Source organism: Homo sapiens, chromosome Y, assembly GCF_000001405.40.
Source record: "Homo sapiens chromosome Y, GRCh38.p14 Primary Assembly".
In the NCBI taxonomy this organism is placed as follows: Eukaryota; Metazoa; Chordata; class Mammalia; order Primates; family Hominidae; genus Homo; species Homo sapiens.
In genome coordinates, this window is record NC_000024.10 from 21,373,087 (window position 1) to 21,510,730 (window position 137,644).

The 137,644-nt window shown below is 39.8% G+C and overlaps 1 long non-coding RNA gene and 4 pseudogenes across 2 annotated transcripts; 2 read left to right on the forward strand and 3 right to left on the reverse strand.

Moving 5' to 3' along the window:
* Nucleotides 1-8,818: 8,818 nt before the first annotated feature.
* PRORY (PRORY Y-linked lncRNA) lies at nt 8,819-78,760 on the reverse strand. The gene is made up of 5 exons (NR_170372.1): nt 78,558-78,760; nt 13,146-13,270; nt 10,827-10,883; nt 10,346-10,710; nt 8,819-10,194 (listed from the first exon to the last, which is right to left on the reverse strand). It is a non-coding gene; the product is annotated as a PRORY Y-linked lncRNA (long non-coding RNA).
* Nucleotides 22,062-28,476, reverse strand: RBMY2EP (RNA binding motif protein Y-linked family 2 member E, pseudogene; annotated as a pseudogene). The gene is made up of 5 exons (NR_001574.2): nt 28,391-28,476; nt 27,837-27,940; nt 22,785-22,895; nt 22,614-22,702; nt 22,062-22,205 (listed from the first exon to the last, which is right to left on the reverse strand). The product of NR_001574.2 is annotated as an RNA binding motif protein Y-linked family 2 member E, pseudogene (transcript).
* On the reverse strand, nt 57,238-64,261 carry RBMY2TP (RNA binding motif protein Y-linked family 2 member T, pseudogene; annotated as a pseudogene).
* Nucleotides 95,043-97,853, forward strand: TSPY14P (testis specific protein Y-linked 14, pseudogene; annotated as a pseudogene).
* On the forward strand, nt 120,333-129,251 carry RBMY1HP (RNA binding motif protein Y-linked family 1 member H, pseudogene; annotated as a pseudogene).

A 137,644-nucleotide genomic window follows, 5' to 3' on the forward strand; every position in this document is an offset into this window, starting at 1 on the left:
ATCTCAGTCATGGATCTTCTTGGGTTTTCTCAAGGCTAAAACACCCTTTCTATACTGACCATCAAAAAATTCCCAACTTCAGGCCAGATCTTTGTTCTACCTTCAGAGTTGGCATATCCAACTGCATGCCTTACATCTCCACATACCAAAACCAGACCTTCCTTTCATCCTCCAAACATGTTTCCTCCTACAGGATTCCACTATTTCAGAAATTCACCGTGCTAAGTATCCTATATTTCAAGATAGAAATGTAGAGGATGATCCCTGAGGCAGCCTTTTCTCAATGAGTCTTCATCATTCACATCCAACACTTCACAGTTTGTGTGTCCTCTCCCAAAATTATAGACTTAGTAAATAAAGTTCCAAAAATATAGACTTAGTAAATAAAGACTCCCCTAAACAACCTTCAATTGTCCACTTTTTTTTTCCAATTCACGTCAGTTTCTTTACAGAACAGCTGGAGTTCTGCAAAGTCAAAGTTAGAGTAAGTACCAGTTTCTGCCAGTATTACTATTTTCTTTATCACGAGATAAATGTTACTTAAAAACGTGCATATGAAGCTATACTAAGTAACAAAGTTAAATGATGTCTCTGTTTTACAGAACAGTACAAGGCAAATAGAATCAATTATTATTATATAATCTTTATAAATACACATACACGTAGTAGATATTTTAGACCCCACTTCATACATCTGCAATTTGGGTCTCAAAATAGTTAGCTTATCTTAAAGTCTAATATCAGATTACAGAACTGCGTCTCTCCACAATATCATGCTATCTCCCTTTAAGAACCAGCTGGGGAATCATTAAGAACAAAAAAAATGTCCTTTTCTTGAACATCTCCAAGGTGAGCCAAAAATCTAAATTTCCTGTGGAGATGTTGTCATGTGCAACTTCACCAAAACCTTTACAAATTTAACTACAGTTATGCTTCAGTGGTCTAGCTGTTTATCCAATACCTGCACACCTGCTTTAAAACAGAAAAATTTGGAAGTTAATACAAATATTAACTCTTATCATTACAGATGCTGACATCTGAAGACGCTTTCCAATATTCCATAAATATGTGAAATTCAAATGTCAGTACAGTCTCCAAAATGTCAATGTAATCTTAGTAGCAGTGGATCATTTACAGAAGGTAATTTTGCCAGAGTGGACAAATTTTTTTTAAAATATTGCTATTTTAGACTTACTGATAGCATTAACTTATACACAGTGTATAGCTAGAAACATATTCCTAAAGAAAATGTTCAGAAATAGGTTTCTTACTTTTTGCTAAATTGCAGACTAGCAGGTTAATTACTCCTGTGAAGTGCTAGATAATTGCGGTAGCATTTACCAAGAATGAGAAAGAAGATAGGGGCATATGACTTGAGAAGGTGGGAGTGAGGAAAAGATAAGGTATTTATTCCTGACTCCTGACTTGATGTTCTTTGTTTGATTCTTTTGTTTTTGTTGTTGTTGTTTTACTTTATCTTATGTGTCAGACCAGAGCTTCACAAACAGCCCCAAATAATTACATGGGTCATAAAAAACATATCCAGACAATTCTCATTATTTTCCATCAAAATCCTGGTTCAATCATTTGAAATGAGACCTGGAGAACCAGCAATTCTAACAAGTATGCTAAGCCATTGTTACCAAAATGACAATTGTGAAATATTTAGAAAACCAGGCAGGAGTCAGGTAATCAATATTTAATGATTGGTTCTTGCTGTAAGGGTAAAGGATTTTATTGAAATGACTATTTAAATTCAAGTTTTATGAAAAAGAATTGAGCACTTTAGTGCTTTCTCATTAATATCTTTAAAGTATGTTTTGCTAAAGTGGAAAAATTATCTTTTCATTAGAAGTTAGCATTATGGCCACAGATGACTTCTGAGTTAGCTTTTTGAAAATCTTCAGATCGTAAATTATAAAAATTATCTTGGGGGTTTATAAAATTCCAGAAAATCACTAAGAAAAATATACATAAAAATACCAGCTTCCAAATCAATCAAAATAACACTTACAAATAGACAAGAAAATATATAGACAATCTAGACCAGTAGAGGAAAACAGGACAGGTAAATGGATCCATTTTAGAAAAGATGAAAATTAAACGACCAATGGAAAATGGCTAGATGTTTGAGCTCATTAGTAATCCGGGGATATAAATCAAAACCACATTACATTCCAACTTTTGTTCATTAGTTTGGCAACTATTAAAATAATAATAACAAGTGTAGTCAAGGGTATAAGGAATGGAAATTTGGTTCCATCAATCACAGGACTATCTAATGATATTTAGTAAAATTAGGGTGACTAAAACTTTGGTTGTTCCAATGGAAACTTTTTTTAGAACAAAGGGTACTAACATATATAAAATTATTTACTATTTATTATATTATTTCCTTACAGGTTTTTTTATTGTATTGATGGATCTATGAAATAGTTATCTTCCAACTATTTTTGAAAATAAAATGCTTCAAAAATTTAAAAACCACAATTACATATCTTGAGGCAAAACAGAAAAATAACTTCTTTATATTTATTATTTAAATATTTAAAATAGTAGGCAGAATAATTATTCTAGAACATATTTACATGAATTAATCTGTTTCTTAACAATAATTATCTGTAGTTCTTTTCTGGAAAATGCATTTATTTTAATATTATATTGATTTTTAAATAAAGTTACTTGAGCTTTTCCGAAGTTGCTTCTTCTTGTCACCAATAAAAGTTATCAACAATGTTTAGCTTTTTAAGTGAACTTTAAAAAGCATTTATCATATTGTTCAATTTTTTTTCTGGCACAATAATATTTCCACAGCTTTATTTTGGTCCCAATGATTGACTAAAAATTCAAACCACATTTTAATTCAATTTTCTGTTTGAAACATCTAAATGGCATTATCCAACTCTTTTGGAATTTATTCTGTTAATGGAGCTTATGGTGCTTACATACTAACAATTACTGATGAATATTTCTTAAGTGCAGAAAAATTAGAATTAAAAATGTACACAATTGATTTTAAAAAATAGTAATTTGATGTAAATAAAAAGCCAGGCCTCTCAGAATTATATGCTTAATTTTTCCGAAGTCACACACTAAACCTGTGAAAATGTCATCTTCAGGCATAGTTTTCTTAATGTAACTAAGTATTACCTTCTTAAATAGCAGCTGGTTTTTCCCCTCAACCCTCCATATTCTGGATTTCAGGATATCACTTTTAGCCTTATGGTCCCAACATGGACTACAAGGCTTTATGATTATGCCATGTGTTTATTGGCACCTTTCAGCCCATAATTTGATTGAAAGGGAAATTGAGCAGTTTTTGATTAAATATCTACTTGGATTTTTATGTCATTGCTGCTGAAACAGATTTTTTTAAAATAGTCATTAGCAAGCAACCTATAAGTAAATAGTTGTAGGTATACGAGAGATGACAAAACCCCTGTGGCCAGACAAATTAACTACGCTTTGTGTGCTAAGCTTCTATTTCTAGCACATAATTTACATATATCTAGCCTACTATTTCCTTCATTTTCCCCAAACCCACCATATGATGATCTGGCAGTGTCACGTGAGTGAGCCACATAGAAAAAAAAAAATATGTTAAATACTTCTTCCATCACCAGGCAAGACTGGAAGAAGCTAGCCATTACTAGCCAATACTGACTCAGCGTATATTGATTTATTGTCAAGCACTCTGCTACATGCTGTCCTTGAAAATGAAGCATTAACTATGTTTTGTATAAACTGTGTTAGGAAAATAAAGTTGATTTTCAGACTTATCCCCCTATTCAAGTCATCATTCTGTTAATATTTTATTTTCCTCACATACTGATAGAGCCCTGACAATAGCTATCTATAATTATTAAACAAAATGAACATTTAACAAACACATGCTGGTTCTAATCAATGTAACTTATAATAATACTTCATTAAAAATGAAAAACCTAAGACAAATGCAAAGCTGATTAGCATGGATGAACAACAGTAACAAAGTGGTAGCCCTGGGAGCTAATGAGAATATTTTATCCCCTCAAAGTTAAAACTGTATGCACACTGCAGTCCAGCCATTCTTCTAGTATTTTCATTATAAACTCTCACACATGTGTACCCAGAGGCATAGGGAAGGTTTTTCATTGTAGCATTTCAATAAACACATAATGGAACATAATGAAATTCAGTAGACTGAGAACTATGCCATCAATAATGGCAGCTCTCAACAAAAATGTTAAGAAAAAAATAAGTGTAATAATATACACCTTATAACATTTACATAAACATTAAAAATTCACAAAGCACCAGTCTCCTGACTGTCTTTAAAAGTATAAAAGATGGGATAGCTACCTTTATGCAAATTAACTAGACTTCAGTTGCACTAATTAAGAGAACAACAGCTGAGTCAATCACATGATAATAGGCAAGTTATAATTGATGTCAAAATTCTACCTTATTATATATTAACTTCAAAATCATATCACAAGTTTTCTTCTATTTTGAGAAACATCACTTTACTAATAAATAGAACAAAGATTGATTTTGCAGATTTGCCTGATTTCAATAGAGCATATTTCATCTTCAAATATGATAAGCACTTTCCAATCCATAAAACACTGTTAGAAAAAACTCTCAATCAGGCTAGACACACATTTCAAAGAGCCTGTGAGTTTGCAAATCATGTATGCCACACTCTCATGCTACCATGATAAAGCATAGCGCTTACATAGTGTTTCTTAGCTTGAAAGAGTCTAGGAACTTTAACTAATTAATCCTTAGACTAACCAGTGAGATAGTGATAAGAAGTTCCATGAATAGATCATTTAACTATATAATCCACACTTCCTTAAATGTAATTCAGCTTATGTGTCACGTTGTGTTTTCCTAGCTTTCTATTTCAATCTTCAGAGAAATAATATTTATGTGTGACTATATCATGCATAGGCATCTATTATGAATACAATTACGTAGACTGCACTCTGTCTGCTACTAAAAGCTAGCAGATATATGCACAGCCAATACATAAAAAAGTCTGGTATATTCTGCTGTATTTTCTTTTCTTATTTATTTCATATCTTATTTTCAGGTATTTCAGAGCAGACTTGTTAGATTTGAGTAGGCTAAAACTTTTTAAAGGAGGTATTACAATTCTCTTTTTAATTTTTATAATTACTTTAGTTTTTTGGAAAGTGTATTAAAATTAAACTTCTATAATTATGCTGAATGTAAAAGAATATTATATGTGAATGCTTCACCCAAATGAAATAATATTTAATATTCAATTTAGAATTCTCTCTAGTAGAATTTCCTTCTCTGCAGGTAGCTGGCTACAGGGGTCTAGCAAAACCAATCTATTTTTGTGGTAAAGGCAAATACTGGGTTACTCAGGAAAGAACTCTTTCAGTCTGCAAAGCACAGTACATCTTTTCTCTGAGCAGAATAAATTCTTATCCAGTTTTACTGTTCAATTAAATATTCAATTGAAGTTAATTGTTTTCTTTTTTATTACAAAGAAAATCTGGTTAATTTCTACTTATTTGTACTAAATATATTCTCTGTAACTACCTAAAATTACATAGACATACACACACACATACAAAAGACTCAGTACAACTGGAAGACCAATGTGTACATGTGATCTGCTAAAAAAAAATAAATAAATAAAAATAAAAAAAATTCTACTCTATTATTTTCATTATAGGATATAGTTGAAATTCGATCAATGGCCAATTTGAAATGAGTGTCTAAGACATCACTGGAGAAAGTATGTACGATGCAAAAAACATTTCTCTATGCATATACTTTATTTGTAAATACATTTATACTGTAGAGTTAAAATGGTTAACTTTTTTGTCAAAGACTGGTACTGGCTAAAATTTTGTTTCTTAATATCTGTATCCCATTTGTGTTTTGTATCTTATAATCCTTTTATGCTATATCTAAGATTTAAAATGTTTTAAACATTGGATGTTTGTCTTTAGTGGAAGTGTGGGGGACCCATGCGGTTGCTGTTTAGGGGATCTCATCTAAAGAAAGAAGTTAGTAACACGCAGCTGAGCAGGCAGTGGGCAGTGGTCCAGTGCTAGGTTTTTAGCTGTGACATGTATAAGTTTCTCAGGAATTCTCAGAAGTATTTGACGGAAATGAAACTGGTTTACCAATGCTCTTTAAAAAAATCAGCTAAAGAATTATCCTATAATGTCCTGAGGAGAAAAATGAGCAAGGCACATAATTTGAGACAGGAAAAATACTAGGTGATTGCAGGAGAAAAGACAATCTCAAGCAGCAGTTTCACATGACAAGCAAAAATACACCCTTAAAGTAGCTGCATAAACTGGAAGCTGATAAGATTCCCACAAACAAGAGTGTGGGCAAAGCTGGATAGCAACAACTGGACCCAATATGGTGTTGGATTTGAGCTAGGTTTCGCCTTGGAGAAAATACCAAAAAAAAAAAAAAAAATTACTGTTGCTACCGTGCAGCCCCACTACTACAGTGCAGCAGAGCCACTGATCAAAGGCAGCAACTGCTTAAGTATGGCTGGTTCACATGTGAAAACTACAAATCCCTGTTTGTTTAATTCATGTTTACTTTTTCTGTTATATAAAGTAAAAATTATTCCTTGCTGACACAGTGTTTCATTTTTCTTCCTTATTCCATACCATTTACTTTCTTCTCACATTAGTTATAGTTTGTAACTTGTTTTGTCAAATATATGCAATGAGATAACACTGCAGTATTGTAGAAAGCACACTGCATTGGAAACAGACTCATATTGCAACAGGAAAATGCTGGAGGGCACACACCTGGAGAACTCAAGGCTCAGGGAAGAGCCTGCAGTGAGAAATCACAGGCCATCCCTGTTCTGGGGGAGAAAGGCCCATCAGGGAACAGTAACACTCATACTTCAGAATTGGGGAACCTGAAGTGACCTAAGAGGTGGGCTTTAATGCTCAGCCACATTCCCTCGCTAGACACACACAGAAGGTCCCCTGCCATTTAACTGATCATCTACAGTGGGATTTATTTTTACTTTTTACCAAGGCTCAACGGATAGCTGCCTCATTGTCTGCAGAAGAACACAGAGCTCTGTGGGGCTGTGGGAAAAGAGAGCTGACCTGCCCCCTTCCAAGAAAAAACCACCCTCCTTAGATGTCAGTGCCTTGAAGGGATGGGTTTGGTGTATTAATAAGAAAGAGTGCATTGGACTGGATACTAAGAAATGTATTGCATCATTTTTCTTGTCCTCTATAACATGAAAGGTCAATTAGAGATATAGAAACAATGGAACATTTCACAGCATGGCCTGACATTTCACTGCACTTTTATCTTTTTAACCATGTACCAAGTTCATTAAATATGCAAAGGTAGGACTGTTATAGGACGAAAGTGGTGGAGTCAGAGGTCACAATCCACAGAAAGCTGACAGTCCCTTGTGGATGGGAACCTGAGTGCTGAATTAGAGTGAGAATCAGCTTTCAGGCTACCAACAGGGGACAAGGAGAATGAAGCTATCAGCAGTTAACAATATTGGATTAATTGAAATGATGTTGACAGAGATTTTGTTAGCTTTACATCAAATTGAGTATAGTACTTCAAATTGAGTATTTGATAAGGGTAAACTCTTGTCAAATTTCCCACGTGTAAAATTGAGGATTAATTCAAAGATTACACAACCCATACATATGAGTATCTCATTTAAATTTATATGCACAAGTGCAAACTTGCAGTGTGTAAATATTTGTCTACATCTAAATGTATCCAAATCCATTGATCAACAGTTAGAAATTTAGAAATTATTCTCCCATTTTACCATTCCCTTTCCTAGAATTTTGTCAGAAATATAATTTTTCCATCTGTTTGAATCCTACTTTCTGGAAGCATGTAATGTATGGATATAGTAAAGCCATGAGAAATCCCAGAGTTTGTATCAGAGAAAACATTAACACTGGTTTTATAAAAGATCCATTTTGAGGAGAAATTTATACTTCACATGACTACAAATACAGAAGTATTAATTCATCGAAAGCTAATATCACTCAATACAATTTGTTTTTAATGTTTTATTTAAAATATGTAATCTCAAACGATTACTCGAGTAGAATAATGTTGTTGGTAATAAACAATTATTAAGAATTTCCTTTAATTTGTTGATTATTTAAAATGTAAGTAAAATACTAAAAAGTAGTAGTACTAAAAAGCAGCCATGTAGTTTCTCTATGGTTTTTTTTTAAATTAATAGTATCAATGGAATTCTTTTACACAGAGAAATCTCCTTATATCATTTTATTATTATACTTTTACTTTATTACTTGCTTGCATGTCGCAACTGATAGAAATAAAAATATTTTTATTTATACATATATAAAGCATGGATTTTTGTTTATGTTTTCTAGTGAGAGAAAGTCACCAATAATTTTATCTATATAGGAAAATTTTGACAAGCCCAAAATTCTTAACTTTCTTTTCTTTTGAAGGTTCTTATTTCAGTCTAGGTATGAGATGGAATTGACTGTGATCACTTTTTTATTTCACTATGACTACGGAGTTTCTGATACAGTGCTACAAATGTATAGACTTAAAAACTTGCTTTCTTCTTCTTCTTCCTTTGGACCTGAATCATGTGATTTCTGCAGTAATGTGCACTGTTATCTGAAATGAGGTTGCTGAAAGATACAAGCATAAATGGAATTTTTTACTTCCGTGAACCTTTAGGAACAACAAGTGAAGCTGTAAGATAATCATGATATGAACTTAAATCCACAGTTTCTCACAGAAGCACATAAGGGTGAAAATGCATTTAAAAATACATGCCACATCCAAAACATGAGGTAGGAAAATGAAAAGTTTATTTTGACATAAAGAACAGTTTAAAAGCTATGATTATTTCTGGTGAGAGCAACTAGCACTAAAAATCCTATTTTCTCTGTTTTAATACATGAAACTATTAATGTATCTTCATGCTCTAAAAAGAGTTAGCTCTAACTTAAGCAACAACTTTACAGCCATTTCAAACACTGGGTGCATCATCTTAGAATTTCTCCAAGAATCTTTTGGGAGAAATATAATGTAATCTTGCTCTATAAACAATTGAATTAATCAATGAAATTATTATGACTGTAGTCTTGCAATTTCATTGTCCTTCTCTTTTCGGTTTTTACATATTCTGATTAAAATTCAAAAGCCCCTAGGAAGCATATGATAAATAACAATGACCGAAACAGCTGAAAAATCAAAAATGAGCAGCAGACACATTTCAAGGTTTCCTTTATGAGAATGCTACATTGACCATATGACATACACATGATATCAATCCCTGTGAGAAAATAATATTTGGGTAGCACTTGACAGTTCATCCAGTAACAGCAAATATTCTCATTTGACCTTCAAAAGGAATTTTAAACTTGTGTTTCATAAGTGACGAAAATGTGATTTAGTAACAGAAATCAGAGCTGTTACATCTCTTTAAGAACATGTCAACCAGTAAAGCAGAGGCATGAGTTTTCTTCTGGAGTGAAGAAGGCAATGTTTATTAAAATCATGAGTCTTTTTTTAATGTTTCATCTTTTATTAATGTTTTGCTTATCAAAATCGTTGCCCTTATTTGCAGTTATATTGCCTGTATTTGCCTATTACAGCAGTTATCACACTTACTATTCCTCATTTATCTCTGTACCTGTTTCTACTGCACACTCAAAATAGCAAGGAAACAGTGTTTTTCTGAGCTTCTTGCAGACTGCCAGGCTTATTGTGGCATTTAGAAACTATCTGCTGAATGTTTGTGACATTTTCATTTAAGTTACATTCTAGGCCACTTGATTCTCATTTTCTATTTAGTATTTGGGTTTGGAGAGCTATTTTTAATTTTAAGGTTTTTTTTTTCTTTTTTTTTTTTTTTGTTTTATTATCCTGTAAGTTCTAGGGTACATGTACACAACGTGCAGGTTTGTAACATAGGGATACATGTTCCATGTTTGTTTGCTGCCCCTATCAACTCGTCATTTACATTAGGTATTTCTCCAAATGCTATCCCTCCCTCAACCCCCCACCCCCGCGACCGGCCTCGGTGGGTGATGTTCCCTGCCCTGTGTCCATGTGTTCTCATTGTTCAACTCTCACTTATCAGTGAGAACATGCGGTGTTTGGTTTTCTGTCCTTGTGATAGTTTGCTTAGTATGATGGTTTCCAGCTTCATCCATGACCCTGCAACCGCAATGAGATACCATCTCATGCCAGTTAGAATGGCGATCATTAAAAAGTGAGGGAATAACAGATGTTGGAGAGGATGTGGAGAAATGGGAACGCTTTTAAGTTTTTTTTTGTTTTTTTAAGTATATTTTAAGGATATACTTACACAGACGTGGAGCGGACAGTGTACCCCGTTCAAATTGGAGGCTCTGCTGGAGAGGACAGCCAGGGCACAGAGCGTGGAGGCGCCCTAGGGGGAGGAGAAGGTGCTGCTGTGGACGATATCGTGGCAGTGGTCCAGGTGGTGGTCGAGGAGAAGTCCGATATGGAGAGGCAGGAGGAGGATCAGCGGGCACGGCCATGCCCTGGCCCCAGCACTCCCCAGCCAGTAACAGACTCGTTGGAACTCCGTGAATGCCCCAGGCCGCATGGCCTGCCAGCGGCTGAGGTAGAAGCTTTGGCAGAGGTTCCTGCCCGGCCTCCGGAGAGAGCAATGAGGACAGGTTGTGCGGCTCCGATCCCAGGCAGCATCTAGGGGTGAATGTTTACAGCTCCTGAATCCCCAGCGGCCATGTGTTATACGATGTTAATTTAGTTTATCCATCTGTAGGCGGCTTGTGTTAGCTCAATAAGACACTCTGCCTTACCGCAAAAACAGAAGGCTTTCTGGATCCCGGGGTTTCCTGCCTTGGCTCACACGTGGGCTTGGAGAATAAGTGCAAGGTTTCATTGAGTGGAAGTTGTCAGCAGATGGATGGTGAGCCAGAAGGGAGATGGAATGGGAACATATGCACACCCGTGCCTGTGTGCCTTTGTGTACCTTGGTTTGGGGGGGCCCACACTCCAGCCCACAGATGTGCCTCAAACTCAGCTCTTGCGCTGGCAAGCAGGGCACCACCAGGTTTGGCAATCCAAATTCAGGACCCCTGAAGCCTACACGCTAGGGAGACGCGAAGAGTCCTCATGGTTCTCACAAATGGCAGAGGGAGGAGGAAAAGGGTGGCTGGCTCAAGCTACCTAGAGGAGATGCCATGGACCAGAAATGATATTTGGAGGGAAACAAAACCTAGCTGGTGCACGTGGGTCCCTTCCACGCCTTGAGGCCTGTTAACACCTGGGGCTCAGTTAGGCTCAACTAAGGCCCTCTTACCCTCCACGCAGAGGTGCACAGGAGGCAAACCCAGGTCTACGTCCTTCTAGAGTGGCCAGTCCTATCATGTTCTGTTTCAATGACTCCAGGGTCCCCTGACATGCTTTCTCCCTCTGCCACCCTCACTCATGCTTCCCCAGCACTGAGACATTTCCTATGACATTAAAAAACAGACATAAAATTTGTAAAATACCTTAATACTATAGATGCAGATAAAGTAATTTGTTATGAAAAGTGCTCTTCCTCCTTACTTGTATCAGTCTTTTTCATGATGGGGGAAAGAATGCAACATACTTTGGTAAATTAAAAAAGTATAAAAGTAAAAATAAATCCCACTGTAGATGATCAATTAAATGGCAAGGAACCTTCTGTGTGTGTCCAGCGAAGCAATGTGGCTGAGCATTAAGGCTCACCTGAGTATTGGTGTAGACACCCAGTTTCCCTCATACCAGTGTGAGTGTGGGCATGTTCCCACCTGCGTGTCTGAGCTGGTGCACGAGTGTGCACACCTGTGCCTGTGTACCTTTGTGTACCTTGGTTTGTTGGGGGACACACTCCTGCCCACAGGTGTGCCTCAAACTCAGCTCTTGAGCTGGGAAACAGGGAGCCGCCAGGTTTCGCAATCCAACTTCAGGACCTGAGAAGCCTGCGCGCTAGGGAGACGCAGAGTCCTCATGGTTCTCCAAACGGCAGAGGGAGGAGGAAAAGGGTGGCTGGCGTAAGCTACATAGAGGAGATGTCATGGACCTGAAATGACATTCGGAGGGAAATGAAACCTAGCAGCTGTTTCTATCTTCCTGTGTGTTCAGTCGGGGCATTCAGGGAAGAAGCAATGGAAACTGAGGGGCTTTGGGATTCGTTGTCTGGGAATCCCTGTGCACCAGAGAGTGCCCAGCCCATGAGACAGGAGGACAGCATGTGGGTCCGGCAGGGCCTGAGTCTCCAGGGAGGCTGGCATTCTCCCCAAGAGGGCATGGGTCGGCAGGTGGAGGAGAAACCCGGGCTGCGGGGTCAGGTAGATGAGACACTTATCACTTAGTCAGGTGGTAGCTCAGAAACAGGCCGGTGACACCCAGTTCCAGTGCTTCATGTGCGCACACAAGCTTCGCCCCACGCATCCTCTCCAGGATGCCTCACCTGGGTGGATAGGAAGCAAGGCACACCGCATCCTAAGCTTATGGTCATGAGTGGACCCAGAGGGGGGTCTCCAGTATCACTGGTCCCAGGAGAGGCAGGCATGCATGGTCTCTTCAAGACAGGGGTAAAATGCATAAGCCCAACTCTCCACCCAGTGGGTGTCTTGCCCTGATGATGTCAGCCATGGCAGATACAGCTCTTCCACCTAGATTGCAGATCCACAGGCTTAAAACATCCCCCGGCATTCTCCGGGAATGGTCCCTGGACTCTGGACCAGCCAGTGCCCCAGGACTGTTCCTTCCCAGCCGCCAAGCTCATGGGAGGCTCAGTGGGGACTCTCCTCCTAGTACATGGCCATCCACAGGCACTGTCAACAACCCAGGGCCCTTCTACATTCTGGGGTCCTGCCACCTTACCCAGCAGCGGGATAATGGGAAGGGAAAGAGCTGGAACAGACAGAGTGGAGGCCACAAGCCTCACACTCCTGCATGGCAAGTGAAGGGGGGGGATCCTTTTCAGCCCAGGGAGCTGCTTCCTGAACATACCTGGAAGCCCAGCACAAGCTGAGGGATTCATTCCACTACAGCTGGGCATGGGGGATTTCAATGTGTGTCGGAGCCCTGGATCCTAGTCGCCCTACCAGGTGTACTTCTCCTCCAGGTCACATTATGTTCACAACCTCTTTAACCCAGATGGACTCCTCCTCATCATCACATGGTGTTGGCTGTAAGGGTTACTTCTGGTGCCCCAGCTGCTGTTTCAAGGTGCAGAGATGGACCAGCAGACCCCTGAGTCCTTGTCCTCCTGTCCAAGTAATATCCATAGAAATAGTAAAATAGTGGCACGTTAGACCTCTTGACATTTTTAAGGCTGACATGTTTACAAGCATTTCATCCAGATATTTATGAGTTTTTATCTCATTTATTTTATTTATTTATAGCTGTCATTTCAAAATCTATTTTTGCTTGAGAGTTATTTATACATGTAACCAAATGTTCAGAGCTATGACATATAGGTTTCAAGGTTAAAAGTCTGTATCTGCTATTGTGTTGGGTAAAACCCATCCAGCACTTACAAAAATAATTATTGATTAGGCATGGCCACTGTAGTGGTCTAAAACACACTTTGAAATTCTTCTCAAACTCATTTGAAAATATTCCTGATGTAACTGAACATAGTACTTGCTTCTAATGCTTTCTAATAGAAAACAGGGCAAGCATTTTCTAGATACTGGGCCACCTCTGGCGTAGGCTAGAAAAGGTGACACAGCTGTGCCTAAGTCTCCTGCTTTCATGGGGACAAACCCCTTAGGAGAGCCCTGGACCAGTACATCACGAAGTCTAACACCCTGATAACACTATACAGAAGGGACATGCCATGGAAAGACTCATAGAAATAGGAGATGCCCAAGGATCTCAGCATTCCAGCCCCAGCTATTTGAGTCATGCTAGCCATGGAACCAGGGAGACAGGAAGACAACTGACAATGTCCCCATCCTGAGCCATCACTAGACTGCATCCTCCTGAGTGCCCCTGAACCACAATCATTTGGCTGAGAGACTACGGAAGATTGCAGAGACTGAGAGTTAGTAAATTATAATGATTGTTTTAAGCCATTACATTTTAGATAATTTTGAAAAGCTCTTTAGACTCCTAGAAAAACTGAGTTGTCTACTGATTTGAATAATTGTGGAGAGCTTTAAAGGCCAATGTCACGAATGCTAATACCCTGGAAAAGTCAAACTATCAAGACTCTTCAAAACACAACAGATCTTTAATGTCCCTTTGCTATGGCTGGAGAATAATCTAACATGTATCTGATAGACCTTTTGGAAAGCCTCTGTTCACATCTCTCGGCCTGGTATGGGTCAACTCTGGTCTGGTTTAATTCTAGGCAACTGCAGCAGCTCACCTTTCATTTTAGGTCGTGGCCTACACTGATTTTTTGATCACTGACTGTGTCTGTGTCTGTGCGTGTATGTTTTGTGTGTTACCATACTTTATCCGAAAGACCTAAATAATAGTGTTATAGTTTTTTTGTGAACATAAAGCATTCCAGGAAGACAATATTGCTTATCTACTGAGCTTTAAAACAGATATGAGGCAGGGCACAGAGGCTCACAGGTGCATTCCCAGCAGTTTGGCAGGCCAAGGTGGGCAGATTTCTTGATGTCAGGAGTTTGAGACGAGCCTGGACAACATGGCAAGATCTCATGTCTAATATCATATGAAAGCTAGCCAGCCTTGGTGGCCCATGCATATTATCCCAAACCCTGGGGACAGAGTTTGCCCTGTATTAAGATTATGCCACTGTGCTCCAGCCTGGGCACCAGAGTGAGACTCTGTCTCAGAAATAAAAACAAATAATAAAATACTAAAATAGATAGGAGAGATCACTGAAGAGAGAAATGAATAAAACTGGGTGGGTATTGTGGCTTATGCCTGAAATCCCAGCACTTTGAGAGTCTGAGGTGGGTGGATCACTTGAAGACAGGAGTTCGAGACCAGCCTGAGCAAATATTGTGAAAACTGGTCTCTACTAAAAATACAAAAAAGAAAAAATAGGTAGGATTAGTGTCATATGCCTGCAGTTGCAGCTGCTCAGGAGGGTGTGACTGGACAATTGCTTGAACCCAGGATGGGGAGGTTGTAGTGAGCTGAGATCATGCCACTGCACACCAGCCTAGGCAACAGAGCAGAATTCTGTCTTCAAAAAAAATCAAAGAGAGAAAAAGAGAGAGGGAGGAAGGAAGGAAGGAAGAATGGAAGGAAGGAAGGTTGGAGGGAGGGAGGGAATAAGGAAGGGAGAGAAGAGAGAATGAAAGGTATAAAACCAACAGGAAATGAATAAAAATAAAAACTTGCCATTTTGCCCATTATCCACATGAATTTTTGAACTATGTTTAAAACAATATTTAGGTCTCTAGTCGACTAACTGAAAGTTTAAAATAAGCTAGTGTATATTGTCAAAATTACTCATGTAACTATGGTATTAACTAACATTCTTGTAGTTTTCAACAACCAAATCATTTTAATGTTTATCATCAAATCACATACTAGTGAGTGCAGGGTAGTCTGTTATGCTGCCTAATCTACACTAAATTAAAAATGAAATCAAATCTGCAAAAGGCTTTACAGTTACTATTACCAGTAAAGACTGTTTTGTTTCCTGACTTGTGGAGGTTTTTATTTCCACAGTGTTGAGGGCTCTGGCAGAAAGCTTTCTTGGTCCAAACTCACCACTTATCATCACAGTATTTATGTGTCAGGCATTAAGGGGAATGAGCATCCAATCCCACTGCTTTTCTGCATTGGTTCCCATGCACAAGCAAATGTGCTGTGTTAGTGATTATCAAATATTCTTACATTTGATCAAGGAAATTTGTGTTTTCCAAACTGTAAAACAAAAATATTACTATCAGTTGTATTTTTATTATTTATTTACTTAGAGGCAGGGTGTTGCTCTGTCATCAGGCTGAATCATACCTCACTGTAGTGCCAGACTTTTGGGCTCAGAGGATCCTCCAACAGCAGCCTCCCAAAGTACTGAAATTACAGACCTAAGACATTGCACTCAGCCTCAAGTTTAGAGAGAAAGGCTAAGGAATATATTGTAAACTATGTAAATAAACATAATTGCATGCTCTCTAGAGAGCTGGAAGAAACCCCTGCAAAACTGCCATTGTGGACAAGGCTGCTGACAACAATGTAATGCAAGCAAAGGAGTGGGTCCTTCCCCACTGAGCCTTCAGATGATACCAGAGGCCAGCTTGGCATTTCCACTGCAGCTTTTTGAGAGAACATGAAACATAGGTGTCTGCGTTTGCGTGTGTGTGTGTGTGTGTGTGTGTGTGTAAGCATACATACAGAACCTGTTGAACAAACTAGGATCACCCACACAATGGAATATGATGTAGCTTTTTGTAGATCTGGTAGAATTCATCCGAATCTATCAGTTTCTGGGCTTTTTTTTTTTGGCTGGTTGGTCACTTATTACTAATAATTCCATTTTGGAAATTGAAATTGGTCAGGTTGGAGCTGAGACTGTGTCCACTTACATTCTCTTGTGGAACACAGAATGGCATGCTTGTAATTTTGGCTGTGATGGTTACTGGAAGGTCTCTGCACAGATAGGCTAGCTTTCTGCCAGCAGCAAGAGGGCCTAGGACTGACAATCAGCTCCCTTGATATCTGCTGTTGAACAGTGGGAAGAGCTAGAGCTGAGACTGGGATTCTCTGTTTCTGAATAAAGTCATGTGCTCTAGAGATTCTAACGCCCCAGTGATTTCCATTAGATATATCAGAAGTGATCTTCCTTCCAGGGGTACTAAGGCTTATTATATAAACTACTTGCCCACTGCATCCAGGTAGGGCCAGAAACTTCATCCTTCACTACTAAATTGCCTCTGCTTTTCAGCCTGGGGATGGGTGGAGCACACAGGGCTAGGATGGTCAAAAGTATGGCAGCTGAGATTGGGTGGGGACACATGCCCCTTCTGTGGATAATCACCAAGCTGCCTCTTTGTCACAGCCTTGGAATTTTGCAGAGAAAATCACTGTGGGATTTGGCAGTTAGTCAGTGATTTGAGCCTGGCAGACCCATCAACCATGGTTTGTTGCTGCAGAATAATGCTGTTGCTTCCCTTCTCTGACGGTGCACCTCTGCTGGCTGGAATGCAAAGCCACTGGTAAGATTACTGTTATGATCCCTGTAAGCCCCATCCATGTACTTTGTTTCTAACTGACCCCAGTTGTCTGATACCCGCAATGTTTCCCACAGGGTAAGACTAGAGAGAACATCACGTGAAGAATTGCAAAATGGAAAAGAAAAGGCTGAATGTACACCTTCAACTCTCTCCTCCCTGAAGAAACTGTGAGTCCGGGGAAATTTTTTGTACGCAACACTATGCTGGCTTGGGGGGGAGAAAAGTATCACATTAAAACTGTTATTTTATCCTATTTGTGTGGCTATTCTTAGTTCTACAGTCGAAGAAGGTGTCACAGATTCAATCGCAAGTTATGGAATCATTCACTAAGGTGTCCTTACCTAAGGATAGTTGTGAGTTAAGGTTTTTGTTTCTCAGAGAGGGAGGGAGTTAGTAGAATCGCAGAATGCCTGTTGTGTCACATCAGACCCCAGAAACAGGCAAGTTGAAAGACTGCTCCAGGCTGAGCACAGTGGCTCACACATGTAACCCCAGAACTTTGGGAAGCTGAGGTGAGCATATCACGAGGTCAGGAGGTGAAGACCATCCTGCCCAACCAGGTGAAATCCCCTGTCTACTAAACATACACACACACAAAAAAAAATAGCCAGGCCTGGTGGCATGTGCCTGTAGTACCAGCTACTTGGAATGTTGAGGCAGGAGTATCTCTTGAACCCAGGAGATAGAGGTCAAAGTGAGCTGACATCACGCCACTGCACTCCAACCTGGGTAACAAAGTGAGACTCAATTTCAAAAAAAAAAATAGCGATCCTAAGGGAGGAGGAGTTTAAAAGGTTGGGGTGCTTCCATGGAGAAGCTGAAAGCTAGAGCAAGCCAAGGGTTGGATTTAAGGAAGAGCTCACGGGACCATTGAAAACCACCTCTTTGTCCTCTATGGAATGAAGGAAATAGTGAATTCTGAGCTCCACTGCTTACTGATATAGGCAAGTTATCAACCAGAGATACATGTCTTAATCTGTTTGTGTTCCTAAAAAAGACTGTGAGACTGGGAAATTTATAAAGAAAAGAGCTTTCATTGGATCCTGGTTCTGCAGGCTGTAAAAGATGTGTGGTGCCAGCATCTGCATCTGGTGAGAGCCTCACCAGGCTTCCACTCAGGATGGAACATAAAAGGAAAACAGTCACGTCATGTGTGGAGAGAAGAGAAGGGGAGAGAGAGAAGAGGAGAAGGTATAAGGCTCTTTTCAACAAACTATTTGGATGTAATCTAGACTGTGGCAATAATACGGTGGAAAACTCACTTATTAACCATTGCAAGGCAGCCAGGCTATTTATGAGGGATCCATCCCCATGACCCAAACAAACACCTCCCACTAGGTGTCATTTACAGTGTGGAGGACCATATTTCAACCTGAGACTTGGAGGAAAAAATGTCCAAACTACATCAATAGGCAAGTTTAAAAATCATGCAGAGTTATTGTAAAACAATCCTTTTTCCTCTTTAGAATCCTGGAACTACAAAATGCTGGGATTCATTAGCTTCCAGAGATTGGTAAGTTAGTGTGCAAACTCTTAGGCAGCAACCTGAGAAGTCAAGGCCATAGTTGAGTAGTTCGACTTCTTGGAAGGAAAATTTAGAAGCTCAGTATATTGCTAGAGTGAGTGATTATGAAGACTGATGAGAAATGCCTATGTGCCTGCTCTCAGAGGACCTTGACAGATCCAAAAGTCAAAATTAGAAACAAGATACCTGGGCAAAAGCTATAAAAGTCAAGATAAGGCTGGGTGCAGGCTCATGCCTGTAATCCCAGCACTTTGGCAGGATGAGGAAGGTGGATGAGCTGAGGTCAGGAGTTTGAGACCAGCCTGACCAACATTGTGAAAACTTGTCTCTACTAAGAAATACAAAAGTTAGCCTGGCATGGTCACAGGTGCCTCAGGAGGCTGAGACAGGGGAATATCCGTTACTCAGGAGGCTGAGACAGGGGAACCACTTGAGCCTGGGAGGCAGAGTTTTCAGTGAGCCGAGATCATGCTATTGCACTCCAGCCTGTGCAGCAGAGCAAGACTCCATCTCAAAAGAAAAAAGAAGAAAAAAAGTCAAGACGTTAGATGTACAATCTAAGATTTTCGAGGAACAAGGTGGGAGCTGAGCTTTCTTGACTGCTTAAGATTCAGTAAACCAGGAGGAAACAGTTTTAGAAGTGCTTGAATGTCTACTTAAATCCTTCTTTTATCTTGGAGGTCCTAGGAGAGCTTTGAATGCCAATCTGTGCTAGAATCCAGGGATAGGCAATCATTTCGTTAAGAAGCAGCTGTAACAGTTGGGGCATTACATATGTGGTTTAATACTTCAGTCCTCTTAGAGAAGCTGTGAAATAACAGTTCTCTATTGACTCTAGGGTCATGTGTCAGCCACAAATTCTAGAACAAGATCATGATTCAGTTTTTCTTACTTCTTTTTAAGTGAGTATTTTCATAATCCTATGTGCAAGAGTATCTCAACTAGTTTCTGAGTTTATCTCATAGGGAATTGATGTGGGTGTGGCTTTTTATTTGTTGCGTTTGTGGATGGAGGAACAAATTAGAGCCTCCTATTTTATCACCTTGTTGGAGATACCCTTTTAATTTTTTACTTATTTAAAAAAATTTGTACATAACAGTTGTAAATACTTTTGGCATACATGTGATATTTTGATACAAGTAATGTGAACTGGTAAGCGAGGGATCAAAGAGGGGATGGGGGTGGGTTAAATTATACTTGCTTAGAAGGAATAATATCTAGTGTTCAGTGGCACAGGATGACTACACTTAATAATGATTTATTGTACATCTCAAAATAATTAATAGAGCGAAGGTGGAATGTCTCCCAGGTTAAAGTGCATGGCACAATATCGGCTCAATGCAGCCTCAGCCTTCCAGGTTTAAACGATTCTCCTGCCTGAGCCTCCCAATTAATTGTAACACACTACAGGCAAATGCCACCACACTGGGCTAATTTTTATATTTTTGCTAGAGAAGGGATTTCATGGTGTTGGCCAGCCTGGTTTTCAACTCCTGACCTAAAGGTATCTGCAAGCCTCAGCTTCCCAAGTGTTGGAATTAAAGACCTGAGTCATCACACCTGGACAGTAAGATACACAAGACTAGGGAGTTGTATCTTTTCACTTCATCCTCACAATCCTATGTTATAGGTGAATGAAAACACAAATTCATAACATGAATAATTCACTTAAAAATCGAAGTTGGTAACTTCTCCCTTTAAAATTATTTGCACCCTTACCCTATAAAAAGTGATGATCTTGTAAAATTTTCTCAAGAAAATACTCCTTCCTTGCAGATTAGTCTGTTAATTGTAAAAGTTATGGACTTCAAAACTTCAGGAACTTCATGTGTTTCATTTCTTTAGGTTGTATAATCAGGAAAAGTAATTGGTTTAGTTATTTAGGTCCAAATATTTTTATTTTTAACATTCGATGATTTCTTAAACCTTTAAGCAATCCCATCTGAAACTTTATGCAGTTATGTTTTATACACTTCATTGTCCCAAAAGTGTGAGGTTTAAAGCATTTCCATTCATATCATCAATTAAATCTGATAGGCTGAGAGTGGTGGCTCATGCCTGTAATCTTAGGATTACACTTTGGGAGTCTGAGGAGGATGGATCAGGATTTTAAAGAATGGCCTGGCAAACATGGTGAAATGCAGTCTGTACTAAAAATACGAAAAATTAGCCAGCTGTGGTGCATACTTATCTAATACCAGTTACTCAGGATGCTGAGGCAGAAGAAGAGCTTGACCCAGAAGGCGGAGTTTGCAGTAAGCCAAGATGGAGCCACTGCACCCCCGCTTGGGTGACAAAGCTATGTTTCATCTCAAAAAAAAAAAACTGATAAAATCCCAACCATTCTAAATTATTCCTATTTGTAAGAACTTATTACTAAACTGTTATAACAACCACTGCCAAAACTTTCAAGAAAAAATTATCATGAGTACCACCCAAGACAAAACACCTACTTTCCACTATTTAAACTAGGAACATTTAATTTCATCATGCTATGCACTTCAGAAACTTAGCTAGTTCAGTTTTGATTTAGGTTAAAAAAAAAAAAGGTTTCATTATCATATCCTCTTTCAGTCACAGAACGCTTCAAGTAGAATGTTCCAGATGTTTTAAACTTTAGTATCAACCCCATCTATTTATTTCCTTTGACCTGTACTATTCCTCTAAAAGATAAACGTTTTATGGTGAGGCAGACAGTTTTGTAGTCTTTCTGAAGGCTTCTCAAACATTTTAAGCTTGTAAGTTTTTAAAGAGAAACAGCCTAATTAGAAAACTTGTGCCGCTTGCAAGGGAGATGTAACATATGCCTAATTTTGTATCTATTTATGTTCAAAGAAACAAAGGAAAATGTTCAGCAAACAACAGAATTTACTCTCCTATTGAATTTTCTTTTAAGCATGTGCAGCTAACCAATAACATCAGGAATTTTCTATTACTGTAAAATTTTATTCTGAACATTTTAATGTAGATATTACATCTAAACAGATAGTTTTCAAATAGCATTAACAAGTATGAAATTACTTTGAAGAAAATTATTTTTCCTTTGAATACCTCAAAACCTTCATGGAGGAAGTTAGTATCTACCTGTCTCCACAAAGCCCATATGCTTCTTTTAGTAATATGCAGGTAACAATGCAGAAATAACATTTCAATTTTCGATTTGCAAACAAGGTTTGGTATGCAATAACTATTATTTGGAATACTTGCTTTAATATCTGCTTCAGTCTCCTTTTCAGATCGACTTTCCCGACCATCTACTGTAGATGCCACATAACTTCAGTTACCATATGCTTCACGACGAGCAGGGTGAACCCTACCCAGAGAAGGTGGATTCCTTTGGTCTTTTCTGCCAGTGTGCTCATGACCACAAAAGTAAAAATCACCGCAGCTTCTTGAGTAACTTTCTTGACTTCTGCCCTATGTATCTCGTGTATTGTTATAATCAGGGTGGCTGCTTCCACCATAAGACATCCGAGGCCCTCTTGCAGGTGGTGCACCATGAGAGGTCCCTGCAGGGTTGATAAAATAATATGTGGGACTATATTTAAACACTTTTACTGCCACCACTAAAGGATGAATTAGTTAAAGTCCTATTTGGAAATATCTGCTTTCCTCTGCCCTTGTTGACAGGATAGATATTAATTAAGCCTGCATTGGTCAGAAGGTTTTATTTAAAAGAAGTGTAAGAGTAGTATTTTGAAGCTTAACAAATTTAATTCTGAAGTAAACGTTGAGTCACTTTTTCTGCACATGAAGTTCTCTCCTTCATATCGTTCCCTACACTTTATACTGTTAGACTACTCAATATTTAAATATGTTATATTGTCCTTTATAATTTTCCTTAGAATTTCATTAAAATAATGATCTGGACTATTACATAAAATTCTTTAATTTAAAAATCCATCCTGGACTCTTACCATATCCCTGAAATTCATTTTTGTAAGAACTTCCACTTGTACGATCAGAATGATCTCTACCACGGGTTTCGTCGTAGCCACCACTATCACTAAATTGAAAAAAAAAATTTTTAATGTCAGAATAAACAATTTAAGAAATCTATTTGATAAATCCAGATAATGTTATAGTACCTATATCCTCTAGAGGAATGTTCATCCCGACTAGAGTGACCATTATCACAGTATGCATAGCCTCTAGATGGTGGAGCATAATCCCTGGTTTCTTGGGAGCTTGGATGATTTCTGTGTGAGTAAGTTTAAGCAACAAATTTAAAATTTTCAACTTCTACTATCCAACATATAACTAAATTACAACTTAAACACAATTAAATTGCCAAACATCTAAAAAGATATTTCTCCAAATAAAATAGGCAAATGCCCAAAAACACATGGAACAGATACTAATAATCAGTGATTCATAAAATGCATTTCAAATCCAAAATGAGATTCCAGACTTCAAACACACACTAGAATGGCATTACATTTTAAAAAGCAGGAAGTAGCAAGTGTTTGAGAGTATGTAGATAAATTGGAACCCTAATACAATGTTAGCTGGAATGAATAACTTAAGAAATCTTTTTGACAAGTCCAGAAAAAGTTATAGTACCTATATCCTCCAGAGTAATGTTCATCCCAACTAGAATGACCATAATCATGATATGCATAGTCTCTAGATGGTGGAGCATAATCCCTAGTTTCTCAGGAGCTTGGATGATTTCTGCGTGCATAAGTTTAAGCAACACATTTTAAATTTTCAACTTCTAGTATCCAAAACGTAACTAAGTTGCAACTTAAACAAAATTAAAAGGTCCAAAATCTAAATGGATATTTCTTCAAATAAAATAGGCAAATGCCCAAAAAGCACATGAACAGATACTCACAATCAGTGATTCAGAAAATGCACTTCAAATCCAAAATGAGATACCATAATTCACACACACACACACACACACACACTGGAATGGCAATAAAAGCAGGAAATAGCAAGTGTTTGACAGGATGCAGATAAATTGGAACCCTGATGCAATGCTAGTTGGAATGGAAAATGATGCAGCTACTATGGAGAAATGTCGTGGTTCCTCAAGAAAACAATATAATTATCATACTACCAAGCAATTCCACTCATATACACCCAGAATTGAATACGTGTACTCAAACAAATATTCATGCATAGAAATACTGCGGTGGAAACAACCCAAATAAAATAATGAGTTAACAGCTTGTGGAAGGAGTGAAGTGCTATGATGTAAATGAACCTTCAGGACATCATGGAAAAGGAAAGGAGAGAGATACAAAAAGTCGTGTAGTGTTTGAGCCGATTAACATTAAATGCCCACAACAGTAAGTTCAGAGGCAGAACACTGACTGGTGTTTGCTAGCAGCTGAGGGAAGGGAGAAAATGGAAGGAACTGCTTAACTGGTAGTTGGAGTTTTATTTTGGAGTCATGAAAATGTTTTGGAACTCGATGGAGGTAGTTGTTGCATGACATAGAATGTATTAAATGTCACTTAACTGTTTACCTTATAATAATTAATTTTGTTATGTTTATTTCATCATCAAAACAAAAATAATCAACTTTTTAAAATTTTTTCCTTTACCCATCCTTAGTTGCATAACCGTCATCTCTTAGAGACATATGGTCATTTCTCCAGGAAGAGATTGTCTCTCTGAGTGGAGGACCTCCCTAATTCCCTCTTCCATATGATACGAGACCTTTAACATTAAAATGTTGGAACATTATGTAAAGAACACCAAATCTGAAACACTATTTTCTCTTCTCTCAAACAACTTTTTAAAATTATTTCTTCTATGACTCCATTCTTTGTTTCCTAAATTACTAGACAGTCATGACACTGTGAATATTTCTTATGGCTTTGGAGAATCCCATGGCTCCCACAAGGCCAGTTCTTCTAATGAAGCTGAAGGCAAACATTAATTCTTAGGTAAAAGTTCATTTGTAATGGTTAAGAACTACTTAGTTACTATTTTCCTTTTCATATGAATTACTGATGACTACAAATGACATAGGGAAAACATGTAAAACCACCAAATCTTCACAATTTTAAAGTTTACATACATTGACCTTTCTCAGCTGAGGAAGGTAAATTTTCCCACATAGTTCAATCTACCTCACAAACACAAATACTGCTACCTTTGAACGACTGCATGCTAATTTTTTACATAAAAGTTCTCCTTTCTCTCTAAGTGGTTGGCTCTATCTTAAATGTTGACAAATTAAAATGTACTAGTGAAAACTTTCTAATGATAGCCAAGATTTACTTTTACTGCAATAAACAACACTATTAAAGGGGTCATTACAACATGGTTGCTATTTCAAAATAGAAAAAATTATCCTTTAATATACTCTTCACAGTGCTATTCCTTAAAGGTCAGCCTTTCACCTATGATATGTTCACTAGCTAATTTTCCAATGGAAATGTGTTGGCTTGGGTATCCTGAAGTCAATAAATACCTGACTTCACCAATACTCTACTTATGAAATGTAAAATTGAAAATGTCAGTTTTTAATTTCCTCCATATTAGGATGGAGGACTAAGTAAGAATTTTAATTTGTTCTGCTTACTTTCTTTGCTGAAAACTTCTGTTTCTTGTCTTGCTTTCTTCTGTTCAGTCTGCAATCTTACAATTGTCCTTCTCAAAAATATTACTTCTATTCAATCCTACTGCTCACATCATGTTGCTTAGTACTACATTCTCTCCTCAAATAATTTCCAACCTTACACTAAGGATATTGTGTTAATGTTTAAACATCCTAGAACAATCTTAATTATTGATTTACAGTTCAGCTAATAACTCGATTTGAAAATTACATGGATTTTGTTATTTAGGGGAAGATCTTAAATCCCTTACAAGACCTCTTGCAGCCACGTCGCCCGTTGTTTCTACCTTGAAACTTCTTTTTTTATTTCTGGGCCCAAAATATTTGCCCAGATTTGCTCATGGCTGCTTCCTCCCCAGTGTTCCAAAGTCATCCAAAATTCCTTAAACTCTTTATTCACCTTGAAAATCTAAGAACCTCCTTTATTGGCCTTCTCAACATTTATGTGCACATAACATTCCTATTTATTTTTACACAACAAAATATGTGAGATTAAGTAGTTTAGAAATAACATTGGCTGGGTGTGGTGTCTCACACCAGTAATCCCAACACTTTGGGAGGCCGAGGCAGGTGGTTCATGAGATGAAGAGATAGAGACCATCCTGGCCAACAGGGTGAAACCCTCTCTCGCTCAAAGTAGCAAAATTAGGTGGGCATGGTGGCGTGGCCTGTAGGCAGGAGAATCAGTTGAACCCAGGAGGCAGAGGTTGCAGTGAGCCAAGATCAACCCACTGCAATCCAGCCTGTTGACACAGTGAGACGCCATTTTAAAAAACAAACAGACAAAAACTCTACACAAATTACCTGCTCTTTTGCTTGAAAACTAGGGGGAGAAAGGAAATTATCATAGATTACTATACAGAAGTCAAAATTATCTCCAGAGTTACCACAAAGCCATGAACCAAAAGCTACTCTTGGTTTCTACCACAGCTTGAAATACTAATTTATAAGAGTGAATAAAAATGTACTTTCTGCTATGTGCCAGGAAATGTGCTAGATGTAACAGAAATAAAAGCAACTAGGAAGACTTAAATATGCACTATATACAATTTCACAATCAATAGATTAATACATGGTACAGCAAGTACAAAATACCTACAATACGCAATGAGGAAGAAAATATGAAATCTAAGTGGTTTTTGAAGCATAAATTGTTATTTTTGAGACACACACAGGGAAGGATAATTCTTAAGAAGTCCAAAAAAGCATTTTGGGGATAGCATAAAGAGGAACAGAGGCTAAAAACAGATTGGGATAACGTTATTTATCATTTTTTTAATTTGCTATATTTGTTTGCTATAGAGTCTTGCTCTGTTGCCAGCCTGAAGGGCAGTGGCATGATCTCAGCTCACTACAACCTCCGCCTCACAGGTTCAACTGATTCCCCTGCCTCGGCCTACCAAGTAGCTGGAGCTACAGGCACTTACCACCACTCGCGGTGGATTTTTTGTATTTTAGTAGAGACAGGGTTTCACCATGTTGGCCATGATGGTTTCGTTCTCCTGACATCATGATATGCCTGCCTTGGCCTCCCAAAGTGCTGGGATTACAGGCTTTAATAAAAAGTGCACATAAAAACAATGGCGCCTTAGCACCATCTCCCACAACTTGCCCAAATTTCAGACATGTCCGACAGTTAAAGGTAGAATCCTCAAGAAAAATCAATGAGTTTAACAAAAATGAATTTCTTAAAAGGACTAATATCACACTGCTCCCACCAAGCCCAGCCTGATTAGGATCATGTTATAAAGCAAAAAAGTTCTAAAGGGCCCAGAATGGAATGAACTTGACACAATGTAAAGGAATTCAAGAGTTAACAGAATTACATAAAAGTTTAAAGCTTTAGTAAATACACAATCCCTAGATTTAAGACTCAATAGGACAAGAGACCAATGTTTGGATCAAAACAAATCCTCAAACACACTGGGGAAATGAGTAATTAGGTATTCATGTTACATACATCACTCTGGTGACAGGAAAAAAACGTCCTTAGGAGAAAAGAGCAAGGATGGGGAAAAAATGCCAGTTACTTCTTGTGTTATCCAACTTCAATGTTCTCCTATTTTTTTCTATTTTCAAGTACTTAACACTTCCTTAAATGTAAAGGTCTTATTTAAACCCACTTTCTCAAAAATATATTTTCAGAAAACGGGAGAGAATCTTTCCTTCTTGTGAGTCTGTCTAGATGTCTATCCACAGTTTTTCTGTGCTCTAGAAGTATTTCCATGAATTGGAAGTAATTGCATTAATGGCATGTAATAAATGTTGACTTATTCCTTTCATTTACATGAGGGTCCCTTATAAGTTTTAAAGCTCTTCAAAACCTTTGAAGATCTATTTACACTTATATTGAAATACAAACATAGAAAAAGTTTACCATATATTAATTTATATAAGGTTAATTCCAATACCCTTCCAACTACAGTTGAATGTATATGGCACAAAGAAGAGGATGTCTTCATATGGCACTCTACTATCTTCAAAAGTTACATAATTCTAAAAAGACCTAGAAATACTGTTAACTGAAGAAGAGAGTTAGAATATTATTAATAAGGGACTCTACCTCTCCATTCATATCTTTGGCAGCATTCTTAACATCTGCAGGGTTCTCAAAAGTAATAAATGCAAAGCCTCTGGATTTGCTGGTTCGATCCTTTATCAAAAGAACTAAAATATATGAAAACATTTTACATTGATATAATGGACGCGTCAAGGTACTAACCATCTAAAAGTTACATCAAATCAAAAATAATTGCATTTCACATCACTAGTATTATACTTGATACTGGTCACCCCTATAGTTAGCCTATTTTGTTCCAGTTTGTTCCCTAACTCCACAACACGTTTAGTTTTCCTTATTTTCGTTTCTAAGTAGTAGGTGATCCTTACCACAGATCCTTAACCTGCTACTATGAGAATTTTCCAAATATCAAATAGATAACCCCAAAATAAGAGTTTAAAAACAATAAGGCATTTTAATGTAGGTATACAATGAACTTTGAAAAACATGTTTTTTCAAAACATATATATAACAGACATATTTTAAATATACATATTGAAATATACATATGAAAATACACACACACACACACACGCACACACGGTTTTAAGGGTTACCTTCTGATATGGGACCATGTTTCTCAAATACTGCTTTAAGCATCTTTTCATTGGTTTCCCTATTGAGGCCACCAATGAAAAGCTTGCCCGGATGATCTGCTTCTACCATTGTGCTGCAAATGGTCAAAGAAAAATCTATATTTAGATAAAAATAAATAAGCTAAAAATATAAAAATTTATTACATACCATGTTGAAAACTCAAGTGAAATTCCCTTTCAGAGGCTGACATCTTTTTAGTACTTCTTACTTTAAATACAAACATCAATTCAAGATGGATTAAAGACTTAAACGTTAGACCTAAAACCATGAAAACCCTAGAAGAAAACCTAGGCAATACCATTCAGGACATAGGCATGGGCAAGGACTTCATGTCTAAAACACCAAAAGCAATGGCAACACAAGACAAAATTGACAAATGGGATCTAATTAAACTAAAGAGCTTCTGTACAGCAAAAGAAACTACCATCAGAATGAACAAGCACCCTACAAAATGGGAGAAAATTTTTGCAACCTAGTCATCCGACAAACGGCTAATATCCAGAATCTACAATGAACTCAAACACATTTACAAGAAAAAAACAGACAACCCCATCAAAAAGTGGTCAAAGGACATGAACAGACAGTTCTCAAAAGAAGACATTTATGCAGCCAAAAAACACATGAGAAAATGCTCATCATCACTGGCCATCAGAGAAATGCAAATCAAAACCACAATGAGATACCATCTCACACCATTAGAATGGCAATCATTAAAAAGTCAGGAAACAACAGGTGCTGGACAGGATGTGGAGAAATAGCAACACTTTTACACTGTTGGTGGGACTGTAAACTAGTTCAACCATTGTGGAAGTCAGTGTGGCGATTCCTCAGGGATCTAGAACTAGAAATACCATTTGACCCAGCCATCCCATTACTAGGTATATACCCAAAGGACTATAAATCATGCTGCTATAAAGACACATGCACATGTATGTTTATTGTGGCACTATTCACAATAGCAAAGACTTGGAACCAACACAAATGTCCAACAATGATAGCGTGGATAAAGAAAATGTGGCACATATACACCATGGAATACTATGCAGCCAAAAAAAATGATGAGTTCATGTCCTTTGTAGGGACATGGATGAAATTGGAAGTCATCATTCTCAGTAAACTATCGCAAGAACAAAAAATCAAACACCGCATATTCTCACTCATAGGTGGGAACTGAACAATGAGATCACATGGACACAGGAAGGGGAACATCACATTCTGGGGACTGTTGTGGGGTAGGGGGAGGGAGGAGGGATAGCATTGGGAGATATACCTAATGCTAGATGACCAGTTAGTGGGTGCAGCGCGCCAGCGTGGCACATGTATGCATATGTAACTAACCTGCACAATGTGCACATGTACCCTAAAACTTAAAGTATAATAATAAAAGGAAAAAAAAGAAAAAAAATAAATAAATATGTAAAATTTCTAACATACAGAGCAAAAGGGGCACTGACTTCACAGATAAATGCTGCATTTTAATATGGACCTGACAAAATCTCATTTCTAAAACTTAGATAAGAAAAGCTATTGTAATTTTCCTAAGTTGTAATGTGAAGGAGTGCCCCATTTAAATAATTTTATTTGAAAACTATATATTTATGAGGTACAGTGTGAGGTTTTGTGTATTTTCTTTCTTGAGATGTATATCCCCTGTTGCCAAAATGCACTGCTCATTGCCACCTCCTCCACCCAGCCTCAAATGATCTTCCCAAAACTCAGCTTCCCAAGTAGCTGGTACTACCAGGGCTTTTTACCAGAGCTGGGAAATTTTTTGTGTTTTTTTTAAATAGACATGCGTTTCCCCATATTGCCCAAGCCAGTCTCCAAATCCTGGGTTCAAGTGATTTGCTGGCTTGGGACTATTAGAGTGATGGCATTTCAAGGGTGAACCACCACGCCCAGCGGGATATGTGGATAAAAGATTAAATCAAGCAAATTAAAATGTTCTAGGAGGAGAACATTTTAAATATTTTACCATCTTTAAGTGATTTGAAATATACAATAGGTCAAGGATCCCTGAATCCTGGCCTTCAACCCGTACCTATCTGTGGCCTGAATGTGATGCCGGAGGATGACCTGCAATACCTGTCTGTGGAGAATGTAACGCCTGAGGATGACCTGAGGTGGTACAGTTTTATCCGGAAACCATCCTCCCTACTCCCTCGCTGGCCCTCCCTGTCCCCGTGACAGCCTCACTGCCCCACCTGGCCTCTGTCACATTGCTCCTACCGGAAGACCCGCCCCACCACGTGCCCCTCGGAGACCTGCCGCCAGCCCCCACTCCCAAACCTGTCCACCTCGCCGCCTTCTTCCCCTGCGCAACCTTTCTCTGAGGAAAAACTGACTTCCACTAAACCAGTCCCTGATGCGAAAATAGCAATGAAAGAGTCCATTACGTTACCCAGGCTGGTCTCAAACTCCTGACTTCAAGCCATCCTCCGACCTCCACTTCCCAAAATGCTAGGACTACAGGAGTAAGGCAGTGTGCCAGGTTAACAGAATAACTTAAGCGCATCTATTTTGTTCCAGTTTTCGGCTATCTAACACCATTTATCTGGATTACACCTACTTATTCGGTTTAAATTATTTATGGTGCCAAAGACACATGAAACATGTTTCAAATACTGTCATACAACGAAGGAGACAATTACAGGCTTTACAGAGGCAAACTGAAACTCAGATTATTTACGGCCCCAGACTTCTACATAAACTAACGTAATACAATTTATGTCAAAATTTGGTAATTCCCGTCAAGCAAATCAGACATGTGACATGCGCTGACTAAAAGTATAAGTTTTTAATAGCCTTGGTTAAATATATTGCCTGTATTTTGAATGATGACCACATTCACAGAGAAAACCCTGTTTAATAAAAAGTGCACATGGCGCCTTAGCACCATCTCCCACAACTTGCCCACATGTCGGACATATCCGACAGTTAAAGGTAGAATCCTCAAGAAAATTAATGAGTTTAACAAAAATGAGTTTCTTAATAGCACTAAGGAGTTCTCTCCCCACTGTCTCCTCCTATAATTCAACACCCTCACATGGAAAACCCATCCCCTTTTACAGATAAAATCGCAAAACTTTTCTGTTCTTATCAAGAGACCAACCTGTCCAGAGAAACAGAAAATACACGTGCTTTTCAGCAGGACAAACAGCCTCAGGGTCGCCCGGCTCTCATGTCGTATGCATCCGGCTTTGGGACACCACGGGGCCAACTGCGGGAAGGACTGCTGGAACTGGCCTGAGGGGGAAGGACGCCAGAAGCCGTGCCCGGAAATCCCGCCTACCTCCAGCGGCCAATCATTGCGAGGGCGGGGGGCGTCGACCAGTTATTGCGAGGACTGTAGGCGTCTTACGAGGCACCCTGCCCCTAGTTGGCAGGCAGCTCCATCCTCCCGCGGTAAGCCTCCTCTGAGAAGCTGCTTGTGCCTGGCGGCGGAGGATTCCGACACACGCGGACTGTAAGCCCTTTGGCATTGTGGGCATAGAAGACCTACACCCTAACTGGCATCCTGAGTGTGGCAAGACATTAACCCACAGGGAACATATGAAACATCTTACTTCATTAGGCAGGTTAGGCTGATGGTACTAAATACTGCAGATCCAGAGGGGAGAGTGAAGAACCAGGCGAGGACGCCGCAGCTGCGGTGGCTTGGAGGGGAGTGGGGCAGGGCGGGTGCCTGGGAGAAAAGTCGACGGGTAAGTTGCTGGGGTGGAATTCGTCTGCACCAGAAGCTGAAACCCCACAAGGACTCTATCAGGTCTAGGCAAACACAGACTCCGAGTTCCATGCTTCCTCCCTGAGGATGCTGTACTCACAGGGGCGTTCCAAAGGACCTCTCATCCTGTGCCCCTGGGCACACGGGAGGCCAGCCGCCATGGTTGCCAATGCGATAACCCGTGTGCACTGCCTCGCTGGCACAGATCCTCCCGCAAGCGCCGCAGTGGCCGTCGTGCCTGCCAGTGAGGCTCTGGAAGCCCAGGGCCTCGGCCTCCGACTCCAGGGCTACTGTGTACAGCTAACCCTGCTGGGTATCTGGGCCCCATGGTGAGTGTGGCGGACTGTGGGCCCTGCGGGGCTCCCCAGGAACCCTGTATCCACGTGGGTGTGGCACATGTTTCTCAGAAGGGCAAGGCCCAGGGGCCCTTCCGGGAGCTTCCTCTAGAGTCTAGGGGTGCCAAGGACATGAGATGGGCAGTGTAGGCCTTAGTCTGTGGGAGCCTCAAGGAGGGCACCATGTTAAGGGGGAGGTGCTGCAGGAAAGGGCAGCCTGTGCGCAGAGCAGGGAGGCAACCCTGGGGGAGGAGGCATGCTAGTGGCTAGTGGGGGATGACATCATGGCAGAGATAGAGGTGGTGGCCAAGGAGGAGGCCAATGTGGAGCGGCAGCAGGAGGACCCGCAGGCACAGCCTGGCCCTGGCCCCAGGACGCCCCGGCCAGCAACCAACTCGCTGGACGTCCTTCACTTGGAGCTGGGCTCCAGTGAATGTCCCAGGCCGCAGGGCATCCACGGCTTCTGGGTCAGAGCCATATCCTTGCAGCTGCCAATTCGGGATGGCTGACAGGTGGGTGGGCGCCGAGCTCCCAGGAGCGGGGTTGGGGGAAACAAGGTGGTAGGCACCGGGGCTCAGCCAGGATTCAGGACATGGGGGACAACGAGGGGAACCAAGGACAGATTCATGCAGATAGAAGGGCAGCTTAATTGCGGGCACCCTGAGGGCACGTTATAGGGACAGAAAGCCAAGCACAGCACTCACAAGGGAGAATAGCACCTCAAAGGACCCTTCATAAACAGCAGAAAGTTGAAGGACACATTTCACTGGGAAAATCCCTGGAGGAAGGGGAATCTGCGCGCCCAGGCCAGCCATGGAAATACCCCTGCTCCCGGTACCTGTGTCCAGCAGGCTTATCCTAGAAACACAAGGTGCTCAATACTCGGGTTCACCGTGCACGGGGCTGCTGTCCTCTGCAAGGCAGGCACCAGCTCCTCAGACACGATTTCTTCCCTCTGCCAGTGCTGCATCCAAGGATGTTTAGGCCATGAGCATATACAACCTCCCATGAAACCACTAGAGTCTCATGGAGAGAGTCAGGCACAGCCCTGCAGCTACTTCTATTCACAGCGGTTCCCTCGGGTGGACACGCCCACCCCTCAGTGAGACCAAGAGAAGAGGACACCGCACACACGGACAGCAGCAGAGCCTGTCCAGCACCCAGCACATGAGGGCCTCCCACAGCTCAGGAACCCTGAGCAAGTAGCTGCCTCACACCACAACACCCCGCCGGCAATCCCCTCCCCACTTTTTCTGTGCCTGTCCCTGGTCAGAGCAGGCTGTCTTGGCCTGCCTCCACCCGCCGCCAAGACCACCACAGCTGCGAAGGTGCCCGCCAACACCAGACAGAGGACCAGGAAGGGAGGGTGCCAGACCAAAGGCCTGCGGGGTAGCCCTGCCCCACACTCTCCGTGCTCTTGCAAAGTTGCAGGGTGTTTCCCTGTGAGAGGTGACAGCGTGCTGGCAGTCCTCACAGCCCTCGCTCGCTCTCCGTGCCTCCTCTGCCTGGGCTCCCACTTTGGCGGCACTTGAGAAGCCCTTCGGCCCACCACTGCACTGTGGGAGCCCCTTTCTGGGCTGGCCAAGGCCGTAGCCGGCTCCCTCAGCTTGCAGGGAGGTATGGAGGGAGAGGCGCGAGTGGGAACCCGGGCTGCGCGCGGCGCTTGCGGGCCAGCTGGAGTTCCAGGTGGGCGTGGGCTTGGCGGGCCCTGCCCTCAGAGCAGCCTGCCGGCCCTGCCAGCCGCGTGCAATGAGGGGCTTAGCACCCGGGCCAGTGGCTGCGGAGGGTGTACTGGGTCCTCCAGCAGTACCAGCCCACCGGCGCTGTGCTCAATTTCTCGCCGGGCCTTAGCTGCCTTTCCGCGGGGCAGGGGTCCGTAACTGCAGCCCTCCATGCCTGAGCCCCCCACCCCCTCCGTGGGCTCCTGTGCGGCCCGAGCCTCCCTCAGGAGCGCCGCCCCCTACTCCACGGCGCCCAGTCTCATCGACCACCCAAGGTCTGAGGAGTGCAAGCGCATGGCGTGGGACTGGTAGGCAGCTCCACCTGCAGCCCCAGTGCGCGATCCACTGGGTGAAGCCAGCTAGTCTCCTGAGTCTGGTGGGGACATGGAGAACCTTTATATATAGCTCAGGGATTGTAAATACACCAATCGGCACTCTGTATCTAACTCAAGGTTTGTACACACACCAATCAGCACCCTGTGTCTAGCTCAGGGTTTGTGAGTGCACCAACTGACACTCTGTATCTAGCTGCTCTGGTGGGGCCTTGGAGAACCTTTATGTCTAGCTGAGGGATTGTAAATACACCAATTGGCACTCTGTATCTAGCTCAAGGTTTGTAAACACACCAATCAGCACCCTGTGTTTAGCTCAAGGTTTGTGAATGCAGCAATCAACACTCTGTATCTAGCTACTCTGGTGGGGACTTGGAGAACCTTTGTGTCCATACTCTGTATCTAACTAATCTGATGGGGACATGGAGAACTTTTGTATCTAGCTCAGGGATTGTAAACGCACCAATCAGTGCTCTGTCAAAACACACCCCTCGGCTCTACCAATCAGCAGGATGTGGGTTGGGTCAGATAAGAGAATAAAAGCAGGCTGCCCGAGCCAGCATTGGCAACCCCCTCAGGTCCCTTTCCACACTGTGGCAGCTTTGTTCTTTCATTCTTTGCAATAAATCTTGCTACTGCTCACTCTTTGGGTCCACACTTGCTTTTATGAGCTGTAACACTCACCGCGAAGGTCTGCAGCTTCACTCCTGAGCCAGCGAGACCACGAAGCCACTAGAAGGAAGAAACTCCGAACACATCCGAACATCAGAAGGAACAAACTCCAGACGCGCCACCTTAAGAGCTGTAACACTTACCGTGAGGGTCCGCGGCTTCATTCTTGAAGTCAGTGAGACCAAGAACCCACCAATTCTGGACACACCTGCACGCTCACCAAATCATCTGGTGGCTCCTTGACCAGAGGCAGATTGTGCGTCACACCCAGGTGTTGGTTGGCCGGGATCACAAACGATGATGAAGTCAGTCCTGCTAAGCTACATGATAGATTTGCAGGTCAGGCTAAGGAGCCTGGGTCTGCGGGAGGGGTCCGTTGTCTGGGTCAGGGTGAGATCCCCCTCGGACCCGGGGTGTCTCAGCGGGAGAGCTAGGAAGGGGAAATACATGCTTCACTCCAGCTAGCAGGTCACCTCAGCCCAGCTACATGAAATGGTCTTTTGAGTTCGTCTTCTTTCTCCATCTTGGCCAGGTAAGGGGAGGAACTCAGCCATCCCAGGTACCGACGGTAGGACGAAGTTTTCCTTTTGTCACAACCTTTATTTCCACAATGAAGTTATCGTTCAGGAGTATTGCCTTGGACTCCTCAGTAAGGAGTGCCTCCCAGCATGGTAGGGAAGCTGATGTGTGGGAGGGTATGTCTGTCATGAACCTTTCTGACATCTCTCTTTCCAGGATACAGGATGTCTCATTCCACTGCAGTCCAGTGGTTGTGGGATCATGAAGGTCAAGCCTCCAGCTGCAGGCGCTACACTTTCTACCTGAGCTTCTACGGTCGGTTGGCTGACCATGACTGCCCACGTTCTGGCAGGATTCCTGAGATGGGTGCCACAGTGGGACATCATGGGAAAGAACCTTGCCTTGGCCTCTGGGGAACTGACTTTGAGCCATGACCTGACCTGTCCTGTACCCACTTCTGCAGTACCCCAGATCATCAGCCAGAGCCTGCCATACTCAGGATGCCAGTTAGGGTGTTGCTCTTCCATGCCCACAATTCCAAAGGGCTCACAGTCCGCGTGTGCCAGGCTCAATCCCCTGCAGTACTTCCCCAGAGAGGGAGGCCATTAGAGAGGGAACAGAGAGGAGGCCAGGTGAGCAGTCTAGGGCTGGGGACTGAGAGGCCTTTGATTCCTGGAGTTGTGCCCCACGTGGAGAATCCAAGCCTCAGGGAGGTGACTGCAGTGAGCAATCCCAGGCCATCCATGGGCTGTTGGAGAAATGGCCATCAGGGAACTGTAACATCCTCATTTCAGGATTGGGGCACCTTAAGTCACCTAAGAGGCATAAGTGTCTAAGGTCAGAGGGTGAGAAGCAAGTCTCAAGGGGTAGCTGTCTCATCAAACTTAGAGGGCTCCCTTCCCTGCCCTGAGGCTGGCTACCACTTGAGACTCAGTTTGGGCTCAGCCAGGGCCCTCTCGCCCTCCAGGCAGATGTCCCCCCGAGGCAGATGTCCTCCCAAAATGGCTCTCTGAGGCCCATTGTTTTCTGTTACAATGACCCGAGGGTCCCCTGACATGCTTTCTCCCCTCTGCCATCGTCACTCACACTGCCCTGCCCCCCAGGGACAAGAGAGGCCACTGCACAGGGAATCTGGAAGACCACACTGGGCTCACAGGAGAGGAAATGTAAAGAGATTGCACAATGGCTGGGACCTTTGGTGTTTGTCCAGGGAGGGGAACTGGCTGGGATTTAAGGCCTACCTGAGTAGTGGTTTGGACACCCAGTGTTACTTATCATGATGAAGACCTGCTTTTTCACATCCCCTAATATTAATATGGAAGTTATTTTCTTAGAATAGAGAAACAATGAGTACAAAGAAACAGTGTTTGTTCTGATTCATATGGAAATGCTGCAGACGCATCCGTTTTCCATTACAATTCTTATGTGAGAATTGAAGTGTATATTGAGTTTTAGGATACATTTTGATTGTTCTACTCCTGGCAAATTTTGTGGTCATGTTTGCAATGTAGAGCCATAGAATCCAGAACATTTTTGAGTAACTTTCAGCTTCTTTTAGGGTACTTAATTGTACATTTTTATTTTCTCACCCTGTGGTTCTCTTCAGTTTATTATTTGAACTTTATATGCAAGCTGATAAATTTGTTTTCTTATTTGTCTCTTGTGGAAATTTGTTTTAAAGGACATTTTTTTCTGTTAGATATGTGAGTTTGACTGTGAGTACTTTTTCTAGTACAAATTTTTTATTTTCATTTGTTAGTTTTGTGTGTTTCTGTGTGCGTGTGTGTGTGTGTGTGTGTGTGTGTTTTTAGAAGGAGTCTTGCTCTGTCACCTAGGCTGGAGTGAAGTGGCAGGATCTTGGCTCACCTCAACCTCCGCCTGCCAGCTTCAAGCGATTCCCCTGCCTCAGCCTCCTGTAACAGAAAACGATGGGCCTCGGAGAGCCATTTTGGGAGGACATAGAGATGGGCCTCGGGGGGACATCCGCGTGGAGGGCGAGAGGGCCGTGGCTGAGCCCAAACTGAGCCCCAAGTGGTAGCTCCTCAAGTGGAGCTGGGATTACAGGCACATACCACCATGTCCAGCTAATTTTTGTATTTTTAGTTAAGACTGGGTTTCATCATATATGCCAGGCTGGTCTCCAACTCCTGACCTCAAGTGATCCACCCACCTTGTCCTGCCAAAATGCTGGGCTTACAGATGCAGGCCACCATGCCTGGCCTCACTTATGTGTTTATGTTTTTGAAGCCTCCCTCTATTTTCTTCATGGACACATATTTTAGAGTTATTGAAATAATATATTTTATTTATTTACTTAATACTTTAGTAGGATTTTAAAGGTAATGTTTTTATTCACTAAATGCAGTATTATGAATAGGTTAAAACCTTGTGTAGTATTGCCATTCTCTCTTCCATAAATTCTTCAAGAACTCTGATACTCTTTTTCCCCCACCTGAGGAGAACATGCAGATAGTTACAATAAATTGTGTGAGTGGGTATGAAAACATAATTTGAAGGCTGGGCAGGGTGGCTCACACCTGTAATCCCCACATTTTGGGAGGCCAAGACTGGTGGATTACCAGATGTCAGAAGTTCAAGACCAACGTGGTCAACATGGTGAAACCCCATCTCTACTAAATATTCAAAAATTAGCTGGGTGTGGTGGCAGGTGCCTGTAATCCCAGCTACTTGGGAGGCTGAGGCAGGAGAATCGGTTGAAGCCAGGAGGCAGAGGTTGCAGTGAGCCGAGATCGCACAACTGCACTCCAGCCTGGGCCACAGGAGTAAAACTTTTTCTCCACTGTCCTAACACCCCAAAAAAAGCATCAAATTTACATAATTTTCTTAAAAGCCAGCATAATTTTATTTTTATTGTAGTCATCACGGTCAGACATTGTTTATTTTGGAAAAGTGATTATCAAAATCTGAAAAATCGAGGCCTGATGAAAATATTTAAATTAAACACATTCCAGACGCCCAAATCTGAAAAGCAAAGGTGTTTCTGATATAATAGCCCAAATTCTGCATTTCCTCTCTATTGGACAGTGTAATATTGCACATATGAAAAACAAATGCAGTGTTAAATAAAAAGTAGTGGAATTAAGAGGAGTCATTGCTTAGTGAATTAAAACAACACACAAATTGAGAAGAAAAGACAGTGATAGAAAATATATTGTCTGTTGATTTAATTCACAATAATTTTCATTTTTGTCTATTAGCATTAAATAGTACCATTAACATAATATCATTTTGTATATTGTCTTCTAACATGAAAGTGGTTTTTATTTTATATATTTGGAAACCTGATCAAAGATTCTTTATACATGTTATTTTTTCCCAAATTTGCTACCTAATAGCTACCTAGTGCTAGTTGCCTGGATACCTCTCACTAAGTAGTTTGTCTTTTCCTATTAATTTTAATATGAACTTGTTGTGTATTTTGTTGGCATCTTTACTAAATCTACAGGTGTTGAAGTTGTTCAGATTTCAGTCATGGATCCTCTTGGGTTTTCTCAAGGCTAAAACACCCTTTCTATGCTGACCATTAAGAAATTCCCAACTTCAGGCCAGATCTTTGTTCTGCCTTCAGACTTGGCATATCCAACTGCATGCCTTACATCTCCACATACCAAAACCAGACCTTCATTTCATGCCCAAAACATGTTTCCTCGTACAGTATTCCACTATTTCAGAAATTCACAGCACCAAATACCCTGTATTTCAAGCTAGGAATGTAGAGGATGATCCTTGAGGCAGCCTTTTCTCAATGACACTTCATCATTCACATCCAACTCTTCACAGGTTGTGTGTCCTCTCCGAGAATTACAGTCTTAGTAAATAAAGAATGGCCACTAAGTAACCTTCAATCATCCACTTTTTTTTGAATTCATGTCAGTTTCTTTACAGAACAGCTGGAGCTCTGCAATGTCAATGTTGGAGTAAGTACTATTATCTGCCAGTATTACTATTTTATTTATCATGAGATAAATGTCCCTTAAAAATGCCCACACAAAGCTATACTAAGTAACACAATTAAATGATGTCTTTTTTTACGGATAAGTACAAGGCAAATAGAATCAATTGTTATAATATGATCCTTACAACTACACACACAGGTCCTAGATATTTTGGACCCCACTTCATACATCTGAAATTTGAGTCTCAAAATAATTAACTTCTCTTAAAGTCTAATTTCAGATTACAAAACTACCTCTTTCCACAATATTTTGCTATCTCCCTTTAAGAACCAGCTGGGGAATCATTAAGAATAAAAAAAAGTCATTTTCTTCAACATCTCCTAGCTGAGCCAAAATCTAAATTTTCTGTGGAGGTGTTGTTAATGTGCAATTTCGCCAAAACTTTTACAACTTAATCCACAGTTATGCTTCAGTGGCCTACCTGTCATCCAATACCTGCACACCTGCTTTAACACAGGAAAATTTGGAAGTTAATACAAGTATTAAGTCTTATCATTGTAGACAATGACATATGAAGACACTTTCCAATCTTCCTTGAATATATGATACTCAAGATGTCAGTACAGTCTCCGAATTGTCAATGTAATCTTAGTAGCAGTGGAACATTTACAGAAGGTAATTTTGTGAGAGTGGTCAAATATTTTTATTAAATACTGCTATTTTATAACCATAAATAGCATTAACTGACCCATGGTATATAGCTAGAAATATGTTTCTAAAGAAAATGTTCAGAAATAGGTTTCATGTATTTTGCTAAATTGCAAACTAACAGGTTAATTACTACCGTGAAGTGCTAGATAGTTGGAGTAGTATTTACCAAGAATGAAAAAGAATATAGGGCCATATGACTTGAGAAGGCTGGAGTTAGGAAAAGATAAGGTATTTACTCCTGACTCCTGGCTTGATGTTCTTTGTGTGTTTTTTTATTCTTTTTTGGTTCATTTTTTGTTTGTTTGTTTGTTTGCTTGTTTCTTTGTCATTGCTGTTTTACGTTCTCTTATGTGTCAGACCAGAGTTTCATAAATATCCCCAAATAATTTCGTGGGTCATAAAATATATATCTAGATACTTCTAGCTATTTTCCTTCAAAATCTTGGTTCAATAATCTGAAATGAGACCTAGAGAACCTGTAATTCTCACAAGTATGCTAAGTGATTATTGCCAAAATGACAATTGTGAAATATTTAGAAAACCATCTAGGAGCTAGGTAATCAATTTTAATAATTGATTCTTACTGTAAGCGTAAAGGATTTCGCTGAAATGACTATTTAAATGCAACTTTTATTAAAAAGATAGAATTGAGCACTTCCGTGCTTTCTAATTAGTATCTTTAAAGTATGTTTTCCTAAAGTGGCAAAATTATGTTTTCATTTGAAGTCAGCATTATGGCCACAAATGACTTCTGAGTTAGCTTTTTGAAAAATCTTCAGATCATAAATTCTAAAAATTATCTTGGGTGTTTATAAAACTCCAGAAAATGACTAAGACAATATAAATAAAAATACCAGTATCCAAAATAATCAAAATAAGTCTTACAAATATACAAGAAAACATATATACAATCTAGCCCAGTAGAAGAAAGCAGTACAGGTAAATAGTTAGATCCTTTTTAGAAAGGAATAAAGTCAAATGACCAAGGAAAAATGGCTAGATGCTTGAGCTCATTAGTAATCCAGGGACGTAAATCAAAACCACATTGGGCACCAACTTTTGTTCATTAGCTTGGCAACTATTAAAATAATAATACTGAGTGCAGTCAAGAATGTAAGGAATGGTAATTTTTTTCCATCAATCCACAGGACTATCTAGTGACATTTATTGAAATTAGGGTGACTAAAACCTTTATTGTCCCAATAGAAAGTTTTTTTAGGATAAAAGAGTACTAACATATATAAAATCATTTATTATTTAATTTATTGTTTTATCAATTTATTATTTATTTCCTTACAGTCAAATTGTTTTTACTATATCAATAGATCTATGAAATAGTTATCTTCCAACTATTTTTGAAAATCAAATGCTTTCAAAAATTTAAAACCACAATTACATATCTTGATGCAAAACAGAAAAATAACTTCTTTACATTGTTATTTAAATATTAGAAATAGTAGGCAGAATAATAATTCTGGAACATATTTATGTGAATTAATCTGTTTCTTAACAATAATTATCCATAGTTCTTTTCTGGAAAATGCATATCTTTTAATTTTATATTGACGTTTAAATGAAGTTACTTGCAAGCTTTTCCAAAATTGCTGCTTCTTGTCACCAATAAAAGTCATCGACAATGTTTAGTTTTTTAACTGAACATGAAAAACTATTTATCACATTGTTCAATGTTTCATTTCTGGAACAATAAGATTTCAACAGCTTTATTTTGGTTCCAATGATTGATGAAAAATTCAAACCATTTTTTCATTTAATTTTCTGTTTGAAGCGTCTAAATGGCATTAATCAATGCTTTTGGAATTTCTTTGGTAGTTAATGGAGTTAACATACTAACAACTACTCATGCATATTTCTTAACTGCAGAAAAATTAAAATTAAAAAATATACACAATTGATTAAAAAAATAGTAATGTGATGTAAATAAAAAGCCAAGTATCGCAGAATTATATGCTTAATTTTTTTCCAAATTCACATATTAAACCTGTTGAAATGTCATCTTCAGGCATAGTTTTCTTAATGTAACTAAGTGTTTCCTTCTGAAATAGCAGCTGGTTTTTCCCCTCAATCCTCTATATTCTGGATTTCAGGATATCACTTTTAGCCTTGTGGTCCCAACATGGACTACAAGGCTTTACGATTACACCATGACACTTTTCAACCCATAATTTAATTGAAAGGGAAATTGTTTTTATTAATAATTTAAGTAATTAAATCATTTAGTTAAATAGTTTAATTAATTAGTTTAATTAATAGTTTAATTAATTAAAACTATTAATAGGGAATAGTTTTTAATTAAATATGTAGTTGCATTTTTTTAGGTCATTGCTGCTGAAACAGATTTTTAAAAAAATAGTCATTAGCAAACAGCCCATAAATAAATAGTTGTAGGGTATATGAGAAATGATAAAACCACTGTGGCCAGACCAATTAACAACTCTCTGTGTGCTAAGCTGCTATTTCCAGTACATAATTTACATATACCTAACCTATTATTTCCTTCATTTTCCCCAAACCTACCATATGATGATCTGGGAGTGTCATTAAGTGGACCACATACAAAACAAACAAACAAACAAAAACTATGTCAAATACTTCTCCCATCACCAGGCAAGATTGGATGGAACTACCCATCCCTAGGCACCATGTACTCAGTGCATATTGATTTATTATTACTCACTCTGCTGCATGCTTCCTTGAAAAAGTAGCAGAATCTATGTTTTGTGTGAACTGTGTCAGGAAAATAAAGTTGATTTTCAGATTTGTCTCCCCACTAAAGTCATCATTCTGTTAACATTTTATTTTTCTCATGTACTGATAGAGGCCTCACAATAGCTATAATTATTAAACAAAATGAACATTTAACACTCATGCTGGTTCTAATCAATGTAACATAATAATACTTCATTAAAAATGAGAAATCTAAGACAAGTGCTAAGCCAATTAGCATGGATGAAAAATATTAATAAAGTGGCAGTGCAGGGAGCTAATGAGAATATTTCATTCCCTCAAAGTTAAAATGGTACACACACTGCAGTCCAGCCATTCTTCTAATGTATTCATTAGAAACTGTCACACCTGTGTATTCGGAGGCATAGGGAAGGTTTTTCATTGTAGCATTTCAATAAACACATCGTGGAACATGAGAATTCAGTAGACTGAGAACTATGCCATCAATAATGGCAGCTCTCACCAAGAATGTTAACAAAAAATATGCAAAATAATACACACCTTATAATATTCACATAAATATTAAAAATTTACAAAGCACCAGTATTATTTACAAATAAATATTTTAATAAATTTAAAAAATACAAAGGTAATAACAAGTTCATGATAATGGTGCCTCTGGAAATGGAAGAAAGGAAACAAACCTGAGGGCATATATTCCAATTACAACCAGAGGTCATGTAAATAGAACAGGAAATGTATCAATAGCTGTTATTTTTAAGTGGGGTTAGTTGGTATTTCTTATATTATTTTGTATTTGTATATATTTTTTAAATTTTACTCAAAAACAAATTAATTTTATAATGAATAATATACCATTTACATTGGAATCATCTTGTGAACTAATTGCTTTAAAACTCCCCCGTCCCCATTGCCACTTCCAAGGAATTAAAAAAATTAAAAATTAGAATGTGGTATTTTTAAAAGAAAAATATTTTACAAGTATGAAATAAAATATTTTACCAGCACATCACATTTTTTGACTGATTATCCATGTAAAATCATGTAGTAGGAGAAGAGAGAAGGACACAGGCAGAATTTCACGTATTAGTACAGGAAATAATTGAATGTTTATTTCAAATACCTTCTTAAGACATACTAGTGGCCAAGAAACATAACAAAAGTGCTCAACATCACTGATCATCAGAGAAATCCAAATCAAACTCACAATAAGATACCAGTCAGAATGACTATTTTTATTAAAAAGCCAAAATAATAATAATAAGAATAATATATGCGGGCAAGGTTGCAGGGAAAAAGGAACTCATACCCTGGTGGTGAGAATGTTCAGTCACAGTGGAAAGCAGTTTGGGGATTTCTAAAAGAACTAACAATAGAACTACCATTTCATCCAGCAATCCTATTACTATGTATATGCTCAATAGAAAATAAATCATTAAAGCTATCGAAAAGACACTTGAATTCTCATATTCATCACCATAGTGAAGACATGGAGTCAACCTAGGAGCTCATCCACGGTGGACAGGATGAAGAAAATGTAGTACGTATGAACCCTGGAATTGTACACAGCTATAAGAAGAAAAAATCATGTCCTTTGAAGAAACATGGATGCAGCTGGAGGCCATTAACCTAAGCAAATTAATGAAGAAACAGAATATCAAATATAGAATATTCTCACATATGAATAGGAACTAAAACTTGGGTGCACACAGAAATAAAGATAAGAACATTAGACACTGGGGACTCCAAAGTGAGGACAGAGGGAGAGGGGCAGGGGCTGAAAATCTTCCTATTGGTTTCAAGGTTCCCTATCTCGGTGATGGGATCAATAGAAGACTAAACGTCAGCATCACACAATATACCTTTGTAACAAGCCTGCACATGTACTCTCTGAATTTATAATAAAAATGGAAATAAAAGTAAAATAAATTATTAAATGAAATAATATATTACATTATAGAATGGACCTTATTTCAGTGATACATAACTGAAACATGCTAATAAAATGGGATGGCTACCTTTGTGCAAATTAACTAGACTTTAGTTGCACTAATTAAGAGAGCAATAGCTGAGACAATCAAAAGATAATAGACAAGTTATAATTGATGTCAAAATTCTACCTTATTATATTACCTTCGAAATCATATCCAAAGTTTCCTTCTAGTTTGAGAAACCTCTCTCTACATATATATAGAACAAAATTGCTTTTGCAGATTAGCATGATTTTAATAGAGCAAATTTCATCTTCAAATTTCATAAGCACCTTCCAATCCATAAGACACTGTTAGAAAAAACTGTCAATCGGGCTAGACACACATTTCAAAGAGCCTATGAGGTTGCAAATCACTTATGCCTCACTCTCGTGTTACCAAGATAATGCAAAGCACTTATATAGTGTTTCTTAGCTTGAAAGAGCCTAGGAACTTTAACTAATTAATCCTTAGACTACCCAGTGAGAGAGTGATAAGAAGCCCCTTGAAGAGATCATTTAACTATATAATTCACACTTGCTTAAATGTAATTCAGCATATGTGCCGTGTTGTGTTTCCCTGCTTTCTATTTCAATCTTCAGAGAAATAATATTTATGTGTGACTATATCATGCATAGGCATCTATTATGAATAAAATTATGTAGACTGCACTCTGACTGCCACTAAAAGCTAACAGATATATGTACGTCCAACACATAAAATACATCTGGTACATTCTGCTGTATTTTCTTTTCTTATTCATTTCATATCTCATTTTCAGGTATTTCAGAGTGGACTTCTCAGATTTGAATAGGCTGAAACTTTTTAAATGAGGAATATACAATTCTCTTGTTAATTTTTATAATTAGTTTTTTGGAAAGTGTATTAAAACTAAATGTTTATAATTATGCTGAATATAAAAGAATATCATATGTGAATGCTTCACCCAAATGAAAGACTATTTAACTATTCTATTTAGAATTCTCTCTAGTAGGATTTCCTTCTCTGTAGGTAGCTGGCTACAGGAGTCTACCAAAACAAATCTATTTCTGCAGTAAATACCAACACTGGCTTCCTCAGGAAAGCACTCTTTCAGGCTGCAAAACACAATACATCTTTTCCCTGAGCAGGATAAATTCTTATACAGTTTTACTGTTCAACTAAAATGTCAATTAAAGTTAATCATTTTCCTTTTTATTACAAAGAGAATCTCATTACTTTCTAATTACTTGCCCGAAATCTATTCTCTATAACTATCTAAAATTACATAGACATACACACATGCATACAAAAGAAACAGTACAACTGGACGACCAACCAATGTGTACACGTGCTCTGTTTTAGAAAAGTTTCTACTGTACTATTTGCAGTAAGGTTATAGTTGTAATTCAATCAATGACCTATTTTAAATGAGTGCCTAGAACATCACTGGGGAAAGTGTGTACAATGCAAGAAACATTTCCCTATGCATACACTTTATTTGTAAATATGTTTATACTGATAGTTAAAATGGTTAACTTTGTTGTCAAATATTGATACTGGCTAAAGTTTTGTTTCTTAATATATTCTTCTTTAACTTTTTCCAGTATGTTTTGAAATGTCTTTCATATATTTACTCTAATTTCATCTGGGAATAGATAGCCAAAGATAAATGGAGAAAACCATTTTTTTCCTATAAATTTATCATCTCCTGAGTGTCAAACTTGTCATGAAAGGAGAGATGCATCCTCTGCTCTTACTTTAGGACCAGACTTTCCACCAATAGATTATAAATGTGAAAATATCTGGCTACTTATAGCCACTGTTCTGCAGAAAACACTATTACAGTCTGAGATTGAACCCTAAGAATTGGCCTTGGGAACTTTGAGACTCTGGTCAACTAATTTATTAGCTAATTTCTAAGGGTGTTCTCTGTTGCAAGAGTTATTGACTCTTTAGTCAAACACTCTATCATGGAAAAATCTAACCTAGTGGGCCGTTTTGTTGTGAGATGGTAATAAATAATAATAAAAATATTCCTGGAATGCAGATAGCCAGGACTATAGATAGGTCTTCAAGGAACAGTCCTCTCAGTAACAATGTGAAAGTTTGTCTGAATTTCCATTTCCACATTATGATAATTATGCCACATTATGTAGCAATTCTGTAAATTATTTCTGGTTTTGAAAAACTTTACTCTTGAATGTGGATTTATGTTTAAAAGATAATATTGTTTCATAGGACCATTTGCATGTATAAATTATGCATCATTTTATGGGAGCTCATACATGGACATCTCATACAGAGCAAATGATGAGACAGATGTGTGAGATGCATTAGGGTGGTTGAAGAAGAAGCACTGTTTCCACTCTCTGGGTCTCTAATTTCCAATAAGACAAACTACAAAATAATTACAAATAAGAGTTTAAAGAAGAATGACTCAATTTCTTGCGTCTGATTGCTGTTTTGTATCCTATAAAAACTTTATGCTCTATCTAAGACTTGAAATGTTTTAAACATTAGATGTTGGTCTTTAGGACACCAAGTGGAAGCCAGGGGACACATGCAGTTGCTGCCTGGGGGATCTTGTCTAACGGAAGAAGTCAGTAACAGGCAGCTGAATGGGCAGTGGGCCAGTACCAGGTGTTTAGCTGAGACTTGTATAAGTTTTTCAAAAATTCCCAGAAGTATTTGACAGAAATGAAACTGGTTTACCAATGCTCTTTAAAAAAATCAGCTGAAGAACATCCTATAGTGTCCTGAAGAGAAAAATGAGCAAGGCACATAATTTGAGATAGCAAAAATACTAGGTGACTGCAGGAGCATAGAAAATCTCAGGCAGCTGTTTCACATGACTAGCAAAATACACTATTAAAATAGTTGCATAAACTAGGAGTTGGTAACACTGGGGAAAACCAAGATGTGGGCAAAGCTGGCTAGGAACAACTGGACTCAACATGGTGATGAATTTCAGTTAGGTTTCACCTTGGAGAAAATAGCAAAAAAGTCACTGCTACTACCATGCAGCAGAGCAACTGATCAAAGGCAGCAACTGCCTAACTATGGCTGGTTCACATGTGAAAAATAGAAATCCCTTACTTACTTTTTATGTTATCTGAAGTAAAAGCATTCCTTACTGATACAACGTTTCATTTTCTTCCTTATTCTCCACCATTTTTTTTCTTCTCACATTACTTATAGCTTGTAACTTATTTTGTCAAATATATACAATGAGATAACACTGCAGTATTACAGAAAGCACACTGCATGGGAAACAGACTCATATTGAAACGGGAAAAAGTCCCTAATCCCCTCTCCCGCGGGGCGTGCAATGAGGACAGGTTGTGGGGATTTGATCCCAGGCAGTGTCTAGGGGTGAATGTTTACAGCTCCTGAATCCCCAGAGGGCATGTGTTACATGGTCCATTCGTAGGTGGCTTGTGTTAGTCAGCTCCATCAGACATCCTGACTTACTGCAAAGACAGAAGGCTATCTGAATCCCGGGGTTTATGGCCTTGGTGTACCTGAAGAATTGGCTCACACGTGGGCTTGGAGAATAAGTGCAAGGTTTCATTAAGTAGAGGTTGTCAGCAGATAGATGGGGACCCAGAAGGCAGATGGAGCGGGAAGGTAGTTTTCCCTTGGAATGGGACAGGTCAGCGCTCTCTTCCCACAGCTCCTCGAAACTCAGTGTTCTTCTGCGGTGGATGCCCTGCAGCCTCAGTCTCTGTGCTCTCCTTCCTCCGGTGTCTTCTCGAGGTCCAGTTGCTGTGTCTTTTTCTGCTAATGGTCCCTCTAGACGTCCAGCTGCTGTGTCACTGCCTGCTAGGATCTGGGGGTTTCTTATATCACAGGATGGAGGTGTGGCAGGATGGAGGTGTGGCAGGCCAGGGTGGTCTTGGGAAATGCAACATTTGGGCAAGAAAACAGAAGTGCCGTCCTCACCTAGGTCAGTGAGCACAGGCCTGAGGGTGGAGCCCTAGCCAAGGAACACGCCCTGCTCTACCCAGCACTTCCCTGTCCCCCTTCCACATCAATATATTTTATTTAAATCTCCAAAAATAGCACCCAAATCCTTTAGAGAAGACAATTGGAGAAAATGGCATTAGAAGAGCTAGTCTGGGATTATGGTCACTACATGGAAAACGGAAACACACGGAGTGTTTCCCGCAGGCCATGGAATCACTGCTGAAACGTATCCCCTGCTGAGAAGGACAGGGAAACAAACTGGCTTCTCTCATGTTCTTGTTCTCTAATCTCTGCAGTGTCACCGCTTGACTGAACTGAAACAGGAAGTAATTTTTATGGGAGCCTAGGAACCATGCCTCACAGGGGCCAGGCCTCTCTATTACAGAACAGTGCCAGGAGAGGTGATTGACCTCTGTGGTATCTGTGGGCATATAAACCCAGGAGCACACACAAAGGAAGATCAGAGAAAAATATAATATCAAAGGGTCAAGAGAGGAGCAGTCTGAGGAATGATTCATGCATGATATTTGTGAAAAGACCAAAAAGTAAAACGGAGCTTATGAGGTAGTAAACTAAGAAGAACATAGAGAAAAACAGTCAAAATCGTAAAGTCAAGGGTATTTACCTTTCCTTTTAGGATTTTTAAAATCCCTTCCAGAACGCTTTTCCCAATATCCTTTATTCATTGATTCATTCAAGAAATATTTATGGTCTAAGAATTGGGCAGATGGCATCATATGCACTGTTAGTACTTCTATCATTGACAGAAAGAATGTTTCTTTTCTCCCACAATGTTTTTCTCCTAAACATTGTTCTTGCAAATTTGTATTCTTACAGATCCTGTTCTTTGTTCCTGCCGTAAGAAGCTTCCCCACACCTGTCTTAACCCAGTTAAGAACTTCTTTCCTCTCCAACTAAGTTATTAAGTTTTATATGTTGTAACACTTGTCACAGTACATTGCAATTATTGTTCTTCTCTTCATTCTCCAATTAAGCTATGAATGTTTTGAAGGAAAAGGCTATAAAGACAATGACTTGACATTTGTCAGTAATTATTTCACAAACGATTATTAGATATTTGTACATAATATTCTAACATATTTATCTTGATTTTTGGAAAACAATATAAACCATTTTCTCTGCCCATTCCCCATGAACTGCTCAATTTTAAACAATGTCTATGCTCTTGGAGCAATTATACAAACTTTCAAAAAACACCTGAAAGTGTTTTTGTTTTGTTTTGTTTTATTGTATTATTTTTTAGAGACAAATTCTTGCCTGGTGAAGTGCAGTGTGCCTTGACTGCTCACTGCAACCTTGAACTTCTGAGTAACTAGAACAGATGCGTGTCATGATGCCCTATTTAATTAATTAATTACTTTTGTAGAGTTAGGTCTTGCTAGGTTACCTGTGCAGGTCTCCAACTCAGCCTGAAGCAGTCCTCCCTTCTCAGCCTCTCAATTATTGGGATTCCAGGCATGAACCACTGGACTTCAAAGAGGAAATTTTAGATTTTAGAATATTGCAATATGTTATACTTAATTTTTTTTTCAAGTTTGCTGTTGCAGTGGCACTTGAGAATAATTATTTCTTATGGTGAAAGTGTGATTTCTTGTATCTAGTCATCTACTTTTAAAATCTTTATTCTGTTTACTTAAACCCTAATAACTGGTAGTCAGCTCAGCTGAAAACGGATTCCATGGGTGTTTTGTGTTGAGGTTATTAAGACAAGTGTAGAGAGATATTAAAGACAAAAGACATTTACTTTGTATATAAAACACTTATCTTTTTATTATGGCCATATATTTGAATAATTATAATAGGCATTTGATATGAGAAGGATTATGTATTGCTTAGTATATCTCAGGTGTTATCTAGGCAAATCTATATTTCTTGAGTCATATTATCCCATAGTAGAGTATTGTGAGCTAAGTACAGTTACCTTCCCACTTTACAGATACACTGAAAGTTATCTAAGCATTCACAGTTCATAGGAAGATTAAAACAAGCTGATAGAAATATCAGTTATACAATAGAGTAAGAACTCATTTTTTTCTTGCAAATAGTGAAACATTTGTTTGTTTTAAATAAAAGAGGTACTGGGGAGAATGAAAATGGTAATATTACACACCACTTAAGTTGCCTCCCTAGAGGCACAAACATACACTTGAGCACATGATTGGGATGTCATGTTGCCAGTATTGTTTAGATTTCTCTGCTTTGAAACATTTATGCTAAGGCTTCATCCTTGCAGATAGGGCATCATATATGGCATGGGTAGTTTTTAAAAATATCTTGAAATGCATACTTTAATAACTAATTTTCCAACTTTGTTTTAATCAGGGGTCGATGATATGTGGCACTCCTAGTAAGTAAATGAATGTTTGAAGTGCTGTGAGTTATTTTAGCAATTGCTCAGTTTACCATTTAAGTTATCAAAGATCTTTACTTGTGCAATATCATAAAAATGTGGGACATTAAAAATTAATAACAGGATTTATGTAACTAAAAGCTGCCATCTAATATGATATTTTTCAGTAAGATGACAGCAGCAATTACGCTGAAAAATAGTCATTCCCATAGTTTGAGCCATTATAGCAATTTCCACCTGGGGATTTCACAGTCAGATTCCAGTTCTGGACAACAGTGATTAACGTAACGGTTATTAATGAGAAGAGATTTTGAGATGTGTAGCCGTGTTTAGATGTCAGTGCCTTGAAGCAACGGATTTGGCATATTAGTAAGAAAGAGTGCTTTGGACTGGATAATAAGAAACATATTGAATTGTCTTTCTTGTCCTCTATAGCATGAAAAGTCAGTCAGAGATATAGAAACAATGGAACATTTCACAGCATGGCCTACATTTCACTTCACTTTTATCCTTTTAACCATGCACAAAGTTTATTAAATATGCAAAGTAGGAATGCTATAGGAAGAAAGAGTAGTCGTCAGAGGTCACAATCCACAGCAAGGTGACAGTGTCTTGTGGATCGCACCCTAAGTGCTAATTAGAGTGAGAATCTACTTTCAGGTTGCCAGCATGGAACAAGGAAAATGAAGCTATCAGCAGTTAACATTATTGTATTAATTGAAATGAATGCTGACAGAGATTTTGTTGGCTTTACAACAAATTGAATATGGATAATGTAACCGCTTATCAAATTTCATGCATATAAAATTGTGGATTAATTAAAAAATTACACAACCCATATATTTTGGGTATCTCATATAAATTTCTATGTACATGTGCAAACTTGCAGTGTGCAAATATGTGTCTACATCTAAACATGTACAACTGCATTGACCAACAGTTAGAAAGTTAGAAATTATTCTCCCATTTTACCATTTCCTTTCCTTGAAGTTTGTCACAAATATAATTTTTCCATCTGTTCGAAGCCTACTCTCTGGAGGCGTGTAATGTATGGATACAGTAAAGCCATAAAATAACACAGGGTTTGTATTAGACAAAACAATAACACTCGTGTTATAAAAGACCCATTGTGAGAAGAAAGTTATACTTCACATTACTACAAATACAGAAGTATGCTTTCATCAAAAGCTGAAATCAGTCAATATAATTTGTTTTTAATGTTTTATTTAAAATAATTTTAAAAGGATTACTCAAGTAGAATAACAGTATTGGTAATAAATAATGTTGAAGAATTCCCTTTAATTTGTTGATTATTTAAACTATAAGTAAAACACTAAAAAGTACTATGTAATGTAGTTTAATGAAGACTCTTTATGGTTTTCATAAAATAAATAGTCTCAATGGAATATTTTAATACTGAGAAAATTTCATATATCATTGTATTGTACTTTCACTTTATTACTTGCTTGCATGTCATAACTGATGGAAATAAAAATATTTCTGTTTACACATATGCAAAAAGTGGATTTTTGTTTATGTTTTCTAGTGAGACAAAGTTACCAATAATTTCATCTGTATGGGAAAATTTTTACAAGCCCAAAGTTCTTAACTTTCTTTTCTTTTGACGTTTCATATTTCAGTCTAGGTATGACATGGAATTGACTGTGATCATTCTTTGATTTCACTGTCATTACTGAGTTTCTGATACAGTGTTAGGAATGTATAGACTTTAAACCTTGCTTTCTTCTTCTTCTTCGTCTCCCTTTGGACCTGTATATGTGATTTCTGCAGTAATGTGCATCGTTATCTGACATACAGTTGCTGAAAGATACAAGCATAAATATAATTCTTAGTGTCAGTGAATCTTTAGGAACAGACAAGTAAAACTGAAAGATAATTATGGTATGAATGTTAGTAAACTGTTTATCACAGAGGTACAATAAGGGTGAAAATAAATTTAAAAATACATGCCTCATACAACATATTGAGGTAGTAAAAATGAAAAACTTAATTTGACATAAAGAACAGTTTAAAAGTTATGATTATTTCTGGTGACAACAAGTAGCTCAGAAACCATGAGGAACTCCTGCAAAGCTACAAGATGGATTTGCAGGTCAGGATGTGGGCCATGGGGGAGGGTTCCAAGGTCCTGGTCAGGTTGAGGTCCTCCTGGAGCATGGGGGTGTCTCAGTGGGAGAGCTGGGAAGGGGAAACACATGCTTCACCCCAGCTAGCAGGCCACCTCAGCCCACCTAGATGAAACTGTCCCTTGACTATCCTCTTTCTCCTTCTTGGACAGGCAGGTGGAGGAACTCAGCCATCCTGAGTACTGGTGGAAGGATGAAGTTTGCCTTTCATCGCAACATTTACTTCTGCAACGAAGTGATCATTAAGGAGTACTGCATTGGAATTCTCAATAAGGAGTGCCTCCCCGCATGGTAGAGGGGGTGGTATGTGGGAAGCTAGGTTTGGCATGAGCCTTCCCAACTCCTCTCGCTCCAGGATAGAGGGTGACTGGCTCCACTGTGTCCAGTGGTTCTAGGGTTATGCAAGTGAAGGCCCCAGTTTCAGGCAGGACACACCTAACTGAGTTTCTTCAGCTGGTTGGCTGATGGTGACTGCCCAGGGTATGAAGGGTTGCTGAGGTGGGGTGGCGGTGGGGCATCATGGGAAAGGACCTTGCTGGTCATTGCTTGGTGTCGGAGGAATTGGCTTTGAACCAGAACCTGACCTGTCACGACCACTTTGCCCAGTCCCCCAGATCATCAGCCAGGGCCCGTGGCTCAATCTCATGCAGCACTACCCAAGGGAGTTAGGCCCTCAGAGAGGGAACAGAGAGGAGGCTGGGGAGCAGCCCAGGGCTGGGGGATGAGAGGCCTGTGGGTCCTGGAGCTAGGACACATAGTGAAGCCAAGGCTCAGGGAGGAGACTGCGGTAAGCATACTCAGACCATGCATGGGCTGGGGGAGAAAGGCCCATCAGGGAACTGTAGTACCCACATTTCAGGATTGGGGAACCCTAAGCCACTCAAGAGGCATAAGTAACTAAGGTCAGTGGGTGAGAAGCCAGGCTCAAGGGATAGCTGCCTCATCATCCCTTGCTAGCTTCCTTCCCTGCCCTGAGGCCTGCTACCACCTGAGGCTCAGTTTGGACTCAACCAGGGTGCTCTCACCCCCCACACAGGTGCCCACCTGAGGCCCATCTAGGTCTATATCCTCCCAGAATGGCTCTCCCAGGCCTGTCAAGTTCCATTTTGATGACCCCAGCCTCCCCAGACATGCTTTCTCCCTTCTGCCATCCTCATTCACCCAGCCCCTGCCCACCCCCAGAAAAGACAGGCCACCACACAGGGAATCTGGAGGACCACACGGGGCTCACAGGGCAGAAAATGTGAAGAGATGGCAAAATGGAAGGGGACCTTCTGTGTGTGTCCAGGCAGGCAATCTGGCTGGATATTAAGGCCCACCTCACTATTGGTGATGACACCCAGCGTTTCTTGGCCCTGAACATGTGCACACAAACACACACATTGTCCATGGCATTGACATCAATACTACCTAAGCGATCCTCAGATTCTACGCAACCCCTATAAAAATATCAGTGACCCATTCTTCATAGAAAAACAATCTGAGAATCCTAAATTTGCTATGAAATGGCAGGAGATCCTGAAGACTCAGAGCAATCCAGTAAAAAGTTCAAAGCTGGAGGCATCATACTACCTAACTTCACAATATACTACAAAGTTTTATGTACCGAAATAGAACAGCACTGGCAGAAAAGCAGAGACATGAGCTAATGAAAAGCAACAGGGGACCAGAACTAAGTCACTGCATTTACAGCACAGGACCTTTTCCCAAAAAAGCAAGAACGCCCAATGCAAAATCAAGTATCTTCTATAAACTAGGTTGGGGAAAACCTGAATATCCACATAAAGGATTTTACAAGTAGATTATTTCTCACCAAACTCCATTGTCAGACCTGCAATGATAAAAGTACCAGAAGAAATCACAAGGAGGAAGTTTCATGACATCCGTGTGGGCAATGAGGGTCTCAAAGTGACTGCAAGAGCACAGTAAACACCATCAAAAATAGAGAATGGCATTATATCAAACTAAAGTGCTTCGGCACACCAAAGGAAACTAAACAGAGAGAAGGGACATCCTACAGGATGGGAGAAATTATTGGATTACCATATGTCCGTTAGTGGGTGAATATTTACAATACATAAGGAACTCCAACAACTCAATAGCATGAAAACAAATGGGCTAAGGATGTGAATACTCGTTTGTGAAACTAAGACAAACAATTTCCCAAAAGACACACTAAAAAGCACTCATCATCCCTAATCCATCAGGAAAATCAAACCACAATGAGATTTCATCTCACTTCAGTCAGAATGCTTATTATCCAAAAGACAAAAACAAAAACAAAAAACCAAAAAAAAAAAAAAACAAAAAAAAACTCATTTCTGCTAAGGATGCAGAGAAAAGGAAATCATTGCACACTTTTAATGAGAATGTAAATTAGTGCAGGCATTACAAGAAGTTTTATGGATTTTATTTAAGTATAGAATCGCTGGGCGTGGTGGCTCACGCCTGTAATCCCAGCACTTTGGGAGGCCGAGGGGGGTGGATCACGAGGTCAGGAGGTAGAGACCATCCTGGCTAACACGGTGAAACCCCGTCTCTACTAAAAATACAAAAAATTAGCGGGGCGTGGCGGCAGGCGCCTGTACTCCCAGCTACTCGGGAGGCTGAGGCAGGAGAAATGCATGAACCTGGGAGGCGGAGCTTGCAGTGAGCCGAGATCGCGCCACTGCACTCTAGCCTGGGCGACAGAGCGAGACTCCATCTCAAGAATAAAAATGGAAAAAGAGTCTCCAGAAATCTACAAGTAGAACCACCCACCATATGATCCAGCAAATCAGAATACCGGGGCACATGCAGAGGTACACAAATCAGTATGCTGAAGCGGTGCGTGCACCCATGCAATTATTGCTGCACTCTTTACAGTTTCGCTATGGCCAAGATACGGAAGCAACTTGAGTGTCCCTCAATTGATGAGTGGATAAAAAAATAGGGCACATAAACACAATGGAAAAATGCCCTGCATTGTCAAAGAAGGAAATCCTGCCAGTTGTGACAATGTGTGTGAATCTGGTGAATGTGTTCATGCCACTTTGTTAAGTGACATAAGCCAGGTATCAGAAAGGCAAATAGCCCACTACCTCATTCCTATATGAAATCTAAAAGCAGATCTCACAGAGGTAGTGACTCCAGTGGTTGGGGTGGTGTTTAGTGAAGAGAGTATACTGAGGAGATGTTGGATCAAGAATACATATTTCTAGTTAGAAAGGAGGAATTGGTTAAAAACCTTTTCTGCAGCATGCTGACTTTAACTAGGGATAACACATTCTTTCTCTAATAAATGTAAGATGGGGCATATCATGTTTTATCACCTCAAAATGACAAGTATGTGAGGTTATGCATGTGTTGATTACTTTCCACTATTTAAACTAGGAACATTTAATTTCATTATGCTATGCACTTGAGAAACTCCGCTGGTACACTTTTGATTTAGGTTAAAAAAGAAAGTTTTCATTACCGTTATCCCCCTTCAGTCACAGAATGCTTCAAGTAGAATGTTCCGGATGTCTTAAACTTTAGTATCAACCACATGTAATTACATCCTTTCACCTGTACTATTCCTCTAAAAAATAAACGTTTTATGGTGATGCAGATAATTTTGTAGTCCTTCTAAAGACTTCTGAAACATTATAAGCTTGTAAATTTTTAAAGAGAAAGAGCCTAATTAGAAAACTTGTGCAGCTTGCAAGGGAGATGTAATATGTGCCTAATTTTGTTTCTATTTGTGTTCAAAGAAACAAAGAAAAATGTTCAACAAACAACACAATTTACTCTCCTATTGTATTTGCTTTTAAGCATGTATAGCTGAGCAATAACATCAGGCATTTTGCATTACATGTAACAATGTATTCTGAAAATTTTAATATAGATATTACATCTAAACAGATAGTTTTCAAATAGCATTAACAAGTACGAAATTACTTGAAAAACATTCCTTTTCCTTTGAATTCCTCAAAAACTTCATGGAGGAAGTTATTATCTACTTCTCTCCACAAAACCAACATGTTTCTTTCAGTAATACACAGGTAACAATGCAGAAATAACATTTCAATTTTCAATTTGCAAACAAGGTTTGGTATGCAATAACCATTATTTTGGATACTTGCTTTAGTATCTGCTTCAGTCTCCTTTTTCAGGTCGACTTTCCCCACTATCTCCTATAGATGCCACTTAACTTGACCTACCATATGCTACATGAGGAGCAGGGTGCACCCTATCCAGAGAAGGTGTATTCCTTCAGTCTTTTCTGCCAAAGTGCTCATGACCACAGGAATAAAAATCACTGCAACTCCTTGAGTAACTCTCCCGACTTCTGCCATATCTATCTCGAGTATTGTTATAATCATGATGGCTGCTTCCACCATAAGACATCCCAGGTCCTTGTGCAGGTGCTGCACCATGAGAGGTCCCAGCAGAGTTGATAAAATAATATGTTGGGCTACATTTAAACATTTTTACTGCTATCACTAAAGCATGAACTAATTAAAGTACTATTTGGAAATATCTGCTTTCCTCTGCCTTTGTTGACAGGATAATAATTAAGCCTGCAATAGTAGGTTTTATTTAAAATAAGTGTAAGAGTAGTATTTTGAAGCTTGACAAGTTTAATTCTAAGGTAAATGTTGAGTCACATTTTCTGAACATGAACTGAAGTTCTCACTTTCATATCATTCCCTATATTTTATACTGTTAAGAATACTCATTATTGAAGCATGTTATATTTGTTCTTTATAATTTTCCTTAGAATTTCATGTAAATAATGATCTGATCTATTAAATGTAATTCTATAATTTACAAATCCATCCTGGACCATTACCATATCTCTGAAATGCATCTCTGTAAGAACTTCCACTTGCACATTGAGAAAGATCTCTACCACAGGCCTCAGAGTAGCCACCATGATCACTAAATTGAAAAAAAAAATAAAAAAGGGTTCTTAATGGCAGAATGAACAATTTAAGAAATCAATTTAATAAATCCAGATAACATTATAGTACTTATATCCTCTAGAGGAATGTTCATCCTGACTAGAATGACCATAATCACAGTATGCATAGCCTCTAGGTGGTGGAGCATAATCCCTAGTTTCTCGGGAACTTGGATGATGTCTGTGTGCATAAGTTTAAGCAACACATTTTAAATTTTCAAATTCTAGTATCCAAAAATATATCTAAATAACAACTTAAACACAATTAAATTGCCAAACATCTAAATAGCTATTTCTCCAATAAAATAGGCAAATGCCCAGAAAGCACATGGAACAGATACTCATAATCAGTGATTCAGAAAATGCATTTCAAATCCACAATGAGATACCATACTTCACACACACACACACACACACACTGGAATGGCAATAAAAGCAGGAAATACCAAGTGTTTGAGGGGATGTAGATAAACTGGAACCCTGATACAATACTTGTTGGAATGGAAAATGATGCAACTTCTATGGAGAAATGTGGTGGTTCCTCAAGAAAACAAACATAATTATCATAGAACCAAGCAATTCCACTTATATACATACCCAGAATCGAATAAGTATACTCAAACAAATATTGGTGCATAGAAACACTGTGGTGGAAACAACCCAAATAAAATAATGGGTTAACAGTTTGTGGAAGGAGTGAAGTGCTGCAATGTAAATGAACCTTTGAAACATCATGCAAAGGGAAAAGAGACAGATGCAAAAAGTCATGTAGTGTTTGAGCCCATTAACGTTAAGTACCCACAACAGATAAATTCAGAGGTGGAACACTGACTGGTGTTTGCTAGCAGCTGAGGGAAGGGAGAAAATGGAAGGAACTGCTTAACTGGTAGTTGGAGTTTTAGCTTGGAATCATGAAAATGTTTTGGAACTCGATGGAGGTAGTTGTTGCATGACACAGAATGTATTAAACACCACTTAACTCTTTACCTTATAATATGTAATTTTGTTATGTGAATTTCATCACCACAACAAAAAAAATCAACTATTTTATTTCATTTTTCCTTTAACTCTCCTTAATTGCATAACCATCATCTCTTGGTGACATATGGTCATTTATCCAGGAAGAGATTGTCACTCTGCATGGAGGACCTCCATAATTCTCTCTTCCACATGATATGGGATATTTAACACTCATGTAATGGAACATTATGTAAAGAACACCAAATCTGAAACACTATTTTATCTTCTCTCAAACAACTTTTTAAAATTATTTCTTCTATGACTCCATTCTTTGTTTCCTAAATTACTAGCCAGTCATGACACTGTGAATATTTCTTATGGCTTTGGATAACCCCATGGCTCCCGCAAGGCCAGTTCTTCTAATGAAGCTGAAGGCTAACACTAATTCTCAGGTAAAGTTCATTTGTAATGTTAATAACAACTTAGTTATTATTTTCCTCTTCATATGAATGACTGATGACTGCTAATGACAGAGGGAAAACATGTAAAACCATCAAACTTTTCACTGATTTTAAAGTTTACATAAATTGTCCTTTCTCAGCTGAAGAAGGTAAATTTTCCCATGTTGTTAAATTCATCTCACACACACAAATACTGCTACCTTTGAATGACTACATGCTAAATTTTTACATAAAAGTTCTCCTTTATCTCTAAGTGGCTGGCTCTACCTTAAATGTTGACAAATTAAAATGTATTAGTGAAGATTTTCTAATGATGGCCAACATTTACTTTTATTTCAATAACCAGTAATGTTAAAGGGGTCATTACAACATTGTTGCTATTTCGAAATAGAGAAGGTTCTTCTTTAATATCCTCTTCACTAGCTATTCCTTAAATGTCAGCCTTTCACCTATGATATGTTCACTAGCGAATTTTCCAATGAAATATGTTGGCTTTTGTGTCCTGAAGTCAATAAATACCTAACTTCACTGACAGTCTACATAAGAAATGTAAAATTGAAAATGTCAGTTTTTAATTTCCTCCATATTAGGATGGAGGAATAAGTAAGAATTTTAATTTGTTCTGCTTAAACTTCTTTGCTAAGAATTTTATTTATTATCTTGCTTTCTTCTGTTTAGTCTGCAATCTTAAAATTATCCTTCTGAAAAATACTGCTTCTATTAAATCCTACTGCTCACCTCGTGTTGCTTAGTTCTAAGTACTCTCCTCAAATAATTTCAAATTTTACACTTAGGATCTTGTGTTAATGTTTAAACATCCCGGTACAATCTTAATTATTGATTTACATCCCCTTATATTTCACAACACTGTCCTTCTGTGATACTCACTTAAGAATATTGAACTCCTTCATGTCTACCTTTCAAGCCTTAAAATTATTTTTAAATTATATTTAAGCCCAGTGACTCCTTTTCTGCTAAATGCTCTTGTAGTTCTTTTGAATCTTCATATAAGTAGTAAGAATGCCTTGCAAATAAGCTTATTGAGGTCTCAGAAGCTGGATGGCCCAGGTCAGTGGCTGACACTGTGAGCCAGTGTAGAAGGCTGAGGCAGCTGGACTGCTCAAGCCCCAGGCTTTAATGTCAGTTTTGAAAATGTAGTGAGATCCCCTCTCCACAAAAAAATAGGAAAAAAATTTAGCTAGGTGTAGTGGTGCATGCCTGTAGTTGCAGCATCTCAGGAGGCTGAAACAGGATAATTGTTTGAGCCCAGGATTTTGAGGCTGTAGTAAGCCATCATCTCACCAAAGCACTCTGACCTGGTAAGAACAAGACTCCAACCCAACAAAGAAACTGAACAAGCAATTTTCAGATTGGAACACCAGGGGACCATTACCACGGGACCTAGGAAATGGAAGAATTCTTTAGATGAAGAAGCCTAGCATCTCTTAAAGAATACTGCTAGGAGCTTTTAGAAAAATAAAGGGGAATCCTCTAGCAACACAGGATTAAAAGAAACGTTGGCCTCACTCTAATCAATTCTTTGATCTGCAATGAGAAGCTAGAGTATTTCTTCACCATAAACCTGAAATGTACCTAGTGAGAGAGAAACTATACTCAAAGTGATCGATCACCAATTAAGCCAATGTGTATGTCACTTCTATTTTGTTTGATAAACTTAAAGTTAAGCATCCAGGTAAAATAGCTCATTTTTAGTCCTACAAAAACTATGGTCTTTCTATCAGGTAGCATTTACCTTGGCCTCCCATCCAACTATTGCTTCTTACCATAGCAGAAAGAGCAGATTTTTTCAGAGGAGGGACTCGACTTCTTGAAGAGGGACCTCTTTTAACTGGAATGGGTCCCCTAGAAGAACTCATGTTGAGATCAGGAGTGTATCCACCATCATCTGTATTTCAAACAAACTCTTTTTTTTCTTTTTCTTTTTTTTTGAGGTGGGGTCTTGCTCTTTCACCCAGGCTGGGGTGCAGTGGCACGATCTTGGCTCACTGCAAGCTCAGCCTCCCGGTTCACGCCATTCTCCTGCCTCTGCCTCCTGAGTGGCTGGGACTACAGGTGCCTGCCACCACACTCGGCTATTTTTGTGTGTGTGTGTGTTTTTAGTACAGACAGGGTTTCACTGTGTTAGCCAGGATGGTCTTGATCTCCTGACCTCGTGATCTGCCCGCCTCGGCCTCCCAAAGTGCTGGGATTACAGGCGTGAGCCACTGCGCCCGGCCTCAAACAAACTCCTTAGTTAACTAACATCACTGTTTCTTAAATGGCTAAGTTTTAGTTTTTTATAAAGATTTTCTACATATTATAATCTTACAAATTCACATTTGTCTAAACTAATAAAATTAACATTTTTATATGAAATTAGTACAACTCAAGCAATAAAACTCCATTTAGAAAATCTAGAAAGAAACTCAAGAATCATAATATTTTCTATGAGAGAGATGTGGGAAAAGTAGGGAGTGAACAGGGAGCAGATATTGATCAGTAAAATATCTAAGTATAATATACATAAAAATATTAAAAGAAAAATGATAAATGACTGTTTATATCATTCTGTTATGAGGAAAAATTTTCAAAGCATATCATAAAGATAAACTAAATTCTATTCAAAGAAACTCAAATATTTACAATATCAAAAAATGCCACTTCAGGAAAATACCTTACCTCTAAAATTTGTTAACAGAATATAGAATTCTTACAATTCCCTTATAAAACACTAATTTTCAGATTAGACTGTTAAATTTTAATAATCTTTAAGAATTGCATATTAAATAATATAAAAATATTTTTCATATATCTACAAAAAATATAGACATATGCCAATTGCCAGGTGGCATTACAGGTTAGAATACACACATTCTCTTACATGACAGAATATTATTGAACCTCACCCTCAAGATCAATGGAGACAAAATAATCATGAAGCTATGCATCTTAAAATGGAGCAAACACTGCAATTTCAGCTTCAAAAGAACATCTCCAATTAATTACACATCTGGTTATTAAAACCCAAAAATAAATGATAGATTTTTGAAGGTTGGTTAATAGACAATACAAGTTAACTGATATATTTATTTATTTATTTATTTGTTATTGAGATGGACTCTTGCCCTATTACCCCAGGCTACAGTGCAATCGTGTGATCTCACCTCACTGCAGCTTCCACCTCCCAGATTCCAGTGATTCTCCTGCCTCAGCCAAGTAGCTGGGATTACAGGTGCAAGCAACCATGCCAGGCTAATTTTTTATACCTTTAGGAGAGACAGGGTTTCGCCATGTTTGTGTGGAACTCCTGACCTTGTGGTCCCCCCATCCCATACTTCCCAAGTTCTGAGACGACAGGCATGAGCCATCTCACCCAGCCCATCCAATCATTTTGTTTTGTTTTGTTTTGTTTTCAAATATATGGTTAGTTTTTCTTTTTTACGTAAAAATCGACCCCTCATTTCTATGGTGTAAATCACTCATAAATATCATTTTCAGTGACTCATCCTTCAGCAAAGACAGATACATATATATCTGTGAAGCCGTGGTTATTAGACCTTTCCAGAGTCACTGACTGTTTTCAGAAATTAAAGTTCTACATTTCTTAAATTGAAAATGCTTTATGGCAGACCAATGTACAAACTCTCTATCAAAATTACAAAGCAATAGATTTGCATAGATGTTAGCACATGTATACACAAAAAAACAAATATTGCAAAATCAATCTTAAGTACTGAGTTACTTTTTTCCTGTTGGAAAATTTTAAATATTCCATCCTATTTTGATGTTACAACTGATAGGAAGTTCTGGGCCCCAAAGTTGAAAACTCTAAAGTATAATGAATATAAATGAGTTCTGCAGAAACTTGTTGAGTGCAGGCAATCAGCATTCATAAACTCAATTCAGTTTGAAATTTTTGTTATTTCAATGCAAAGTTATTACAATTTTAAAATGAATTTTAGATATTAGTTCAATCATTCTGATAATACACCTTTAGTACTTAGAAATAATTTTATCTGTAAGTTAATTTTCTGTTCATAAAGGAAATAGATAAAATTGAGAAAATTTGATATCATCAAACTTATTTTCTTTCAGTCCTGTGGTTCCATTTTTATATTTTAAAACATTACCGAAGTGTCCTTCATATGAGAGAAGCCACCCTCTTGTTCCTCCACTACTTCGTCTTCCAGATCTCAGACTTCCTGCAGGTGTCCTGTTTTTTGAAGAAGGTGGTGGTCTCCGCCTACCACAACTTTGAAAAGATGGTTTCCTGGCTTGTTCTAGTTTTATTGCTTTTCCATGCAAAGACTAAAAGTATTAAAGGTACTATCAATAACACTGGCACATTTAACCTAAGCACATTTTACAAACATTTTTTACATCAACTATAGTTCATAGTTAATTAGGTGATGCAAAGATGTTGGAAAAAGTGTTTTTGGAGTCACATGCCTTTAAAATGCTTTACTTGAGCAAAGACTAAACCCCTGGGGAAGTAATCTAGGCAGACATTTGGAGGAAGAGAATTCCAGGCAGACAAAATAACCATTGAAATAATTCGGAGACTAGAATTAAGCAAGTAGTCATACTCGCAACATATGGCAAGATGAACAAAGGAAAACACTTAAGTGAGATCAAAGACAAATCCTTTTGTTTATTCTGAGTATAATTCTGACTACTTGGAGAACAAACTCTAAGCTGCAAGTGAGTATCAGATTCAAGCAGAGAAACTAAACAAATGATGATGCTTCAACAAATGTAATGGCAGAGGAGGTGATACATGCAGTCGTTTCATGTGACTGTATAAGTTGTGCTTTGCGTAAAGTTACTTGGCTGAGGGCATAAGTAATATGCAAATAATGATGTTGAGTATGTAGGTGATTTTTTATTGTTTTGAACTTTCTTCTAAATTCCCTCTGGTATTTGATTTCACTTTTTTAACCAGTGTTACAATTATTTATACCTAAATGTTACATGGAACTCATGTAGTATGTACCATGTAAAATTTATTACTGTCAATCAAGTAATATGAAATTTACATGTGATAGAAATGTATAATTTATACTTTTAAGTTAATATCTTATAATTTAATATATAAACCATATAAGCTATATAACTAACTTATAAATGTAAGTATTCCTAAACATACATAATATATCTGTATATGTTATAACTAACATATATGTATTGCATATAGATGAAATGTATGCATTATATATTTTAATACAGATATACTATATGTCTATATGTATTTCCTTTTTTTATATACTTTAAGTTCAGGGGTACATGTGCAGATGTGCAGTTTTGTTACATAGGTATACACGTGCCATGGTGGTTTGCTGCGCCCATCAACCCATCATATACATTAGGTATTTCTCCTAATGCTATCCCTCCCCTAGCCCTCCAGCCCACTAAAGGCCCAGTGTGTGATGTTGCCTTTCCTGTGTCCATGTGTTCTCATTTTTCAACTCCAGCTTATAAGAGAGAACATGCAGTGTTTGGCTTTCTGTTCTTGTGTTAGTTTGCTGAGAATGATGCTTTCCAGCTTTACCCATGTCCCTGCAAAGGATATGAACTCATACTTTTTTATGGCTGCTTACTATTCCATGGTGTATATGTGCCACATTTTCTTTATCCACGCTATCATTGATGGACATTTGGGTTGGTTCCAAGTCTTTGCTATTGTGAACAATGCCTCAGTAAACATAAGTGTGAATGTGTCTTTATAGTAGAATGATTGACAATCCTTTGGATATACAACCCATAATGGGACTGCTGGGTCAAATGGTATTTCTAGTTTTAGATCCTTGAGGAATAACCTGTCTGTACTCCACAATGGTCGAACTAATTTACACTCCCATCAACAGTGTAAAAGCATTTTTTTTCTCCACATCCTCTCCAGCATGTGTTGTTTCCTGACTTTTTAATGATCACCATTCTAACTGGCCTGAGATGGTATCTCATTGTGGTTTTGATTTGCATTTCTCTAATGACCATTGATGATGAACTTTTTTTCATATTTTTGTCAGCTGCATAAATGTCTTCTTTTGAGAAGTGTCTGTTCATACCCTTCACCCACTTTATGATGGGTTGGGTTTTTTTATTGTAAATTTGCTTAAGTTCTTTGTAGATTGTGGATATTGGTGCTTTGTCAGATGGATAGAGTGCAAAAATTTTCTCCTATTCTGTAGGTTGCCTATTCACTCTAATGATAATTTCCTTTGCTGTCAGAAGCTCTTTAGTTTACTTAGATTCCATTTGTCAATTTTGCTTTTGTTGCCATTGCTTTTGGTGCTTTAGACATGAGGTGTTTTCTCATGCCTATGTCCTAAATGGTATTGCCTAGGTTTATCTTCTAGGCCTTTTTTGGTTTTAGGTCTTACATTTAAGTCTTTAATCCATCTTGAGCTTATTTTTGTATAAGGTGTAAGGAAAGGGTGTAGTTTCAGTTTTGTGTATATGGCTAGCCAGTTTTCCCAACAACATTTATTAAACAGGGAATCCTTTGCCCATTGCTTGTTTTTGTCAGGTTTGTCAAGGATCATATGGTTGTACCAGTGTGGTGTTACTTCTGAGGCTTCTGTTCTGTTTCACTGGTCTATATCTCTGTTTTGATACCAGTACCATGCTATTTTGGTTACTGTAGCCTTGTATTATAATTTGAATTCAGGTAGCTTGATGCCTCCAGCATTGTTCTTTTTGCTCAGGATTGTCTTGGCTATGCGGGCTCTTTTTGGCTCCATATGAAGTTTAAAATAGTTTTTAACAATTCTGTGAAGAAATTCAATGGTAGCTTGATGGGAATAGCATTGAATCTATAAATTACTTTGGGCAGTATGGCCATTTTCATGATATTGATTCTTCCTATAATGAGCATGAAATGTTTTTCCATTTATTTGTGTCCTCTCTTATTTCCTTGAGCAGTGGTTTGTAGTTCTCCTTGAAGAGGTCCTTCACATCTCTTGTAAGTTGTATCCCTAGGTATTTTATTCTCCTTGTAGCAACTGTGTGAATTCACACATGATTTGACTCTCAGTCTGCTGTTGATGTATAGGAATGCTTGTGATTTTTGCACATTGATTTTGTATCTTGAGACTTTGCTGAAGTTGCTTATCAGCTTAAGGAAATTTTTGAGCTCAGACAGTGGGGTTTTCTAAATATACAATCTTGTAGTCTGCAAAAACAGACTACAAGACTTCCTCTTTTCCTATTTGAATACCCTTTATTTCTTTGTCTTTCCTAATTGCCCTGGTCAGAACTTCCAATACTGTGGTGAATAGGAGGGGTGAGAGAGGGGGCATTTTTGTCTTCTGCAGGTTTTCAAAGGGAAAGCTTCCAGGTTCTGCCATTCAGTATGATATTGGCTGTGGGTCTGTCATAAGTAGCTTTTATTATTTTGAAATATGTTCCATCAATACATAGTTTATTAAGAGTTTTTACCATGAAGGGGTGTTGAATTTTGTGGAAGGGCTTTTCTGGATATATTGAGATAATCATGTGGTTTTTTCATTGGTTCTGTTTATGTGATGGATTATGTTTATTGATTTGCTTATGTTGAATCAGCCTGCATCCCAGGTATGAACCCAACTTGATCATGGTGAATACACTTTTTGATGTGCTGCTGGATTCTATTAGCCTTTATTTCATTGAGGATTTTTGCATCAATATTCATCAGGGAAATTGGCCTGAAATTTTCTTTTTTTGCTGTTTCTCTGCCAGATTTGGTTATCAGAATGATGCTAGCCTCATAAAAGGAGTTACGGAGGATTTCCTCTTTTTCTATAGTTTGGCATGTTTTCAGAATGAATGGTATCAGTTCCTCTTTGTACCTCTGGTAGAATTCATCTGTGAATCTGTCTAATCCTGGACTTTTTTTTCTTTTTCATTGGTAGGCTATTAATTACTGCCTCAATTTCAGAACTTGTTATTGGTCTATTCAGGGATATGACTTCTTCCTGGTTTAGACTTGGGAGAGTGTGTGCATCCAGGAATTTATCCATTTCATCTAGATTTTCTAGTTTCTTTGCATAGAGGTATTTATAGTATTCTCTGATGGTAAATTGCATTTCTGTGGAATCAGTGGTGATCTCCCCTTTATCACTTTTTATTGTGTCTTTTTGATTCTTCTGATTCTTCTCTCTTTTCTTGTTTATTAGTCTGGCTAGTGGTGTATGTATTTGTTGATCTTTTCAAAAAACCAGCTCCTGGATTCATTGATGTTTTGAAGGGTTTTTCATGTCTCTATCTCCTTCAGTTCTGCTCTGATCTTAGTTATTTCTTGTCTTCTGCTAGCTTTTTAATTCGTTTGCTCTTGTTTGTGTTCTCTTGTTCTTTTAATTTTGATGTTAGTGTGCTGATTTTAGTTATCTCCTACTTTCTGTTGTGGACATTAAGTGCTGTAAATTTTCCTTGAAACACTGCTTTAAATGTTTCCCAGAGAGTCTGGTAACTTGTCTTTTTTCACATTGGTTTCAAAGAACATATTTATTTCTGCCTTCACTTCATTATTTACCCAGTAGTCATTCAGGAGCAAGTTGTTCAGTTTCCATGTAATTGTGCAGTTTTGAGTGAGTTTTTAAATATTGAGTTCTAATTTGATTGCACTGTGGCCTGAGAAACTGTTTTTTTTTTAATGATTTCTATTCTTTTGCATTTGCTGAGGAGTGTTTTACTTCAAATTATGCAGTCAATTTTAGAATAAGTGCTTTTCCTCTGAGGGTAATTGCGGCTATAGGGAGAACAAAATGTTAGCTACAAGTGGGCATCAGAATCAAGCAGAGAGGCCAAACAAATGATGATGGCTTCAACAAACATAATGGCAGAGGAGGTGATACAAACACTCATTTCATATGACTGTATAAATTGTGCTTTGCCTAAAATTACATGACAAAGAACGTAAGTAATATTCAGATAATCATGTTGCGTATGTAGGTGATTTTTTATTGTTTAGAACTTTCCTCTAATTTGCTTCTGGTATTTTATTTTACTCTTTTAAACATAGTTAGAATTATTTGTGCCTAAGTGTTATGTGGAACTCTTGAAGTATGTACCATGTAATATTTAATACTGTCCATCAAGTAATATGAAATTTACATGTAATAGAAAAGTATAATTTACACTTATAATTTAATATATGTATAAACCATATAAGCTATATAACTAATTTATAAATATAAGTATCCCTAAACATATACAATATATGTGTCTGTGTATTTTATAATTAACATATATGTATTGCATATATATGTAATTTATACATTATATATTTTAATACATGTATACTATACGTCTATATGTATTTCTAATATATATGGTTATCTTTGTTTCCACCCATTCAGGTACAGCAAGATAGTCCTGTTCTTTCCCTCTTTGGCCGTCACTGGGAACGGGTAGGCCTGGTCAGTGATACCTCAGAAGCCTGTTATGACCCTGTTCTTGTCATCAGGACAGGTTATACATATCTTGGATTAGATGGCCTATCAAGACATCCCAGAAACCACTGGGTCGTATTTGTTCCCTACCCTGCAATTTTCCTCCTGGAGTAGAAAATAGTCCACAAAACACACTTAGCTGTAACATAAGCTCTGACACTTTGGTCTTCCATGGATTCTCAGTACAAACATGGAGAAGATTAAGCACTTCCCCAGTGAACAGAAAGCACTGGCATACTTATTCAATGTTTTTGGTTCAAATAATAGAGACTTTTTTCATGCCAAAAGACTATTACACTTTCAAAGTGGTCACCTCTCCTCAGCTAGCAAATTCCCAAAGGTATGATCCTGGATTTCTCCTGTTGCCAAACCATGGGATCATCCTGATACAGCTGAATGCTGGAGTACCCCAGAAACTGACACTTCTCAATATTTCTTTTTTTCTGGACCCCAGAACTCCCAAACAGCTATTATACCTATACCCTGGAATCTTCCTCAGAAAAAGACAACAAATTATAAATATCAAGCTGTGACTGATTCAGCAAGATCCTGGATTAATACATTAGCTAGTAAAATTAGGCTTCATACTCTACCATTAGTTAATATTGGTGGATCCTGGTTTCTCTTTTCAAGGGGCCTAGGTGGATCTCAAGTTCCTTCTGAGATTGATACTGGTCAGTCTCAAGTTCAATCTGTTAATGTTCTGTCTCATGGACAAATTGTAGCTAGACCTTGGCTAGAAATTACTCCTGAAGTTGAAACTTGGAAACAATTTGTGTCTTATAAAACAGGAACAGATTCAATCCAGTGAAGAGAGTATTAGACACCAAACATATCATGTAGCTCATAGAGTTAACCCTGGTGCTAAACCATCAACTTACAACTAGATTCCACCAGTACTTTTCATAGTTAATAAAATTGAACTATGGGCTCATTCATCCCTCAGTGAAGATGGATTTCCGTATCCTACAGTAACCCATATTTTTGAACCATGGTGTCAGCTACTCTTGAATGTATTTGGATCCCAAGAAACTATAGAAAAGACAGATGGATACTGGACTCTTGTGGAACCTAAGTCAACTTGGTTCTGGATTTCTTCTACACTGCATACTCCATATTCACGTGCTAAGTCAAAAGGTGATACTATTAGGTCTTGGATCCAAAATAAAACCAGTATGATCAGGCCCTCAAATCAAACGGATAGATTTAGTACCTTGAATAAACATTAGGCTATTATACTCAAACCCCTGATGCAGACATGCATCCTATTATGAACATAATTGAGCCCTTACTTCACTCTAAAGTTGACATGATCAGACCCTGGAGTCAGCCTGAAACAGCCATAGTCCAAATGTGGACCTAGGCAGAAACTCAGTCAGGAAGACTCTTGACTTGCCTGAAAGCTGGTACAATTAATCCATGGTTACAAACTGAAATTGAAAGAATGAGACCCTGGATTCAGCGTAAATTTAAAATATTGAGACCCAGAACCCAGACTGAAGAATGGAAACAAGAACATTGGGCCCAACCAGAAACAGATCCAGTTAGGTACTGGGCCCAAACTGGAATGGAAACAGTGGTACCTGGGCCCCAACCTGAAGGTGATAAAAGCAGACCCTAGAATCACACTGAAGCTGATATCAAACTTTTGTTTCAGTCTCAAGCAGAGACAGTCACACAGTGGAGAGAACCAGCAACTCTGACAGATCATCATTAGATACAGTCTGAAACTGCAATAGTGAGGTTTTGGAACCGATCTGTGACTGATAAGTTAAGAGACTGGATACATCATGAGATTATGCATTTAGACTCTGGGGTGAGGTTGAAAGTGATAAAGTTAGATCCTGGACCAAAGTTGAAGATGACACTTTGAGACACTCGATTCAGAAAGACATTGGTGTAATCAATTCCTGGGTACAAAATGAAGCTACTATATTAACACCATGCATTCAGGGAAAGTCTTGAGAATTAAATCCCTGACATAATCTGAAACTTCCACAGTGCCACTGTGGACCCAGACTGAAACTCCAACAGTAAACTCTTGGACAGATATGTTATCAGATACAGTCACAGTATGGACAAAGGCTGAATTTCAAGGATTAACATCCACCCATCTATTGAGGGAAACTGATCCAATCATACTGTGGACTATTACCAAATCTCCAGCAGTGAATCTCTGGACACATTCTGTATGTGATGAAGCCAAATTTTGGAACCAAGAAGAATTTCCAGCCTTATTGCCTTTGACAGAGCCTATAGCTAAGACAGTCCCACAATGGATCCAGGATAGATTTCCAGCAATGAACCCCTGGGCAAAAACTATGGCTGAAACTGTCATACCATTGACCCTTGATGAAATGACACCAGTAAGTCCTTGGACAAAATTACAGCCTGAATATCTAGAAGGAAATACTTGGCTCCCATCTGAATTTAATCCAGTCTCATGGTGGACCATGGCTTATCTGCCAGCAGTAAAAAACTGGATACGTTTTGATACTGAAACAATAATGTTGTGAAACCAGGTTGAATTTCCAGCAATACATTCCTGGAAACAGTTGGAAACTGATATAATCACACTAGGGACCCAAGCTGAATCACTAGTGATGAATTCATGGATACACTCTCCTATATCTGATATGGTCACAATGTGTATCCAGGCTGAATCATTATTATTACATCCTTGGACACAGTCTGAAACTGATATACTCACAACATGGATTCTGGCTGAAACTCTAGGAGTAATTCCCTGGGAACAGGATATATTCCAACCATGGACCCACGCTGAACACCCACCAGTATCTTGGACTCAATCATTGATTCCGGGTAAAACACCAGCAATGAATCCCTGGAGAGATGTCACAGCTGATATGGTCCTACCATGGAATCAGGCTGAATTTATAGTAGGAAATGCCTGGACACAGTCTGAAACTTATACAGTCACACAGGGGATCCTGAATGGTCCTCCAGCACGATATTCTTGGACACAACAAATAGCTGATGTAGACAAGCTGTGGACCAAGCCTGAATTTCCCACAATAAATCCCTGGACAAAGTCTGTAGGTGATACTACTATACAATAGTATAGTAGTGATAGTACTATACAATAGATTCAGGATGAGTCTCCAGCAATAAAACCATAGACACAGTATGTGTCTTATACAATCAAACCATGGGCCCCAGATGAATCTTCAGCAGTAAATCTCTGTACACTCCCTGAATCTGATAGCATTATCCTGTGGACACAAGCTGAGTCTCCAATGGTAAATCTGTGCACAGAGGCTGCAACTTCCAAAGTCACACCATGGGCCCGGGCTGTATCTCCAGCAGTAATTCCATGGACACAGCCTATACCTTCCATAATTGTACCTTGGACCCAGGTTGAATGTCCATCAGTAAATACCTGGACAATGTCCATAGCCAATACCATCACACTATGGAACCGGGCTGAATTAATAGCGGGATATCCATGGATACTGCCACGGGCTGCTACTATCACACTATGCACAGTCTGAATCTGCAGTAGGAAATCTTTGGACACAGCCTGTATATGACACAGACACTCCATGGCGTAAGGCTGAATCTTCAGCAGTAGTTTACTGGACAGAATCTGTAGCTGATACACACACACCATGAACTCAGTTTGAAGTAAAGTTTACAGTTTTTAACAGTAAAGCCTTGGATCCAATCTGTATCTGATACACTCATACCCTGGACCCAGGCTGAGTCTTCAGCAGAAAAGCATTTGACACAGGCAATAGCTTATACAATCAAACGATGGAACTAAGTCAAATCACCTGCCATAAATCTCTGGAAACAATATGAAACCAATATGTTCACGTGGTGGACTGAGGCTGAATCTCCAAAAGTTTTGAGGAAACCAGCCCCACACTGCCTGGCAGGTACCCCGAATCCAGTGGAGACAAAGGAATTAGTACAACGGAGACAAAGGAATTAGAAAGAGACAGAATAAGAGTTTAAAAGGTGGGTTCAGGGGACCAGAGCATCGGACACTTGCAAATGGCGTGGAGCTCTCGGCCTCCACCTAATTTATTAGTTTACAAGCTCTTTGTTCTTAGGGCAGATGGGAGGGGGAGGAAGGGAATGAGGAAAAGGTTTAATCCGTGAAGGAGAACTTGTGAGTCATTCAATAAAATGTATAGCAGTGGCAGTTTCTGTGAATTTCCTTGAGCAAAGGCATGTGTCTAAACGACTAAAGATCTTTAACTTATTGAGACTGAAATGGGTGGGAGTGGATTTCAGGAGAAGCCAAGATGTTTGATTATACTCCACTTCTTCAAGGGAGTGTTATTTCCCGGAGCAACCTGTGGCATTCTTCTGAGCTCTTATGCTCTTAGGGCATAAAGACATGAAGGCAATAACGAGACTTTTCTCCTTAGAGGCTGCCCACGTCTCCCCATGGGTGTCTTACACAGGAGAGACCAACTTATCTGGCATTCCAGAAACTCTCTTTCTCATGGGTCTTCCTTTTTTGTCTCTATTTTTTTTTTATTAGAACTGCCATTGCTATCATTCATGCTCTCTGGCTTCTCTCCCTAGGTACCCTCTGCATCTATAGACTAAAAACAAACAGCATAAACAGACACAAACCAAAATAAAATTTGCAATTGTTCATCTACCTATGGTGTTCATCCACTTTAAAGGATTACTCTTAGAAAGGCCATCAGTAGCTCCAGCAAGAATATCAGCTCCAGACAACAGGCTTAGGTGAGCCTGAGGTGTCTCGAAAAGTTGTTTTTTTCAGTTTAGCAATATCTAGTGTTAAAATGTCTTCTTTTCCTGGTAGGTTATGTCTAATCATCTCCTAATGGTGTTCAGTGGCATTATAAGAGCTAGGAGTAATATGAAGATCAGAAATATTCCAATCACATTGCATTTGAATTCTATGCTCCATAGAATCCGATCTCCCATCCAAACTACTGTTTGATGGAGATCATTAATTTGATTTGCGAATTTTTTTTTTTTTTGAGACGGAGTTTCGCTCTGTCGCCCAGGCTGGAGTGCAGTGGTGCGATCTCGACTCACTGCAAGCTCCGCCTCCCGGGTTCACGCCATTCTCCTGCCTCAGCCTCCCGTGTAGCTGGGACTACAGGCGCGCGCCACCATGCCCGGCTAATTTTTTGTATTTTTTTTTGTAGTGGAGACGGGGTTTCACCGTGTTAGCCAGGATGCTCTCGATCTCCTGACCTCGTGATCCGCCCGTCTCGGCCTCCCAAAGTGCTGGGATTACAGGCGTGAGCCACCGCGCCCGGCCTGATTTGCCAATTTTTGATCTATTTGGCTTTGGGAATGCCAAAGCTTAGAATAATTTTTCTGCCAACTATCCACAAAGCCCACAGTTTGAATAGAAGAGTGCAAAGCAACACCAGCAGCAGCAGCAGTAGCTGTGACAGATATAAGGCCCATGATCACAGCTATTAAAGTAAATATGAATCTCTTTGATCTATTAAGTATTCTGTTTAGCACTTCAATGATACTATGTATGGAGGGAGAGGCCTCCGAAGGTCTATTGAGGGAAACAGGTATCCAAACTCCTTCTCAAGACTTAACCAGTAAAATGCTATTATCTTTATTAAAGGTAGAATTAATGCAGGTAAAAAGATGACAGTTGAGGCATGATATGGTTTGAGAGTCAGGTAGGATATTAATTTTTCCCACTGCCAACATAAAAGGAGGTTTAACACAACGCTGCAAAGGGACTGTCTAGTTAGAGGTCATGGCTACAACAAATCTAAGTTTTTTACTATGGTTCTCTGTTTTATATTCTCCTTTCCAAATCTGAATTGGGATTTGAGCCATCATTAATTTCCACAATTCTGGATGCTCTGGACTTATAATTGGATCAATCATTTTTGGGCTTGGAGGAGCCATACCATTCTCCTCCCACTTAATAGTGTAATTTGTTTCAATTCTTCCGTATAATTTTGGTGCATTATCTGGGTAGTCATTTGCAAAAGGAGTCTCTCTACAATCTTCATGCTGTCCAGTACAATTTACTGCAAAGTGTCCCACAGGGGCCCAATCAATGATGATTCCATAGGAATTATTTTTCAGTACAGCACTGCTATTTGCAATACAAGCTTCCCAGGTTAGAACCTCTAGTTTTCAGACTATTGAGTGGCCTGCCTACCCAGGGCAGGACTTCTTATTAGGTTTAAATTTATTAATCTGGTGATGTGTCATAACATAGCCATGCTCAAGGTATTTAATAGGGTCCAAACATTGAAATGTCCTTCCACTAAATACATGAATAGAGGCTTTTGATGAATTATGTGCAGGAACATAAACCATCCAGCTTCGTTTATCAGAATTTAAATATCCTGCTGCCAGCCCCAGACAGATGAGAGTAAAGCAATAACCAATGGAAACATTCACTAACATTCCTTCCTCTTCTGGATGAGTAGGACCTTGGTTATCTGCTGGTCCAGGCATCCAGACAGTATCATTAACATAAACCTCCACTGGGTCAACTAACCATGTTAACAGGCCTAATCAGTGGTGAGAGTGGAATGTAGGCCCAATAAGTGTAATTTTGATCTGCCCCTTTGTGGGGAGACTCACCACCAAGGAGATTACCACCATCATAGCTAACATTAGATTACTGGTGGTCAGCGGCTTGTTCTGAGACCTCAGGTTCTCTTCTGCAATGTGAGCTAGTCTCTTAATCTGCCCCCAGGTTGGTGGAGTTGACTTGGCTAGTTTCACTTGTTTCCATGTGCCCAACAGAGATGTTCATCTGAGCCATCTGATCAACTGTGGGTGCAGGAACGTTCCAAGGTCTTTTTCTCTTCCTTGGACTCTGGCTCATGGCACAGCTTAAGATGTCTTGTGGGTACCCAGACAGGAAGCTGATTCTCTTCTGGTGAGATACAAGCAAATCCTCGACCCTAACAAGACCCACTGGGGCCTTTTGTTTAGGCCAGTTTTTTGGCTGTTGATAAAGGGCTATCATCGACACATCTGCTCCTGTGTTGACCAGTCCCTCAAATTATTTTCCTTGAATAAACCATAAAAATAACTCTATTGTCAGACACTCGATTTACCCAATAGACAGCCTTGCTTGCTGAATTTGTGCTTCCAAATCCTCCTGTTCTTTTTTCTGAGATTTCTCCTAACTTAACATATGGTAAAAGTAACAGTTGAGGTATTCTGTCACCTGGATTAGCACTGCAGGGAACAGTGGAGGAGAAAACAATTTGAATTTCTCCCTGGCAATCAGTCTGCTACTCCAGTATGTACTTGAATTCCCTTTATGTTTAAGGTGGATCTTCCCAGTATAAGTCCCACTGTGCCATTTGGCAATGGGCTGTAAACTCCCATTGGGACCTTCCTAGGAGGCTCCCCAGGAAGGAGGGATACAGGTTCAGTACAGAATAAAACTACTGCCCCGCTTCTAGCTGTGGAGGGAGATAATTGCTGTACATTTGTACAGGGATAGACTGGGCCGGGAAGACTCCATTTGGAGTCGGGGACATCCCATCCTGAATTGGAAATGCCCCATTTTGAATCGGGGCCAGGGGCTGGCCCCTCTCTCCATTTCCCAGCAAGGGCTGTCTGCTGTTATCAAACTTTGAAAGACATTGATTAGCTCAGTGTTTACTTTTTTACATATGGGACAGATTCCTGGTACCCTGCTTTTTCCTCCTGAGTTTTGCCTTTTTTGGCTCTTTGTACATTCTCTTTTTGTATGTCCTGTCTGCCCACAATTATAGCAAGATCCAGGCAACACTCGTGTGCTTTTTGTTACCTTTAGTTCATCCACTGCCAGAGCTAGGAGGCTGGCCTTATGTAAGTGCCCCACAATGCCATGGTAGGCTTTAATGTATTCGCTTAAAGATTTTTCCTCATTTAGATCTGCCTTTCCCTTAATAGGTCTAATTGCTGCCTGACATTCTGTATTAGCATTTTCATAAGCAAGCAGCTGAATGATCCCTTTCCTGGCATGAGAATCCTAAATACCCTTTTGAGACATGTCTTGCAAATGGGCAATAAAATCTGGATAAGTCTCCCTTGGACCCTGTTAAACTGAGTTAAAAGAAGGATAAGTAGTACCAGGGTTGTGAATTTTTTCCCAGACTCAGGCACATCGTTCTGAGCTGATAAGCAGCCTCATCACCCATTACTATCTGTTGATTTAGAGTACCCCATGCCTGTCCGATTCCAAGCAATTGGTCAGATGTGATATTAACAGAGGTTGGGTTTGAGCATTTCTGCATGCCTGATTTGTTGCTTAATCTGTCCACCAGGTTTTAAATTGGAGAAATTCAGAGGGGGACAGGGTGGATCAGGCTAATGACTCCCAATCTATAGGTATTAAACGCCAGTTATAAGCCACAGATTGTAACAAGGAATGAATATAAGGATAATTTGGCCCATATTGTCCAATTGCTTGCTTTAAAGACTTTTAATATTTTAAAAGGAAATGGCTCCCAGCATGCTTGAGCATGTTCTCTGGGCTCCTCAGCTGGAGAAATAATTACCAGAAACTGCCAAGCACCCGAATTCCCCATTTCTTGTGCCTGGTGAATGGATGTCTGGATTGTCCCTGCGCCATAATTTGTATTCGGACTAGCTTGCAGTATTCCTCCGCCATAATTAACAGGCAGATAAGCCTGGATCATTCCCCCCCCTTACTTGGCTGTTGGGCAAGCCTGAAGCTTCCCATTGCCACAGTTAGTGGAAGGGAGTGCAATAATGGGAGCTGCAAGCCGCGTCGCAGACTCCTGTTCCAAAAATACCTAAGACTAAAGTTGGAGTGGCCATTCCGGACCTTCCCCTAAAGGCGCAGTAGGTAGCACTGTTTCTTTCATAAGTTTTTGGAGGTTAGGATATATAACTTCCCATTTCTCCCCCTTTTTAAAACTAGACTGTGACAGTTCACTTTGCTGATTAGCAGACTCCTGATTATTAAACTTTTCTATGTCATCCTGAAACTTCTCCTCCTCCTCCTCAGTGTGGAAAGGCTGCAGTGCTGTTTAAATTGCCGACCACACAGACCAAGTGGAGAAGGGCCCTCTTGTTGTGATTGTTTTAAGTCTGATCCTACCTTGTCCCAATCTTTTAAATCCATGTTTCCATATTCCAGGAACCAAGAAGAATACTTTTCTACGAGATGGAACAAAGATGTAAGATTTTGGGTATTCACAATTACCCCTCCGTGGCACAATAACTGCTGCACCAGGCTTAATTAACAAACTTACTCTCAGCCAGTCTCATATTTTCCCTAGGTTACCCTGGAATTCTCCGAGCGCCCTACTTACCTGTAGAGCTTGAAGTGAAAACATATTCAGGTGTCCTTTGTCAGTCGTCCTCCACTTTGCACGCTCTGGCGTTCCTTCACTGGATTATTTGTAGAGATTATGGGGAGCCCCGCGTTGGCCACCAGATGTTGGGGAAACCAGCCCCACACCAGCTGGCGGTTACCTCGAATCCGGCAGGTACCCCGAGTCCGGCGGAGATAAAGAATTAGAAAGAGACAGAATAACAGTTTAAAAGGCTAGTCCAAGGGACCAGAGTGTCAGACTCTTACTCATAGCCTGGAGCTCTCAGCCCCCACCCAATTTATTGGTTTACAAGCTCTTTGTTCTTAGGGCAGGCGGGAGGGGGAAGAAGGGATGAGGAAAAGGATTAATCAGCGAAGGAGAACTCGTGAGTCGTTCAATAAGATGTATAGCAGTGGCAGTATCTGAATTTCCCTAGCAAAAGCGTGGGTCTAAACTGCTTAAGACCTTCAATTCATCGGGACTAAAATGGGTAGGAGCAGGTTTCAGGAGAAGCCAAGATGTTTGATTTTACTCCACTGCTTCAAGGGAGTGTTATTTCCCCAAGCAAGGTGTGGCATGCCACTGAGCTCTTATGCTCTTGGGGCATAAAGACATGAAGGCAGTAAGGACACTTTTCTCCTCAGATGCCACATATGGCTCCCCATGGGTGTCTCACACAGGGGAGACCAATTCATCTGGCATTCCTGAAACTCTCTTTCCCACAAAAAGTAAATGATTGGACACAGCCCATACCAGCTACAGTTATACCACCAAACCAAGCTGAATCTGTAGGAGTAAATCCCTCCACAAATCTTGAAACAGAAATTGTCATACTGTGGACCCAGGCCCATTCTAAAATCAACAATCCCTGCACATACACTCTATTTGATAGAGTGACACCATTGGCTAAGAATGTTTGTGTAGCAGTAAAACAATAGAGATAGTTTAAAACTAAAATAGTCACATCATAGACCCAGGATCTGTTGCCAGGAATAAATCCATTAACAGTGGCTGAAACTGGTATAGTCACACTGCAGTACATGGCTGTATCTCTAGTAATGATTCCCAGGAGAGAGGCTTTATCTGATACAGTCATAATATGGACACAGACAAAACCTCCAGCAATCACTTTCTGGTTACAATCTCTACCTGATGCAGGCAAACTACAGACCCAAATGAAATATCCATCAGTAAACACTTGGAACGAGGCTGAATTTCAAGCTGTAAATTCCATGATGGAGTCTAAGTCTCCAGTTGTAAATATCTGGACAGATCCTGAATCTCCAGCCCCAAGTCCTCTGCTATAGGTCGAGACTGATATAGTCATACCATGGACCCAGACTCAATCTTTAGCAGTAAATGCTTGGTCAAAGCCTGTTGCTGATACACTCATACTGTATACAGCCTGCAACTCTATCATTAATCTTCTTTTCACAAAGTTTACATGGTACACTGAAAGCTTGTACTGAAACCAAATGTCTATCATTAAATACCTGGACAGAGGCTATAGCTTCCACAGATATACCCTGGACCCAGGCTGAATTTCCAGCAATAAATCCCTGGACAGAGCCTGTTTTTCATACAGCTACAATTTGGGCACAGGCTGTATCTGCAACAGTAAAGGCCTGGGCACAGCCTTCATCTAATACAACCAGATTATGGTCCCAATCTGAATCTGCAGCATTAATTGCATGGATACTGCCTGTATCTGACACATACATAGGATTGATCCAATTTGAATCTTCAGCAGTAAATCCCTGTATATTGCCTATATCTAATACATTATTATTGTGGACCCAGCCTGTATCTCTAGCAGTCAATTCGTGGATAGAGGCAATAGTTTCCATAGTCACACCATGGACCAAACCTTTTTTTCTAGCAACAAATCCCTGGACACATCCTGTATCTGATATAGTTGCACTTTGGACCCAGGCTGAATCTTCTGCAGTCATTACCTCCACACAGCCAGTTTCTGACAAAATTATACTGTGGCTGCAGGCCCAGTCTCCAGTAGGAATTATCTGGACACAGACTGTATCTGATATACTTATATTATGGAACTACGAGGAATATTCAGCAGAAAACCCAGAGGCATGGGCTGTAGTTTCCACAGTGTTACCATGGACCTAGCATATCCCTACAGCAGGAAAAACCTGGAAACTACCTGTGTCTGAATCAATCACTCCGTGATCCCAGTCTGAGTCTCCAGTAGTAAACACAACCTTTGATCCAAGATAAAAATCAAGAGTCTATTTTATGGACACATCATGAAATTGAATGTATCAGTGAATGGACTTTGCCTGAATTTGGAACACTTATATCCTGGATAGTGCCTGGGCCTCCAGCAGCAAAACCATGGTCCCAACCTGAAGCTCTAGTTATAGAACTTTGTTTAAAACTGGAACAGAAAAAAATAAAACCTTAGGTTCACCAGAATTTCAAACACTGAGCACATTTACTCCCTTTGGACCTGGTAAAATAGAATCCTGGGCCAAACAGAGAACTACAACTTTAATAACATGGATCCAATCCAAAAGGAATGCCTTCTTCCCATATACACAATCTGAAGTAGGTACAATGAGATCCAAAACAATTTCTGAAGCTGTTACAGTAAAATATGGATCCAGACTGAAGCAGGCACAATCCACCCTTGGACTCAAGCTAGAACTAATACAATCAGACCTTTGACTCATGCTGAATTTCAAGCAGTCAGACTCTGGACCCTGTCCTTGTCTGATACGCTACTGTATCAGACTGAAATACAGGCAGCAAAATGCTTGACCATGCCTGATATTAATATTCTGAGTGCTTGGCTTCAGACCCAAAATTATGTAAGAAGAAATGGTACTCAACCTTACTCTCAAACAGTTACTTACCTGGATGCAGCCATAATCCACCCATGGAACCAATCTGAAAAGAATGCAGTCAGACCCTGGACCCCAGTCTGAAGGTGATGTTATCCAACCTTGGATCTATGCTGAAACCAATACTGTCAGACACTGGACCCATTCTGAAACTGATAAAATAAAACAATGGACTGAGCCTGAATCTCAAGCAAGTAGGACCTGGCCTGAGGCAGGTATGTTGATATGTTTGTCCCCAAAACGATGCAGTTTGACCCTGGACCCAACTTGAATCTCAAGCTTCACACTCCTGGACCCAGAATCAAATTAGCATAAATTACTCTTGGATTTAGCATGTACCTGCTACAATCAGACCATGGACTTACTCTGGAATTCATCCCTGGACCCACCATGAAACCAATAGAGTGATAAGATACTGGTTCCAGACTCAAATAAATTCAACGAGATACTGGAACCAACCTGAAACTGAAGTATTCCAAATTTGGACTGTAAGCCAAGGAATAAAACCCTGTAACATGACTGAAATTGATACAGTCACATCTTGCTTACAGCCTCAATGTGATACAGTTAAATCCTGAATTCATCCTGAAAGTCAGCCACTTTCTCCCTGGCCCCAGACTGAAGTTGGTATATTCTGTCCCTGGACTCAGCAAAGAGCTGCTACATATCAAACATGGACCCACCCTGAAACCTAAGCAGTGAGACCCTGGAACAAGCAGGAAACTGATATAATCAGATCTTTGTTTTACATTCAGGTGCATAAAGGCAGCTCTTGGCTTATTCAAAATCTCAAATACTCAGTTCTTCGATCCAGCCTGACATTGATATAATTCACAATTTTATTCAGTCTGAAACTTTGGTTCTAAGATTCTGGCCCAAGGTTCTACCTGCAGTAGTCAAACCATGGAACTTGCTTAAAGGAAGAACACTCATATCTTGGATACTGCCTGTAACCCAAGCAGACACACACTGGATCCAGTCTGAAGCTGATATTATTGAATCCTTTGTGGATTTTAAAGGTGGCAAAGTGAGAACCTGGATCTAGCCTGAAACAAAAATACTAAGACCCAGAACCCATTGTAAGGCTAATATAATTGCATCATTTTCTCCTCCTGAAATTGAGCTGAATGGAGAAACACTATTAATGAGTCATTTTGTCTCCTTGTCTAAACGTGTACCCTTTTTGCCAGTAAAAACTGTCTTTCCCAGATCAGTATTTAATAGCTTTGTTAACTGAGATAACTGCCACAGAAAGCCAGGATAAAATCAATTCTCTCCAACCAAGCCAGCTTACAAGCATTTGGCTTCCTGGAAGAGTTGTTTACCAGCACTATGGAAGGAAATTAAAAATTATCAAGATAAAAGAAAGCCCTGACGTCCCAGCTACCTCTCTTGTCTCTCTTTCTTCCTCCTTTTTCTTTCTTCTTTCTTGTTCTTTTCCATCTCCATGTACACTGTGTTCTTCTTAAGTCTTTTCTTCTTGTACATTCCCTTCATTCTGCATTTTCCCATCTTGCTCAGTTTTTTCTCCTCTGGTCTCCTCTCCTATTCTTCTTTCCATAGCCTCTTCTACTAATCCTCTTCAGAAAATATCTTCCTCAACATTTACTGAAGAGTCCATTCTTTCTCAATCTTTTTCATCCTTGCATGCTGCTCCAGCCACACTTTTAATAAAACACCCTCTCCTGATGCCTGGATCTCAGTCTGGACCCAAGCCTGGACAACAACCTCTTAGGCATGCAGAATTCAACGTTTCCCTGGATGAGTGTCAACTAGCTGTGATCTGGAAAGAAAGTTTACAGGCTTACTGGCTCTTCAAGACACGTGTTATTTCTCATGAAACCACAGGCACCTTTAGTCTAGTCATATGTTTGAGTTAATATACTTAGTACGAAGACTCTTGTTGAAGCCTAAAACCAGAGTTTGTAAGATAAGAGGTTATATTCTCAGACCTTTGCAAAACCAAAATTTATGTTATTATATGAATCAGCAGAGATGTCTAAATATTAACAGAATATTTTATTTTTGCCAAACAAGATTTATGAACTATGTTTTATGAACACAATTCTATTCAGAGAACAGTATTTTAAAGATAGTCTTACTTCTTAGAAATGTTTTATTATTTCCACTTGAGGTATGTACATATAGATACACACTGTTGGATAATAGTATTATATCTTGGATATAAATAATAAGATATATAACATATGTACTTTATTATTTGAAGGGAAAATATGGAGATAACCTCTGTAGTTTATCTAAAATTGTTGGATGAATAATGTACATTTCCAAATATTTTCTCAGAATTGAAGATACTGAATTTCCAAGCATATTCCTAAAAACCTAAAATTAGATTTTAGAAATGGGAGACCAGTAACACTAAACTCACTCTATTCCACAGGTTTATTCCTTCTGCAGAGTGTGGGTTACGCCCTGGCCATGTCCCCCTCTTTCCCAACTGCTGGGAGGCAGAAATTGGTGAATTTCCTTGGATAGTTTCCTGCAACTGTCTTTCTCTCATTTCTGTGCTGGCTCCATACTAAATGAACAGTGGATCCTTACCACAGCTAGATATGGCAATTTTATGTAAGTCTGAGTAATTCATTTCAAGATTAAGATATCATTATAAAGCAATTACAACATTGAGATTGTTAATGAATATCTTTCTCTTTGTGTGTCTGTGTCTGTGTGTGAGAGAGAGACAGAGAGAAAGAGAGATGGAGACAGGGTCTTGCTCTATTGCCCAGGCTGCAGTGCAGTGGCATGATTCACATTAGCCTCAAATTCCCAAGATTAAGGGATTCTCCCACCTCTGCCTCCTCAGTGCATGGGACCACAGGCATGCACCACTGATTCTGGCTAATTTTTTTTTCATTTTCTCCAGAAATAAAGTCTTATCATGTTGCCCACCTGGTCTCAAGTGATCCTCAAAAATAGTTTATAAAGTAGTATTTGTACTTTAGTGCTTACCTGGACTTCATCTGATTCACATGATGTACACGGCTTATTCCAATTGAAATGTGGAAATAACAAGACTTTTTCTTGACTTTTTCCCCAGAAAAAGCTCAGGAGCACTGGCCCTGGTCCAAATGGGGCTTAGTCATCTTCTGGATTCTGCCTAAGCTTAGACAGTCAGGATTGACAGTGCCATACCCTACCTAGGTCCCAAGGGACCCCTGGATTGATCTTCCCAAGGCAGCCACAACATTTTCAACCCCTGGTCCTTCCTATATGCCCAGAGGAAAGTCTGAAATGGAGTAAATTTATACAACTATGTGACTATTAGCTACCTAGTTGGTCCCTTATGAGGGGTGACTAATGAAGAAGACAATGGCATGGAAGAGTAGTATGTTGGGAAAAAGAATATTATCCTCTCTTGAATAATAAAAAAAAAATTCTTTCTCTTCACTATGTTTCTCTCTCTAATCTAAGCTAAATTTGAAAACAAGCAAACAACCACAAACACCTCTTCTCTGTTTTTCATCAGAAAGTCCTGGAATTCAGCAAAAAAAGCACCCAAGCATTCTACAAATCAGCACTTGTGTCCAATTTTGCCCCAAGTTGAATGAATTCACTTTTTGTATGGTGGCCAAGAAAGCTATGTGGGAGGCTGGCTGTAAGGTACAAATTCATGGGGTGTGAATACCAGAGAGAAAGAGAAATATCTTGAACAACAAAAGTTACTTCTGGCCCTCCTTCAAAATATTGATTGATATCTTGTCTCTTGTTTTTTGCAGGGTGACTTGAGAGCACCTTTGGTGTGCCAGCGACAGCAAAAAGACACTTGGGTGCAAGTGGGAATCTTGTCACTTTTAGGAGCATTGCACAAAGCCCTATGTCTTCAGCCAAGTGCACCCTTTCCTTTTCTGGCTCCAGGGAGTGACATGGCTTAGCCATGCACCCTGGAACCATCAAGGACACATGACTACCTCTGCTTCCATGTCCCTTTCAGTCTCTACCTCTACAAATGCCTTGGCTTTTACCTCCACTGCCAGTGCTTTTCGGCCACACTTCATCTTTCTGCCACAGCCTCAGAGTAAGGCTCAAAAACTTGGTAGGAGAAGTAAAGGAAGAAGAGAATGGAAATAGAAAAGAACAGAGGGAACAAGAGTGGAGAGAAAGCTCTTCCTGAGAAATGCTTTAAAAATTATTTTCCTTATGGCTCACATAGCCATTTCATACTTGATATATGATTCAATTTCCATAGTATCCCTACAGATTACTCTATGCTATAGATCAAATAACATGATTATTATAATTATCTTAAATGCGTATTCTGATAGTAGATAAGTACAATGGATTGATCAATTTCTCATGGCAAAAGATGAATAGGGCTAACATTAAGACACACTCTCCTAATACAAAGACATTTCCTTACTACCACACAGTACCTGACACTTGCAATATAGTTATTTAAAATTAAGTTTCTTTTAAGTTGAAGATATTATGATGTTTGGAAACAGCATAGTAGTTGATAAGTAATGTGTTTTAGGTGCTAGTGTACTAGACTATATTACAGTGCGACTATCAGGTTCCCCCTTCCCTTGGCTATCAGAAAACTTATCATAATATTAGCAATGTCTATTTCACGTTACTGTACTTCACCTATTTCCTTGGAAATTGAGTGATCTCTTTTGGTCTCATGTATTAAATGTGCACTAAACTGCAGCTATTTTATAGCTACCACCTATTGCCAAAGCTACAGTAAATAATACTTTAAAACATAAAGGAAGCCATAATTATTTGCTTACATCCTCCAAAGTCTAATTCAAAGACAGCTACACTTAAGATCTTAGTTATACTTCTAATTTCATCTATACTTCCTTACCCCTTCTATAGAGAGGTCATCTTCACCATTTTTATCTCTCTCTATATATATTAATGAGCATTGCTTCAACTCAGTTTTCTGAGGAATTCTAAAATAATTTTAAAAATATGAGCTCTTTCCTGAACCTCAAACTTGAATTTTCTATTTAAACTATTGGTTTGATATCTCACTAAGATTATAAGTTTAGGAAGATAAGCCCCCTCCAATTTAGAGACAGCTGCCTTATCTCCAAATTTTTCCTTATCTATCTAATATCTTCAAATCATTGTATTTTTTGTTGCCTACTTGCTTCAATGACTTCTAAGTAGCTAAAATCATAGATACACAAATATTGCAGTGGGAGAGAAAGCTGGAATGGCTCCCAATATTTTGATTAAAGAAATTTAAGCTAGGACATAAAGAAACTATGACCTTGGAAAGATAATAACAGGAATACTTTTTTTCAAGGAAAATGCATAAACACAATAGAGGTAGAACTTTGTCTTTGCTAGTCGTATTTAACAATGCTGACTCAGCAGAAATAGGAGGGATTTAAAACTTTAAAAATCATCTACAGTTGGCAATTCTATTCAATCAGCACAATTAGGCTTATTTTTCTCCTCAGCTTTGGCAGATCAGATTGCTCTGCAATATGCTATGCCTTGGCAAGCTGTGATCAACAGCCATGGAAGTGATTTCTGCTGTGGTTCCGTGGTTAGCCACTGTTGGATTCTCACAGCTGCCCACTGTGTCAGGAACATGTAAGTTTGTGCCTGCCTCTTCCCATACCCTATAATTCATTATCCCATAAATACATTGCTGAAGGTTTCTCTGTCCAAATTCACTTCTATCATGTATGACCATCTGGCATATACAGATAACATTTTTGGTTTAGGCTAAAAATAAATTGTCTCACTGTGTTTGGCTTACTAGTACCTCTGTTAATTAATTCCTCTCCTAATCCCATTGTCTGTGGGCTCTTTATTCATAGATTTCTGATTTCTCTGAAGATGAGCTAGGTACCTTGTGTATCATGACTCAAGAAATATGCTGGAAAGCCTGATGTAGGCTTAAGGTTCTGGTTTTCTAATGAATGTACTATAATAAATTTTTGCCTGTGCACACAGGAATCCTGAAAACACTGCTGTGATTCTGGGCCTGAGGCACACTGGCACACCACTGAGAATTGTGAAGGTGTCTATCATGCTATTTCATGAGAGATTCCAGTTGTTGAGTAGGGTAGAAAGAAATGATCAGGCTTTGCTACTCCTCCAAGATGTCTAGACTCCCATTCGGCTCTTAGCACAGTTGGGCTATCTGAAAAACCTGAATAATTCAGAATGCTGGCTGTCTGGGCCTCAAATTATTATACCAGGTCAGCAGTTACTTTTCATATTAGGGTAGCAGCTCTAAAAAAGTGAGGTTCATATTTTTAATATTATGGTTCAAGGAATAACTATAATCACAATTGTATCCATTACTAATTATAAGATATTTAATCCATATAAGAGACCCACTAGGAGATTTGTTTTTGTTTTATAAGATGATGGTCCTGAAAATACCTTCACAGGATTTTAGATCTGAAAACAATAATATGAGGATCTTTCATAGTCAATTTCGTAAACCAAAATAGAGATGATTTGCTTTCTAACTCTTTGCTCACTTCAACACAAAGGAAAATGAAGCTTTTTTTGGTTTTATTTTGTTTTTAACCTCTTTATGAAAATGAAGCTGAACTTGACTTGGAATTTGGAATTCCATAAGTAAAATTTACTTGTTAATTTTGAAGAGTGGCATTTAAAAAGTGATTAAAGAGTGATGATGCTGTCCACAGTGACTCACTCCTATATTTCCAGCCTTTGGGAGCTTGAACTAGGAGAACCCTTTGGGCCCAGGAATGTGATAGCCACTTGGACAATATAGCAAGACTTCATCACTAAACAGCAACAACAACAAATAGGCTGGTGTGGTGTTGCACACGTGTAGTCCCAGCTATGTGGGAGGCTGAGATAGGAAGATAGCTTGAGACTAGGAGATTGAGGCTGCAGTTTGTGAAGATTGTGCCAATGCACTCCAGTCTGGGTGACCAAGCAAGAACTTGTCTCAAGAAAAAAGCGGGGGGCTGGCGTGGTGGCTCACACCTGTAATCCCAGCACTTTGTAAGGCTGAGGCCAGTGAATCACCCGAAGTCAGAAGTTTGAGACCAGTCTGACCAACATGAGGAAACCCCATTTCTGCTAAAAATACAAAATTAGCCAGGAGTGGTGGTGTGTGCCTGTAATCCCAGCTACTCAGGAGGCTGAGGCAGGAGAATTGCTTGAAGCCAAGAGGCGGAGGTTGTAGTGAGCCGAGATCAGGCCACTGCATTCCAGACTGAGTGACAGAGCGAAACTCCATCTCAGCAACAACAACAAAGTCACTAGAAAGAGAATGAAATTGATAAATGTGCAATGCAAAATGTTAATGGTGATAAAATAAACTGAATATCTTTGTATGTTATACATACAAGTTTAAAGTAATGAGGAGACAGTGATAAGACAGATCATGGTCTTACCTCAATACTTAGTGATTAAATGTAACATATGTTCTTTAGAATAGTTATAGTCCATTTGTCTTTCTAGGAGAGACCGATGAGAATCCAGAAATGTTAAAGATGCAAGTGATGGAAGCTTCCAGCTGTGCCCACCTGTACCCTGGCATAGGCAGTTCCATTGTTTGCTTCATTACGCAGGCCAAAGACTCTAATGCAAATGTGGTACACAGTCGATTATTTTTTGTTCTACATGATAGAAACTATAACTTTGTCCCTCTATAAAATGGTGTACAACATATGTCTAAATAATAAGTGAATTGCTCGTCAGTAGGAAACCATTTTAAAAGTCTTTAATTACAGAACAAAATCTCTGAAAAAAATTGCTGTTTATCTCTGAGTTTTCTTACATGGGTTATTAATCTTTAGCCATACTAAATAGCTAGTATGCTGCTCTTCAAACAAATTAGACATTTTATATAATTCCCATATTCTAATAATAGTATCTTTACCCCTCAGAGTTTCAAACGAGTCCAACCTTTTTCTATTTCCCCAATTAAAATAACTTTTTAAGGTTTAATCTTCAGTGATTTTTCTAGTAATATTTTTGAAGGTATTTGATCAGGATGATTTACTTTTGTACATATCTGATGTCTCACTTTCTTCTGAATACATCTTTTGTTATCCACTTATTAGATCTAAGGTTAAGAAGTTGGAATAGGGATTTAAATCCAAATGCTACATTTGAATTTACAGGAGTCAGTGAGTTCAGGAAGTGTCATTATGTGCAGACCAATATCTGGCAATGGCAGTTGGAGACAAATAGGCTTCACCAGTTTCAAAGCCCTAGCTACTACAATAAGTCAACACTTCTCCTGGATCTTATCTACTTCAGCAAAGGAAGGCTACCCACTAAACCAGGCCCATGTGCTTTGGGTGAAAACTTCTAAGTCCTCTAGCCTCCTTAAACAGCCAAGCACACTGCCACTTTCTTCAATAACAATTACTGCAGCCCTGAGACTTTGGTAGCCTAGTGACTATAACTAGTGATGCTACAGTCTGGTCACAGTGTGATAAAACACCAGAGCAACAAAAACAAAATATTGACTTAAGCCTTCTAAAATCTCTCTAAATATACCTTCAATAAATATGTTTTTTGCTACATAACAACTGCTTTCTACTTCCTGAACTAACGCTTGGCCTTGGATTGTTTTCATTCTTGAAATTGATTCAAAATTGTATATTTAACATGAAGGTGAATGCAGAATTTCATGTGTCAGCAAATAAAATTTTCAAAATGATGCAAAATACAAATGTGAAATTGTATTTGTGAACTTTACTATTCTTTCAAATTATATTCTAACACCTACCCACTCACACAATTTTTTATAACTATCTGCATGTTCTCTTCAGGTGGGAGAGAAACAGTATCAGAGTTCTTAATAATTTATAAAAGACAGAATGACAATACTATACAAGATTTAATCTATTCACAATATTGTATTTACTGAATGAAAAACATTACTTTTAAAATCTTACTAAAGTATTAAGTAAATAAAATATATGATTTCGATAACTCTAAAATACATGTACATGAAGAAAATAGAACAAGGATTAAAATACATAAACAAACAAATGAGGCCAGGTGTGGTGGCCCACACCTGGAAACCCAGCATTCTGGGAGGCCAGTGTGGTCGGATCACTTGAGGTCAGGAGTACAAGACCAGCCTGGCAAATATGGTGAAGCCCAGTCTTGACTAAAAATACAAAAATTAGCTGGACATGGTGGCATGCACCTGTAATCTCAGCTCCTCAGAAGGCTGAGGTAGGGGAATCCTTGAAGCTGGGAGGCAGAGTTTGCAGTGAGCCGAGATCGTGCCACTTCACTCCAGCCTGGGTGACATAGTGAGACTCCATCTCAAAAGAAACAAACAAACAAACACCCAAAAACTAATGAATAAAAAAAAATCAGTACTAGAAAAAGTGCTCACAGGAAACTCACATATCTAACAGAAAACAAAATTCCTTTAAAACAAAAGTTCCAGAAGGGGCAAATAAGAAAACAAATTTAACATCTCATATATAAAATACAAACAGTAAACTGAAAAGAACCACGGGGAAAAATATCGGAGTTTACAACTAAGTTCTCTAAAAGAAACTGAAAATCCCTCAAAAACTTCCTAGTGTCCATGTCTCTGTATTGCAAAAATGATCATAAAAATTGCCAGGAGTAGAACAATAAAAATGTATCTTAAAACTTCATAAACACTTCAAGTCTCACATAAAAATTGTAATGAAAAATGGATCAGTCTGCAGTTTTTTCATACAATTATGAACAAATTATATTTCCTCATACTTAAATTTGTTTTTTCAATATTCTAAGAAATTAACTTTTATATTAACAGTAGGTGATGTAACAAAGCAGGTCTTTATCAAGATAACTGACACTGGATGTCCACGGCATTACTCAGGTGCGTCTTAATTCCCAGCCAGGTTCCCTCCCTGGACACACACTGAAGGTCCCCATCCATTTTGTAATCTCTTAACATTTCCTCCCCCGGAGGAAACTCTAAAATACAAGTACATGGAGAACGTAGAACATTTCCTCACACTGGAGCCCAGTGTTGTCTTCCAGATTCCCTGTGCAGTGGCCTGTCTTATCTGGCAAGGAAGGGAAGTGGGAGTGAGAATGACAGAGAGGAGAATGCATGTCAGGGGAGCCTGGGCTCCTTGAAACAGAACATGACAGGCCTGGGAGAACCATTCCAAAAGGACATAAACCTAGAAGGGCCTCAGGTGGACATCCGCACAGAGAGGGAGGGGGCCCTGGTTGAGCTGGAACTGAGCCCCAGTGGGTAGCAGGCCTCAAGGCAGGGGAGGGAGGTGGTGAGTGATGATAAGACAGCTATCCCTTAAGCCTTGCTTCTCACCCACTGACTTTAGCCACATATACATCATAGGTAGCTTAGGGTTCCCCAATCCTTAAATGTGGGTGTTACAGTTCCCTTATGGGCTGTTCTGCCCCAACCCATGGATGGCGTGGGATTGCTCACTGCAGTCTCCTCCATGATCCTTGGATTCTCCAAGTAGGGCACAGATCCAGGACTCAAAGGCCTTTCAGTTCACAGCTCTAGGCTCCTTGCCTGGCCTCCTCTCTGTTCCCTCTCTAATGCTGTCCATCCCCTCCCTGGGGTAGAACTGCAAGGGATTGAACCATAGGCCTGGCTGATGATCTGGGGGAATGTAGAAGGGGGTCCACTACAGGTCAGGTCAGGGTTCAAAGCCAATTCCCCAAAGGCCAAGGAATGACCAGCGAGGTCCTTTCCCATGATGCACCACGGCAGACTCGACCTCAGAAATCCCGCCAAAACCCAGGCAGTCATGTTCAGCCAACCAACTGAACAAGCTCAGGTAGGCCATATTCTGCCTGCAGCTGGAGGCTTGACCTTCACGATCCCAGAACCGGTGGACTGCAGTGGAATGAGACACCCTGTATCCTGGAGGCAGAGGAGCCAGGAAGGTTCAAGCCAGGCTGACCCTCCCACACACCAGCTCCCCTACCATGCTGGGAGGCATTCCTTACCAGGGATGCCAACACAATACTCCTGAATGATCACTTCATTGTGGAAGTAAAGGTTGTGATGAAAGTAAATCTTCTTCCTGCGGCCAGTAACCTGGATGGCTGTGTTCCTCCACCTGCCTGACTAAGAAGGAGAAAGAGGATGGACTCAACGGGACCATTTCATCTAGCTAGGCTGAGGTGGCCTGCTAGCTGGAGCGAAGCATGAGTTTCCCCTTCCCAGCTCTGCCACTGAGACACCACCGAGGCCCAGGGGGACCTCAAGCTGACTCAGACACCAGACCCCTCCCATAGCCACCAGCTCCCCAGCCTGACCATCATGTAGCACAGCAGGACGTCATTATGGTTTCTGACCCATGCCGACATCTGGGTGTGCCAAACAATCTACCTCTGGTCAAGGAGCCTCCAGATGATTGGGTGGGCAAGCCTCGTGAAACCCTGCAATTTGCAGGAGCACATAGAATGTGGAGCAGGGCTGTCTCCCAGACATTTGGCCTGTCACCCTCCCTTGTTTACCTCTTCCTCTGTCTGGAGAGGAAGAAACTTCAAAACTATGGTTGTTTTGGGGGTGGGTGGAGCCAGGCCAAGACGGCTGCACTGACCTCGGACAGGAGGCGGAATAAGTGGGCAGGTGGTTGCAGCTTAGGGGAAGGGGGCGGGGTGGTGTGAGGCGGTTTCTTCCTCAGGGTTCATGAGCTGCAGGAGGCCCTGGTGTGCAGGGTGCTGGACATGCTCTGCTGATGTCCGGGTGTCTGGTGTCCTCTTATCCTGGTCTTCCTGAGAGGTGGGCCTGTACAGTTGAGGGAAGCCCTGTAGGTAGAATGGGCTGCAGGGTTGTGCGTCATGCTCCCCATGGGGCTCGCGTGGGTGCAAAGGAGGTTATATATGCTCAGGGCCTACACCGCTTTGTGTGCAGCGCCGGCAGGCGGAAGAAAGCATATCTGGGGAGCTGGTGCCTGCCTTGTGGAGGTCAGCAGCCCCATGCACCGCGAACCCGAGTCTTCAGCACCTTGTGTTTCTGGGGTGAGCCTGTTGGAAACAGGCACTCAGAGCGGGGGTGGTTCAATGGCTGGCACGGGCGTGCAGACTCCCCTTCCTCCAGGGCATTTCCCAAGGAAACATACCCTTTAACTTTCCGCTGTGCGGGAAGGGCCCTTGGTACCGCGATTCTCCCTTGTGAGTGCTGTGCTTGGCTCACCTTCCCTACCACGTGCTCTCACGGCTCCCACTAGCAAGCTGGCCTCTGATCTGCCGGAACCTGGACTCGGCTCCCACCCTGTCCCCCATCCCCTGCCTCCTGGCTGACCCCTTGCGCCTCCCACCTGGCTCCTCCCCCCACCCAGCCCCCAATCCCCCCCTGAAGCCCGATGCCTATCCCCTGATGCTAGCCATCCCAAATCGGCAGCTGCAAGGATATGGCTCTGGCCCAGAAGCCGGAGATGCCCTGTGGCCTGGGGCATTCACGGAGCCCAGCTCCAAGTGAAGGACCTGCAGCAAGTCCATTGACTGCCCGGGTGTGCTGGGTCCAGGGCCAGGCTGTGCCCGCTGGTTCACCTTCTGCCACTCCACGTCGGTCTTCTCCTCAACCACCACCTCCACCTCAGCCATTATGTCTTCCACCATCAGCACCACCTCCTCTTCCAAGGTCGCGTCCTTGCTCTGTGCCCCGGCTGTCTTCTCCAGCCTAGCCTCCAGCCTGAACATTGTGCCCTTCTGGTGCTCTCACAGACCCGGGCCTATGGAGTCCAGCTAATCCTCGTCACCCCTAGGCTCTGGGGGCCGCTCCTCAGGAGGCCCCCTCCCCAAAAGGCCCATGGGCAGCCACCTGCTGAGAACCTAGTCCCACACCTACTAGTACCCAGGTTTCCTAAGGAGCCCCGATGGGCCCGCAGATTGCAGCAGTCGCCGTGGGGCTCAAGTCCCCTGCAGGGTCAACTGCGCACAGGAGCTCGGGAGCCAGAGGACGAGGACCTGGGCTTGCAGAGCCCCACCAGCAGGCACCAGAGCCGCTGCTGCGCGTGTGGGAGCCTCTGGATCCGCAAGGCAGTGCACAACAGCATGCACGCAGGCCGTCGATGGCCAGTCCTGGAGGCTGGCCTCCTGTTTGCCCAGGGCGTAGGACAAGAGGCCCTTTGGAATGCTCCTTGGAATACAGCTTCCTCAGGGAGGAAGCATGGAACGCGGAGCCTGTATTTGCTTAGGCCTGGGAGAGTGCAAGCCGGGGTTCTGGCCTCTGGAGCAGACGAATTCCACCTCAGCATAATCAGGTGACTTTCCTCCCATGCTCCGCCCCGACCCCCTTTCCCCAGGACACCCGCCGCCGCCCTCACCCCAGCAGCCAGAGTGAGTTCTTCTCTGGATCTGCAATATTCCGTACCACCTACCTGGCCTGCCTAATGAAGTGAGCTGTTTCATGTGTTCCCTGTGGGTCAATGGCTTGCCACACTCAGGATGTCAGTTAGGGCACAGGGCTTCCATGCCCACAGTTCCAAAGGCCACGCAGCCTGCGTGTGCCTGGACACAGAGCTACCTGGCACAAGCTCCGAGGGCTTCTCAGAGGAGGCTTAACCCAAGAGACTGGGACTGCAGGCCAACCTGGGTTGGTGCAGCCCAGGGAGACGCCCACATCCTTGCACTGATTGGCCACGCAGGGAGGCCGGCGATCTTGGCACGGTTCCCGGAGCCCTTTGAGTGCAGTCCATTAGGAGGCGTCTGGTAGCCTGGGGCTGGCGCTGTGAGGGACCGCCGACCCACAAGCTCTAGTAAGGGCAGCGGCAGGGTTCCTGTGGCGTGGGTCGGGCAGCACAGGTGGTGGTCTGTGGGAGTCCGGAGAAGGGCACTGTCTTCAGGATGGAGGCTCTACAGGAGGGAGCTCCAGGGGCGCAGAGCGAGGAGGCAGCCTGGGTGGAGGAGGCGGTGCTGGTGTTGGATGACATAATCACGGAGGTGGAGGTGGTGGCCCAGGAGGAGGCCGACGTGGAGCGTCTGGAGGAGGACCAGCGGGCACAGCTTGGCCCTGGGCCCATGACCCCAGAGTCGACACTGGAGGAACTACTGGCCATTCAGGTGGAGCTAGAGCCGGTTAATGCCGGAGCCAGTAAGGCCTTTTCTCAGCAGAGGGGAAAGATGGAGCGGAGGCGCAAGCCCCACCTGGACCGCAGAGGCTCATTCATCCAGAGCATCCCTGGCTTCTTGGCCAGTGTAGTAACCTTTTCAGTGTTTCTTCTGCCTTTCTAGTGGAGAGGTGCTCTTGGAGAAGTGTAAGTAACTTACGGGCAGCTTGGCATCGATGCGACTATTTGGGGAAAAACGGAGAGTTGCCATGGACAAGTGTGGCTGTAGAAAGCCGGAGCAGACGCGGGTACTATTTTCCTGCATGCGGCAGAGAAACCCTCAGTGAGGCCCAGCAGCAGACGTTTGGGGCATCTTTTTGAAGAGTAGAAGCGAGTTCTCACCAGAACAGGTTTTTCTGTGAATGTAGCTATTGTTAAGGGAGTGTGATTGCAACCCCCTTGCCAGTCTGATCTGAGACTGGGCATCTTTGGGTATAAGCAGATTCTCCCACTCCTCAGACACAAGCAACTCTCTGAAAATCGTCCCTCCCCATGTCAGTGCAGTCAGCCTCAGAAGTATACACCCTCCGTGAACCCAAGAGGCCTTAATTCAGGCGGAAAGAGAGGAGAAAAGGAGGTCATATATGGAAGCAGATCCAAGAAATCCCCCACCCCAGACTCTGGGTGCTCTTAGGCCTTCTTCCCTGTTGCTTCTAGCTTTTCCTTCCATCGCATCTAAAGGCTCTTTGACCTAAATCAGATTGCAAACCACCTCCAGATGTCAGCCCTGATCTCTGACCAAGATGAAGACATGCTGAGCTACATGATCAACTTGGAGGTGATGCCGGGAAGACTGAGGCTAGAGGGTTTAGCGGGGGAGGGTAAGGGAAATAATTTATTCCTGTAAGCAACAGTGGGCACCTCACCTGAAAACGTATGTAAGTTTTCTCCACCTTGTCCTGACAGGTGAAAGAAGCCAAGCATTCCGTTCATCTCTGCAAGATCATGTTGTTCTTTTGGAGTAACCCCTACTTCCAGAATCAAGTGATTACCAAGGAATATCTCATGAACCTCACAGGTGACAGGTGGCTCCCAGGATGGGTGGTGGAAGGAAGATGGTGGGTGGATCATTGCCAACGTGATCCAGCCCCCTTCCCACAAAATCCTGTCTCTGTAGAATACAGGGCTTCCCATTCCACTCCAATTCAGCGGTATCCGAATTATGAAGTGGAGGCCTATCGCCACAGACACCACAACAGGAGACTTAACTTCTTCAACTGGTTTTCTGACCACGACTTTGCAGGATCTAATAGGATTGCTGAGGTGGATCCTCACTGGGAAACATCAGGAATGACTCTGGTATGTTCCCAGCTGCATGGGTCACCAGTCTGAAAGTCTGATGAGGCCTTTCCTGATTGATTCCTCCGATAGATCCTACGTAAGGGCCTGTGACCCAGTCACCTGAAATACTGCACAAGGATGAAGCCACCTGAAGAGCGAACAGAGATTTCAGGTGAGCTGCTCGGTTGGAACTGGAGCTGTTTGATGCCCACTATGAGGGGTTTGACACATCTCCCTATTCAGGGAGTCTGCATGCTCATTTCATACATGTAGAAATTCCTTGAGAAGAAGACACAGAGTGACAGAATCTGGGAGATTCAGGGTATTGGGCTGAAAAATGCACATTAGAGACTGCACTGCCAAGCAGGTTATAGCTGTGGAGTCTTAAGCTCAGGGAAGCATAGTGCATGTCCAGACTCACTGAGAAGTAAAGCTGAATCATTAACTTCAATCTGTGGCACTTGATTCCATGGCCATCAACCCCACCGGCAGTCATCCTACCAACCCCTTAAGATTGGGCTCCCTGAATGTGCCTCCTTGTCACCTTTGCCACAGACCGCAAAAGACTGTTTCAGTTGATGGATTTTCTTAAGCTATTGCCCCATCAGATTTCTGTGTGCTTTTAGTATGCAATACATCTTGTAAGCTGACTCCCATCATAGAGGATACTGGGAATGGGGCAGGTATTGCAGAGAACAGTTTGTAACACATGGTAGGAAGAGGCTTAAGAGATCACAAATGGGGATGGGGTAGTCTTTTCTCGGCAGGCCTTAAAATTAAAACATTTTAAAGTATGGCCCCAAGGAAATACATCTTGATATGCAGTTGTGTTTCTCTAGGGGACTCCCAGATTTTGAGTTGAATATGATGGAGCATCAGACTTTACCTAAAACAGCAGAACTGCTAAAAAGTTACTACAGTATGGAGGATGTCAGTACTCAGCATGGTCCTATGCACACGAACTAAAGGAAAAACATCCAGTCACAAAAAATGCAGACAGGAAGAGAGGGTAAAATTGGATTGAATGGAATGAAAAATAAATACTATTAAGGATGTATGATTCTGCATGTATGTGTGTGTGTGTGTGTGTGTGTGTCTGTGTGTGTTGGTGTGTGTGGGTATGTTTATCCTTTGGATTCAGTTGTCATAATGAATTGGTCAATCCATATGTTTTATTCTCTCCGTGGAAATGACCAGTCCATGTCAGAGCTAGGCCTCCAAAGTTGTAGAGTGAATAGGTATGGAATATTTTCGGATTCTTCCTGCAAGACAGAGTTGGGGAGGTAAAAGAAAGAGAAAGTTTAGTTGGAGGCTCACTTCATCCTATGGAAACAGAGGTAGTTCAACAAAAGGGGTTAATGGGCACTAAGATATCCAGGGCCCAGTTTGCCAGGATAAGGCACCCCCAAAATCCTTCATTTTGTGTATCATCAGACACATTAAGATAGCACAAGATCATGGAAATCTGAAAGTTCACTTTCATGTTGAATTCACATCTTCTCCTTTTAAAGGGGAATGCATAATCCTTTTCTGGGACAATCAGCGTCTCAGGACAAGGGGTCCCATCACTGTGAGAAGAAATAGGCTAGTAAGGTGTATGGAGGGACTGTGGGAAAGGTTACAGAGGTATGTGGGAAGGCATTCAGGATACACCTTTTTTTTTCTTTTTTTTTTTTTTTTTTTTTGAGATGGAGTCTCTCTCTGTCACCCAGGCTGGAGTGCAAATTTTGGCTCACTGCAAGCACCGCCTCCTGGGTTCACGCCATTCTCCTGCCTCAGCCTCCTGAGTAGCTGGAACTACCGACACCCACCACCACGCCTGGCTAATTTTTTATATGTTTAGCAGAGACAGGGTTTCACCCTGTTAGCCAGGATGGTCTTGATCTCCTGAGCCCATGATCTGCCCACCTCGGCCTCCCAAAGTGCTGGGATTACAGGCATGAGCCACTGCACCCAGCTGCCTTTTTTTTCCTGGCATAGTTGACTAAGGGAAAACACAAACATGCAGAAGTGAGGGGAAAGAGGGTGGATTTGTGGAATATAAGATGGTCAGAGGATCCATGCATGGACTTTCCGTCACTTGATGACCCAGAATATGGACACTGTTATTGATATTTGCATCTTTAGTTGGGCTAAGCTTTACTCCAAGATTATTATTAGGTGAGGAGCCAATAATGTATGTAGCTAACAGCATTACCAGCGCATTTGGAGCTCATGCAAACCCTAGTGAGACTCTATTCTCCCCAGTGATTGGCACTGCAGATTGTTTCTGGAGCCCAGGGCCCTTTTATTCTCTGTGGCCTTTTCAGCATACCTTGCATAAGGTTAAGAATTTAAAGAGTGGGAATGGGGCAGCAGATTGGTGTGTGCACTCAGGGCAACTCAGATTGGGAAATGCATGGGGACTTGCCTACCATTAGGTCATTTGAAAATGTCTTGCCGCAAATTTAATGCATAGGAAAAAGTTGAGGAAAGGATCTTGCAATGATTTTTCTAAGAGGTAAATAGATAAGGAAAATACGGTGAGTAGATGCCAGGTCTAGTTTCGGAGCTAGCCCGTTTTAAACTGGTAGTAGGGGAAGAGCTTTTCCCAAGGCAGGCAGCAAACCAGGAACTGTCTACAATGGACCGGCATGCCGTGGGCTGGTTACTCCGCCATATTGGCCACTCCAAAGAGTGAACATGGCTGACTGGGCTTCTTCCTCGAATCCTGCATGCAGTTCAGTCTAGTGATTTCACATGAGCTCCATTGTTTAGGTATTATCAGAGATCGTGCTGAATTATACAGTCTGTCTAATCCTTCTTCCACTGAATATCCATACACATGGGCCACAGATGCTAAGGTCACTGACAAATTTGCATTTGGCCTCAGTAACTCTGAAACACCTCTGTTATTTCTAGTGTCAGGGTCTTGGTGTTTTTTTCATGTTTAAACTGCCAAGTGTGTGTCTGTATTTGCGTGTTTATTTCTCGATGTGGCTTTGTATTTTTCTCTGACTCCACCTATGTCTCTGTCTGTCCCTATGTTTCCACACTGCCTGTTTTAATTTGTATACACCTATCTCTACAACTGTGCTAGACTTTGTATCTGTGTCTTTGAACATCTGTCACTGTCTCTCCCTTCCTTTGTTTCTTTCCTTCCCTTACACCCCTCCTTTCTTCCTTCCCTTCCTTTCCCATGCCCCTCTCTCCATCTGCATCATCTATCTTCCTATCCTTTATCTGAATTTAGTTTGTAATTCTGAATCTGTTGGCAGTGGCATCAGATTATTATTTTCATATCAGGGTGAAATTCCTCTTATAAAGACTCTCAGCTGAAGGAGATGAGTTCTTTTTGTGAGACATAATGAACCATTTATTTCAAGCCTATCTAGAAATGACAGTGTTAAAAAAAATAACTCGGCATTACAGCAAAGCCAAAAGTCACATGGATCCCACTCATCCCAATCAGTATATCCAAAAGGTGGAAAAGAGGAAAAGCGGGTTATGCCTGCGGTCTCCAAAGCAGAGAGAATTTTCAAGAGATTGTGTCAGATTATTCTCCAGGAGGCAGCTATAGTTCATAGGTATGTGTTGTGTAAACACGAGCGCGATGATGAACCAAAGAAAATGTACTTATCCCTATGTTTTTCTTTTGTATTATCATTTTAAGAAACATTGTGTATATAGAATTTCTTCATGACATGTCATAAACTATTGTTTAATGAACTCATATCTAAGTTATTCATTGTGTCAAACAATGTCAAGGAATCATGATTTGTTATGACCTGCTACAGATAGGTGATGTGAAATAGCAAAATGAGAGCATACAGAAAGGGCAGATCATGGTCTGAGAACCTCACCAAGAGGTTCAGGTGAGCTGAATGCATGTCAGGGATTCAGAAAAAGATATTTGTTATTATGGGCTTTGAAGCCAAAGGAAGTACTCTTTGTACATTCGTTTAACTCATTTGGGGAGTTTGGTTTATTATTTACACTGTTCTCTTTGCCCTTTCTCATTGTTTTCTCCAACTGGGGCTGTTACTATGTGAAAGCTGGTTTCTTTCATCAGATCTCATAGGCTCTCATGATGTTTCATTTATTTTTATTCTCCTCACACTACATAGTTTTAGTTTACCCAATTTGACTCTTTTTTGTTGGTTTGTTTTCTGAGAATGAGTCTTACTCTGTCTCCTAGGTTGGAGAGCAGCACCATGATCTCAGCCCACTGCAGCCTGGACACCCCACACCCATGTGATCCTCTCAACTCAGACTCTCACATAGCTGGCACTACAGGTGCATGCTACCCCTCCCAGCTACATATTAATTAATTAATTACTTTTTAGACATGGGCCCATGTTACCCCAAGTTGGTCTGGAACTCCTGAGTGCAGGCAGTCCTGCCACCTCACCTGTCAAAGTGCTGGGATTACAGGTGTGACCCAGGGCCCTGGCATGGCTTTTTGAGTTTTTTGCTTTTTTCTTCTGCCTCCTCACATCTTCTTTTGAAACATGCAGTGAAGGTTTCAATTCATAGACTATAGTCTCCAAGCCTGTAATTTCTATCTTTCAGTTGATCATCTACATTGGGATTTATTTTTATTTTTATGTATATGTTTTAACTTACCAAACGACATTGCATTCTTTCCTGTGTCATGAAAAATACATTGATACAGATAGAAAGGAATAGCACTTCTTTATAATACAATACTTTATTGACATTTATTCTCTTAAGGTATTTAAAATTTTATGTTTATTTTTTTAATTGTCATATGAAATGATACATATTTATAATTTAAGGGGTGACTTTCAAAAGGTCATATGTGTTATGCATGAGATACATCCAGCTGATCAGCACATGCATGATCTCACCTACTTGTCATTTTTGAGGTGATAAAACTCGACATGCACTGTCTTAGAATTTTGTAGAGGAAGTATGCATTATCACTAGTTATAGTCAGCATGCTGTAGAAAAGTTTTTAACCTATTCCTCCTTTCTAATTAGAAATATGTATTATTGATCCAACATCCTCTTCACTAAACACCACCCCACCAGTGGAGTCACTACTGCTGTGAGGTCCGCTTTTTAGATTTCATGTAAGAATGAGGTCATGTGTTATTTGCCTTTCTGATATATGGCTTATGTCACTTAACAAAATGGCATGCATACATTCAGCAGATTCAGACATACTGTCACAACTGGCTATAGCGAAACTGTAAAAAGTGCAGCAGTAATTGCATGTGTGCATGCACCGCTTCAACATGCTGATTTGTGTACTTCTGGGTGTGCCCCGGTATTCTGATTTGCTGCATCACATGGTGGGTGGTTCTACTTGTAGACTTCTGAAGAGCTTTTATACTTAAATAAAAGCCATAAAGTTTCTTGTAATGCCTGCACTAATTTACATTCTCACCAAAAGTGTGCAAGGATTTCCTTTTCTCTGCATCCTCACCAGAAATGAGGTGGTCTTTTTTTTTGTTTTTTGTTTTTTTTGTCTTTTGGATAATAGGCATTCTGACTGAAGTGAGATGAAATATCACTGTGGTTTTTATTTGCATTTTCCTGATGCATTAGGGATGATGAGCGCTTTTTACTGTGTCTTCTGGGCAGCCGTATGTCTTAGTTTCACAAATGACTATTCACATCCTTAGTCCATTTGTTTTCATGCTATTGAGTTGTTGGAGTTCCTTATGTACTGTAAATATTCACCCATTAACAGATGTATGGTGATCCAATAATTTTTCCCATCCTATAAGATGTCCCTTCCCTCTGTTTAGTTTCCTGTGGTGTGCTGAAGCACTTTAGATTGATATAACCCTATTCTCTATTTTTCATAGTGTTTACTTTGCTCTTGAAGTCACTTTGAGACCATCATTGCCCATACCAATGTCATGGAGCTTCTTCCTTGTGTTTTATTCTGGTATTTTTATCATTTTAGGTCTGACATTGGAGTTTGGTGAGAAATAATCTACTTTTAAAATCCTTTATGTGGACATTCAGGTTTTACCCAACCTAGTTTATAGAAGATATTCGATTTTCCATTGGGTGTTCTTGCTTCTTTGGGAAAACGTCGTGAGCTGCAAACGCAGTGAGTTAGTTCTGGGCCCTGATTGTTTTTAATAAGCTCATGTCTCTCCTTTTCTGTCAGTATTGTTCTATTTTGGTACGTAAAACTTTGTTATATATTGTGAAGTTAGGTAGTGTGATACCTCGAGATTTGTGCTTTTTACTGGATTGCTCTGGTTCTTCAGGATCCTCTGCCATTTCATAGCAAATGGAGGATTCTCAGATTGTTTTTCTATGAAGAATGGGTCATTGATATTTTTACAGGGGTTGTATAGAATCTGTAGATCACTTAGGTAGTGATGATGTCAATCACATTTAGACAATGTGTGTCTGTGTGCACAGGCTCAGGGCCAAGAGACACTGGGTGTCATCACCAATAGTGAGATGGGCCTTAATGTCCAGCCAGATTTCCTTCCTGGACACACACAGAAGGTCCCCTTCCATTTTGCCATCTCTTCACATTTCCTCCCCAGTGAACCCTGTGTGGTCCTCCAGATTGCCTGTGTGATGGCCTGTCTTTTCTGAGGGTGGGCAGGGGCTGAGTGAATGAGCATGGCAGAGGGGCAAAAGCATGTCAGCAGAGCCTGGAATCATCGAAACGGAACTTGACAGACCTGGGAGAGCCATTCTGGGAGGGTGTAGACCGAGACAGACCTCAGGTGGGCAACTGTGTGGAGGGTGAGAGCACCCTGGTTGAGTTCAAACTGAGCCTCAGGTGGTAGCAGGCCTCAGGGCAGGGAAGCGAGATTACAAGGGATAATGAGGCAGCTATCCCTTGAGCCTGGCTTCTCACCCATTGACCTTAGTTACTTATGCCTCTTAAGCAGCTTAGGGTTCCCCAATCCTGAAATGTGGGTACTACAGTTCCCTGATGGGCCTTTCTCCCCCAGCCCATGCATGGTCTGAGTATGCTTACCGCAGTCTCCTCCCTGAGCCTTGGCTTCACTATGTGTCCTAGCTCCAGGACCCACAGGCCTCTCATCCCCCAGCCCTGGGCTGCTCCCCAGCCTCCTCTCTGTTCCCTCTCTGAGGGCCTAACTCCCTTGGGTAGTGCTGCATGAGATTGAGCCACGGGCCCTGGCTGATGATCTGGGGGACTGGGCAAAGTGGTCATGACAGGTCAGGTTCTGGTTCAAAGCCAATTCCTCCGACACCAAGCAATGACCAGCAAGGTCCTTTCCCATGATGCCCCACCGCCACCCCACCTCAGCAACCCTTCATACCCTGGGCAGTCACCATCAGCCAACCAGCTGAAGAAACTCAGTTAGGTGTATCCTGCCTGAAACTGGGGCCTTCACTTGCATAACCCTAGAACCACTGGACACAGTGGAGCCAGTCACCCTCTATCCTGGAGCGAGAGGAGTTGGGAAGGCTCATGCCAAACCTAGCTTCCCACATACCACCCCCTCTACCATGCGGGGAGGCACTCCTTATTGAGAATTCCAATGCAGTACTCCTTAATGATCACTTCGTTGCAGAAGTAAATGTTGCGATGAAAGGCAAACTTCATCCTTCCACCAGTACTCAGGATGGCTGAGTTCCTCCACCTGCCTGTCCAAGAAGGAGAAAGAGGATAGTCAAGGGACAGTTTCATCTAGGTGGGCTGAGGTGGCCTGCTAGCTGGGGTGAAGCATGTGTTTCCCCTTCCCAGCTCTCCCACTGAGACACCCCCATGCTCCAGGAGGACCTCAACCTGACCAGGACCTTGGAACCCTCCCCAAGACCCAGGCTTCCCATCCTGACCTGCAAATCCATCATGTGGCTTTGCAGGACTTCCTCATGGTTTCTGAGCTACTTGCTCTCACCAGAAATAACCATAACTTTTAAACTGTTCTTTATGTCAAATTAAATTTTTCATTTTTACTACCTCATGTGTTGGATGAGGCACATATTTTTAAATTTATTTTCACCCTTATTGTACCTCTGTGATAAACAGTTTACTAACATTCATACCATAATTATCTTTCAGTTTTACTTGTCTGTTCCTAAAGATTCACTGACACTAAGAATTCTATTTATGCTTGTCTCTTTCAGCAACCATATGTCAGATAATGATGCATATTACTGCAGAAATCACATATACAGGTCCAAAGGGAGATGAAGAAGAAGAAAGTAAGCTTTAAAGTCCATACATTCCGCATACTGCATCAGAATCATAGTGAAATCAAAGAATGATCACAGTCAATTCCATCTCATATCTACACTAAAATGTGAAACTTCAAAAGAAAAGAAAGTTAAGAACTTTTGGCTTGTAAAAATTTTCCTATATATATAAAATTATTGGTAACCCTATCTCACTAGAAAATATAAATAAAAATCCATGTTTTGTATATGTGTAAATATAAATATTTTTATTTCCATCAGTTATGACACACAAGCAAGTAGTAAAGCAAAAGTACAATACAATGATATATAGAAATTTCTGTCTCAAAATATTCAGTTGAGACTACTAATATTATGAAAACCATAAAGAATGCTTCATGAAACTACATTATACATTACTTTTTAGTATATTAGTTATGTTTTAAATAAACGGCAAATTAAAGGGAATTCTTCAACATTATTTATTACTAGTACCGTTTATGTACTTGAGTAATCCTTTTGAAATTAAGTATTTAAATAAAACATTAAAAACAAATTATATTTACTGATTTCAGCTTTTGATGAAATCATGTCTGTTTGTAGTAATGTGAAGTATAACTTTCTCCCCACAATTAATCTTTTATGACACCCTTGTTATTGTTTGCTCTGATACAAACACTGTGATATCTCATGGCTTTAATGTACCATATATTACATGCCTCCAGAGAGTAGGCTTCAGACAGTTGGAAAAATTACATTTGTGACAAAATTCTAGGAAAGAATGGTAAAATGGGAGAATAATTTCTAATTGTTGGTTAATGGATTTGTATATATTTAGATATAGACACATATTTGCACATGGCAAGTTTGCATATGTACATATAAATTTATATGACATACACGTAATATATGGCTTGTGCAATCTTTTAATTCACAATTTTATATGTTTGAAATTTGATAAGCGGTTACCTTAGCTATACTCAATTTGATGGAAAGCCAACACAATCTCTGTGAACATTCATTTTAATTAATCCAATAATGTTAACTGCTGATAGCTTCATTCTCCTTGTTAGTTGTTGGCAACCGGAAGGTTGATTCTCACTCTAATTACCTCTCAGGGTGAGATCCACAAGAGACTGTCACCTTGCTGTGCGTTGTGACCTCTGACTCCTCCTCTTTTTTCCTATAGCAGTCTTACCATTGCATATTTAATAAACTTTGTACATGGTTAAAAGGATAAAAGTTTAGTGAAATATCAAGCCATGCTGTCAAATGTTCCATTGTTTCTATATCTCTAATTGACCTTTCATATTATAGAGGACAAGAAAAATAATTTAGTAGGTTTCTTAGTATCCAGTCCAGTGCACTGTTTCTTACTAATACGCCAAAACCATCCCTTCAAGGCACAGACATTTAAACACAGCTGGACATCTCAAAATCTCTTCTCATTAATAACCAGGATGTTAATCACTGTTGCCCAGAACTGGAATCTGACTGTGAAATCCCTGGGTGGAAATTGCTCTAATATCTCAAACTATGGGAATGACTATTTCTCGGCATAATTACTGCTGCCATCTTGCTGAAACATATCACATTAGATGGCACCTTTTAGTTACATAAATCCTGTTATTAATTTTTAATGTCTCACATTTATATGATATTGCACAAGTAAAGAACTTTGATAACTTAAATGGTTAACTGAGCAATGGTTAACTAAAACAACTCACAGGAATTCAGACATTCATTTACTTACTAGGAGTTCCATACATCATTAACTTCTGATTAAAACAAAGTTGGGAAATTGGTTACTAAAGTATGTATTTCAGGGTATTTTAAGAAACTACCCATGCCATATAGGATGCCTCACCTGCAGGGATAAAGCTTTAGCATAAATGTTTGAAAGCAAAAAAAATCTGAACAATACTGGCAACATGGCATCCCAATCGTGTGATCAAGTGCATATTTGTGCATCTAAGGAGGCAACTTAAATGATGTATAATAATACCATCTTCATCCACCCCAGTACCTCTTTTATTTAAAACTAACAAATGTTTCACTATTTGCAAGAAAAAAATGAGTTCTTACTCTTTTGTGTAATTGGTATTTCTACTGAGTTGTTTTAATCTTCCTATGAACTGTGAATGCTTACTAACTTTATCGGTAAAGTGAGAATGCAACTGTACTTAGCTCGTAATACTATACTGAGATAATATGACTCAAGAAATATAGATTTGCCTAGATAACACCTGGGATGTACTAAGCAACACATAATTCTTCTCATATCAATTGCCTATCATAATTCTTCAAATATATGGCCATAATAAAAATACAGGTGTTTTATATATAAAATAAATGTCTTTTGTCCTTAATATCTCTCTACATTTGCCTTCATAACCTCAACACAAAACACCCAGGGAATCCGTTTTCAGCTGAGCTGACTAGCAGTTATTAGGGTTTAAACAAACAGAATAAAGATTTCAAAAGTAGATGACTAGATACAAGAAATCACACTTTTACCATAAAAATAATTTTTCTCAAGCTACTGCAACTGCAAACTTGAAAAAAAATTAAGTCTAACATATTGCAGCATTCTAAAATCTAAAATTTCCTCTTTGAGATCCAGTGGTTCATGCCTGGAATCCCAGCTTTTTTGGTGGCTGAGAAGGGAGGACTCTTTGAAGCCCAGAGTTGGAGACCAGCCTAGGCAACCTAGTAAGACCTAACTCTACAAAAGTAATTAATTAATTAATTAATTAATTAGGGCATTATGACACACATCTGTTGTTCTAGTTAGGAGCTCAAGGTTGCAGTGGGCACTGATGGCACACTGCACTTCAGCCTGGGCCACAGGGCAAGAATTTGTCTCTAAAAAAATACAATAAAACAAAACAAAACAAAACAAAAACACTTTCAGGTGTTTTTTGGAAGTTTGTATAATTGCTCCAAAAGCATAGACATTGTTTAAAGTTGAGCAGTTCATGAGGAATGGGCAGAGAAAATTGTTTATATTTTTTTCCAAAAATCAGGATAAATGTCAGAATATTATGTATAAATATCTAATAATCCTTTGTAAAATAAATACTGACAAATGTCAAGCCATTATCTTTATAGTCTTTTCCTTCAAAACATTCATAGCTTAATTGGAGAATGAAGAGAAGAACAATAATTGCAATGTACTGTGACAAGTGTTACAACATATTTAGTAACTTAGTAGGAGAGGAAGAAAGTTCTTAACTGGGTTTAGAGGGGTTTTGGGAACCTTCTTAGGGTAGGAACAATCTACTAGATCTGTAAGAATACAAATTTGCAAGAAGAATGTTTGGGGTAAAAACACTGTGGGAGAAAAGAAATATTTTTTCTGTCAATGATAGAAGCACTAACAGACCATATGATGCCATCCGCCCAAATATTAGACCATACTAGCTCAATAAATATTTCTTGAATGAATCAATGAATGAAAGATATTGGGAAAGGGTCCTGGAAGGGATTTTAAAAATCCTAAAGGGAAAAGTAAATACCCTTGACGTTACAATTTTGCCATTTTTGCTTTGTGTCCTTGTTATGATTACTACTGCATAAGCTCTGATTTACTTTTTTCAGTCTTCACAAATATCATGCATGAATAGTTCCTCATACTACTCCTCTCTTGATCCTCTGATATTATATTTTTCTCTGATATTCCTTTGTGTGTGCTGGGTTTATATGCCCATAAATACATCAATCGCTCTCATGGCACTGTTTGGTAATAGAGAGGCCTAGCCCCTGGGAGACGTGGTTCCTAGGCTCCCATAAAAATTACTTCCTGTTTCAGTTCAGTCGTGGGGTGACACTGCAGAGATTAGAGAACAAGAAGAGGAGATAAGTCAGTTTGTGTCCAGGGGAGACACTGCAGAGTTTGGAGAACAAGAAGAGGAGAGAAGCCAGTTTGTGTCCCTCTCCTTCTCTGTAGGGAATATGTTTCCGCAGTGATTCCATGGCCTGCAGGAGAAGCTCTCTGTGTTTCCATTTCCTATACCCTAACCCTAGACTCTTCTAATGCCATTTCCTCCAATAGTCTTCTCTAAAGAATTTGGGTATTACTATTGGAGATTTAAATTAAAACTATTGATATGGAAGGGAAGGCAGGCAAGTGCTGGGTAGAGCACGGCCTGGTCCTTGGCTAGGGCTCCACCCTCAGGCCTGTGCTCACTGACCTAGGTGAGGACGCGCACTTCTGTTTTCTTGCCCAAATGTTGCATTTCCGAAGACCACCCTGGCCTGCCACACCTCCATCCTGTGATAAAAGAAACCCCGAGACCCCAGTAGGCATTGACACAGCAGCTGGGCGTCGAGAGGAACCATCAGCAGAAAAAGACACAGCAACTGGACCTCGAGAAGACACTGGAGGAAGAAGAGCACAAAGACAGAGGCGGCAGACAATCCACCGCAGAAGAACACGGAGTTCTGCCCGGCTGTGGAAGGACAGTCCTAAGCTGCCTCATTCCAAGGGAAACCACTTTCCTGCTCCATTTCCCTTCTGGGTCCCCATCTGTCTGTTGAGAACTTCCACTCAATGAAACCTGCACTTATTCTCTAAGCCCACGTGTGAACCATTTCTTCAGGTTCACCAAGGCAAGAAACCCCTGAATTGAGATAGCTCTCTGTCTTTCCAGTAAGACAGGGTGTCTGATGGAGCTGACTAACACAAGCCACCTACAGATGGATAAACTAAAACAACACCGTGTAACACATGACCGCTGGGGATTCTGGAGCTGTGAACATTTATCCCTAGATACTGCCTGGGATCAGAGCCCCACAACCTGTCCTCATTGCACGCCCAGTGGGGGAGGGGAGACAAGGGACGTTTTCTCATTTCAATATGAGTCTGTTTCCAATGCAGCGTGCTTTCTATAATCCTGCAGTATTACCTCATTGCATATATTTGACAAAATAAGTTACAAACTATAAGTAATGTGAGAAGAAAATAAATGCTGGAGAATAAGGAAAACAATGAAACTTTGTGTCAGTAAGGAATGTTTTTTACTTCATACAACAGAAAAAGTAAACATGAATTAAACCAACAGGGATTTCTAGTTTTCACTTGTGAAGTAGCCATAGTTAGAGAGTTGCTGCCTTTAATCAGTTGCTCTGCTGCATGGTAGTAGCAGAGAATTTTTTGGCTTTCTCTAAGGTGAAATCTAGCTGAAATTCAACACCATGCTGGCTCCAGTTGTTCCTAGCCAGCTTTGCCCACACCCTGGTTTTCCACAGTCTTATCAAGTCCTAGTTTATGCAGCTATTTTAATAGTGTATTTTTGTTAGTCATGTGAAACAGCTGCCTGAGATTTTCTATGCTCCTGCAGTCACCTAGTATTTTTCCTGTCTCAAATTACGTGCCTTGCTCACTTTTTTCCTCAGGACACTATAGGATGTTCCTTAGTTAATTTTTTTTAAAGAGAATTGTTACACCAGTTTCATTTCCCTCAAATACTTCTGAGAATTTCTGAGAAACTTACACAAGTCTCAGCTAAACACCTGGCACTAGACCACTGCCCATTCAGCTGCCTGTTACTGACTTCTTTCGTTGGATAAGATTCCCCCGGCAGCAACTGCCTGTGTCCTCCCACCTCCACTTGGTGTCCTTTAGACCAACATCTAATGTTTTAACTCTTAGATATAGCATAAAGCGTTTATAGGATACAAAACAACAATCAGATACAAAAGATTGAGTCATTCTTTTTTAAACTCTTATTTTACTTTATAGTTTGTCTTATCGGAAATTAGAGACCCAGAGAGTAGAAACAGTGCTTCCTCTTCATCTACCCTAATGCATCTCAAACGTGTCTCATGACTTGCTTTGTATGAGATGTCCATGTATGAGTTCCCATAAAATGTTGCATAATTTATACATGCAAATGGTCCTACAAAACATTACTAATTTTTAAAGATAAATCCACATTCAAAAGTAAAGATTTTCAAAACCAGAAATAATTTACAGAAATGCTACATATTGTAGCATAATTATCATAATGTGGAAATGGAAATTCAGACAAGCTTTCACATTGTTACTGAGAGTACTTTTTCTTGAAGACCTATAGTTCTGGCTATCTGCGTTCCAGGAATATTTTTATTATTTTTTAACCACCTCATAACCAAATGGCCCACAAGGTTAGATTTTTCATGATAGAGTGTTTGACTAAAGAGTCAAAAGCTCTTGCAACAGAGAACATCCTTAGCAATTAGTTGACCAAAGTCTCAAAGTTCCCAAGGCCAATCCTTAGGGTTCAATCTCAGACTGTCACAGTGTTTTCTGTAGAACACTGGCTTTAAGTAGGCAGCAATTTTCACATTTATAATCTATTGGTGGAAAGTCTGGTCCTAAAGTAAGAGTAGCAGATGTAACTCTCCTTTCATGACAAGTTTGACACTCAGGAGATGATAAACTTATAGGAAAAAAATGGCTTTCTCCATTTTCCAGATGAAATTAGAGTAAATATATGAACAATATTTCAAAACATTCTAGAAAAAATTAAAGAAGAATATATTAGAAAACAAAACTTTAGCCAGTATCAGTCTTTGACAACAAAGTTAACCATTTTACCTATACAGTATAAATGTATTTACAAATAAAGCGTATGCAGAGGGAGATGTTTCTTGCATTGTATAAACTTTCTCCAGTCATATCCTAGGCACTCGTTTAAAATAGGTCATTGATTGAGTTACAACTATAACCTTAATGCAAATAATACAGTAGAAAGTTTTTTAAAACAGAACACATGTACACATTTGTTGGTCTTCCAGTTGTACTGTTTCTTTTGTATGCATGTGTGTATGTCTATGTAATTTTATATAGTTATAGAGAATTGATTTCATGCAAGTAATTCGAAAGTAACCAGATTTCCTTTGTAATAAAAAGGAAAATGATTAATTGAAATTTTAGTTGAAGAGTAAAACTGTGTAAGAATTTATCCTTCTCAGGGAAAAGAAGTGTTGTGCTTTGCAGACTGAAAGAGTTCTTTCCTGAGTAAGCCAGTGTTGGTATTTACTGCAGAAATAGATTTGTTTTCGTAGACCCCTGTAGCCAGCTACCTGCAGAGAAGGAAATCCTGCTACAGAGAATTATAAATAGAATAGTTAAATATTCTTTCATTTGGGTGAAGCTTTCACATATGATATTCTTTTATATTCAGCATAATTATAAGCATTTAGTTTTAATGCACTTTCCAAAAAACTAAATTTATTATAAAAATTAACAAGATAATTGTATATCCCTCATTTAAAATTTTTAGCCTATTCAAATCTAAGAAGTCCACTCTGGAATACATGAAAATAAGATATGAAATGAATAAGAAAAGAAAATACAGCAGAATGTACCAGATGTTTTTCATGTGTTGGATGTACATATGTCTGTTAGCTTTTAGTGGCAGACAGAGTGCAGTCTACATAATTTTATTCATAGTAGATGCCTATGCATCATATAGTCACAGATAAATATTATTTCTCTGAAGATTTAAATAGAAAGCTAGGAAAACACACCACGGCACATATGCTGAATTACATTTAAGCAAAAGTGAATTATACAGTTAAATGATATCTTCAAGGAGCTTCTGATGACTCTCTCACTCAGTAGTTTAGGGATTAATTAAAGTTCCTAGGCTCTTTCAAACTTAGAAACACTGTGTAAGTGCTATGCATTATCATGGTAAAACGAGAGTGAAGCATAAGTGATTTGCAGCCTCACAGGCTCTTTGAAATGTGTGTCTAGCCTGATGGACAGTTTTTACCAACAGTGTTGGAAAGTGCTTATCAGATTTGAAGATGAAATTTGCTCCATTAAAATTGTGCTAATCTGCCAAAGCAATCTTTGTTCTATATATATGTAGAGTGATGTTTCTCAAAATAGAAGAAAACTTGGAATATGATTTCAAAGGTAATGTAATAAGGTAGAATTTTGACATCAGTTGTAACTTGTCTATTCTCGTTTCATTGACTCAGCTGTTGCTCTTTTAATTAGTGCAACTAAAGTCTAGTTAATTTGCATAAAGGTAGCCATCCCATTTTTATACTTTTAAAGACACTCAGGAGACTTTTCACTGTTTCCATAAAGCTTATATAGATTTTATTAGCATGTTTCAATTATGTAGCACTGCAATAATGTCAATTCTATAATGTAATATATCATTTCCTTTAATAATGTTTTTTTATTTTTATTTCCATTTTTATTATAGATTCAGAGGACATGTGCAGGCTTGGTTCAAAGGTATATTGCATGATGCTAAAGTTTAGTCTTCTACTGATCCCATCATCTAGATAGTGAACCATGTACCCAATAGGAGGATTTTCAGCCCCTGCCCCTCTCCTTCTGTCCCAACTTTGAAGTCCTCAGTGTCTAATGTTCCTATCTTTATTTCTGTGTGCACCCAAGTTGTAGATCCTATTCATAAGTGCAAATATTCAATATTTGATTTTCTGTTTCCTCGTTAATTTGCTTAGGTTAATGACCTCCAGCTGCATCCATGTTGCTGCAAAGGACATGATTTTGTTCTTTTTATGGCTGTGGACTATTCCAGCGTTCATATGTACTGCATTTTCTTTATCCCATCCACGATGGATGGGCTCCTACGTTGATGCCATGTCTTCGCTATGGTGATGAATATGAGAATTCTTATGTCTTTTGGTAGCTTTAATGATTTATTTTCCTTTGAGCATATACTGAATAATAGGATTGCTGGGTGGAATGGTACTTCTATTGTTAGTTCTTTTAGAAATTCCCAAACTGCTTTCCACAGTGACTGAACACCCTCATCACCAGTGTATAACAGTTCCTTTTGCCCTGTGACCTTGCCCACATTATTCTTCTTTTTATTATTTTGGCCTTTTAATAATAACAGTCATTCTGACTGGGTATGAGATAGTATCTTGTTGTGATTTTGATTTGGATTTCTTTGATGATCAGTGATGTTGAGCACTTTTCTTATGTTTCTTTGCCACTAGTATGTCTTAAGAAGGTATTTTATATAAACATACAATTATTTCCTGTACCGATACGTGAAATTCTGCCTATGTCCTTCTCCTCCTACTACATGATTTTACATGGATAATGAGTCAAAAAAAATAATATATTTTATTTCATACTTGTAAAATGTTTGTCTTTGAAAAATACCACATGTTCTAATTTTTAATTTTCTTAATTCCTTGGAAGTGGCAATGGGGACAGGGGAATTTTAAAGCAATTACTTAACAAGGTGATTCCAATGTAAACAGTATATTGTTCATTATAAAGTTATTTTGTTTTTGAGTAAAATTTAAAAAAATACAAATACAAAATAATATAACATACCAATTTAACCCACTTAAAAATAACAGCTATTAAGATATTCCATGTTCTATTTACATTACCTCTGCTTGTAATTGGAATATATGCCCTCAGGTTCATTTCCTTTCTTCCATTTCCTGAGGTACCATTATCATGAACTTGGTATTACCTTCATATTTTTAAATCTATTAAAATATTTATTTCTAAATAATACTGGTATTTTATAACTTTTTAATGATTATGTGAATAAGGTATGATTTCACATATTTTATTCTGTTAACATTCTTGTTGAGAGTTGCCATTATTGATGGCATAGTTATCAGTCTACTGAATTCTCATATTCCATGATGTGTTTATTGAAATGCTGCAGTGAAAAACCTTCCCTATGCCTCCAGGTACACATGTGTGAGAGTTTCTAATGAATATACTAGAAGAATGGCTGGACTGCAGTGTGTGTACAGTTTTAACTTTGAGGGGATGAAACATTCTCATTAGCTCCCTGGACTACCACTTTACTACTGTTGTTGATCCATGCTAATCGGCTTAGCATATATCTTAGATTTTTCTTAGATTTTTCATTTTTAATGAAGTATTATTATGTTACATTGATTAGAACCAGCAAGCATGTGTTAAATGTTCATTTTGTTTAATAATTACAGCTATTGTCAGGCCTCTATCAGTATGGGAGAAAAATAAAATGTTAACAGAATGATGACTTTAGTAGGGAGATAAATCTGAAAATCAACTTTATTTTCCTGACACAGTTCACACAGAACACAGATACTGCTACTTTTTCAAGGGCAGCATGCTGCAGAGTGAGTGATAATAAATATGCACTGGGTCAGTAGTGGCTGGGGATGAGTAGTTTCTTCCAGTCTTGCCTGGTGATGGAAGAAGTATCTGACATAGTTTTTTTTTTTTTTTCCTACATGGTCCACTTACATGACACTCCCAGGTCATCATATGGTAGGTCTGGGGAAAATGAAGGAAATAATAGGCTAGATATATGTAAATTATGTGCTGGAAATAGAAGCTTAGCACACAGAGAGTAGTTGATTCATCTGGCCACAGTGGTTTTGTCATCTCTTATACACTTACAACTACCTATTTATGGGCTGTTTGCTAATGACTATTTAAAAAAATCTGTTTCAGCAGCAATAGCCTAAAAATGCAACTAGGTATTTAATTAAAAACTACTCAGTTTCCCTTTCAATCAAATTATGTGTTGAAAAGTGCCAATAAACACATGGTGTAATCATGAAGCCTTGTAGTCCATATTGGGACCACAGGCTAAAAGTGATATCCTGAAATCCAGAATACAGATGGCTGAGGGGAAAAAGCAGCTGCTATTTCAGAAGGTAATACTTAGTTACATTAAGAAAACTAAGCCTGAAGATGACATTTTCACAGGTTTAGTGTGTGAATTCGAAAAAATTAAGCATATAATTCTGAGATGCCTGGCTTTTTATTTATATTATATTACTATTTTTAAAAATCAATTGTGTACATTTTAATTCTAATTTTTCCACACTTAAGAAAAATGCATCAGTAATTGTTAGTATGTTAGCTCCATTAGCTACAGAAGAAATTCCAAAAGAATTGAATAATGCCATTTAGATGTTTCAAATAGAAAATTAAATTAAAAAATGGTTTGAATTTTTAATCAATCATTGCAAAAAAGATAAAGCTGTTGAAATTCTATCGTACCAGAAATAAAACATTGAACAATGTGTGATAAATGATTTTTAATGTTGAGTGAAAAAGCTACATATTGGTGATAACTTTTATTGCTGACAAGAAGAAACAACTTTGGAAAAACTTGCAAGTAGCTTTATTTAAAAATCAATATAAAATTAAAAGAAATGCATTTTCCAGAAAAGAACTATGTATAATTATTGTTAAGAAACAGATTAATTCATATAAATATGTTCCAGAATCGTTATTCTGCCTACTATTTCTAATATTTAAATAATAAATTTAAAGAAGTTATTTTTCTCTTTTGCTTCAAGATATATAATTGTGGTTTTAAATTTTTGAAGAGATTTCATTTTCAAAAATAGTTGGAAGATAACTATTTTATAGATCCATCCATACAGTAAAAACAATTTGCCTATAAGGAAATAATATATTAAATAATACCTGATTTTGTATATGTTAGTACTCTTTTATCCTAAAAAAGTTTCCATTGGAACAATAAAGATTTTAGTCACCCTAATTTTACTAAATATCATTAGATAGTCCTGTGGATTGATGGGAAAAAACTATCATTCCTTACATTCTTGACTACACTCAGTACTTATTATTTTAATAGTTGACAAACTAATGAATGAAAGTGGGAACCTAATGTGGTTTTGATTTATATCCCTGGATTACTAATAAGCTCAAGCATCTAGCCATTTTTCGTTGGTCATTTGACTTTCCTCTTTTCTAAAAATGATCTAATTATTTACCTGTACTTCTTTCTTCTACTGGGCTAGATTGTGTATATTTTTTCTTGTACATTTGTATGAGTTATTTTGATTATTTTGGATACTGGAGTTCTTATTTATATATTTTTTAGTGATGTTCTGGAGTTTTATAAACACCCAAGATAGTTTTTAGAATTTATCATCTGAAGATTTTCAAAAAGCTAACTCAGAAGTCATTTGGGGCTATAATGCTGACTTCAAATGAAAAAATTATTTTGCCACTTTAGCAAAACATGTTTTAAAGATACTAATTAGAAAGCACTGAAGTGCTCACTTCTATCTTTTTAATAAAACTTGCATTTAAATAGTCATTTCAACAAAATCCTTTACCCTTACAGTAAGAACCAATTATTAAATATTGATTACCTAGCTCCTGTATGGTTTTCTAAATATTTCACAATTGTCATTTTGGTAATAATCACTTAGCATACTCATGAGAATTACTCGTTCTCCAGGTCTCATTCCAGGTGATTGAACCAGGATTTCGAAGGAAAATAGCTACAAATTTCTGGGTATATATTTTATTTATGACCCATGTAATTATTTGAGGATATTTGTGAAACTCTGATCTGACACATAAGAGAAAGTAAAACAAGAACAACAAAAACCAAAAACAGAACAACAACAATAAAAAAAAAAACCCAAAAATAAGCCACACACAAAGAATATCAAGCCAGGTGTCAGGAATAAATATCTTATCTTTTCCTAACTGCAGCCTTCTCAATTCATATGGCCCTATCTTCTTTTTCATTCTTGGTAAGTGCTACTACAACTGTCTAGCACTTCACGGTAGTAATTAACCTGTTAGTTTGCAATTTAGCAAAATATATGAAACCTATTTCTGAACATATTCTTTAGGATCATTTTTCTAGCTATACAACATGGGTCAGTTAATGCTATGTATGGCTATAAAATAGCAGTATTTAACAAAAATATTTGACCACTGCGGCAAAATTATCTTCTGTAATGATCCACTGCTACTAAGATTACCTTGACATTTTGGAGACTGTACTGACATTTTGAATATCATATACTCAAGGAAGATTGGAAAGCGTCTTCAGATGTCATTGTCTATAATGATAAGAGTTAATACTCGTATTAACTTTCAAATTTTTCTATGTTAAAGCATGCGTGCAGGTATTGGATGAACAGGTAGGCCACTGAGGCATGGCTGTGGTTAAAGTTGTAAAAGTTTTGGCAAAATTGTGCATACCAACATCTCCACAGAAAATTTAGATTTTGGCTCAGCTAGGAGATGTTGAAGAAAATTATATTTTTTCTTCTTAATGATTCCCCGGTTGGTCCTTAAAGGGAGATAGCACAATATGGTGGAAAGAGGTAGTTTTGCAATCTGAAGTTAGACTTTAAGAGAAGTTAATGATTTTGAGAGCCAAATTTCAGATGTATGAAGCGGGGTCTAAAATATCTAGTACCTGTGTGTGTAGTTATAAAGATCATATAATAACAATTGATTCTATTTGCCTTGTACTTTTCCGTAAAACAAAGACATCAGTTAATTGTGTTACTTAGTATAGATTTGTGTGGGCATTTTTAAGGATCATTTATCTCATCATAAATAAAATGGTAATACTGGCAAAGAATGGTACTTACTCCAACATTGACATTGCAGAGCTCCAGCTATTCTGTAGAGAAACTGGTGTGAATTGAAATAAAAAACAAAACTGGACGATTGAAGGTTACTTAGGGGCCACTCTTTATTTACTAAGACTATGTAATTCTTGGAGAGGACACACAACCTGTGAAGAGTTGGATGTAAATGATGAAGAGTCATTGAGAAAAGGCTGCCTCAAGGATCATCCTCTACATTTCTAGCTTGAAATACAGGGTATTTGGTGCTGTGAATTTCTGAAATAGTGGAATACTGTACGAGGAAACATGTTTTGGGGATGAAATGAAGGTCTGGTTTTGGTATGTGGAGATGTAAGGCATGCAGTTGGATATGCCAAGTCTGAAGGCAGAACAAAGATCTGGCCTGAAGTTGGGAATTTCTTAATGGTCAGCATAAAAAGGGTGTTTTAGCCTTGAGAAAACCCAAGAGGATCCATGACTGAAATCTGAACAACTTCAACACCTGTAGATTTAGTAAAGATGCCAACAAAATACACAACAAGTTCATATTAAAATTAATAGGAAAAGACAAACTACTTAGTGAGAGGTATCCAGGCAACTAGCACTAGGTAGCTATTAGGTAGCAAATTTGGGAAAAAATAAAATGTTTAAAGAATCTTTGATCAGGTTTCCAAATATACAAAATAAAAACCACTTACATGTTAGAAGACAATATACAAAATGATATTATGTTAATGGTACTATTTAATGCTAATAGACAAAAATGAAAATTATTGTGAATTAAATCAACAGACAATATATTTTCCATCACTGTCTTTTCTTCTCAATGTGTGTGTTGTTTTAATTCACTAAGCAATGACTCCTCTTAATTCCATTACTTTTTATTTAACACTGCATTTTTTTGCATATGTGCAATATTACACTGCCCAATAGAGAGGAAATGAAGAATTTGGGCTAGTGTATCAGAAACACCTTAGCTTTTCAGCTTTGGGCTTCTGGAGTGTGGTTAATTTAAATATTCTCATCAGGCCTTGATTTGTCAGATTTCTGTAATCACTTCTCCAAAATAAACAATGTCTGAAACTGATGTCTACAATTAAATTAAAATTATGCTGGCTTTCAAGATAATTATGTAAATTTGATGCTTTTTTTGGGGGGGGTGGGGTGGTGGAGACAAAGTTTTGTTCTTGTGACCAGGCTATAGTGCAGTGGCGTGATCTTGGCTCACTGCAACCTACGCCTCTCGGGTTCAACAGATTCTCCTGCCTCAGCCTCCCAAATAGCTAGGATTACAGGAACCTGCCAACACACAGATAATTTTTGAATATTTAGTAGAGATGAGGTTTCACCATGTTGACCAGGCTGGATTTGAACTTCTGACATCTGGTAATCCACCAGCCTTGGCCTCCCAAGGGGATTACAGGAGTGAACCACCCCGTGTGTGGTTAAAACATATACATAAACATATACATAAGAACTGTTTACAAAAATTGCTGTGGCCTGTAGAAAAGATTACAGTGAAAAATGTTATTGGGAAATTAATTAGGATACTTAAGCATTTCTGAGAAATTACCTGAAGTACTATATTAAGATTCGTTTTTTAGGGGCACGTCTAAGGCAATGTAAGAAATGAGTAAGGCAAGAAAACTTAATGAGATCAAACAAGGATCACATTTACAGAAACATTTTTAGAGTCAATATAGAATTGTAAATCATATGGGGACATTTTATCTAAGTGTTAGCAAATCCAACAAGAAACAACCCATAATGAGTAATGTGACTAATCACGCTGAAAAAGTAAGCTCATTTTTTTTAAAATGACACAAGTTTCGTTGGGACACTGCAACTTTCAAATCAGTGATGTGAATACGAAGATGAAGTGGATTAGATATTGTAAAAAACAGATGTGCCACATTCTTCCACAAAATGTGTGATGGGTCAATTTTTTTTAATGTTTGAGTTTCTTTTTTAAATAATGGAGGAGTTTTCAAGGAATTTGAATAATAGAATTTGTGTTTGATCCCTTAATGGAAGGCGTGTGCTCAGGAACTATCTCAAATTTGGCATTGCGAAAGATGTGTTCATTTTAGGAGAAAAAAAAGTTTCCTTTTGGGAGAAAATACCTCGAATTGAACTACAGTTTGATGTGAAAATGTTATTAAAATGTGCTTACGTTAAATGTGCCAGTGTTATTGATAGTACCCTTAATACTTCTAGTCTTTGCATGGAAAAGCAATAAAAGTAGAACAAGCCAAGAAACCATCTTTTCAAAGTGGTGGTAGGCGGAGACCACCAACTTCTTCGAGAAACAGAAGCCCTTCAGGAAGTCTGAGATCTGCAAGAGGAAGCAGTGGAGGAACAAGAGGGTGGCTTCCCTCACATGAAGGGCACCTGAGTAATGTTTTAAAATATAAAGATGGAACCATAGGACTGAAAGAAAATAAGTTTGACGATATCGAAATTTCTCAAATTTTATTTCGTGTATGAAGAGAAAATTAGCTTATTGATAATAAGCAAACTTATTTCTAAGTACTATAAAGGTGTATTATAAGAATGATTGAACTAATATCTAAAATTTGTTTAACAATTATAATAAGTTTGCACTGAAGTAACACACATTTGAAAGTGAGTTGTGTTTGTGAATGCTGATTGCCTGTACTCAACCGGTTTTCTGCAGAACTCATTTATATTCATTATACTTTAGAGTTTTCTACTTTAGGGCCCAGAACTTCGTGTCAGTTGTATTATCAAAGTACGATGTAATATTTAAAATTTTCCAACAGGAAGAAGTAACTGAATACTGAAGATTGATTTTGCAGTATTTGTTTTCTTGTGTCTACATGTGGAAACATCTATGCAAATGTATTGCTTTGTAATTTTGATACAGAGAGTTTGTACATTGGCCTGCCGTAAAGCATTTTCAATTTAAGAAATGTAGAACTTTAATTTCTGAAAAGAGTCTGTGACTCTGGAAAGATCTAAAAACCACTGCTTCACAGATATGTATGAATCTTTCTTTGCTGGAGGCTGAGTCACTGAAAATGATATTTATGAGTGATTTACTTAATAGAAATGAGGGGTCCATCTTTACATATAAAAGAAAAACAAACCATATATTTAAAAAAAAGGAAAAAGAAAAAACTATTGGATGGGCTGTGCGAGGTGGCTCACGCCTGTCACCTCAGCACCTGGGGAGTACAGGGCAGGTGGACCACGAGGTCAGGAGTTCCAGACCAGCCTGGCCAACATGGTGAAACCCTGTCTCTCCTAAAGATACAAAAAAATTTGCCTGGGCCTGGTGGCATGCACCTGTAATCCCAGCTACTCAGGAGGCTGAGGCAGGAGAATCACAGGAACCTGGGAGGCAAAAGCTGCAGTGAGCCAAGGTTATGCCATGGCACTCCAGCCTGCGTGATAGGGCAAGAGTGCATCTGAATAAATAAATAAATAAACCTGTTGGTTAACTTGTATTATCTATTAACCAACCTTCAAAACTCTAACAATTAGCTTGGAGTTTTAATAACCAGACATGTAATTAATTGGAGATTGTTTTCAAGTTGAAATTGCAGTGTTTGCTCCATTTTAAGATGCGTAGCTTCACGGCTGTTTTGCCTCCACTGATCTTGAGGGTGAGCTTCAATTATACTCTGCCACGGACGAGAATGTATACATAAATTCTAACCTGTAACACCACCTGGCAATTGGCATATATCTACGTTTTTGTAGATGTATAAAAATATGTTTATATTACCGAATATGCAATTCTTAAAGACTGTTAAAATTCAGCATAGTCTCATCTGAAAATTAGTGTCTCATAAGGGAATTTTAAGAATTCTATATTGTGTTAACAAATTTTAGAGACAATGTATTTTCCTGATATGTGATTTCTTGGTATTGGAAATATTTGAGTTTCTTTGAATGGAAATTAGTTTATCTTTATGATGTGCTTTGAAAATTTTTCCTCATTACAGAATGATATAAACAGTCATTTATCATTTTTCTTTTAATATTTTTATGTATATTATATTTGGATATTTTAGTGATAGATTTCTGCCCCCGTTCACTCCCCATTTTCCCACATCTCTCCTTCATACCGATATATTATGATACTTGAGTTTCTTTCTAGATTTTCTAAATGAACTTTTAATGCTTGAAGTGTACTAATACCTTGTAGGAATGCTAATTTTATTAGTTTAGACAAAATGTGAATTTGTTATAAAATGTAGAAAATATTTGTAAACAACTAAAACTTAGCCATTTAAGAAACAGTGACGTCAGTTAACTAAAAAGATTTTGTTTGAAATACAGATGATGGTGGATACACTCCTGATCTCAAGATGAGTTATTCTAGGGGACTCATTCCAGTTAAAAGAGGTCCATCTTCAAGAAGTGGAGGTCCTCCTCCGAAAAAATCTGCTCCTTCTGCTGTGGCAAGAAGCAATAGTTGGATGGGAAGCCAAGGTAAATGCTGCCTGACAGAAAGACCGTAGTTTTTGTATGACTAAAAATGAGCCGTTTTAGCTGAATGCTTAGCTTTAAGTTCATTGAACAAAAGAGAAGTGACACATACGTGAGCATAATTACTGATTGATAGCTTTTATTATAGTTTCTATCTCACTAGGTACATTTCAGATTTATGTTGAAGAAATACTTGAGCTTCTCATTGCAGATCAAAGAAGTGATTAGAGTGAGGCCAACATTCCTTTTAATCCTGTGTTGGCTAGAAAATTCCCCTTAATTTTTCTAAAAGTTCCTAGCAGTATTCTTTGATGGTAGGCTTCTTGATCTAATTAACTCTTCCATTTCCTAAGTCCCCTGGTGTCCCATTCTAAAAATTGCTTGTTCGGTGACTTTGCTGGGTTGGAGTCTTGCTCTTACTAGGTGAGAGTGCACTATGTGAGACGACGGCTTACTGTAGCCTCAAATTTGTGAGATGACGGCTTACTATAGCCTCAAATTCCTGGGCTCAAGCAATTCTGCTGTTTCAGCCTCCCGAGTTTGTGCAACTACAGGCATGCAGCAGCACACCTAGCTACATTTTTTTCCCTATGTTTTTGTAGAGAGAGGATCTGACTACATTGTCAAAACTGATGTTAAAGCCTGGGGCTCAAGCGGTCCAGCTGCCTCAGCCTTCCACACTCACTCACAGTGTGAGCCGCTAAGCCTGGCCGTCCAGCTTCTGAGACCTCAGTAATGCGTATGTGCAAGGCATACTCACTGCTTGCATGAAGATTCAAAAGAACTACAAGAGCATTTAGCAGACAAGGAGTCATTGGGCTTAAATATGATTTAAAAATAAATTTAAGGCTCGAGAGGTAGACACGTAGGAGTCCAAAATTCTTAAATTAAGTGGATATCACAGAAATGCAGAGTTGTGAAATATAGGTGTATGTAAATCAGTAATTGAGATTGTACCGGGATGTTTAAACATTAACACAAGATCCTTAGTGTAAGATTTGAAATTATTTGAGGAGAGAATTTAGAACTCAGCAACATGAGGTGAGCGGTAGGGTTGAATGCAAGTAATACTTTTGAGAAGAATTGTAAGACTGCAGACTGAACAGAAGAAAATAAGACAATAAATAAAAGTTCTTAGCAAGGAAGTTTAAGCAGAGCAAATTAAAATTCTTTCTTAGTCCTCCATCCGCATACGGAGGAAGTTAAAAACTGCCATTTTCAATTTTACATTTCATACGTAGAGTATCGGTGAAGGGAGGTATTTATTGGCTTCAGGATACCCAAGCCAACACATTTCCATTGGAAAATTAGCCAGTGAAGGTATCATATGTGAAACACTGACCGCTAAGGAATAGCAAGTGAAGAATATATTAGAGGAGAAACTTTCTATTTTGAAACAGCAACAATGTTGTAATGACCCCTTGCATAGCATTGCTTTCTTTGCAGTAAAAGCAAATCTTGACCATCATTAGAAAATCTTCACTAATACATTTTAATTTGTCAACATTTAAGATAGAGCCAACCAGTTAAAGAACTTTTATGTAAACATTTAGCATATAGTCATTTAAAGGTAGCTGTATTTATGTGTCTGTGAGATGGACTGAATGATATTGGAAAATCTACCTTCTTTGGCTGAGAAAGAACAATGTATGTAAACTTTAAAATCAGTGAAGAGTTTGATGGTTTTACGTGTTTTCCCTGTGTCACTCACAGTCATCAGTAATTTATATGGAAAGGAAAATAATAACTAAGTAGTTATTAACCATTACAAATGAACTTTTACCTAAGCATTAATGTTTGCCTTCAGCTTCATTAGAAGAACTGGCCTTGTGGGAGCCATGGGATTATCCAAAGCCATGAGAAATATTCACAGTGTCATGTCTGTCTAGTAATTTAGGAAACAAAGAATGGAGTCATAGAAGAAATAATTTTAAAAAGTTGTTTGAGAGAAGAGAAAATAGCGTTTCAGATTTGGTGTTCTTTACGTAATGTTCCATCATTTGAATGTTAAAGGTCCCATGTCACAAAGAAGAGAGAATTATGGAGTTCCTCCACGCAGAGCGACAATATCTTCCTGGAGAAATGATCGCATGTCAACAAGACATGATGGTTATGCAACTAACGATGGGTAAAGGAAAAATTAAAAAGCACAGTTGATTTTTTTTTCCTGTGGTGATGAAATTCACATAACAAAATTAAATATTATAAGGTGAACAGTTAGGTGGTGTTTGATACATTCTGTGCCATGCAACAACTACCTCCATCGAGTTCCAGAACATTTTCATCACTCCAAATTGAAACTCCTACTACCAGTTAAGCAGTCCCTCCCATTTTCTCCTTTTCCTCAGCTGCTAGATAACACCAGTCAGTGTTCTGCCTCTGAACTTACCTGTTGTGGGTATTTAATGTTAATGTGCTCAAACACTACATGACTTTTTGTATTTGTCTCCTCTCCTTTTGCATGATGTCCTGAAGGTTCATTTACATCATAGCACTTCACTCCTTCCACAAGCTATTAACCCATTATTTTATCTGCGTTGTTTCCACCCGAGTATTTCTACGCACCAATATTTGTTTGAGTATGCTTACTCGGTTCTGGGTGTATATGAGTGGAATTGCATGGTCCTATGATAATGATGTTTGTTTTCTTGAGGAACCACCACATTTCTCCATAGTAGCTGCATCATTTTCCGTTCCAACCTAGCATTGTATCAGCAATCCAATTTATCTACATCCTCTCAAACACTTGTTATTTCCTGCTGTTTGAAATTTATTGCCATTCAAATGTGTGTTTGAAATATGATATCCCATTTTCGATTTGAAATGCATTTTCTGCACCCATTAACTCATCATGCACATGTATCCTAGAACTTAAAGTATAATGAAACAAAAAGAAATGCATTTTCTGAATCGCTGAATATGAGTATCAGTCCCGTGTGCTTTTTGGGCATTTGCCGATTTTATTTGGAGAAATATCTGTTTAGATGTTTGGCCTTTTAATTTTGTTTAAGTTGTAAGTTAGTCATGTATTGGATACTAGAAGTTGAAAATTTAAAATTTGTTGCTTAAACTTATGCACACAGAAATCATCCAAGTTGCCAAGAAACGAGGGATTATGCTCCACCATCTAGAGGCTATGCATACCGTGATAATGGTCATTCTAATCGGGATGAACATTCCTCTAGAGGATATAGGTACTGTAACTTTTTCTGAATTTGTCAAATAGATTTCTTAAATTGCTCATTCCAACTAACGTTCTATCAGGGCTCCAATTTATCTACATCCTCTCAAACACTTGTTATTTCCTGCTTTTGAAAATTTATTGCCCTTCCAGTGTGTGCGTATGAAATATGATATCTCATTTTGGATTTGAAATGCATTTTCTGCACCCATTAACTCATCATGCACATGGACCCTAGAACTTAAAGTATAATTAAAAAAAAAAGAAATGCGTCTTCTGAATCACTGAATATGAGTATGTGTCCCATGTGCATCTTGGGCATTTGCCCATTTTATTTGGAGAAATATCCATTGAGATGTTTGGCCTTTTAATTTTGTTTAAGTTGTAAGTTAGTCATGTATCGGATACTAGAAGTTGAAAATTTAAAATTTGTTGCTTAAACTTATGCATACAGAAATCATCGAAGTTCCCGAGAAACTAGGGATTATGCTCCACCATCTAGAGGCCATGCATACCGTGATTATGGTCATTCTCGTCGGGATGAAAGTTATTCTAGAGGATACAGGTACTGTAACTTTTTGTGGATTTGTCAAATAGATTTCTTAAATTGTTCATTCCAACTAACATTGTATCAGGGCTCCAATTTATCTGCATCCTCTCCAACACTTGTTATTTCCTGCTTTTGAAAATTTATTGCCATTCATCTGTGTGTGAAATATGATATCTCATTTTGGATTTGAAATGCATTTTCTGCACCCATTAACTCGTCATGCACATGGACCCTAGAACTTAAAGTATAATAAAAAAAAGAAATGCATTTTCTGAATCACTGAATATGAGTATCTGTCCCATGTGCTTTTTGGGCGTTTGCCCATTTTATTTGGAGAAATATCTATTTAGATGTTTGGCCTTTTAATTTTGTTTAAGTTGTAAGTTAGTCATATATCGGATACTACAAGTTGAAAATTTAAAATTTGTTGCTTAAACTTATGCATACAGAAATCGTCGAAGTTCCCGAGAAACTAGGGAGTATGCTCCACCATCTAGAGGCCATGGATACCGTGATTATGGTCATTCTCGTCGACATGAAAGTTATTCTAGAGGATATAGGTACTGTAATTTTTCTGGATTTGTCAAATAGATTTCTTAAATTGTTCATTCCAACTAACATTGTATCAGGGCTCCAATTTATCTACATCCTCTCAAACACTTGTTATTTCCTGCTTTTGAAAATCTATTGCCATTCATCTGTGTGTGTGAAATATGATATCTCATTTTGGATTTGAAATGCATTTTCTGCACCCATTAACTCATCATGCACATGTATGCTAGAACTTAAAGTATAATAAAACAAAAAGAAATGCATTTTCTGAATCACTGAATATGAGTATCTGTCACTTGTCCTTTTTGGGCATTTGCCTATTTTATTTGGAGAAATACCTATTTAGATGTTTGGCCTTTTAATTTAAAGTTGTAAGTTAGTCATGTATTCGATACTAGAAGATGAAAATTTAAAACTTGTTGCTTAAACTTATGCACACACAAATCATCCAAGTTCCCGAGAAACTAGGGATTATGCTCCACCATCTAGAGGCTAGGCATACTGAGACTATGGTCATTCTAGGCAGGATGAACATTCCTCTAGAGGATATAGATACTGTAACTTTTTCTGGATTTATCAAATAGATTTCTTAAATTGTTCATTCCAACTAACATTGTATCAGGGCTCCAATTTATCTACATCCTCTCAAACACTTGTTATTTCCTGCTTTTGAAAATTTTTTGCCCTTCCAGTGTGTGTGTGTGAAGTGTGGAAGCTCCTTTTTTATTTGAAATGCATTTCCTGAATCACTGATTATGAGTATCTGTTTCATGTGCTTTTTGGGCATTTGGGCATTTTGGGCATTTGGGCTCTGTGGGCATTTTATTTAGATGTTTGGCAATTTAATTGTGTTTAAGTTGTAATGTAGTTATGTTTTGGATACTAGAAGGTGACAATTTAAAATTCCTTGCTTCAACTCGTGCACGCAGAAATCATCCAAGTTCCCGAGAAACCAGGGATTATGCTCCACCACATAGAGACTATGCATACCGTGATTATGGTCATTCTAGTTGGGATGAACATTCCTCTAGAGGATATAGGTACTAACATGTTATCTGGATTTATCAAATGGATTTCTTAAATTGTTCATTCTGAAATTGAAAAGACTTTTTTTTTTTTCAATTTAGTTATCATGATGGCTACGGTGAGGCCCTTGGTAGAGATCATTCTGAACATCTAAGTGGAAGTTCTTATAGAGATGCACTTCAGAGATACGGTAAGGGTCCAGGATGGATTTGTAAATTACAGAATTTTATTTAATAGACCAGATTGTTATTTTAATGAAATTCTAAGGAAAATTGTAAAGGCCATATGCAACATGTTTAAATATTGAGTATTCTTAACAGTATAAAGCCTAGGGAATGATATGAAGGTGAGAACTTCAGTTAACGTTAAGAAAATGTGACTGAGCATTTACTTTAGAATTAAGTTTGTTAAGCTGCAAAATACTACTCTTACACTTCTCTTAAATAAAACCTTCTGACTATTAAAGCCTTGATTAATATCCTGTCAACAAAGGCGGAGGAAAGCAGATATTTCCAAATAGTACTTTAACTAATTCATGCTTTAATGATAGCAGTAAAAATGTTTAAATGTAGTCCCACATATTATTTTACCAACCCTGCAGGGACCTCTCATGGTGCACCACCTGCAAGAGGGCCTCGGATGTCTTATGGTGGAAGCACCTGCCACGCATATAGTAATACACGAGATAGATATGGCAGAAGTTGGGAGAGTTACTCGAGCTGTGGTGATTTTCATTATTGTGATCGTGAGCATGTTTGCAGAAAAGACCAAAGGAATCCGCCTTCTCTGGGTAGGGTGCTCCCTGATCCTCGTGAAGCATATGGTAGCTCAAGTTATGTGGCATCTATAGTAGATGGTGGGGAGAGTCGATCTGAAAAAGGAGACTCGAGCAGATATTAAAGCAAGCATTGAAAGTAATAGTTATTGCATACCAATCCTTGTTTGCAAATCAAAAATTGAAATGTTATTTCTGCATTGTTACCTGCATATTACTGAAAGAAACATGTTGGTTTTGTGGAGAGAGGTAGATACTAACTTCCTCCATGAATTTTTTGAGGTATTCAAAGGAAAAGGAATTGTTTTCAAAGTAATTTCATACTTGTTGATGCTATTTGAAAAGTGTTTAGATGTAATATCTACCTTAAAATTTTCACAATAAAATTTGACATGTACTGCAAGATGCCTGGTGTTATTGGTTAGCCGCGCATGCTTAAAGCAAATTCAATAGGAGAGTAAATTGTGTAGTCTGTTGTACATTTTCCTTTGTTTCTTTGAACATAGGTACAAAATTAGGGATGTGTTATGTCGCCCTTGCAAGCTGCTCAAGTTTTGTAATTAGGCTGTTTCTCTTTAAAAACTAACAAGGTTAAAATGTTGGAGAAGTCTTCAGAAAGACTACAAAACTGTCTGCCTCACCATAAAACGTTTATTTTTTAGAGGAATAGTACAGGTCAAAGGAAATCATTAGATGTATTGATACTAAAGTTTAAGACATCCGGAACATTCTATGTGAAGCATTCTGTGACTGAAGAGGATAACGGTAATGAAAACTTTTTTTTTCACCTAAATCAGAAGTGAACCAGCTAAGTTTCTCAGGTGCGTAGCATAATGAATTTAAATGTTCGTAGTTTAAATAGTGGAAAGTAAGTGTTTTGTCTTGTGAGGTTCCCACGTTAATTTTTTCTTGAATATTTTGACAGTGGATGTTGTAAGTAATGGTTTAGTAATATGTTCTTACAGATAGGAATAATCTAGAGTGGTTGGGATAGTATCAGTTTTTTTTTGAGATGAAGTGTATAGCTTTGTCGCCGAAGCTGGGGTGCAGTGGCTCTGTCTTGGCTTATGGCAACCGCTGCCTTCTGGATCCAAGCTATTCTCCTGCCTCAGCATCCTGAGTAACTGGTATTAGATATGTGTGCCGCACAGCGGGGCCAATTTTTGTATTTTTAGTGCAGACAGCGTTTCACCTTGTTTGCCAGGCTGTTCTTAAAATCCTGATCCACCCTCCTCAGACTCCCGAAGTGCTAAGATTATAGGCGTGTGCCACCACTGTCAGCCTATCGTATTTAATTGATAATATGAATGGAAACGCTTTAAACCTCATACTTAGGGGAAAGTGAAGTGTATAAAACATAAACAACAGCATAAAGTTTCCGACGGGATTGCTTAAAGTTTTAAGACATCACTGAATGATACAAATATTTAGACCGAAATAACTAAATGAATTAATTTTCCTGATTATACAAACTAAAGAAATGAAATACATCAAGTTCCAGAAGTTTTGCAGTCCATAATTCTTACAATTGACAGACTAATCTGCAAGGAGGAAGTATTTTCTTGAAAAATTTTGACAGAATCATCAATTTTTACAGGGTAAGGGTACAAATAATTTTAAAGGGAGAAGTTACCAACTTTGATTTTCAAGTGAGTTATTCATGTTATGGAGTGTTTTCATTCACCTGTAGCATTGTGAGGATGAAGTGAAAAGATAAATCTCCCGAGTCTTGTGTATCTTACTGTCCATGTGTGATGGCTCAGGTCTCTAATTCTAACACTTGGGGAGGCCGAGGCTTGCAGAGCACTTTAGGACAGGAGTTGAAGACCAGGCTGGCCAACACCATGAAACCCCATCTCTACCAAAAATACAAAAATTAGCCGGGCATGGTGGTGCCTGCCTGTAGTACGTTGCAGTTAATTGGGAGGCTCAGGCAGGACAGTGGTTTGAACCTGGGAGCCTGATGCTGCGGTGAGCCGATATTGCACCATGCACTCTAGCCTGGGTGACAGAGTGCGACTCCAACACAAAAATAATTATATCAATCAACAAATATATACATAATAAATAGGGTATCCTTCAGTTCAAGCACTTACCGATTCTTTTTTCTTTTTTAGAGACAAGGTCTCACACTGTTGTCCAGCCTAGACTGCAGTGGCACCATCATAGCTCACTGCAGCCTTGAACACGGGCTTGAAATGTGCAAGCCTTCCATTTCAGCCTCCCAAGTAGCTGGAATTACAGACACACACCAACCACCGTGCCCAGCTTTTGTGTTTGTGTGTGTGTGGTAGGGACAATGCTTTGGATATATTGTTCAGGCTGGTCTCAAACTCCCAGACCGAAATAATCCTCCTTCCCTGGCTTCCCAAAGTGTTGTGATTATAGCCGTGAGCCACTGAGTCTGGCATATCTTTTCTCATTATGAGCGACATTCCACCTCACTGAGTCTGGCGTATCTTTTCTTGGTATCAGCGACATTCCACCTTCGCTCTATTAATTATTTTGAGATGTACAATAAATCATTATTAAGTGTAGTCATCCTGTGCCACTGAACACTAGATATTATTCCTTCTAAGCAAGTATAATTTAACCCACCCCCATCCCCTCTTTGATCCCTCGCTTACCAGTTCACATTACTTGTATCAAAATATCACATGTATGCCAAAAGTATCTACAACTGTTAGGTACAAATTTTCATTCCCTTCCTCCTTCCCTCCCTTCCTTTCTTCCTTCCTGTCTTTCTTTCTTTTTGTCTCTGTATCTTTTTCTCTCACTGATTTTTTTTTTTTTAAGAAAGAATCCTGCCCTGTCACCTAGGCTGGAGTGCAGTGGCGTGATCTCAGCTCACTGCTCCCTCCTTATCACGGGTTCAAGCAATTGTCCAGTCACACCCTCCTAAGCAGCTGCGACTGCAATCATATGACACCAATCCTGGCAAATATTTTGTATTTTCAGTAGAGACCAGGTTTCACAATATTTGCTCAGGCTGGTCTTGAGTTCCTTTCCTTTAGTGATCCACCCACATCAGCCTCTCAAAATGCTGGGATCCAGGCATGAGCCACACTGCCCACCCAGTTGTATGCATTTCTCTCTCCCGTGATCTCTCCTATTTTATTATTTTATTCTCTTTTTATTTCTGAGACAGCGTCTCGCTCTGGTGCCCAGGCTGGAGCACAGTGGTGTGATCTCACTTTACTGCAAACTCCATCACCAGGGTTCAACGGATTCTCCTGCATCAGCCTTCCAAGTAGCTGGGATAACATCCACGGGCCACCAAGCTTGGCTAGCTTTGGTATGATACTAGACGTGGCATCTTGTCATGTCTAATTTCGTATCTGTTTTAAAGCTCGATTGATAAGCAATATTGACTTCCTGGAATGTTTTATGTTTACAAAACAATTATAGTACTACTATTTAGCCTCCTCAGATAAAATATGGTAACACACAAAACATACACACACAGACAAAGACACAGTCAGTGATCAAAAAAAATCAGTGTAGGCCACGACCTAAATGAAAGGTGAGCTGCTGCAGTTGCCTAGAATTAAAGCAGACCAGAGTTGACCCATACCAGGCTGAGAGATGTGAACAGAGGCTTTCCAACAACTCTATCAGATACATGTTAGATTATTCTCCAGCCATAGCGAAGGGACATTAAAGATCTGTTGTGCTTAGAAGAGTCTCGATGATTTGACTTTTCCAGGGTATTAGCATTCATGATGTTGGCCTTTACAGCTCTCTGCAATGAAGTCAGTAGACGACACAGTTTTTCTAGGAGTCTAAAGTGCTTTTCAGAATTATCTAAAACTTAGTGGCTTAAAACCATAATTATAATTTACTAACTGTCAGTCTCTGCAATCGCCCTCAGTCTCTCAGCCAAATGAATGTGGTTCAGGGGCGCTCAGGAGGATGCAATCTAGTGATGGCCAAAGATGGGGACATTGGCGGGTGTCTTCTCATCTCCCTGGTGCCATGGCTAGCGTGACTCAAATAGCAGGGGCTGGACTGCTGAGATGCTCAGACATCTTGTTCTGTTTCTTTGAGTCTCTCCATTGGATGTCCCTTCTGCATAGTGTTATCAGGGTGTTAGACTGCGTGATGTACTGGTCGGGGGCTCCTAAGGGGTTTGTCCCCATGAGAGCAGGAGACCTAGGCAGAGCCGTGTCACCGTCTCTAAACTAGGCCAGAGGTGGTCCAGTATCCAGAAACTGCTTGCAGTGTTTTCTATACATTAGAAGCAAGTACTGTGTTCAGTTCCATCAGGAATATTTTCAAATGGGTTTGAGAAGAATTTCAAAGTGTGTTTCAGACCACTACAGTGGCCATGCCTAATAATTCCTTATTTTTACAAGTGCTGGATGGGTTTTTCCCAAAATAATGCTTTCTTGGGGGGTGTGGGGTGGTGGAGACAAAGCTTTGGTCTTGTGACCCAGGCTGTAGTGCAGTGGCGTGATCTTGGCTCACTGCAACCACCGCCTCTTGGGTTCAACCGATTCTCCTGCCTCAGCCTCCCAAATAGCTAGGATTACAGGAACCTGCCACCATGCCCAGCTAATTTTCGAATATTTAGTAGAGGTGGGGTTTCACCATGTTGACCCCGCTGGTCTTGAACTTCTGACGTCTGGTAATCCACCAGCCTTGGCCTCCGAAAGTGTGGGGATTGCAGGCGTGAAACACCCCGTCCGGCCTTCAAATTATATTTTCATACCCACTCACTTCCACAATTTTTTGGACCTATCTGCGTGTTCTCCTCGGAGGCGGGGGGACGGAAACAGTATCAGCGTTCTTGAAAAATTTATGAAAGAGAGAATGACAATACTATACTAGGTTTAACCTATTCACAATACTGTATTTACTGAATAAAAACATTGCGTTTAAAATTCTACTATTGACTAAATAAATAAAATACACTCTTCCATTCACTCTAAAATGTGTGTACATGAAGAGTATACAAGAAGGGTTCTAATACAGAAACAAATAAATGAGGCTGGGCATGGTGGCTCACGCTGTAAGCCTGGCAGTTTGGCAGGCAAAAGTGGGTGGATCAGTTGAGGTGAGGAGTCGGAGACCAGCCTGGCAAATATGGTGAAACCCAGTCTTGACTAAAAATACAAAAATTAGCTGCACATGGTGGCATGCACCAGTAATCCCAACTCCTCAGAAGGCCGAGGCAGGGGAATTGCTTGAAGCTGGGAGGCGGAGGTTGAGGTTGAGCCGAGATCCTGCCACTTCACTCCAGCCTGGGTGACAGAGCAGTACTCCTCAAAACACACACAGACACCCCAAAACAACTAAAAAATGAAAATAAAAATTTTGTACTCACAGTTCAACTCGCATATCTAACGGAAAACAGAAAGTACATTAAAACAAAGTTTCCACAAAAGGCAAATAAAACAAATGAATCACCTTGCACATAAAATTAAAATAATAAACTGAAGAGAACTATACGGAAAAAAATTCAAAATTTACAAGTAAGTACTCTACAAGAAGCTGAAAGTCACTCAAAACTTTTCTGGATTCCATGTCTCTACAGTGCAAACATGATCGTAAAATTTGCTGGGGGCAGAACCATCAAAATGTATCTTACAACTCAATAAACACTTCAAGTCTCACATAAGAATTGTAATGGAAAAGGGACGCGTCTGCAGTATTTCTACACAAATCTGAACAAACACTATTTCTTTGTACACATTGTTTCACTGTTCCAAGAAAATAACTTCCATATTAATATTAGGGGATGTGACAAAGCAGGTCTTCATCATGATAAGTAACACTGGGTGTCCACACCACTACTCAGGTGGGCCTTAATTCCCAGCCAGGTTCCCTCCCTGGACACACAATGAAGGGCTCATCCATTTTGCAATCTCTTCACATTTCCTCCCCTGTGAGCCCAGTGTGGTTCTCCAGATTCCCTGTGTAGCGGCCTCTCTTGTCTGGTGGGGCAGGGTGGGGCAGGGAAGTGTGGGTGATGATGGCAGAGGGCAGAAAGCATCTCAGGGAAGCCTGGGATCATTGTAACAAAAAATGATGGGCGTGGGACAGCCCATCAGGGAAGACATAGAGAGGGGCCTTGGGAGGATATCTGCGTGGAGGGTGAGAGGGCCCTGGTTGAGCCCAAACTGAGCCCCAAGTGGTAGCCGGCCTCAGGCCTCAGCCGGTGAGGGATGATGAGACAGCTACCACTTGAGCCTTGCTTCTCACCCACTGACCTTAGACACTTATTCCTCTTAGGCGGCTGAAGGTGCCCCAATCCTAAAATGTGGGTGTTACAGTTCTTTGATGGCCATTTCTCCGCCAGCCCATGGATGGCGTGGGATTGCTCACTGCAGTCACCTCCCTGAGGCTTGGTTTCTCCATGTGGGGCACAACTCCAGGAATCAACCGCCTCTCAGTCCCCAGCCCCAGACTGCTCACCTGGCCTCCTCTCTGTTCACTCTCTAATGGCCTCCCTCCCTGGAGAAGTACTGCAGGGGATTGAGCTACAGGCTCTGGCTGATGATCTAGGGGACTGCAGAAGTGGGTACAGGTTAGTTCAGGTCATGGCTCAAAGCCAGTTCCCCAGAGGCCAAGGAATGACCAGCAAGATCCTTTCCCATGATGCCCTACCTGGCGCTCACCTCAGCAATCCTGCCAGAACCTGGGCAGTCATGGTCAGCCAACCAGCTGAAGAAGGTCAGGTAGGAGCTGTACGGCCTGCAGCTGGAGGCTTGACCTTCATGATCCCACAACCACTAGACTGCAGTGGAATGAGACATCCCGTATCCTGCAGAGAGAGGAGTCAGGAAGGTTCATGCCAGACCTACCCTCCCACACACCAGCTCCCCTACCATGCTGGGAGGCGCTCCTTACCGAGGATGCCAAGGCAGTACTCCTGAATGATCACTTCATTGTGGAAGTAGAGACTGTGATAAAAGGAAAACTTCATCCTGCTGCCGGTACCCGGAAGAGTTGCTTTCCTCCCCTTACCTGGCCAAGAAGGAGAAAGAGGACGTACTCAAAGGAGCATTTCATGTAGCTGGGGTGAGGTGACCTGTTAGCTGGGGTGAAGCATGTGTTTCTCCTTCCCAACTCTCTCATTGAGACACCCCCGGGTCCCAGGGGTACCTCAACCTGACCCAGACACCAGACCCCTCCCGAAGACTCAGGCTCCTTAGCCCGACCTGCAAATCCATCACGTACGTAGCTTAGCAGGACTTCATCATCATTTGTGATCCCGGCCAACATCTCGGTGTGCCGCACAATCTGCCTCTGGTCAAGGAGCCGCCGGATGATTGGGTGGGCGTGCAAGGAAACACCCTGCAACTTTGCAAGAGCACGGAGAGTGTGGGGCAGGGCACCTTCCCTTCCAGGTCCTCTGTCTCTGTCTGGCGTGGAGGGCACCATCAGAGCTGTGGTGGTCTTGGTGGTGGGTGGAGGCAGGCCCAGACAACCTGCTCTGACCAGGGGCTGGCACTGAAGAAGTGGGCAGGGGGTTGGGGGCGGGGTGTTGTTGTGTGAGGCGACTACTTGCTCGGCGTTTCTGAGCTGCAGGAGGCCCTCCTGTGCTGGGTGCTGGACAGGCTCTGCTGCTGTCTGGGTGTGCCGTCTCTCCTTCTCCTGGTCTCCCTGAGGGGTGCACGTGTCCACCCCAGGCAACCGCTGTGGGTAGAAGTAGCTACGGGGCTGTGCCTGGCTCTCCCCGTGGAGCTCGAGTGGTTTCAAGGGAGCTTATATATACTCAGGGCCTAAACATCTTTGGGTGCAGCGCTGGCAGAGGGAAGAAATTGTGTCTGGGGAGATAGTGCCTGCCTTGCATAGGACAGCAGCCCCGTGCACAGTGACACCGAGTCTTGAGCACCTTGTGTTTCTGGGGTAAGCTTGCTGGACACAGGCAAGGGGAGCAGGGAAGTTCCGTGGCTGGCATGGGCATGCAGACTCCCCTTCCTCCAGGGACTTTCCCGGTGAATCGTATCCTTCAACTTTCTGCTGTTATGATGGGTCCTTGGCGCTGCTATTCTCCCTGGTGAGTGCTGTGCTTGGCTTCCTGTCCCTACCACATGCCCTCAGGGCACATGCAATTAAGCTGCCCTCCTATCCGCATGAGCCTGTTCTCAGTTCCCCTTGTTGTCCCCCATGCCCTGAATCCTGGCTGACCGCCAGTGCCTACCACCTTGTTTCCCCCCACCTCCGCTCCCGGGAGCTCCGCGCCCATCCCCTGCTGCCAACCATCCCGAATTGGCAGCTGCAAGGATATGGCTCTGGCCCAGAAGCCGGGGATGCCCTGTGGCCTGGGACATTCACGTAGCCGAGCTCCAAGTGAAGGACGTCCAGCGAGTCTGTTGCTGGCCGGGGCGTACTGGGGCCAGGGCCAGGCTGTGCCTGCAGGTCCTCCTGCTGTGGCTCCACATTGGCCTTCCTCCTTGGCCACCACCTCCATCTCTGCAATGATGTCATCCCCCACTAGCATGCCTCTCCCCCCAGGGTTGTCTTCCTGCTCTGTGCACAGACCATCCTCTCCTGCACAGCCTCCAGCCTTAACATGGTGCCCTCCTTGAGGCTCCAACAGAGCAAAGCCTGTGCCTCCCACCCCACCCCCCCGGCACCCGTCAACTCTGGGGGCAACTCCAGGAGAGGCCTGCGGGCCTTGCCCTGCTGAGAACCACATCCTACACCTATGTGGAACAGGGTTCCTGGGGGGCCCCACAGGGCCCTTAGCCTGTCACACTCACACTGGGGCTCAGATACCCAGCAGGGTTAGCTGCGCACGGCAGCCCTGGAGTCGGATGCCAAGGCCCTGGCTTCCAGAGCCCCGCTAGCAGGCACACGGCCACCACTGCACTTGTGAGAGCCTCTGCACCAGCAAAGCAGTGCACACGGATCACTGCATTGGCGACCATGGCGGTAG